The sequence below is a fragment of the Serinus canaria genome, chromosome 3 (assembly GCF_022539315.1).
Source record: "Serinus canaria isolate serCan28SL12 chromosome 3, serCan2020, whole genome shotgun sequence".
Taxonomy (NCBI): Eukaryota; Metazoa; Chordata; class Aves; order Passeriformes; family Fringillidae; genus Serinus; species Serinus canaria.
This window is the reverse complement of record NC_066316.1, coordinates 108,394,996-108,537,567: the sequence shown is the minus strand read 5'-3', so window position 1 is coordinate 108,537,567 and position 142,572 is coordinate 108,394,996. Positions and strand designations below refer to the sequence as shown.

Sequence of the window (142,572 nt, the reverse complement as noted above, 5' to 3'; positions counted from 1 at the left end):
TTAAAAGGACAAAAAATACCCTTTAAAATGTCAGTAAAGAGGAAACTGTGAACTCCATGTGTGTGTATATACTTTAGTATATGCACACACAGAGACATGCTGGTGACTATAATTTATAGTTAGCAGACTGATGTTCAATGAAATTTCTCTTATGGAAAAAAAGAACAGCTAGTTCTTTAAACTTCTGTCCTTTTGCTATGTGATTCAGAGGGAAGCACAAGAGAATAATTGCTCTCTGCTTAGATGCTACTCTTCAAGTAATTTGCTTGCACAGTAGCCCATTGAAGTAAACCCTGAAGGTGCAGCTCCTGCAGTTCTGGAAAACATCAAAGTGAAAATCCCTTTAGAAGCCTGCTAGTCTTCCCATTGTGGTCAAAAGAAGAAATTGGTATTTCCAGATTTCAGTTCATCTTAGCCTTCGGGAAATAGTCAAATCTCCAGTAAGAACCAGGTTATGACACCTTTTTCCCATTCACTTCTAAGAGAAAACAAGCAACTACAATGCAGGCATCTGTATTTAAAGGAATGTCATAATGATACTTCAGTTGTGAGCTCTGTTGCTGTGTCCTGCTCCAGTTCAAGTGATTTTATCCCACTCCTTTTATTTGTGATGATGTCACTGTTTTTGATTGAGACTACAGTCTTTACACAGATAAACCACAGTATTTCAGAATGGGTAAGGTTGGCACGGGGTGCCCAGAGAAGCTGTGGCTGCCCCTTCCCTGGAAGGGTTCAAGGCAAGGTTGGATGGGGCTTGGAGCACCCTGGTCTAGTGGAAGGTGTTCCTGCCCATGATGCAAGTGGTGGTCTAGATGACCTTTAAAGCTTTCTTCCAACCCACACTATTCTATTATTCCATTCTAAAATGACATATAGGTGTCTTTATCTTCCAGCTAAATCCCATCTGCTGCTTCAGCTCCACTGCTCCCAAAATTGTTGTTTAGTAGTGAAAGTGCTGCAAGACAAAGTTGTCAGCTAGCAATATCACTCTCAGTTTGAGAGATATTACAAAGGTGACAAAAACACCCTTCACTTGTCAATATAGTGCTTCCCTGCCCAACCACACAAGCTCCATGCCAAACACAGGCTACAAAAATCTAGTTGTGCTATTGCTTCATTCAGCATTAAAGCTGCAATTGATAAATCTAATTTCTATAGTTAGGATGCATTTGCAATAATAAGCACAGTAGACTGGGATTATAATTAAGCAAGTTCAGTTTTGCAGGATCCAGGAGCTGTTGGTTAATGGAGTTCAATGTGATACTGTCAGTAACCAACATGATAATTGGTACAGAGAAAAGGCAATTTCAACAAATGCTCCTCATGCAGGTGGCTGGGAGAAATTGCTTTCACTCAATTATCTCTTCAATTATTTTGGATGAATGAGGCAGGATCCTTTAGCTCATTATAAGCCCAATTCCACAATAAGTAAGTAAATATTTTGACACAGTGTTGAAACTTCTGCAAAAGCATCTATAATGTTTATAAGCACTGGAGAGGTCACATATTGTATTATCATCATTTGGTGCATTCACTGCCAACTAAAAGAAATTAATGGTTTCAGTAGCCAATATCACTGGAGTAATACTGTAAGTAGTCAGTAGTTTTCTGGAATACTGTCAGAGATTTTTATGGCTTACAAATACCCATGTCTGGTATCATCTCTAAGATTGGATCATTAAGCAATAGGACACATTTGCCCTGGTTATGGGGTAAACTAAACGTTATCATCCACTGTGTTGAAAAATCCATATCTATCAATTTAGGAGTGGAATTTGATATTAATTTACCTCAAAGACAAAACTATATAAAAATAAAGGAAAATATTAAATATCAGAAGATTTATTTGATATGGTTGAGGTCCAAGCATTGTCATCTTCTCTTCATGTCCCTGTTCATCCTGAAGGAAGAACAGGAGATTTCCACCACTCTTCTGGCTGCCCAAAAAATCCAACTGTAACATTTCACTGGAGCATTTCAGAATGAACATCCACAGTCAAAAATTATTGCCAAGATTTAGGTAATCCCTTGCTGCATTTGATATGTTTTGTTATTAGTCATTCAATAACATCACATTCTTTGATGCATTAATTATATGCCTTTGTCAGAGGGTTTTATGGAAGCTCTCCAGGTGCTGCAACTTGCAACACTTCAGATAATTCAATTTTTTTTTTTCCTTTTCAGAGATGAATCAATCACCTGTGTTCCTCTAGCTGGGTGCTGGATCTATTCAACCTCAGACAGGTAAAAAATTCAGATTTGAGGTACCCCTCAGACAGCTAAAACTTCCTTGGAAGACTTTGGAGGAGGCCCAACATGTGGCCATGAGAAACACTTGTAGCAGACATGGAAAATTTCAAGTATTGCTGGGAAACATCTCTCCCAGGCTGGCACCAGGAACTGTGACCTGCTGGTATCCAAACTCCACCTGGCCATCTGGGAAACTGGATTTGGATAGTTCTGCTTGACCTCCAGAGGTCCTTTCCAGCCTGTTCTAAGATTCTTCCAGACCCCCAAACTACATGGCTGCTCATTTTCCTTGTATTCATATTTACAATATTATAACACCTGTTGAATTATAAAACAATTCCTAGAATTGATCTCAGAAGGGGAACCAAAGAGGGATCAATGTTACAATTGATTGAGTCTCATGGAGTCTGGAATTCATGAGATACCCCTGTTGAGAATCCAGGGGAAGGGGAAGGGAAGGGAAGGGGAAGGGGAAGGGGAAGGGGAAGGGGAAGGGAAGGGGAAGGGGAAGGGGAAGGGGAAGGGGAAGGGGAAAGGGGAAGGGGAAGGGGAAGGGGAAGGGGAAGGGGAAGGGGAAGGGGAAGGGGAAGGGGAAGGGGAAGGGGAAGGGAAGGTATTGAGAACAAAAAGTTCTCAGAAACAGAGGCTCCAATTTGGATAAAAATTAAGCCCTTTTTATATCATAGAGACATAAGAAGGCACAGGACATCACCACTTCCAGGAGCCAATCGATGTTTTTAATTTCAATTTTTCACCAGAACCAGCCAATAGATGATAATAATTTTGGTTCTTTCAGACCATGATCATGTCTCCAAATTGTTTCCACTTTTTCAGCTGATAAGTGGCTGTTATAATTTCTTGTGCTTAATGATGGCATCTCAGGATGTCTCTGGCTTCTGAGAACCCCAGCTGTACTTTAAGGAGGCCAGATGCAGTTCTCAGGGATGCTTTTAGCATGAAAGTTTAGTTCCCAGGCTCACAGCTGCCAGGCTGGCTGGGAATATCTTTGCCAGTATTTTCTAGCAGATATTTTCTTCTGCTCAGTAATTTCCCCTTTCAAACCAAGCCACCTTTAAGGCTGCTCACACTGAAGCTTCTGGAGGGAAGATCCACTCTCATTATCCCACCTACTCTCATTTTCCAGTTGGAAATTCAGTCCCACCTGAAAGGGTGCAGTTCTCTTAGTATAAATATCTGCCTCCTCCAGTATGGGCACCCCTATTTCTTCCTAGGAAAAGGAAGATTTCCTGAAAAAAAAAATCTCAGCTATAACACAAATTTAAACAGGATTTAAGCTGGCTGTACTACATATGGATGCATGATGTTATGGAGCTGAAAGAGGTCAAGAAGGCAGAGGTTATAAATCATCATTGATCCTTTTCATCAGAAGAATAAATAGTAGTGATGATGATGAGAAATGCAGAAAATCTGGAGAGAAATAAAAAAGGAGAGGAACTGCAGGAATTAAGGACTGGAACTACTGTTAGCCACTGAACAAAATATCAAGAGTAGCTTCAAAAAAGAAAAAAGAAAAAACAAAACAAAAAAAAAAAGCCTTGCTTTGGACTCAATAAAACCAATCTGCTTTCTGAGTGGTCTGAGGAAATCCAGCATTCCTTGAGTTTTCAAGACTATTAGCCTGAAAATATTTTTCTTCAATATGTATTGCACATGCACACAAGGCTCAATTTGCTCTTAGGGGCTGGCACTACAAAAGCAAGATCCTTGCAAAAAGCCTTGGAAAAATATATGCATAAAACAAGTTTTTAAGGTAAATTTTATTTTATCCTGTTAAATGTTTTGCCTCTGCCATGAGCTGCCTTGAAGCACTGTCCCTGTGATGCACAAGGCAAATCTTACCTGATATTTATGGACAATTTTACATAATCCACAGTGAACCTGACTGCTTCCCCCACATTCCCAAGGATTATAAACTGTGGATCTGCTGCTTCATATTACTTGACTCAATGTTTCGGTGAATCAGTTTCCTTTGTAACATGTGAAAATGAGCTTTTTTAGCAGCTGATTGTGAATTTCCTGGGTTTTTCTGAGATTGTCTGTGCTTATGGGTGACAAAAGGAAAAGAAAGGATATGCAGGAACAGCAAGAAGTCAGAAACAAGGACTTGTGGGACGGCAGCAGATCGATTTATAGTGCTTACAGATTGTGTGCCCAGATAATTTCAAAGCACATGGTATGAAGGGGTCAGATCAGCCTCGTGCCAACATTTTTTGCAGCATCAGGCAAGACTGTCACTTAAGACCCAGCCAAGAGATTTACAATGTAAAATGGTTAGTGCATATGGGCATGAGATTGCCTAAAGTCCCCAGCTGCCAGCGTAGACAAAGCCTTAATTAGCCAATAATGCTGGAAATTTGTGCTTCTGTGGAAGTTTTCTTTATTCAATGAGCAGTTCCCCAAATAGTACTGAATTAAAAGCAACAACCAGTTTGACAAGGAACTGAGGAATGTGGCTTTAGGTCAGTATATATTAACTAAAAATTCAATCAGCTAGCTAAAGGTAAAAGTTTATCATTATATCTCTTGAGACATTTGGTACACTAAGTGACTGAGAACATTTTCTTTTCAAAGATTAGATATCTGTGTTTGGGTATCTAATTCTTTAGTGAGAAATCTGATTTCATGGCCAGTTTAATAGATCCAGAGAAATGCAGTTTCCATGAGGGATATAAGAAACTGTAAGCACTTGTTCTGCAGACAAGAACTGCCTGCCCACATATCTGGGCTAAGAAATGCAACAGGTTCTAGGGATTTAGACTCAGTTCTCAGCAAGTATCAAAAATACCAGCTTTTATATTCAACTTTTGGTAAAGCTACCAAATAAGATTCCTTCAGTGGTTACTTTTATTGTTTGAATTAATAATATTTGTTACCCTTTTTTTTCTTGATGTATGACATGATGCTGCTGCAAAGAATGTTCAACCTTAGGCAGAGAAGTGCACTTTATCTTGTAGTTTTAAATATGCAAAACAGTAGAAATATGTTTGTTTGTTTTTCTTAAGTACTCCCAAACTTGTCTCAGATTCTTGACCTTCTTCTGCATGTAGGGAAAAGAAGAGCAGAAGTATAATGACATTATTTCCAAAAATACAAGAATTCTGAATTACTTGCTGTGCTGAAGAGTCAAAGTGTTTAAGGTACACATAGGCATGCAAGACCAATAAGCCTAATGCTGCTAAGAAACACTGAGATGTGTCCAAAATGCTACTTTGAAGCACCTGCTCTGTCTCATTTGTATGCTATGCTCTTTAATTCTGCAGGGGTCTCAATGGTTTCAGAAATTTTCCTTGACAAAAGCAAGAAAACTGTCATAATATGTATTATCTGTATTTTTCATGTGGCTAAAAATCCTTCGTTGCAAGTAGGCACACCTCATGATCTGCTTCAATCCAGGACTGGTTTGGTGAAATTCAAACCTTCAAGTTTGATGGACCAACAACATCCAGGACAGCAGTGAGGAATCAATGCCAGGTATTGTTTGAACTACAAAAATTATCCTGCATTGGGAGAAAAAAATCTTTCACTGTGCCAAGCATTTTTGACTTTGCAACAGCTGTGTGCTGCTAAGTACTATTAATACCTACACTTAGTTTCAGAACTTGGTGAATTATGCTATAGTTAAGCTTTTCCTGCAACAGATAAGGCATGGAAATGACTGAGACCAGAATTTCTCTTCCAGTCCCAACACTTTATGGAAGTTAGAATTCAGCTGTCTGAAAATCAGATAAGTACTAGATATTTGTTTCTCTCTTTGGGTTACAGCGGCAGTACCAGAGAAAAAGATTCCCTGTCTTTGGAACAGATATGAAGAAAAGATTTTGTTCCATTTTACATCAATTCAAAATTTCAAAGGGTAACTGATGAACTATGTTTACACTCCTTGCCCCAAAAGAACCCCCTTCAGAAACTGTCCTCACATTTGCAACAATGGACTAAGCACTAAGTGAAGAGTTGATAGGAAATTTTGTGGATATTTGATGTGGCTTTAGCAGTGCTGAGTTGGTGAATCCTTTACAGGTCCAGGAAAGGGGATTTGTCTTCCTGTTTGCTTTAAAAAATAAGTGTTTGTATTATCAAACGTCTTCATGTTCAGTGCATAAAGAACTACCTGGCACATCAACAGAGATGGGATGTACTGTTTTGGCCTTTTCAATGCAGAAGATATGTGAGCTTATATCTCTTTAGGGAAAAAAGTGGTAAGTGGTAAATTATATGTCTGGGAGTGCAATGGCTTCCCACTGCCCAATTGTGATGGCTCCTGTGGGCTTACACCACTGGTACTGGTACAAGTAGGGTCAAACTGCTACAAAGGCAGAGTCAAATGAGCCAATTTCAGTGGAGCAGGTGCAGATATTTTGCCAGTTATCTTGTCAGAACAGAACTTTGTGAAGTAAAACCACAACATGTGTCTGAGAACACTGTACTGGTTCCTGTAAGTGCATCACTGATAGAAAAACTTGCTTTAAGAGTGCTCTACAGTTGGCATACAGGAGGTGAGGTCTTGTGGTACAGTGCAAATTATCTGTATTAAAAACTATTTCCAAATCTGTAAAAACTATGTCTGCTTTACTCTATAGTTACACCATGGCCATATTATAATCTTCCAGTTGGCCTTTCTTTTATCAAGTTTTGCTGCCTATTAACTAGAAATATGTCCCCTTCAAACCTCCTTGCCAATCTAATTCCTGACTGAAATAGCTAGACCCTCACAATCTTTTTTTCTTCTCAATGTTATTTGCCTTGACATCACTTGAGAGAACTCAAGAAAGATGCTACTGTTACAAAGTTGCTTCCAACTTTTAATCACCATTGAATTCTCAGAGAATCTGCAATGTGTTATTTCCCAGGTTTCTGAACACCTAAAGAAAATTCAAGGTATCTTGCCTAACTGCAGACTCCTGGAGATGATCCAGTGTAGGCTTTTCATTTTCCCTGGACTGCAGAGAACATTTTATCCTACTTTTCAGACATCCACAGTGATGTGGAGCCCTCTTGCAGTTGTCCATCTCTCTTCATCAACTACATGGGGAGCCTACAGCACCTGTTAGATTGGTCATTTAATGTGAGAAGATTAAGTTGGGTCAGATCAATTCTACTCTCTGCTGAACTACTGTATATTTGCATTTCAATTGAGTAATTATGAATTATTAAGTATTAATCTGATTATGAATCATATGAAAACCAGAGGAAAGAAATGTGATCCAATTTCTGTAAAAATTTCCTTTAATATATATAAAATATCCTCTTTTTAATTCTGGTGGAATCAAATTAGGGAATTTTTGTACCATATAGAAAAATCTTGCATACGAGCACATTCCTAACTTTTGCTCAGGCAGAAATTCAAAGACTGGAAGAACAGGGGGAAAAAAAGGAAGCCTGGATTTAAGTAAACTGACATCTGTTTCATTAACAGACAACCTGGATAACTTGGGTTTGTGTGTAAAAGGTGTTCATTTGTCATAATTCTTCAGACTGGAGGAACTGTTTAATCAGCTTCAGCAGAGCATAATCCCTAAACTTTGATACTTTCCCCTCACAGCACTCAGCAATGCAAACAGAGTTATGAATACCTGGGAGCATTGAAGCAGATTCACAATAGCAACCTGTCTTTGTCTGCCCGAGTGAAATTGTTCCTGGGACAAAACCAAGCAACAACAACAACAAAAGAAGAAAGTACCAAGAGAAAATGGCTGTCATTTGGGAAACTCATATTAATTGCCTACAGTCATAGTCAATGTGAACCCACTGAGCAAGGAATATTTAACATCAGGATTTGAGCAGTCCCCAGAAAATCAGCTGCTCTGTTTTAAGTCAGCTGCACACTTTAACAACTGGCAGAAGAGGATTTTCACTAAGACAGTTGCTCCATTGATCTGGAAATGACAAGATTTAGGACATGCATTTACATAGAAGAGAGGTGGGGACAGCTTGAAAAGTTAGCAGAGTATGGAAATTTTCCAGAACGTAAACCTGAGGTTTCCATCATGGACCATATGTGTGCCCCCAACAGGCACAGCCAAATAGGTTATCCTGGGTAACTAAAGCTGTTTCAGACTGGCAGTAAGAAAGTCAGAAAAATGAAAAGTAGAAAATGTTGAAAAGAAATGCAGGAGTTATTCAAGCAGATAAAGATTTTTTAAAAACTAACAAAAATGAACAAACAAAAGCACAAGATCTCATCCTCTGTGAGCATCTCTAGACTGCAAGAGAATCAAGTTAATCAATCTCTCCTCGAAATATCTGGAGGAAAGAGAGGGATGGAAAAAAGGCAGAATAACCCAAATCCTTCATATCAATCCCTGTGATCTCTGTGATTGTCATGGTGCTCTAGTTTCCTCAGGAAAACCAATATATGACCAATGTATGACCAATGTATGACCAATGTGTTTCTGTTGCTACTGAACCTTTCCCTTATCAGTGTAGGGAATTATTCTCTTCCACAATATTAATGCTGATGAAGATCTCATTTTCCTTCCTCACAAGCTTCACACAATACATAAACCATGAGATGGGACCTTTTTTCCTCCACATCTCCTTGTCCCACCTCAATTTACCTTTCCCTTGTGTATTTTTTCCAATATACCTGCAAGAATCAGTGGTATTGTGGTAATCAATGCAGAATCAATGGCAATTCCTGAGATTTTGCTGGGTATTTAAGAAATCAGTCATCTGGAAAAGTTGTAACACCAAGTGAGCTCCCCTTGACATATCAAATTTCATGGAGATTTATCTTACTGAAACTATGAAGTATTTCTGAGCAGACCCACTGCTTCCTAAAATAATTCACTGTTACATTGCAGCTGAATGACACAAGGTTGTGCAAATAATTAAGTGCAGAAAGTGTCAAGAACCTCAGAAAAAAATAGGGCATTTATCAGTGCTGGCAGGACTGGCATGGAAATGGTACAAAAAACGATTAGAAAAATGGTGATAGTGTTTCATTCCACCTGTAAATAACTATTAAATTTTTTGACATGACTATTTATTATTAATGTGATTTTTCTTTGTTTCTCTGTTTATAAATTCTTTCATAACCTTGTTCAAAGTTTTAATTAAATACTGAAGAAAAATTTTTGTAAAAAGGAGTTTCATCTGGGTTTAAGAAAAACGAACTACAAAAAAACAAAACCTCTCCAAACCTAAGTAGAAGGAAAAAATTTCACTCAAAAGTCAAAATTTTGAGAGTTCAGAAGAAATTATGGTCTTTTACTTCAGTGATTTTTAAGACAGACATCTGTGTCCAAGAGCTCTGCCATCAATGCAGCAGTGCAAGCATTTCCAAAAGCAGTAGGTCTGGTCTTTAGCTGTCCAAGTGGGTTAAGTCCTGCTCTAATGATGTCTTTTTCAGTCTAATCACTACAGGACATCTATAGGATTATCTTAGACCAGATGCCAGGCTTTAAAATATGAAAACTTCGTTGAAAAATTATCTCACCGTTCATACCTAAATATGGTTATGTTATCCTTTGATATAAAAAAGAAAATTACCATCTGTTTTGCATAACTCTGATCAGTAATAAACACTTGTTCTTTTCTAAATGGAGTGAAAACTAATATGAAGAAACAAATTTCAGTGCAATTGTAACTTATTTTGAGTAAGGTAATTTTGGGCTGCATGTGCAGGTCTGGTCAGTACAAAGAACCTATTGAATGGTGAGACAACAGCAAGCGAGATTACGAAAAAATTAATAGTGAAAGAGCACAATTTGTCTATAATTGAAGTCCCAAATATACTGCTGTGTAGCAAGATCAGGGCATAGTGAATGTGCTCTGTTATTTGCTTCACGGTGGGCTTTGAGCCAGGGAGTCATTCTGCCCGAGAGACAAAAGACACTCTGTCTGCACAGAGATCCTGCATCTTCCCGACACGTTTCCTCATACATTTTGTGAACTGTCTTTCCCCTCCCCTCTCCCTCTGTTATGTGAGCTGTGAACTGCACTGAAAATCTGTCTGTGACAGACACTTTCAGTACTTGGTCAGCTGTCAGACAAGCATGAGGTGAAAGACTTCAAATATGGCATTGGGCTCACAAACACACACACAGAGAGAGAGAGAGAAACAGCCATCGCTGGCTACTGCTCGTGTCCAAGCAAGGAAAAAACAACAGAACACACCAAACCCCCCAAAAAACCCCAAGGGAGAGAGTGCTTCTATATAAGTTTGAGATCTTGCAAACAAAGAAGGCATATTTTATGGTTTTCACAGAATCACAGACACAATGGGTGAGGTTGGAAAGGGGCACAATGGGTCACCTGCTCCAACCTCCCCGATCATGCAGGGTCATTCCAGATCTCTTTTTAGTTCATGCTCCAAGTGAAATATCCTCTCAGGGTCCTGGGCAATAACAAGATAATGTTGGCTTCTCCTACAGCACCCTGCAAACACAATGCAATGTTCAGGGAAACCAAAGGAAACAGACCAGGTTGATCTAGTCTGAGATCATATCCTGAAAAGCTTTCTTTGTAAAAAATCTCACCAAATAGAGAATCTGGGCTGGAGTATACAAGTGACACAAGCTCCTTGATTTCTTTTTGACTCTGAGAGAGATATTTTTGGTCCCCTGGGCTCCAGGACTCTTTCAGTGTAATTTATAAATCTAAACAAAAGCCATGGCCCACATGAGTATGTCTAATATTCAAAGGTATTCCTAATGTCTCTGGATACCTGTAGAAAACTGAATTTTATGGCCAGGGATTACAGGAGTCAGGACATATCCTCAAGTGTAGACATTTACAATTAGGTGTGTGAATTTGAATCCTGCCATCAGCTCACCCCCTGCCACTGCAGAGATATAGACACCTGCGGCAGGTGGCTCACCCTTTTATAAGATTGAGAAAAAACATGTCAAATAGAAATTTGATAGAAGTGTCTGAATTTCGTCTTCATTGAGCCCTAAAGTGGACTAAATGGCTACCATTTAGACAGCTGAGTGTCCATTCCTCTCCCTGAGGGCTATTCTTGGCTCTCTGAGATGCCCTGTCTCTGCCAAGTCTGAGACAGCCACCCAGAGCTGTCAGATATTGCAAAACATCAATGGGATGCTCAAACTTTCTGAACCAGTAGCTAATGTTGAGGCAGAATATTTTACAGCATCTCAAGACAGTGCCAGGCACTGAAGTGGAGACAAATGAAATCAAATTTGAAGGAAAGTGACTGAATCAGACAGTGGGCTAAACTCAGCATCCCAGACTTTGGTGTTTAGTATCATGTACCCCAAAAGAAAGAGGAAGGCAGGCAAACATGCCAGAACAACTAACTCCTGGATACACTCAAACAGAAAAAGGAAGCAATTGGCAGACAATGCTTGGTAAATCCCCAGAGCTGGAAGCATAGCTGAGGCCAGGCAATTTGACTCATCACATATGAAATAATGGGAACGTGATTCATTTACCTCCATGTTGACATTTAGGGTTATTTTAAGTACTGCAGAATGTCCTACCTTGCCTCCATCTGACACTCCAGAAGGGGAGTCTCCCATAAGTGCTGTGTAATACCTGTTAGTACCGTGCATATGTCTCAAATATGCTACAGCAAATTTGGCAGCAGACGTCCATGTTTCAGCAACAAAATCCTCTCTTGCGCCTGCACTTCCAACTTCCCTGAGCATTTGGAGACCCCCACCTTGCAAGTTGTCACCCAAATAGCACAGAGGAGTGTCAGCCAGTGATGGCACAGAGCAGTGCAGTCTGGTGTGCAATCCAAGATACCCTCATTCCCAGGCAGTGGGAGCACATGGCTCCATGAATGGAGACATTTGTTCCTTCTTTTCCAGCCATGAGGGGATTGGCTTCTTCTCCCAAGTAACCAGCAACGGGACAAGAGCACATGGCTTCAAATTGTGCCAGGAGAGGTTAGGATTGGCTATTAGGAAAAAGTTCTGCATTGGAAGGGTGGTCAGACATTGGAACAGGCTGCCCAGAGGAGCTGGGGGTCACCAGGCCCAGAGGAATTTAACAGATGGGCAGATGTGGCACTGAGGGACGCAGTTCAGTCTTAGCCTTGGCAGTGCTGGTTGTAGATCTGAGAGGTCTTTTCCAACTTACATTCCATCAATTCTGTGATTCTATGATTCTTGCAAATAAACCAAGCTTGTTCAGTGTTCTCTACACTTAATGCTGAGGACACATCCAGAGAGGATGCTCAGACCCCTCTGGTGCATGTTCAGCATCCAGGTTGAGATCTGCATCATGCAGTTCCCCATAATGACATTTTTTTCAAGAGAAGGTGAAAGGAAATCCTGGATTTGTGTGCAGAAGTTGAGTTCCATCTGTGACTGAGCCACAGCCTTCCTAGATGTGACAACCAACTCTTTTCCTCTCATTTCCTTCCATCTCATCCTGTAATGAACATTACTTCCCCTTTTCTGAGATTACTTGAGTGGGCATATCCATTGATTCTTATCAAATGTGTCCAGAAATGTTTTTATCACTGAAATTTTTAGAATCCTTGGGGGTTCTTGACAGAGAGATAATAACCAGTTTCCTCCCAACAGTGCTGAACTTTCTCACTTCTCTCCACCTCTCTGTTCCTTCTTATTTTTCTTTGTGATGAGCACCAAGAAGACCCAGCTCATCTCCACAAATTCAACCTTCATGTAATAACAGAGTTTGCTTTCTCTTCCACAATTTGGTATTTGGTATTCTCTTCCCCTTGCTCTGACTGAATTCTAACTTTTCTCAGTCTTTAAAAGGGTGTCTTTTCCCAGCCTGAGAAACCACACAAACCAGAGAGGAGCTGCAGAATTTCTCTCTGAATAGAAGAACAGAAAAGATTAATTCTCCAGGGATGTTCATGAGTTGTTCCCTTCCTTCACCAAAATTTCCTCTGCTTCTCCTACACGTTTAGCCCAACAACGTGAGTTTTTAGTACCCTTTTCATAAATAAGTTAAATAAAAATAATTAAAAAAGAAAGATAGATTTAAAAATATATGAGACTTTAATAAGGCCATTCAATAATCATAATATTATGATTATAGATACTTCTAGGACAACATATGAATTTGTTTAGATGTTAACTTTGGGATCAAAGGAAAAATGTTCCAATAATACCTGTTTATTTTCAAAGTCTGTGAAAGGAGTCTTCCTCAAATGTAGATGCCCATAGTTATTTAAATTAAATCCATTTCAGGTGCATAAATGACCTTTAGAAAGTGGTCTTGATGGTCTTTGCAATAATTTTTCTTCAGAATGTCTTGTCATTTTCCCAGGTAAAATTTAATTTTAGGTGGATTCAACAGAGATGTGACTATATAAGCTATCAATGTAGGATATGGCCACAGATATAAAGTATAGATTGCAAATGCTTACTTCTTAAAAAAAATCAAAATGCACAATTTGGTAGAATTATCTCCATTTCTTCCTTACACTGTAATCACAACTTAAGTTTTACACAGAAGTTCTTTATATCTGTAGGTTAATAAAGTTTATTCACTTTGTGTGTCTGTTAACATAGAACACCTGACCAAAAAGGTTGGTATTTATCTTTTGTTGTCTTTAAATGCATAGGATTCAGCATGACAATATGATTTCAAAGCCATTTGGGATTATGTTCAGGTATTTGATAGCAGGATATGATTTCAAACCAAGAAGAAAAGGGAATTAGTCCCAAATATTGTGGGTTTCTCAATAAAACTGGAAGTAAATTATTCATAGAAATAATTATTAAGCTCCCCAACTGTGGAAAATTTGAACATTTTCTGTGCATGGTGTTAAAACAAGGCCTTTTTGTGGGAGGCAGATCAAAAAGGTTTTGGGGGTTTCCCTTCCTGTGACAGGCCACAAGGTGTAATTCTGCACTGCCATTAAGGAGCACTAAATGTGTTCAGAAGAGAACTGGAGTAGCCTGGAGAACTACAAGTGCTGGGGAAAAACAGATTTGCAGTGTGAACAAAATTCCCCCTGTTCAGTGCATTTTCTTCTCCAAGTCAAGGATAGTTAAATACACACAGGAATAAAGAAAAACAGAAATACAGCTTGGTAAGAAAATTTTCTGCCAATTAGACACCTTATCAGAGTAAATTTTTTAAGTCCAATACTGTTTTCTTTATAATGTACGTCACTACTCTTAAACAGAAGAGACTGCTGCTCCTGTAAGGACTTTTGTTTTAGACTACCTCAGGGTGTGATCAGGCTAAAGACATGAAAAATCACATTAGAAAGAAGAGATACAGGACTCCACTAGTCCAGTGCATCAATCAATGATGAAACTGAATTCTGCAATATTTTCAAGGATGGATTTCAATGATCCATGCTCAAAAAAAGGTATGAAATATATATTAGACATTTATAAAAATCCACAGAATGCTTCTATTCTATCTTTTTTCTTTTTTTCTAGGCACAAAAACCTTATCATAAACTTTGCCTTCCATGACATCTAACATTTTCTTCTTGACATTTTAAAATCAGAATTGGTAACAGCAGGCATGCTGGGAATTAACTGTACCAAAGATCTAAAGAGACATTATAGAAAAGTGTGGTATGGTATAAGGATGTTACACAGCCTTGCTATACTGCTAAGATAGTGGCAAACAACATCTCACCCTAAACACAGAGACACTTCTTTCAGATAAATTATGCAAATTTATTATATTTTTAGCTGCATTTCTCTTGTGTTTGCCTGGTTGAGTCGATCCTTGAAACAGAATCCTTCTAAAGAAATGCACCCTTGCTAAATGCATTTTCTATGGCAGAAATCTGAAACACTAAAACATTAATCTTCAGAGTCCTGCTGGCTTAGAGTTACTGGCTCTAGGGAGAGCTACAGAAGAGCCTGGGGTCTGTGCCCTCAGCTGAAGTTAGGGGTGAAAGAGCCATTGACTCTTGGAAGAACCAGTATAATTTTTAGGATGGAAGTACCAAACTTCAGTGATTGACTTTGCAATCTGTCTGTTCCTAGAGATACACAGTGGAGCCTTGGGGCTGCTGTTTTCCAAAGTTTTCAATGTTTCCATCAGTTTCCTTGGAGAATTAAAGCCCTGGGAAACACAAGACTGAGGTAGTAATAAAAGCTGAGGCATTAAGTTTCTTTAAGGATTATTAATATAGTTTGGAATCTCTGTAATGCACTCAAAATATTTATCAAGCCATGTAATCTGAGGCTGCACTGAGTTACCTCCCTGAGATAAATGCAGAGGATACATAGGAAAAAAACACACTTTTGTTCAGGCTAATAAAAAAATTATATGCTCTCATAATTGAGAAAATTCTTATCATATGGAATATGAGAAAAGAATGTGGCTGATTATAGCTCAAATTCCAGTGGGAAACCTGCCAAGAAAGTCTCTAAGAGCAATAAATTTATTAACCATTCCATTTGTGTAACAGGAATGGAACTCCAGCTCTGGGTTTTCAGTTTGTGGTGGACAGAAAATGAGAAAACTCCACCCATTTAGGACAGAGGAACAGAAAGGAAGAATTCTGCTGTGAAGGTAAAATTCCTCAAATGTTTTGACATCTTTAATTCAGGTCTCTGCTTTATTCAGTGAACAGAGATGTCACCCAAAGTTGGTCTCTAAGTAAGATGAACCATTTAAAATCATTTTTAGATTGATAAATTTAGTTCAGCTTAACCCTAACCTATGATAACAATTATTTTTTCCTCCACTGGAAAAAAGCTAATTTCTTCTACTTCTAATTCTCTCTCCTCAACCACAAAGCAGAAAATACCAGGAGCATCTAGATATCTGGAGATTGCCTCCCACATACAAAAAAAACCTTGTCAGAATGGAGTTTCAGAGGTTTTTGTGACATTTATTCTAAGTCAGGGTCACTGTGTGGCCAACAAGAACAGAACAATACTTTCAGAAGTTAATTTACTAAGATGGGAGTCTAAGGTAGGAAAACAGAAAAGTGTCTCTGTCTATTAAATATTGAGAGAATCTGGACACCTATATTGTGTTAGATAGGTATCATTTGGATATCTAAAGACAGAGAAATCTTAATTCTTTATAGAGTTTATTAATGCTTTTTGTTCTTGCTGTGATAGGCTCTGGGACCCTGCTCTGGGAACTCCAGAAGACACTGTAGAAATAAAAAGGAGCAGATGCTTTTTCTCCTACATATTGGATGGCTGGATACGAAATAAAAGAGGGGTACAAATAAATAGGGATAGTAAATGGAGAAAATAAAAACAAAATAGGTTTGATCCATATGTAAGACAAAATCCACAGACTAGATCTAGCTTACTGCACTGAAATATTATGTACGCATTAAACTAGGAAAGTACAGAAGAAACTGCAAATGTTTATTGATCACTTTCCCATAACAAAACTAAAGATGTTGAAGATGTACCAATTAACAGATTAAATTCATCACCAGACACTGGAGTCATGGTCAAAATCTGAAAACTGGGTGAATGATGAATGTCAGGAGACAAAGAGAGCTCTACATACCTGAAAAATGGGAATAGTAGCTTAGGACTAATGAGATGGAGCTGGCATGAACATTTAAAAGCAAGGAATTGTATTCTTATTAGCAATACCAGGAATAAAGAATTATGCTAGAGAAGGGAGGTTTACATGTATGATCAGCCAGTTTGCAGGTGATGCAAACCTGAAAGGAGGGGCTCCTGGGAAGTCTCCTACAGCAGGGGCTTCAGCTGCTGTTCACAGGGACCTCTGTAGGCTGCAGGAATGATCTTTAGAGGTCCATTCCAACCTGAGATGTTCTGTGATTCCATGAAAGAAAACTATGGGAACAGTGTGAGGTGTCATGTGTCATGACAGAATATCCACAGCAACGTTGTTGGGGGACAGGCTGTTGCTCTGAATCACTCTCTCGGGTTTACAGGCAGCTCTTACCCTTGAGAGGGGAGCTGATTCACAAGGTCTCAGTGAATATTAGGCAGAGAGACTGACAAACATAATAGGATGCAGTCTTTACCTTATGATCCATCGCTCACTAATCACATGCATAGAGCTTTTTATTAGCAATAGCTATAATCATTATGCTAATTACACTTGTTATAATACAGCAATTAGAGGTTCCCACTGTAATGTGTTGCACTGTTGTATCTGTCAACAAATAAAATAGGACAAGTCTCACTTTGTTCCTCTCCAGCATAAGCCACATAAAAATCACACAATTTTAGAACAGTTTTGGTTGCACAGAATCTCTGAAGCTCATCTGGTCCAGCACCATGTTCCACCTCAAGTCTGTCTTGTAAAAGAGTCAATCTCAGCCTTCTCCCTTTCCACCACAGCAGCTCTATGCTGGGCTTATTCTGCTAAAGCCTTTCTTGTGCTGGGGACTCTAAGACTGGCCACAGCAGTCCCAACACCATTTCAGAATTGCTCAAAATTTGGTTTAATCACTATTTTCAGTTTGTGCACTATGCAGGGACTAATCCAGTGCAGTTCATTGTTGGTCATGACTCTCGTGCAACCCCTCATAGAATCATTTACATTGGAAAAGATCTCCCAGATCATCCCTGACCATGGTGGGAGGCTTGGAAGTAAATAATCTCTAAGGTCCCTTCCAACCCAAACCATTCTATGGTCAAGTCCAACCCCTAAAGTATTTTTGGGGAGCTGTTCCCTCAAAAGTTGGTGTCTCTCAATTGCTTGCTTTCAGATCTTTTCTGTCAAATCACAGCTCCAACTTTTTGGGATTCATCTGAATGATAGTCTTTTCATCCAGCATGTGGACTGCTCCCTGCAGTTTGATGTCAACCCCAAACTTGCTGACAGTGTGTTTCTCTCCACATAATTACAAATCATCAACCACCCCGCAGTCATTTCATCTGGCAGAGCCAAGGTGCTGCTTTCCCAGGAGTGGAAAAGCAAAGGCCTGTTCTGAAGGCACATGAGCTCTCAGGGAGAAGCTGAGAACCAGGAAGACAGGAGATCTGAATTTAACTAGAATAACAGCAGCATTTGATATAAAAGCAGACAATGACAGCTGCTCTGGTCAGCAGTTACTGGAGATTGAACGTGGACAGAAGCAGTCAGTGCACACAAAAAGGCCCTTTTGATCTGGCAGTGTTCCCATCCATCTCATCTCACCCCACGTACCCAGAAATGCCAAAACAAATATGTGGTTTAATGCTAGTGCACATGGTAATCTTTCAATCTTTATTCAGTATTGATTAAAAAGATAACTTACAGAAACATCCTTGTCTCCTCTTTTGGCTTTTACACTATAGGACCAATGTAAAGAAGCCACAGCATGAACAGGAACTTGGCCCAGGGCTTTTTAAACTCCCATGGAACAATCAATGGGCAAGATTCCATCTCAGGTACAACAATGCCAGTCTGGAGGCATTGTTAAAAAAAAATAAAATAAAATAATAATAAACAACTCAATAGCTAGCTGAGTTTATTTGCATTGCTGGAGATTAGGATCAAATGTTACTACAACTGGATGTGTCAGTCATGAGCAGAGAGTGTTGTACCTGGCCTCCCTATTGACTGCAAATTTCAAATTTAAGACAATAATCCAAAAATCATTTCAGAGTATTCCATCTATTCCGGTACAAGAAGTAAGAGGAAATTAAAATGGAAGTCAAGCAAGCAACCTCCTTTTTGGATGAATTTAAGCTTGAAAAATATGCTGTTGTTCTGTCTGGTCACTACGTGATTTTTGTAATACCTGTGATGCTGAATCACCTTGTCCTATCAGGAAACAGGAGAGCTATAAATCACCCTCCAGTGAAGAATTCCAGCCAATTCCACAACTACCTGATGAAGGACAGAAACTTCTGATCTTTGTGGAAACAAAAGGTAGGATTCACCTTGATTCATTGTCTTAAATTATTGTGATTTTTTTTCCTGTATTAAAATACAACCTGTCATCAGAAGGCTTCTTGAAAAATTTAAGACAGTCACAGAAAGAGGATTTTACTCAGTGAAAAATAAGGATTATACAGGCAATAGTGTAACACATGCTAAAACAAAAAGGTAGAGAAAATGGATGAACAATCAAAAATACCAGAAAAGCCACCTGTATCAAGCAGCATCTTAGTAAATTATTTGTACGTAGAGAAAGGGATAGAGAGACAGTCAAACACACTGAATGGGATTTACATTCAGCTTAGTAGGTTCTATTGGTTCATGTTTCTACCACCACCTATTTTCAGAGTGGGAAAATTACCACCTTGTTTAATTGATTCCTCTTCTGCAAAGTGCCTGCTAAGTAGCCATGTGCAATAATGCTGTTCAAGTGCAATGACAGAAACTTTATTCTATTCAGGTCCTTTTCAAGGATAATAAAAAATAACTGGGATATTTTTTTTTTGTAATTGTTATCCAATTAAATTAATAATTTAGGATACATCTTTTAATTTTTTTATTTTAGAGCGAGAGATTGGAAAAACATATTCTCATGAGTTTGCCAAACTCATACAAACTAGGCATGCTAAAGCACCATCTTTCAGTGGCAGATCCTGGTATACAGATGGATTTGCAGGAAAGTCAGCAAGACTTGGCACATGTCCTGATTTATGTTTGATTGAGGGGGAGCAGGGGAGGGGGAGAGAGAGACTGATTTTAGGACCGGTGCCTAGAAATTAATGCAGAGCAATTAAATTTACATCTCATAAACTGTAAGCATTTGGTTGAAATCAGTGGGATTGCCAAAAGTATGTTAATATCTTGGAGTGGGAAACCCACTGGGTCTTAAAAAGCATTCCAATGGCATTTTGAAACTCGTATCATGTATTAAATTACCAATTATATTTAATTGTAAGCTAATTCATAGAAAATATTACAGTGAATAAATACTTTGCCCATGTCTCTAAGTTAGCTTCTTCAGCTTGGTTTGCAAAATGGAAAGCTTCATCATTTCTGTGAAGAGGTTTTTCCTTTAGTATGTGTTTTGTGGGCAAAGAGAGTTGCTTTCTACTTGCATCTCATCATATTTTGCATCAAAAGACATATTTTTGCTTGTAACTTGAGTACAGCTAAAAATAGCCCAAATTCTATTTACTTTCTAGTTAGAAATTAAGTGAAAAGCATATTTTTCATGATATTGGGAGTATAACCTCTTGTTGCTAAACACCTAAGTCAGACAAAGTGCAAAGTTTTGTAATGGTTCTGAGAAATACGAGTTAGGGAAGTTAATAAGAAAAATATTCTGTGATTCTAAAGAACTTCAAGGAGGCACAGGTGTTGTTAAAATTTAAAGTAAGGGACATAAAACAATACTAAGAACAGGAGATCAACGACTTATTCTGTTAATCATCCCTATGCTTTCCCCTGGATCAACTACATCTTCCCTCAAATACAAGTGCTTGGATTAAGCCACCCTATTTTGAAGGCTGTGAGAGTTTAATTGGACTGATGTGACCAGTCTTTCCAGTTCTTTGGCCTCTGAGCTGCCCATAGTCACAGTCCATGGGCTTTGTTGTTTGGCAGAGCTGGAGCAGCATCCCTGCCCAAGGCTGGGCACTGTGGGTCACCCCCAGAGCAAGGTGAGAGGCTGGTGAAGAACTGGGGTCTTGCTGTAACACCTGGAAAAGAAGAGTTTCTCTTAACCACGTGTTCTCCACAAGTACCAGTGCTCTCCAGAGCACCCTGTGTTTTATATAAACTGGCTGCCTCGAGGCAAAGGGGCTTTGCTGAATATGAAAGGATCAGCAAACCCTACTGGCCTCTCCCCAAGAATAATTTAAAACTAAAATCAGCAGCCCCTCAAAACCAAACAAGGCAAGCTAATAATGTACCTCTGTGGTAACATGCCCATAAATTCCCTCAGAGTGGGAGGCTGGGAAAATTGCCAGAACAAGTAAATTCCACTCTACTCACCTGCTTGGCTGCCAGAGGGAGGTGAGCAGAAACAAGCCAAGTGTAACTCATGTGAGTGATGGCAGATACCTGAACTTTGCAGCGACCTCCTTGGTCACTGGACTGGTGTTTGAGGCTCCCAGGCAAGCGGAGTCTTGGAGTCCAGGGTCTGGTGGATGCTTCTTCAATTAGAATCAGATATTTGTAGAATAACCTAAGTTGGATGGGACCCACAAGGATCATCAAAGTCCTACTCCTGGCCCAGCATAGGAAATACCAAGAATCACAATGTTAGAGGAGGCTCTAATTTCTGTTGTCATTTCTTATTACTTGTAATATAGTCAAGGCTTGTCTTAAAACAAAACAAACAAACAAACAAACAAAATCTTCCTGAAACAGGTCTTTCCCAGTTCTGCCCCAGCTCACATGCAAGATTTCATAGTGCTGATCATCAAGATTTGAGCAGGTTTTGAGTATTGACTCCTACACCCACTGCAGAGACCAGATGGACTCAGTGTCTAATTCCCCTCTCAGCCAAAGCTCTCCAGTCAGAGCAGGCAAAGGGGGAGCAGGGGGATTTCAGATTCACCTAGACACAGGAACAGGCCAAGAGCAGCATCCCAATCCCATTCTGCAGTTTGAAAATGAGCAATAGGCTTCCTGCAAAATGGGCAGCAAAAATACTTGTGAATACCTGTGGAGATATTCCATCAGGGCTACAGCAGGAAGTGGGAGATGTAAAAAGCATTTGATTCACAGAAATTTGGAAATGAAAAGAGAGAATTATTGTTATTGTTTTAGTTCTAAAAATGGATAGGAAGAAGGAAGGAAGGAAGGAAGGAAGGAAGGAAGGAAGGAAGGAAGGAAGGAAGGAAGGAAGGAAGGAAGGAAGGAAGGAAGGAAGGAAGGAATGAAGGAAGGAAGGAAGGAAGGAAGGAAGGGGAAGGAAGTACGGAAGGAAGGCAGGAAGGAAGGAAGAAGGAAGGAAGGAAGGAAGGAAGGAAGGAAGGAAGGAAGGAAGGAAGGAAGGAAGGAAGGAAGGAAGGAGGAAGGAAGGACGGAAGGAAGGAAGGAAGGAAGGAAGGAAGGAAGGAAGGAGAAGGAAGGAAGGAAGGAAGGAAGGAAGGAAGGAAGGAAGGAAGGAAGGTAAGGAGGAAGGAAGGAAGGAAGTGAAGGAAGGAATGAAGGAAGGAAGGAAAGGAAGGAAGGAAGGAAGGAAGGAAGGAAGGAAGGAAGGAAGGAACTTGAGCAAAAGCCAGAAAGCACACAGGAGAAAGCTGTATTTTGTATTCAGAGAAATGAAAGCTCTGTAAAAAGAAAATTAATTCCTCATTTCTCAGCTTTTCAGAGATGATTCTGACAGCAGTGTTCCTGTGTCTCACAGCTGTGCTGCCTCCATCCACTGGACAGGTAGAATACATATCTCTTCTTTGTAAATTTGGGTGGGCCCTGAGGGACTTGTAGAGCAGCTGAAAATGGCTTTTCCTATGCACACCAAACGTATGCAGGAAGAGTTTGGTGAGATATTTAGGATCTGGAAAGCATTTATTCTTGAAGTAATAGATATAGGATCTGGAAAGCATTTATCCCTGAAGTCTGCTTAATTTCAAACCAGTTTTCTGGTTCCACATTTGCACAAAAACACGTCTAAAGACTCAGAATTACTTGTAAGTTGGGTCAGAGATAACTATTTCTCAGAAGTTTTCATACACAAATCCAATAATCTGGACCTTCTAAAGATCAAGCACTTTTCCCATGAATTCCACACAGGTTTACAGACATCACTTACTTGCCTCTCTTCCTTTCTCACCCTACAGGTCCTGAGGAGTTGCCTCTCTCTTTGCTCACAGTTCCATCCACTCAGCCCATATCCCTGATTTCCCTCAAACAGCTAAATTACACCCTGAGCCCTTGCACACACAGGGTGGTTCCTCACAACCCAAACTTAGTCTGAAATCTGTAGTTTGCTACTGCTGCATCTTGTGACTGATGGCTTGACTGCATTTCCCCCTAATTCTTCAATTTCTCCTCTCAGTGCTGCAGTCCTGACTAGTTGAGAGGAGGCTGAGTTCCTCACATGGCTATTTTTTCATTAGAAAGCATGACAAATTTTATTAGTTTTGACAGAATTGGAAGAAAACCTATGACATGAAAGGTATAAACATTTTCTGTTCAGTGGGATGTCCTGATGAAGTACCACAACAGGCCTGGGATGATCCTGTGATTAAACAACAGATTTCTTCAGTAGAAAAGTATTGATAAGGAAGTTTAAAACTAGACAGAAGAGAAACACATGATAAAAACAATTCATACATTCTGATGATTTTTAGATCCTCTTTCTACAAAACATCATTAGGAAATTATAATGTTGGCAAATAAGTCTGGTTCTGTTGCCTAAATGTAAGAGTCTACAGGCACAGAGGCATTCCAGGATGTCTCAGTCCTCCCCAGAGGGCTGGGAGATACAAGAATCTGTTTTATTATTGCTTAGCTCTACCCTGTGGAACCCCTGAAATGCTGCTCCACATGGAAGCACCCCTGGAGACACTTAGGAGACAAAGAGGACCACAGTCCTTCCTCCCCCACTGGGATTATCTCCGTAGCTGACAATAAAATTTTGGGGTTTTAATATTTCCTACACAGGATGCAGATCTAGTAACAGTCAAATGAAAGCTTTTTTTTTTTTTTTTTTTTTTCAATTTAGGAAACTGCAGCTCTCAGTGCTCTGTCAAGCAGCAGAGCAGAGCAGCAAAAGTTGATTGTTGACAGACATAATGCCCTCAGGAGAGGAGTAAAACCAACTGCCAGCAACATGATGAAGATGGTAAGTTGTGTGCTGTAAATCTATTTTTAATGAGTGGTGGACTATATGAGAGATACAGGACTGTGTGCAGGATCACATTATTTTATTTAGCCACAAATTTCTTCTCCAGACCTTTCCTAAGGGTTGAGCACAGCCAGCACCAAGAGAAACATAAGGCAGGGCCGGTGGAAGAAAAAAAATTGGAAAATTTGGTGGTGTATCGACAGTAATGTCTCTTTTGAAGTACAATTAAAAGGAGGAGAAAGATCCATAGCATAATTAATTCATTTCTGATGCATTCTTCCTCAGGCTTCACAGTTCCCATTCCCTTGGTGCACAGTAACTTTGCTCCTACCTCCCTCTCCCCCCAAAAAATGGGATGAAAGGATTTTGCGTTTGATTTTTTTCTTATTTAAATGTAATTTCTAAACGTTACTCCTTTATGAGGGGTATGTATGAGGAGTTATTCATGGGTGTGTGACAGATATTTTCTTCTTTCATTAAGGAATGGTGTCCTGCAGCTGCAGAGAATGCCCAAAATTGGGCCAATCAATGTACTTTAAGGCACAGTCCTCCTAACCTGAGGAGAACCAGTAAGTGCAGCATGAGTGGAACTGAGCAACATCACACCTTATTGATGTGGCCAGTTTGGGACTTTGCTTGTTTGGGGGAAATTAAATGCAATTTTAATTTCATATTCTTTTTTTTTTTTTTTTTGTCGTGTGACAAATGAAAATTTCTAGGTAGAAATCTGCCCAGTGAGTGACAAAAATTCAGTCCCATTCTCATCCCAGTTTTACATGGGTATATCCCATTTCTACAGCAGATGAAAAAATTAAATCATAGTGATAAAGCATATTCTCCTAAAATATCCATCAGAAACAAGGGAATCTAGGGATCTAGGGCCAGCTAAGTACAGAAACCACTTTACATGTGCTGGTTTGAAATGTCTGGGAAGAGAGGGGCAAAAGGCAAAGGTGTAAAACTGGCTGGTGCTGCTAAGCAGAGTTTCTCAGACCAGACTTACAGTTTTTAAATTCCCTGGTAAATTGCAACCTAAAACTGTCTTTGAGGTTCAGATTAACACTTCAGTCAGTCATTGGATATTTGAATTTACAGCTGTACCATGCTAACAGACCAGTGTGTTGCTGATTGACTTCTACCCACGCCATATCTAAGATGGCGACAGTCATGTCAATATTTTTTCCTAAAATCCAAATCCTCTGGTTTTGCCAGGGTGAATCCCATTTAAGGACCAATGCAGTGGGGTTAGACCTGAATAAAAACAGAAGGTAAGGGCAGTATAGACACTTTCTTGTATGGCAGGAGTAAAATTTGGATTATTGGGATTTTCCCAAGATTACTGGGCTGTGACCTGGGTAATGATTACGTTGGCAACTTCCAAATAGCAAAATTACAGCCATGAACCTGTGATGCACCTGTGCAGGTGTTCCTGCAGTCATGCAGAATGTCTGAACAACAAACCACCAGCCAAACAGGCCGTGCTGCAAACTGGCCAAGGGACACCTTCAGTATTTACAAAGAGTGATGTCACTCAACTGGAAACAAAAACAACATCCTGCTGCCCCATTTAGGATGAGAACTTCTATGGAAATCATCCCAGCTTTTGCTGGCTTGTTGAGGCTTTTTTTCCTCATGTGTGTATTCTCTATGCATTTCTCAGCACCATTCTCTTTTCAGATGTACAATGTGGTGAAAATCTCTTCATGTCCTCTGTCCCATTTTCATGGTCACAAGTTCTTCAGGCCTGGTACAATGAGGAGGAAAATTTCAAATATGGAACTGGGGCAAAAACAAAAGGTGCAATGTTTGGCCATTACACCCAGGTAGATGTATTTTTTAAATATGTATTTATATTTCAGGCTGAACAAATAAATGTTAGCTAAGCAAGTTTTATCCTCTCATCTTTAAAGGAATTAAATACAATGGAGGCATGAGAGTTATTCTGACAAAACAAGATGAAAACTTTCAAAGGAACAGAATTAGAATGAAAATAATAGGTAAAGTAACAAAATTAAAATGAAAATAATAGTTTGAGTATATGTAGGAGTGAAGAGTAAAGATACTGGTATTTCAGACTTAAGGAAGCAACAACTTGTTTAACATCTGAGAATTGCCCAGACAGTGGGAAAACAGGGTTATTAAAGCATCAGCAAGGAAATATAAATAGGTTTGTGGCAGTCAACAGAGTTTTTTTGACTCAGAGGAGCTGGACAATGGCTTGTCCTAAACTCCTACAGTACCTGCACAAAACACAGAATACAAAATTTTACATTAACAGTTTTAATTGAATGAAGACATAAATACAAAATGAAAAGTTTTATAAACATGTTTTGAATTATTATTGTTATATCCCCAATATTCTTTGGTTGGATATGAGTTAAAGCAGGTTTTCAGTAACATGGGGATCATTTTTTTAATGTAAAGGGTAAATAAAGTGACTTAACATCATTGCAAACATTTCTGTGATGCATATTGTATTTAAATGATTTTCAAATGTATATTTTCCATACTCCCATGATTTTTATTCTTATACTGACAGATGGTTTGGCACAATTCTTATAAAATTGGATGTGGTTTCGCTTTCTGCAGCAACACTACGTACAGTTACTTTTATGTCTGCCAGTACTGCCCCGCGTACGTATCAATTCTGATTTTGGTACTTTTTACATCATCAAAATTAGTCAGGAGTTGGTGAAATTTGTATCAGGACACATCCCCAGTAGCTGAGAAACAGGTCTGAAGACTATATCAGGAATATGAAAGGACAGAAACACACTCATGAAAAGAGTTGTCAAACAAGAAAATATATTTTATATAAAATATATAAAAGGGACGCTGATTTTCAAATTAAATGTCTCTTGCCTAAAAATCCTAATTTTCATAATAGTTAATTAGAAATAAATATTATTCATAAATAAATATTTTTCACATTCCACTTGAAATGTCAGCTCAGAAAGGCATACTAATACTGTGCAGTACAGTAAAGACTATAATTAATACCAAAAAACTTTAACAGGAATGTTAAGGTAAAGTGATGATTTCAAAGAGTGCCTAAAATTAATTACCACATTCACGATATGTTGTTGTGGGTTGACCTTGACTGACCATCAGTAGCTCACCCAGCCTCTCTGACTCTTCTCCCCAACAGGATGGAGTAATTAAAAAATATGGCACAAAGTTCCTGGGTCAGAATGAGGTCATGGGAGTTCACTCACCACTTTCTGTCATGGAAAAAAAATAAAGCAACTCACCTTGGGAAAATTAACCTAATTTATTACTAATCAAATCAGACTAGGATATTAAGAAGTAAAACCAAACTTAAAGTGCTTTCTACTAGCTCCCACCTTCTTCCCAAGCTCAGCCTGACTCCTGGTTTTCTCTGCCTCCTCCTCCTCAGCAGCACAGTGGGATGGGACTGGGGGCTCTGCTCAGTTCACCAGGTGCCATTTCTGCCATTCCTTCCTCCCCTGCTCTTCCCTCACTCCATTGTGGGTCCTTCTCTCTGGAGAGAGAGCTCCATGAACTTCAGTGTGGGTCCTTCCCACAGGCTGCAGCTCCTCCAGCATGGATTCCTTCCATGCTTCCATTCCCTCAGGACTGGACTGCTGCAATGTGTGTCCCACACACTGGTCACAAATCCAGCCAGGAGCCTGATCCAGTGAGGGCTTCCCATGGGATCACAACCTCCTTCAGGCATCCTCCTGCTCCAGGGGGAGTCCTCCACAGATTGCAGGCGGATCTTTGCATCCCCATGGACACCCATGGGCTGCAGGGGCACAGCAGTTCCTGGTGCCTCTCCATGGGCTGCACCAGGGAACCTCAGTTGAAGTGTCTGGGGCACCTCCTGCCTCTCCTTCTGCCCTGACCTGGGTGTCTGCAGGGTGATTTCTCTAATGTATTCTCACTCCTTTCTTCTGGTTGCTGTTGCATGCAGAATTTACCCTCCCTTGAATGTGTTATCACAGAGCTGCAATCACCATCACATGGGTGCAACTTGGAGCTGGCCAACACTGGCCCTGTCTGGAACAGAGACAGCCTCTGGTGTCTTCTCACTAAAGCCACCTGCAAATTCCTCCCCCTCTCTGCCCACTGCCAAAGCATTTCCAAAAAAACCCAGCACACATGTAAAAATTGACATATAACCAAGGACTGAGCATAAATCTAACAGTAAGTTACATAAGTGACTGAGTGTAAATCTCAACATCTTTATAATTTAGTTTTCCTCTCAGATATGGTGTAGTGACTTCATAGCTGATGTTGGTAACGTTGATGTTTCAGGGGAAACCTAATAAGTTCAATGAAGACACCCTACAAGGAAGGAGAGCCCTGTGGGGATTGCCCCAGTGCTTGTGAGGATGGACTATGCAGTAAGTTCCAAGCATTTTAATTGTGCCCTGGGTAAATTTGATGCTTAAAAAAACCCTAAACAACAATTAATTTATGCAAAATAAGTTAAAAAAAATTATTTGCTGAAATACTAGACCAAAAGCACTATCAGAAAAATCACATTTCACCTTGCTGTCTGCTTTACCTAAGAGATAACACTTTTGATTTAACACTTTTCCATGCCCAGGAGAGATAAATCTCACCCTTGAACCTAAGAAATTCTAGGGAAGGAGGGGACTTCTTTACTTTTTTTGTTTTCTTCTTCATCCTTTAAACAATGGTGGCAGACCAAATGGAAGTAGCAACGCCCTTGATAAGAGCAAGTGGCAAACCTGAGATTTTAGGATTCTGATAGGAAATAAAAACATATGGGCTGATTCTCACAATGCAAGATTTAATTCATATCTTCTGTTATTGAATCAACCAAATTCTCATCACAGGCTGTACCATAAAGAAAGAAATCTTCAAAACACCTTTATGGATAACTAAGAAATCTCCTTGAGAATGCTATTTATTTTCTGTGTGTGGTCAAATTAGTGGTTGGGATGCTGCTGGGGAGTAAATGGCAACAGAGAAAACAACATTAGGGACAAAATAATGTTGATGAAAAATTATTCTGAAAGGACATGGTGCTGGTTTTCACTTTCCACTCATGATTAATTTTGTGTTTCAAATTGTTTTCAGCCAGGCCTTGAAAGTTTGAAGATGCTTTTTTCTAACATTACTGGCAAAGTGTCCAGTGTGTGCCCAGAGCTTCATCAAGTCCACTGCTCTGCTCCTGTCAGTGCAAAACTGGAATAAAATGGGAGGATCGGCTTTTACCTTCCTGGATATCCATCTCCTTAATGAATTCTTCCACAAACACTGATTCCATCCTGCCTCTCCAACATATGCAGAAGGACTGACTTCAGTACAGTGACTCACACAAAAAAAATCTGTAGGTGATGTACATATTCTATTTATATATTGGTCCAGAACATGGTAGAAATCTTAATTTAAATTTGTTTTTGTTTGCCAAATATATTTAATTATTAGCTTTTCTCATCTTTCTTTTCCCAAAATGTTATCAAAAAAACATTTTTTAAAGGTCTGTGGTTCCATATGTTTATTATGTTCTTGGCATAAATGGATAGTGCTTGGTCATGTAACTACTTTTAACTTGATTGAAATTTTAAACAATTATACTGTTAACAGGACCAGAAGATAAACAATATTGCTTGAAATATGTAATTCTTAAAAGAAATTAGGAGAGCAGAGCAGTTTCCTGTAGATCTATTCTGGTTTAGAATCTGTTGCTGACATATGTTCTACTGTAAAATGCTCAGTTGTGAAAAAACACAAAAAATACCCCCAAAAACCCACACCAAATGTAGTTAATTTAAATTAAGAATCCTGTTTATAGTGTAAGATTCAAATACAGGTAACCAAACCTGCCTTGTAAAGTAAAAGGACTGTCTGAGAAAAGGGCTTAATTCACAATAACAGACAGACAAAAGGGGGAAGGTCCCTGCATATGGAAACTTTACTTTTCATAACAAGTAGACATGTGTTTCAATTTTTTTTAATATGTTCTTTCGCTGTATCAGTCATTAAATTACTCATTCCTCACTGACCAGTTCATCATAATTTTCATTCTTTCGTATTACCATGAAATAAAATCCTCTAAACTTCACCAAAGTTGTGACTTTATTAGCATTAGGTGTTGAAGGGAGCCTAAATATTTAGCAGCATGAGCAGAATCAGGTTATGTGAGAAGATTTCCTAAGCAAAAACAGAAGTCAGGCAAGCAAGCCTCCATCAGACTCCCTTTCAGAGAGAAATAACAATTAGCATAAATAACCTGCAATCCCCGCTCGGTGACCTTTGGGATAAAGGTGTTTTTCTGTGCAGTTAATTATGGGGTTAAATATTATTTCATTGTCACCTTACAAAGGTTGCACATTCCAGTCCCCTTTTAGTAAGGAAGCTGCTGTTATAATTAAGATTGCAAGTCCCAGAGCCCTTGGCACAGAATAATTTCATCACACACTTGACTCCTTCATTCCAGTGGCGTTTCTTCTAGTGTGAAAGACAAGTACTTAAGTTAAAAGTTCAATTTCACAACTCAAATTGCTGATTATTTGGGTCCTCATTCATCTCCACTACTTTTCCCCTCCATGGCACACTGCCCTCTCAGCTGGGGACAACTCTAAAAGTAAATTAAGCAATGCCAAGGTATAGTGTGAGTGCTGGAACATGGTTTACTAGACTCTGAAATAATTAGCACAGGCCCAAGTAAGAATGATTGTGTTGCAATAGTTAATCCAGTGTTGTTATCAATAAGGAACCCTCATTATCATTACCCTCACTCAAAAAAGACTCTTCTACCATGAATAATGGGTCAAGAAATCACAGAATCATTAAGGCTGGAAAAGACCTCTAAGAGCATCGAGCCCAAACGTTTACCTATCACTGCCAGGTCCCTCACTAAACCACATCCCTAACAACCAGAACTGCGTATTTCTTGGGCACTTCCAGGGGTGGTGACTCCAACACTTCCCTGAGTAGCCTGTTCCAATGCTTGACAACCCCTTCTGTGGAGAATTTTTTTGCCAATGTCCAATCTAAACCTCCCTTGGCACAGCTTGAAGCCATTTCCTGTTGTCCTATTGTTTGTTACCTTGGAGCTGAGACCGACCTCCACATGGCTACAACCTCTTTATAGGGAGTTGTAAAGAACAAGAAGGTTCCCCCAAGCCTCCTTTTCTCCAAGCTGAGCCCCTCCAGTTCCCTCAGCTGCTTCTCATCAGACCTGTGCTCCAGACCCTTCCCAGCTTCGTTCCCTTCCCTGGATATGCTCCAGTCCCTCAATGTCCTTCTTGCAGTGATTTCTGCAAGCCAAACCACAGGAATTCATTTCTCAGTCACTCAAGAGAGGAAAAAAGTAGTGTAATAAGGTAAAAATCAACCATCATACATCTGACCCAGGGCATAAAGGTCCATAAGCCTGATTTAGATCTCCAGGAAGATAATGGAACAAATTTTTTCCTGTCATTTTGTAACCAGTAGGGTATTAAGCATCAGCATGGATCCTCCATGAACTGATCTTGCCAAAACAAACTCTCTTCAGTGAGTCACTCAGATGAGAGGATGTTGTGATGGCTTAAGTAACAAACTTGGTAGGTGTGGCTCAGATGAAAGCACTAAAGCACTGCACATCCATGCAGCTGAAGACACACATCCGTGGCTGCTCCTGAGCTGGGGGGAGACAGAGACCTCTGGTACCTCTGGGTCCTGGTGGATGACAAGAGGTCCATGACCCCGGAGTGTGCCCTGCGAGCAAGGACACCCAGTGAGGCACATCTGGGAAGCTGTGTCCAGTTCTGGGCTCCCCAGGACGAGAGACATGGAGCTGCTGGAGTGGGTTTGGTGGAGGGTGACAGCGATGAAAGTACTGGAGCATCTCCCTGAGGAGGAAAGGCGGAGGGATCTGGGGCTGTTCAGCCTGGAGAGGAGACAGAGCTGAGAGGGGCCCTCATCCCTGGGTGTCCCTGTGAGCAGGGAGGGCTCAGAGCAGGGCCCAGGCTCTGCTCCAGGGCCCAGCAATGGCACCAGGGGAACAGACAGGGACTGATCCCAGCAAGTTCCACCTGGACAGGAGGCAGAGCTTCTTCCCTGTGCAGCGACCAAGCACTGAACAGATTGACCAGAGAGAGGGGGAGTCTCCCCCCTCACTGGGGATATTGCAGAACTGTCTGAAAACACAATCTTGTGCCCTGTGCTCTAAAACCACTGCTTTATGTGAGGCCCAGCTATTGATGTTTCTAGGCCAGGAGAAACATTTAGTGACTGACTACAGTACAAAGGGCCATGTTGCAATCACTGCTGGTAAAGACTTTAAAGCCATTTTAATATGGCTAACATATTTCAAGGCAGTCTTCCTCATCCCTGACAGCTCCTGTCATCACTGAGATCCCCACAGCAGAGCAGCTTTCTTCCTAGCACATTGTATTCCTTCTTCTTTCCACCTTTCAAGGAGAAACCCTTGATAACCCTGTCTACCTTCAGCAAGGATCCAGAGCCATAGAGGAGATGCCATGGGAAGGCCTGTGGAAAGGGATTTTTCCCCATTCCTCCTTCTCACCTGCTCCTGAGGGGGCTCCTTGCAGAGAACTGGCTGCTCTGGGACAGGGTTGGAATTATGTCCCACATGATGGACTTCCTGGTTCGTTGTGGAAAAGTACACAAGATGGATAGGATAGGATAGGATAGGATAGGATAGGATAGGATAGGATAGGATAGGATAGGATAGGATAGGATAGGATAAATTCAGTTAGAGGGTCAGAAAGTTAGTGCAATTTTCTGACCAAAGATTAATTTGAAATAAGTTCTTCTCTTAGTGCAAGAATCATCTCATTTGTGCAGTGGTTTAAGAGAAACATGGTGGTGTGGACAGCTCAGCCAAGGTGGTGTCCTGTCTCTTGCTATTACAAAGAGAATGTCCCTTAATGGCAGCTGAAAAAATCTTGTGGCAGGCAGAACTGAATTTCTTCTTCCTCTAGATTTGATGTCCTTTACAATGACCTTAAAAAAATGGGACTGTTGCACTTGAAATATTAATCATCTGAGCAGAAAGGTGCTGCCTTTTCCATTTGTATGGAGATAATCCTTACTGATTTTCCCTGCAACATTTAGCCATAGATAAGATTTTTAGACAAGTTATACAATGAAGAAATGAACATTGCACTAACTCTAACTGGCCCATTTTCAGATGGATTTCCTGACTTTATGTCACTGGCCATCTGCTCTGCTGTATCAGATTGCTGAACAGGTAAGAAAGAAAAAATTTAAAGAAAACAGAAATAATCCATAGATAGTTTTATATGTTTGTAGTGTGTAATTTTATCATTTAGTAGCTGGAAAAGAAAACATCAGGTTTCTCAGGAGATGCATGTCAAGATCATAGAGGGGCCTGAGAACATCTGTTCTGGCTGATACAAGAAATGCTCCAGAAAATGATGGTTTGCACCCTGAAATCCAGCTGTGGCACCCAAAATCCTGTTTGGCACCCAGGCTGCCCACACAGTGATTTACACGAGAGGAAAGTGTCTCCAAATTAGATGCTAATTGCAACAAATGACTGAGCAAGAAGTGACCTATTTCAATTTAATAAGAATCAAAGTTTTAATTTTCCTCCTCCCTCCATGCTGGGGTATGCACAAGGGTTAAAGATTTCCCTAGGCATGGAGGAGTGCTATCAGAGGCAGTTAGGACCACACATTTGGATTTAAGCAGCTGTATTTCTCCCTGAGCTGTCTGTAGGGATCCTTTAATCTCAGTCTCAGCCTGTCCACAAACCAGCACTCACTGTAATATGTTAATAAAAACCCTCTTACTTTCTCAGCTCAAAGTGTCAGGCATTGCCTGTTTATTACCCTGCCTATAATACATTTGGCCATAGTTTGCTGGGATTATCATTTAGTATCAAAAAGTTGCTCTCAATTTTTATCACCAGTTTTGCTGTTAATGCTCACCATAGAAGTGAAGTTACCTGAGGTGGGTTGCACAGCTTGGAAGAGGATCATTCCCAGTGCCACCACTACATTTCCTCCTTACTGAACTGATCTCACTTCCTAACTTGGCAGGAAATGGTCCACAGCCTGGCTGGGACTGAGGCAGACAGCCACAGAAAGAAATAATTCAGGACAATTCAGGACAAGAGGAAATGTTGTCAAGTTGTGCCAGGGTAGGTTTATAATAGATACTGGAAAAATTTATTGACTGAAAGAGTGGTCAGGCATTGGAACAGACTGCCCAGGGAAATGATGAAATCACAAAATATATGAAGATATGGTGCTTAGGGCCATGGTTTGGTGGTGAACACAGAGCTCTCAGGATCAGGTGCAGCCTCGGGATAAGGGACAGACCTTGAGTCTTTGGTCACACAAGACTCACACCATTACCACCAGTACTAAGAAGATGCTACCTTTCCCTAATCCACTCCTTTTCTCCCTCCTCACCAAATCCATATCTGGTTGTGATAAGTAACCAAGGCAGTTTTATCTATCTTCAAGAAAAACGTCCTTGTGCCTGATTAACTCTTGCTGATATAAACCAGGAAACTAACCCAGCAGAAAAATATGCCTCTGGTCAGTTTTCCCTTAGAGGGGGTAACTGCTCTCCTCTAATCACAGTGTCAAAGCTAAAAGCAGGACTGTAGGCAACTCGATGTGCTTGACTTTTCTGTACCATGTATCTGCTGGAATTAACCACCCACATTCACACGAAGACACAACACTTCCTGAGGTACAGGGAGCAGCTGAACAAGATTGTGTTTCAAGTTTTAATGTGCCTTAAGATCTGCAGCTGCAATGATCGAACAGAAAAGAGGTCAAAAGAAGCACTTGTTAGATGAAGCCCCTCTACAGAGCACTGCTAAGATTTTAGTGCCAGGGGAATACATTGCAGGGTCTGTCATGTGTTTATCTCCCAGTTTATCAGAGGAGGGTGTCAAAGGAAACAATAAGTAAAAGATAAGCTAGTTTGAGACTGACAAGACCATGTTGTCTAGGTTGCCTGAACAGCGACACAGCAAAGCATTAACCAGCATCGTTAGCAAAATCAGGGATGGGAATTGCACGTCTGATGGCACTTGTGAGGAGCAGCCACCATCTAATGAGTGCCACGGGTCTCTGGTTAGTGCTGTGTACTGCTGGCTACAGCTGTGAAACAAGGTGGAGATAAAAGATAAGGAATAATAAAGTGGGATGTCATTAATCGGCTTCTACAGAAGGAGCGTATCAGTAGATAGCATTTAATAATGCATCGCCCCAAGCAGCTCGGTGTCTGAGCCTGATCTTATCCTCTGCATAAAGCATCTCCCCTGAGCCCCTGCTGGCTTTGTTCACTTCAGGAGCTGCAGCATCAGACCTGCTTTGCTGGCAGTGGGTGGGAGCAAGAGGCTCATCCTGCCAGGAGGTGATACACAGTGCATAGGATGGCTTTCTGCTCAATTTAAGGAAATAGCAGCAAATAACAAGGCCATTTAGGCTAAGCCATAATTGCCAGCTAGCCCACCCATTACCAGTTAATGAGAATAAAACAAGGTTGTACAGGTTGAGCACTGAAGGCTCTGCTTAGCCAAGATGGACCGCCCAGCTGCTGGGTTCAACAAAAGCAAAAGAATTTGCCCATGTGTCACCATGATATTTTATGAAAAATCCCTTTGCCAGGATTTCTTCTCCTGGGAAGCTGGGAAGCTTCAGCTTCTCCCTATTTTGCTGCTTTGTAATGTGATTTGGAGAATTGTTTACCCAACATGTGAATTGTTTTAATTTAATGACCAATCCCAGTCCAGCTGTGTTGGGACTCTGGTCAGTCACTAGTTTTTATTATTCATTCTTTTCTAGCCTTCTGATGTAGCCTTTCTCTTTCTTCAGTATAGTTTTAGAATACAATATAATACAATATAATACAATACAATATATCAGCCTTCTGAGAATTTGGAGTCAAATTCCCATCTCTCACCTCGTCCTGGGGACCTCACCACACCCATGGAAACCTCAGGAATATCAAAATGAATGAGTGTCTCTATTAATTTCCAGGGAAGCAGCAGGCATGTTTGAAAGATAAAACAATTGTGCAGCATGCCTGAATATTCCACACATATGGAATACACATGGTGTGTTCACTGTTGTCCCTCCTCATGACCAGGAAACACGTCAAGGACTGCAGTGCACACTCAAAACAGCCCCGAGATCCAGGCAGGAATGGGAGATGTGTGAACACACATGTGCACTTGTGTATGAGGGAGTTGGGAGTAGCTAAGCAGCTGGAGAGGTGGAGGGATGTGATTTTGCATTGTTTCTCACAGAGGAAACACCACCCATTTAATCATTCCTGCAGACCCTGTGGAGACACCATCAAACAGGCTCCAAAGGGAAAACACTGATGAGAAGGTGAATCATGTGTCCATTGCAGTCTAACACCTTCCCTGTGTATTCCAGAGGATACCTACACACTGTGGGTACATCACTGATGGCATTCTACAGCAGGACAAGTAAAGGCTTTCTTTGTGGCATGACCTGAATAAATTCCTAATTTCAGACCTTTTCTAATAGGTTTTCCTCTGAAACCTTTCCATCCATTCTGGTTTTTATGTCTGACTGTAGTGACAAGTTACACAGAGTCAGAACACAGGTCTGAGCACTGAAAAGTTTTTCTGTGTCTTCATAATCTTAGTCCTTGAAACAATTTTGGCTTAGACCAAACAGCATTACCTTCCAGAAAAGCCTTGGTATGTTTGACAGGTTAATAATGCCAAGGCTCTTTAGCAGCTTGGAAAACATGGTTCAAGAAAGAGAGTTCAGCTCTACTCACTAAAGCCAAACCAGAGGCCTTAAGACTCAAGACTTTATCATTGAAAAATTGCATCATCCATATTATTACATCTCCCCCGAACAACTGTTTTCCTCAACCATACCTGGAAAGAGATATAGTGACTGACTTGACTCATATAATGCTTATTAAAAAATTCTTGGTGATGTCAAGGCAGTCATTTATCTTATCTGCTCATCCAGCCTATCTCAGGCATCTGCTCTAAGAAGAAAAGGTGAAATACAGACCTGAAGTACCTATATTACCTCTAAAGGCAGCATAAGGAGAATGGCTTTGAAGTAGAGCTCTGGTGAGATGAGTGCCACTCTAGCAGTCTGGATCCTGCTCTGGCAGGGACAGGTTTTCCTCACCATCTGCAGGTTCAATAGACCTGTAGCTATAAGGAGGTTGATTTTGATGACACCAGGCCTGGCTGGGGTAGAGCTGCAGACATTTTCTGCAGTGGGTCAAAAGAAGAAGTTAAAGAAGTATTTAAGATAAGTAGTCATGAAACACTGCAGAGAATTGAAGTGACTGGTCCCATTAGATGAACCAGTTTCCCCACATTCAAATCCTGAAGGCACAGGGGTCATTTGCTACACCACGCATTCATAAGAGAACCATAGTCTTGATCTCTGATTACATTAGGAATGATGGATTTGCCCAGAGAAGACAGTGGCTGATGAATTTACTGGAGCACAAGGGAGAGGAGTCACCACAAAACCAGGCAGCCAAAGTCACCTTTATACAGCCATAGAATGCAGAGCTATAATCTACTGGAGGGAAAAAAACCTGTGGCAGACAAAAACCATGCCAAAGGCATCCATAGGAAAAATACAAGTGGGAAGGAAGGATTGGAAAAATGCTTACACCTGAGTTTGCTCAGCCTGGCTCTGCCCTGAGTTTTATCATCTGGGTGCAGTTTGACAGAGATGTTTCCTTGGAGCGCAGCTGAGTGTGACAATCTGATTTCAGGCTGTTCCTCCTCTCGGACTTAAGAAAGGAGAAGTATTTACCTGATCAGTTTATGAGTAGCTGTGAGAATCTGTCACTTTTCACATGTTACTAGAACCTCTAAAGTGCTCAATGTATCATATCCCCACTCTCTGTTTACCCTGTTCATCTATGTTTTGGTCAAATTACCAGAAAATCTTATTTCCTCCTTAAACTGCCTTTTCCTATTGCAGTAACTAAAGAATGAACTTGATTTAACACATCTTTAGGAAGTAGTTCAGACTTGAGAGAACCTATTCAGAAATTTGGTTTCCTCTTGTATGCAAACTACTAATAAAATACTATACTACTACTACTATATTACTATAAAGCAAACTATTAATTTTCTGAAACATTTTATTCAGAGCCTTGGGGTTTTTTTATCCCCACAAAATTATGCTTTCTCTCCTGCCGTCAATAAACAAAGGATTGGATTTTCTTCATTTGAGTATATTACCTTAATAACTAAAAAATATTGTAAGTTAAAAAAGCTAAAAAAACAGTAAAAACCAGAAAAACACCCTGTAATATATGATAGGGATATATATACACACACACATAGAGATGTACATAATACTTATCTCTGACAGGGACACAGTCCAACTAAACCAACAGATTCTTGAGTTTTTACAGATTCGACTGCAGATTGTTTTTTGCATTGCATTTTGATGTAAACTCCTGAATACCAAAACTACACAACCAACCCAAGCTGCAGCAGCTGTGGAAGGGATTTAATTTCTATAACAATGAGTATTTTTATGAGTGAAGATAAAACCACAGAACTGTGAATGGGATGGAATATTGCATTAAAAATACTGAAATCTGATACCAGATCTGGTGACACAGGTGGCCTCGTGTCTCCTCAGGAAGACACAGATCCCTTAATTAAACTGGGCCATATCAAACACTGTGTATGAGCTGGTTATTTATTTTGTCTGTATCAGCCTGACACACAGGGGGTTCTGAAGCCTGGCTGTGCCCCATCAGGTGGCAGTGGAGGCTCCCAGATGATGGACAGTGCTGGCAGATGTGCAACACGGTCACTCTGCTCCTGCATTTTTCCCGTTGCCCTGTCACAGCTGGAATTGTACTGCACTCACAAAATTGCTCCGTCCTGTTCCCAAACTTGCCTTCATTGAAAATATAGGAGTGCCCTCTGCTGGAAAACTGGGCAGTTGACGCTCCAGTGTCATTAAAAATAAGCAATTTCCTCAAATGAAAATATCAATTTCTTGCTGGTACACCAAAAGGTTTTAGTTACACCACTGAATATTTCAAGGCCAGATTCATCATTTTGTGCCTTGTAATTCTGCGAGGAAGAATTCTGTAATTCTTCAGAGCCCTGAGGCTCCAGGTGTTCCAACCAGGGGCAGTGGTTTGGTGAAAATATCAGAGGAAAGGTTTGGGTTGGAAGGGGCCAGAAAGATCACCTGGTTCCAGTCCCCTGCTGTGGGCAGGAACACCTTCCACTGTCCCACGTTCCTCTGAGCCCTGTCCAACCTGGCCTTGGACACTGCCAGGGATGGGGCAGCCACAGCTTCTCTGGGCACCCTGTGCCAGCTTTGAGTTTTCCTTTAAGTATGAGTTTATTTCCATTGCTCTGCAATCTGGAACTCCATCCAGATGTGTGCCAGGACTTGGCTGCCTGTGTTCCTGATACCCAGGGCTCAAGCTCACACTTGACTCCTACAGGGAAGGAGCAGATGGAAAGTGTGGCATTCACATTTTCTGGAAAAATCCCTTCGCCCAGGATTTTTCTCCTGGGAAGCTGAGAAGCCTCAGAGAAAAAAGAAAACGATGATTGTCTGATTTGCTTCTCCTGTGTTGAGCTCACATGTGGAATGTGTTTGGAGATTGTTCACCCACAGGTGATTGTTTCATTGGTTTCTGGTGAGTTGCTTTCACTCCTTGGCCAATCAGTGCCAAGCTGTGTCAGGACTCTGGAAAGAGTCACGAGTTTTCATTATTCTCTTTTTTAGCATTCTATCAGTATCCTTTCTGTATTCTTTAGTATAGTGTTCTTTAATACAACATAATGAAATAATTAATTAGCCTTCTGAGAGCATGGAGTCAGATTCAATCCTTCCTTCATCTGGGGGAAACCCATATACAGTAGGAAAGTTTGCAGAGGGTCGGCAAAGTAAAAACAGAGAAATTAAGTACTGTTGAGATTTGTGTATTAGCAGCTCAATGACTTAAAAAGGAAAACATCAACATTTAAATGTAAAAAGGAAAAATATTTTAAAAGCCATGAAATTGGATTAGGAGCTAATTGGGAATCCCCAGGTTTTTGGGTGTGCTATCAGAGCCATCTGTGCCCACAGAGATGGTGGAAATTGGTATCACAGCAGAGGGGAAGGGAAGGGAAGGGAAGGGAAGGGAAGGGAAGGGAAGGGAAGGGAAGGGAAAGAATTTGATTTGCCAAAAAAACTCAGGTTCTCAGATGATGATATTCTTTTAAGGTAAATATACATTAACTTGATTATTTAATAACCTGAACAGAGCTTTTGATTTGTTGCTTGGCACTAAAAGTATCCTTGGAGCTGATGAAAAAATGTCCTGCTTTCGCAATATGGAATATTAAAGACAAATCACTTTGGCAAATGGCAAGTTTCCTGGTAAACACTCTCTGGCTCTGTGGGAGTGGTATTTCACTGACCCAAAGTGTTTGCTTTCCACAGAGCAAATGACAAGCAAGAAAACAGGTCTGTGAGACTGAAATCTGCAGGTCTGTCATATGACAATGTCACAATGTGAAAAATTTTTTTATATTTATCTTATAAAGCCACACAGACATGGAGATAATCCAGGCAGTGAAATTTAAACCCCTTTTTATACACAGAGAAATGCAATAAACATCCATGTAAATGGTTTTCACTACAATAGAACAATGGGATGACAGAGAGGAAGTCAAGGCTGGTGAAATTCTCCACCAATACTTAAAGAAGCAATTTAATAAATCTTTGAACCATGTTCAAGGCAAGGTTGGATGAGGCTCTAAGCAGCCTGTTCTAATGGGTCTCATCCCTGCCTATTGGAACTGCATGGTCTTTAAGGTCCCTTGCAATTCTGAGATTTCAACATCCACCTTCATGAAGACAATCATTACACAAAAGCCATTTAGAGAATTGAGACAATGGATATGGAACTTTTGCCCAAAAATGGAACCACGGGAGCATTTGAATTACTGACCTCATCTGATCTAGGGAAAAACTGTGAATCAAATTATTGAAAAGGCAATGCATAAATCCATGGAAACTGTGCTGATGGCAAACTAATATTTCAAACTTCCATCAAGCAAGCCTGTGAGATGAAAAGGCCTCATGGCAGCAAAGTCCTTACAAGGAACTTTTACATTTCTCTTTACATACCCAGAGCAGAAATGTGAAACAGTTACTCTGCTGCTCCAGTATGCAAACTGCTGGCAAACTTCTTGTGTTCAGCTGAAAGAATCAAGGCTAAAATAGAGTAAATACATCAAGTGTCTGGGTATGCTAAAGTAAATACAATAAATATGGCATGGAAAATGGCAGAGCAAGTTTGGGTTGCAGTGACTCACACTGACAGTGTCAGTAATGCCATATACGGACAAGATTGCCACAGGAACAGTCAGAAATATCATGGTTTGGATAGACTAGAAGCAAAACCAAGTTCAGAGGGGGATATGGAATTAGGAAAGGAGACAATGGGGTGAGAGGGAAGGGAGAAGATGGGCTGTTACTCAGAGAATGGGAGAATGAAGAATAAAATCAATGAGTATTAGGAAATTAATCAGCTGGCAACAAGAAGGGGGACACACACAGACATCAATGATCCCAACCTGTGGACAGCTGAGGGCCTCCCACAGTGAAATCCAATGTCTTTTTCATGAGGTCAGTGTCTGAGTGGAATACACCTGGGTCCCAGTATTTATGTAATTTTAATTTGAAAGTGGATCCAGATCTCAAATTGCATTTCAGAGGTTTAATTAATAGCTTCATGGTTGCACATAAATGCCTGCATAGCAGTGAATTAGTATACCCAGAATCACAGAATTGCTGAATCATAAAATGGTTTGGAAAGGACCTGAAAGATCCTCTCATTCCACCCCCTGCCATGGACAGGGACACCTTCCACTATCCCAGGTTGCTCCAGCCCTGTCCAACCTGACCTTGGACACTTCCACGGATGGGGCAGCCACAGCTCCTCTGGGCAACCTGTGCCAGGGCCTCCCCACCCTCTGAGTAAAGAATTTCTTCCAAACATCAAACCTAACCCTGCCCTCAGTCAGTTTGAATTCATCACCCCTTGTTCTGTCACTCCATGCCCTTGCCAAAAGTCCCTCTCCAGCTCTCTTGGCTCCCCTTACGTGCAGAAAGGTTTGAGGTCTCCCTGGAGCCTTCAGTTCTCCAGAGTGAACATTCCCAATTCTCTCAGCTTTTCATATTCCTCAAAGCTTTAAGTTCAGTTGTGACTCTGCAACTTTGTGACATTCCCCAGGGTATCCTGCCAGGGCTCCAGATAAAATCTGGAAAGGCACAACTCTTCCATATGCACTTGCAACATCCTTAGCACTGCAAAGGTGTCTTGGTTTATATGAGGTGGTGCCAAGTGTCTCTTTATGGGCTGCTACATCGAGATTTAGGTCTTCACTAACCTAGATCTCACTCCTTTTGGTGGGAGAACTTAGATATAAAATGTAGTAGAAAGCTACTAGTTTCAGGTCCCCTCTTTTATATAATTGAACTGTATTTTATGACTTACCTCAAAAGAGTTTGTTCATTGATTCATAAAGAGCAGCACTGTATTTGCTTTTCCCTGACTTGACCACAGGAAAGCACCAACATAAGCACACATACTGAGATACCATTGATACTCGTGTGCACAACTGGATACTTCCCAAAAGCAGGAAGCTGTAAAAGTTGTGTATCACTTTCAATAAGGAAATCCTTCTTTCCTTAGCAATCCTCTTTCATTACAGAGCAGTGTGTTCTAGGTTCATCTTTCTGGACTGTGTGTACATTTTTTATCACGTCACATCTCTCTAAAAGGAAAAATATTGCAGGATGCAGAAACCAGGAATCTGTGTCTGCCTTTGCAGCACTTTTTCTCAGGGCCTTCCCCAGCAAATAAATGCCCCCTCTTCCCTTTCTCCCTCTCAGCAGCTCTGTGGCTCCTGGAAGTCAGGCTGTGGAAAGGCTCAGCTCCAGTGAGGTGTGTGGAAAGCCCCCTCAGTCAGGATATGCTTTGAATGGGTATTTAAAATACCCTTTGGTTATGTAGCTTCTATTCCTCTTCTATCAAGTAATTTCCAGCTTCAGACTATAAAAAAGGTGAGAAGTCACTCCACAAAGAATATTGGCTGTGGCCAAATGCAGCTGGTTCAAGAATTATTGCAAGTCAAAATGCAGTTAATCAGCAATATAATTCCCAAATGACTCTTCAAGCGAGGATTTCTTCACAGCTCCAAATATTTCTCATTTGCTTACTGCAGGCAGTCCAATAGAATGTTCTGTGTGAGACTCATTGACTTGGAAATCAGATTTCCCTGTTTTCTAACAAATTTTAATATTATTTGTTTTGCAACAGATTCTAAGTATTTTTTACCAATTGGACACCATTACAAGAAGATCAATCTTCCTTCTGCATCTACAACAGCTCTGGTTTACTTTTATGCCAGATGCATGAAAAGATTAAAATGCTCATATATAAGAATTTAAGAAATATGAGCATTGTAAGGAATTAATTACACACCCATACTTTTTAAAAGATTTCACAGTAAAAGGCCCCACATTGTCACTACTGCTAAATTACAGAAAATCTTTTTCCAGCAAATATTGCAGCAAACAAAGGGTTGTTCATGATAAACTGCAATTTGTGTAGCCTGAATTTCTCAGACAAGTTTGTCTGAAGTTATTAACCGTGTAAATTGAACATAAAACCTGTTTTATTCATGAGTAATAAACAAATGCCTCCAGATGATCATTGCATTTGAGATATCTGTGATAGCTTGAGTCTGCATTGCTTTGTGTCTTTCACCATTAGTTAGAGAGGAAGGGGTGTATTCTCACTTCCTTTAAACCACAATAAAAATTAATAAATCACCTATATCAAAAGTCAGTTTGAATTCTAAGAAAAGTCATTATGGTTTGTTTGCTCAGTTTCCTGTGGGCCAGATTGAGTTCAAATAAGGGATTTGTTCTAGAGAATCAGCTGGGCTTTGGTTTGGTTACACCTGACTCTCACAGAGAAAGACATATCTGAAAAAATAAATGTGTTGTTTAATGGTTTCCACACAGAATTCTTCTCTGTTCTTCTCTGTTCATTTTCTGTGTATCTTTCCACACTTACAACAGGCATTGGTTTATTTGGTTTATGGGAGAAATATGACTGGAGGGATGAAGCTCATCTCTCTCATTGACCTGTATCTGGTAGTTTCTCTTATTCTAATATAATATTTTAAATATATTAGATATGTTGCTTCCCAGAGGTGACTTCAGAGGTGTGTTTTATCTACTTGCAAGAAAAACTTGAGCTGAAATGCAAGTGCTCTCACTACTGGGTTGTCCCAGGAGATGGAATGAGTTTTACCACAGATTTCTTTTCTGGAGTCAGAGTGTTTTGTCCCATAGCAGAGATTTAGAAAATGTTTCTAGTGACTTACTAGATCTAAAGTGAAGCTGAATTAACAATCCCTATATGTTTAAAAAAGGACAATTTTGCATTTTTACAGTGCTCAGCTTTGCCACATTTCAGCAAAGATTGAAAAGAACACAGGCACGTATTGACCTTTGATACGAGAAGTGTATGATTGCTCTGGTTGAATAATTTGCTAATCCAGTTTGGGCTTCATGAGAATGACTTTAACACACAAACACAAAATCCCTCCTGCAGTTTTATGTGTTAGACTTTAAAAGCTCTCTGGAATTATAGTACCATGAAAGAATGATATTCATCACCTGAGGAAACCATGCAAACTCCTTGTTGCAAACTTTCTAGAATCATATAGGAAAACATCTCTAAGGAGCAGCCTGTTTTTCACAGATCACTTTCTGGGAGCACAAGAGAAGGACTAGGCCTCTAAAAGTTTATGGACAACAAATTTTTTTTAATTATTCCATTATACTGTGCTTATGTACAGTTACTCTGACAGCAACTTTTTAATTGATTGACTCTGTTGATTGTCTCTCTAATAATAATAATAATCTGGAGTGGAAGGTGAGTTGGGTTGTGGGGAAGAAATCAGTAATGTTCCTTTTTGCCAAACAAAGTTAGGTCTGCAAGGTGTTCTGATAGCCAAGAAAAAGATTTGTGCAATGTTCTGAACCACACAGAACTGCATGGATTTTAATCTAAAGTGCTACTTCTACTCTCGTTGACTTCAGTGGAAATAAAGAATTGAAGAAAGTAGATTTTTGTCTTCATTGTTTGAGATAAATCAGATTCCTGCAGTCCAGGTTTACATAATGCCTGGAGGAGAACTTCCTCAGTCAAATCACTTAAGCTGATCTTTTTTTGAGAGCTTTCCATAGATTTATCTTTAAAAGTATACACATATTTTCAGAACTCCATGGAATAAATTCTTAATTTATTTTTTCATTAAATTACCCCACCCCTTCAGGTAATCCAGATGAGGAAGTGGGAAGTGCTATGCTAAATTGTTCTTTGTACTGTGGTTCCGGATGTCAGTTTTATTAATCTTTTCTTTCTTCCCAATTATTTCACCCACAGACCATGAATTGTAGCATATCTGACAGTCATCCTTTGAGAACAAATTGTTTTCACTACTCAAACAGGTGGGGCACGCTTTAAAGAAGTACTTTAAGTATCATAATTTCATTTTAACAGTACAAATAAAGCTCAGGTGACTGCAGGGAATGAATGAAAATGGTTGAGTAGGGTGGATGGGGTAAAAGAATGGAAGTATCTCCCAGCACATTGGGAATCTGGAGCTGCTGGACTGCCTCCCCTCACAGTCAACAGAAATGCAGTCAATGAGTGTGGTAGGTGTCTCATGAGGCTTTCAGATGGTGATAACCCTGGTCTCATCAAAATTGTCACAAACACTTCGGATAGAAAAGTGACTGTGCCCTTATCTCAGAACATGGAAGGATATGGGAAACCTTATCAGAGGCAACTTCCCGTGAGTGCTGCCTGCTGTGCAAAGGAAGAACAAAGGCAGCAGTGTTTGCCAGCAGAGGGGTTATAATGCAGTATTAGAATTCTGGCAACAGCAGGCAGCTGCAGGAATTCTGCAGAAATCTGGAAACAGTGAGGCAATATTGACTGGCAGCATGGGCAGCGACCTGCACCCAGTGTGGTGAAAAGAGTGCTCAGTGTGCAACACACCACAGCAAAGGCAAGGACAAGGAAGGGAACCAAGAAAGGAATAAGGAGATGTGCAGGTACTTTATGCCTTCTGACAGCCAACAGACAGCATGGAAGGAAGCAAGAAAGGTTGTGTTTGAGCAATGAGGATCTGTCAAAGATACCTTTGTGATATTTTTACCTTATAAGAGAGTGCAAACAAAGAACCTTCAAGAAGGAAGGACGAGCAGAGAGATGCCAGGTTGGATAGGGCTTGGAGCAACCTGGACTAGTGGAAGATGTCCCTGCTCATGGCAGGGGGTTGGAACTTGGAGATCTTTAGGGTCTTTTCAACCCTGACCATTTTTTGCTGCCTTAGAGCAGAGCACATGCCACACATCTCTCCAGACTGAAGATATGAAACATCTGCAGCCATTCTGCAGTAACTTAACCTTGAGCAACATCTGGGGTCAGTTATGTGCACAACAACCACAGAGTCACAGAATGGTTTGGGTTGTAAGGGACCTTAAAGATCATCTTGTGTTTGGGCAGGGAAGCCTTCCACTAGAGCAGATTACTCAGAGACCCATCCAATCTTGTCTTGAACATTTCCAGGAGTGGGGCAGCCACAGCTTCTCTGGGCAACCTCTTCCAGTGTCTCATCACAGTCATAGTCTAGAATTTTGTCCTAATATCTATTCAAAGCCTGCCCCCTTTCAGTTTAAAGTCATCCCCCTTTGTCCTATCACTACATAGGGTGTTAAAAAGTGATGCCCAGTGCCACAACCTCAGTGAGCTAAGGAAATAAAAGTTTTATGCAGCGAATGGAAGTTCAGGAACCACTTGGAAGAAAACATCACTGTGTTGCTCACAGTACAGGTCATTCTGTGTACAGCTAAGATGCTAACTTATGTCTCTGCCTTAAAATATTTATCCCACTCTTTTGCCAGAAACAGGAAAGACAACTGCAAAACAACCAGCTCAGAACTAAAGCTTTTATTCTGTGAACACATTAACATTGTAGCCTGATGATCAGACTAGAAACTGAAGTTCTGCAAAAGGACAGGTCTTCTGTCTTCCCTTTTTCCTTACCCTGGAGACAAGGAAAAAAAAATCCAGACCAATGCAGCTGGATTGGTTCATTTTCAGTCACCTGCTCCTTAAGAAAAGTTCTTCTTTGCACAATGGGCAGCCCCAAAGCTGATGTCATTTATCAGCAATAAATATTGACAAGGAAAAAAAAGGGGAAATGTATATATATGCAACCCTGGACTGGGGAGAGCCTTTCACTCTCCTGCCACTTCCTCAGGTACAGAAGGATTCTGGTGGATGAAGGTAATGTATGCAAAGCTGAATTTCAGCCCTAGAGATTTTATCCAAACAATCTCTTGTTCTTTGTGCTACAAATTTTAGTGGAGTTAATAGCTAACTTGTACCAATAATTGATAATGTGATAATTGAAAGAAAATTTATGCTTATAATATCTTAGAGAAAGACTGTAAAATAAAACATATCTTCTCTGAAAAACACCTTCCATGAGTAAGGATGAAAAATTGCTTCAGTGGAGTCTAATTCCTGTATTTCTTTAGATCAAAATGTAACACATGGACCCACTTGCTTCTTCCTACAAATGTAAACATAAAAGAATTCATTTCATTTCAATTCATTCATTGCATGGGGTTGTCAGTCGTGGGAAATGCTTTCCTAATGTCTTTTGAATTGTTTTGGTGTTAAATTTATTTCACGTGAGTATTGGGATCAGTACAGCTGAACTCAGAATTTTGCCATCTCTAAATGTTATCTGCCCAAACTTTCATGTATATATGCTGCTGAAATGCCTAATATATATCATGGTATGTAATAAGCTGATTACCTTTTCCTAATGGAGAGTGAATTTATTACGTTAATGAAATTTAAAGAGGTAAAGTCAGAGAAGGTAGAGGAAAAATATATCAAAATAACTGACAAGACAAATATTCACACTCTGCCAAACTTTTAAACCTGCTATGCCCTGAAAGCTGTATCAGATGGCAGGAGGAAGTTTCTACTGAGGAATGAAACACCAGGATTAAACATAAAGACCATATTTTTCAAATAGAAATTTGTTTACAGTTTTGAAGCTATCAATATTTATTTGCTTTTACACTCAATCAAATTTTCATGAAACCTCAGGTTTTCAAGTAGAGCTGCCTAAAAGTGCATTGCTGACATTTGTTTTTCAGAAGCATGGAAGTGATTTAGTGGATTGAGCACTATTGACAGGGAAGGATAAGTGTACCTGGGAACCATCATTATTTGACTTTGAGAGTGAAGCCCAACACATTTAGTCCAGAGACAGATTTGATGGTAGAGTCTGGCAGTTGAAGATGTGCAGTAGTATTTAATCAACTTTGACTCTGGATCTAGAAATATTTTATGTTTCCTGTTGCAGTATTTAATTTGGGAAGTTCCAAAAAGATTTTGTTTCTGTGTGTACAGAAGGGCAAGACAACTCCTCTGTGTCTAAAAATACCCCTGCAGTTTAAGGATTTATTCTTCATTGATATCAGTGAGATCCCTGCCTCTACCTCATGAAAATGATTTCCTTATGAAATCACAGGAAAACAAGATAAAGACTGAATGTCTGAATGACATCATAGGACGAGGGGCAGGGATTCTAAGCAAAAAGGGGGGGGACAGTTTTTTTACAATGATAGTTTCTCTATCAAGCAGAACTTCCTAGATTTCTATTGACCTGTCCTGCTCACACTATGGATTTTGCTGGGAGGCCAGCTCTAAGGTATTTTATGTTTGTTGGGTTTTGTTATCTATATTTCCCTCTAGCCCATCTGGTTTAAGGCAACCTGCTGACTCAAAACTAGTCTTCCTTGGGATTTTGCCACCTCTTTTTAATAACCTAAAAGAGCTTTCCCCTTATATATCCTCATCAATACAAAGATATATAACTTTTGATTTTTTTGATATTCTGAAAAACCATCCTGTGCATATGACTGGGTTTCAGAGTGTCTGTGTACACCTACCTGCATGAGGTGCCTCACGAGTCAGAGTGAAGCAGCCAACTTTATTTGTTAATAACATCATCTGTGAAGGTTTTCTTTGTGTCTAGGTGTTAGATGAAACATGAGGGTGATCACACCACCATTTGCTTGAGCCATTATGATGCTGATTTAATGAGGAAACAGGGAAGTGGGGAAGAAATGGAGACTACAGTCCATGTGTTCAGTGCTCCACTCCAAAACACAAAATCTCACTATGGATGAGGCTTGAAAAGAACTCTGGTGTGACAGTTCTGAACACATTAATGGACTTTTTTATATACAGGGAGGCAGACATGAAGGAAATTCTGCAAATTCAAGATATCTTGAATAAAGGAGTCAAAATGAGGCTGATCCATCTATTCCAAATACCACACAACTTTATGCTCTTTACAGTCCCTGCTTCCAGGCAAGGTGGAGTTTTCTCTCTGTAGGAAGCAGTGATGCCCATGCACAGTTTCAGCAGATCCATATTCAGGATCAACTAAAATAAACTACTCTGTGCAGGCTTTACTTTGCAACAGTGGTATCTTGCTCACATATCACATTTTGCCATAGAATGTATGCAAGAGAGACTAATGGATTTTGGGGCTTTGTTTTTGGTTTTTTTCTCCCTGTAGAAATGGATCTACTAAATGCAATTATTCTTCTGGCTGCTCTGCTACACCAATCTGATGGACAGGTAGGATCATTCATCTGTGCAAAACACCCAAATCTGACTCCTTTGTATAGAAATCTGACCTAATTTAGTCTGAACTTGTGATCTCTAGAGATTTAGAATTATGGGATGCAAGTATTGTTAATATGTTAGTGTAATATATTGAAGATGAACTCTCATTTTCTGCAGATTATTATTATTATTATTATTATTATTATTATTATTATTATTATTATTATTATTATTATTATTATTATTATTAATGCAATCTGGTCTAGTAGAAGGTGTCCCTGTATAAGACAGGGGCTTCAGAGCTACCGGCTCTTTGAGCTTCCAACCCAAATCATTCTGTAATCCTGCCTATCAAAATATTCTTCCCTTCATGGGGCTAATTTTAAAAAGACATTTTTCATAAATAAATGAATAATTTAAGATTCAGAAATATGATTCATACATCTCCTAGAGAGGATTGGATTTGTAAGATATCTGCTATGCAGATACTTGCATGAGAGCTATTTATCAAGATCTTCTTAATGACTGAAAGGAAACAAGTACTTTAGGAAAGAAAATTATCATTTTCTTCAATAAATCTGAGGTGAGCCATGCTGTAAGTTGATACTTTCCTTTACCTGATTATAGCTGCAGCCTACAACTACTGGCTGTAATGTTATTTCTACTACCATAAATGTCTTATGTTAAAGAAGATTTATGAGACCAATTATTGGGGTAGGTTCAGTTGAACCCAACACAAGTGACAAGAAGATCATAATTTATCTTGTTTAATATACTTCTGTTAACTGGGACTCCACTGTTATTTTTTCCAGGGTTTTCCATATAAAAATGTGAAATCTTTCTCCTTTCCGCATTTTAAGTCTCAAAATGAAAAACTGATCCTCGATCTCCACAATGAAATAAGGAGATCTGTAATTCCCACAGCCAGGAACATGCTGAAGATGGTGAGCTATGAATTGCAGCTAGCCTGCAATTTCCCTTAAAGGAAACGATGGGACAATCCCAGCACCAAAGGAAGCTGTGGGATGAAAGGATCAAGAGCAGCCTGAGGAGAAGGTCTTGGAGCTGTTCATGGATGAGAAACCCAGCATGAGCCAGCAAGATGCTCCAAGGGCTGGAGCACCTCTGCTCTGGAGCCAGGCTGGGAGGGCTGGGGGTGTTCAGCCTGGGGAAAAGAAGGATCCAAAGGGACCTTGGAGCCCCTTCCAGTGCCTAAAGGGGGTCTATAAGAATGGGAAAAAACACTTTATCAGGGCCTCTTGCAATAGCACAAAGGCTAAATGTTTTCAGTTAGAAGCAGGTAGATTAAAATTAGATATAGGAAGAAGATTTTTATGGTGAGGGTGGTTTCCCAGAGAAGCTGTGGCTGCCCCATCCTTGGATGTATCCAGACCAGACTGGATGGGGCTCTGAGAAACCTGGTCTGGTTGAAGATGTCCCTGCTCATTGCAGAGGGCTTAGATTAGATGATCCTTCAAGGTCCATTCCAACCCAAACTATCTCTGATTCTCTGAATCTCAGAATAGAAACAAACCCTGGATGAAGGAAAGAACATGCAAAGAAAAAGTGGGGCTGCAGCTTCTGAATCTCACTGTCAGGAGGGCAAAGGAAACCTAGATCTGCAAAACTTCTCCCATCTCTGTCACCCCTGATAGTCCTTGCTATCCCTGTCCCACAGGCAGATGAGCTGGTCAGTGCTCTGTGGTTAATTCTGTGTAGCAAGGCCTGAAACATTCTCCAGGTTCAAAGCCCAGCTGATGTTAATCACCACAACTCAGCTGCACCGGGGCTGAAAATCAGATTTTTTTTATACGACCTAGTGCAGTGCACCCTGCAGTGTTCATTCAGACACAAAGCTGAAGGAAAGCAGTAGTATGTTATAAAAACCCTTTGAATCAGCACCATCTGGAGATAAGGACTGTGTGATAGAACTGTGGGGATAACCTGCTCTGAAACCTTTAAGAGTTGAAGAAATGTGCCCTAGGAGAGTAAATTAGCACAACTCCTGTTTGTTGAGGGACATGGGAGCATTCAGAGCTCAGCACCCAAGCTATTCTCTACTTTTTTTATTTTTTTTTTTTCCTTCTCATGGACTGCACTAACCTATCTGTGACCTGGGTACTTCTTCCTTTGTGTCTTTCAGGTGTGGAGTGAGAAAACTGCCAAAAATGCTCAGAAATGGGCAAATCAGTGTGGGATGAAAGTCAGTCCAAGAGACAGGAGAGTTATTAATGGTACTGCCAAGCATGGAGCCTGGGCTGATGGGTTAATGGCAGATTGCAGATGACCCCTGTGGATGTGAAATAGAAATGAGGATGACTTTAATCTGTTGTAGAAGAGCTTTATAGGATTATTAGATGGAAGGTGTCCCTGTACATGTCAGGGGGGTTGGAACATGATGATCTTTAGGTGCCTTCCCACCCAAGCCATTCTATGATTCTGCGATTATTAAACACAAAAGCATCACTTTTGTCAGGTGAACACTCTGAAATATAACTTTTTGCAAGCCCTTAAAATCACAGGGCAAAGAGAATGGCTTCACAGGCATTTATTTTAGCATATAGCTACAGCCCCTCTGTCCCACCTCCTGCCCTATACTTTGCTTCCCTCCTAATAAGATAGATTTACTTCTACTCCAGGTGTCACCTGTGGTGAGAATGTGTTACTGTCATCCTACCCAAGGACATGGGGAGATGCAATTCAAGTGTGGTACAGTCAGTCCTCCAATTTCAAGTATGGATACGGAGCAATCTCAAAAAATGTCAATGTTGAGAGCTACACTCAGGTATGGAGATGAATCAAACTGCAGGGATACACCAGAATCACAGGAGTACACTTAAGCCAGCTGGGAGTTATTTATAATCAGGAAAAAATTATCAATGTCATCAAACTATTAGCTATAATTCATACTCTGATCCAAAGATGAATGATAAGCTAAATTTCTTTTCCATCTAATTATTAGTCAATGGACCCAGTATTTTGGAAGAGCTGTCCAGAAAGAAAATATTAGTCTGCAGAAAAACCTTTAATTAAGAAATAAATATTTTCTATCGAGGAATTGAAATGCATGATTAAGAAGTACCAAAGCAAAATACCTATAATGAAACTATTTGAATTTCAACTTCAGTGTCTTGCCAGAAGCTATGTTGAAAACATTTGGAAATTGAAGGAAACTCATTTTTCTATGTTTTCTTCATGACAGCTAAACTTTAAATTTAAAAGCTTGATAAAAAAAATAAAGAAAGAAAAAAATATTTTCTGGTTATGTTACTTTGTGAGGTTTTGGGGGTTTTTTTACAAGAATTCACTCTGAAATAATGTACTTGTTTTTTAATCTACAGCTAATCTGGTACAACAGTTACAAGGTGGGGTGTGGAGTTTCCTACTGTCCCACAGGCCCCTACAAGTACTTTTACGTTTGCCAATACTGCCCTGCGTATGTACTGCCTCCTTACTCAGTCGTGGTGATTATGGATATGCTTCCAAAACATCCTTGGCTATAGGATAAAATAATTACAATCTACTTTAACCATTTATACTTTTGAAAATAGCAATATGAGTCGTGGGTTTAGCAGCATGCTGAATATCAATGTTTGTTTTATTTCGCATTGAAGGAGATATTAGGGGAATTTTAGCAGATGAAGAAGGGTTTATCTGTGTCAGATTCAGGCATCAGGCACAAATCGTGCTGTAATTTTGACCACAAAGGAGAAAATCAGATGTAAAGTGGAAGCCAACAGCAAATGAATGTTCACAGAGGTAAAGAACTGCATTTCAGAAGGGTTTTGCTGAGGTTTGGAGCAACCTGGTCTATGGGAGGTGTCCCTGCCCATGGCAGGGTGTTGGAGCCAAGTGATCTCCAAGGTCCTCTCCAACCCAAACACTCTGTGATTCTGTGATTTTATGATTACCTCAATCAGTTGAACTCTATTAGAGAAGCAGAGCTATGAAGCAAGTACATTTTTTTAACAGATAATGTTATACATATACAATTAGTCAATTCATTTTGTTTCTCTAAACCTTATTGTCCATCTTATTTAAAATATTTTTTTTATATTCTGCAAATATCTGAAACTAAAACATGACTGCCTATGAAAATATTTTTATCCAAAAACTTCTGGATGCCTTTTACTGCAATAAATAAGAAACTCTTGTAAATGGCTCAGAGCTTCATGTTGATCTTGCTTTTTCTTGCAATTCTTTCAAATTTCAGAGGAAATAACCCAATGCAAATAGCTATGCCTTACAGAAGTGGACCAAAATGTGCTGACTGTCCTGGCCACTGTGACAAAGGACTTTGCAGTAAGTCACTACATTGTCCTTAAAAAAAACCCCACATTCTATAACATTCAAACTATTTCAATAGCAGAGCAAAAGTACAAAGTTTATAGAGACATGAACAACTGGAATTTCTGTGAAATGCAGAACCATCAAACCAGAGCTCAGTTTCCACATAATATTTCATGTGTTTACTTCTCTCTCTTCTATTTCAGCCAACCCTTGCAAGTATCAAGACCTCCTTGGAAACTGCAAAAATCTGAAAATGTTGTTTGGCTGTAGCCACTCATTGGTGAAGAAGCAGTGTCCTGCAAGCTGCAAATGCACCACTCAAATCATCTAAAGTCCTGCTGGGTGTCATTACAGCTGCTGAGAGATTATAAGGAAAGAGTAGAACCCACTGTAAAGTGTATTCACTCCCAGTGCATCTGCTCAGATTCACCTGTAGGTAATAATTTTATCTGAAATCTGACCATTACTTCAGTTCTAAATTAGACTACTAGCTCAAAATAAGCTCTGATGTTATTTTAGGTTTTGTAGAAATCATGTTTTAAGTTACTAATGTGTTACTTTGTGTCTTTCCTTGCAGTGGATCTGCCACTGATTTATTTCTCTTTAATAGGAAACCCACTTTTAAAACACTTCAGGGTTTTTTTGCATAATTTGTTAGATGCCATTCAATTTTCTTCTATTAACTTTTTTCATTGTTAATGGAATGTCCTCCTGCTAAATAAACATATGATCTACCACCAGTTCCCTAACAGAGCTTTTAATTAAATTTATTTATAAATAAAGGGGTGGGGTTTCTTTAATTTGGAAAATTCCTTATGGATATTTTGATGTTCTTTTGTCCTTCATGTGAGTGTGGATGAGAAAAGAAGTACAAAGCAAAAAGGGAGGCAATTTTTTGTACAGGCAAAATAAGAGGCACAGGTTGTATCTGCAACTTTTCCTCTGACCTAATCACAAAAATTCTGCTACATCTGCCTGCAGGTGATAAATGATAACTCAGGTGATAAATGATAACTTTATTGCTGTGGCTATTTCCCACTGCCCTTGCACCACACTGGGTGTCCCACCAGACTTCCAGCTGCTCCTGAAAGGATTCTGGTTTTTCATAGCCCTTGAATTACACAAACCAGCCTTGAGCAGGGCAGAACTCACCACTTTCCCTTCTTATTTCAGGCCAGTAAAAATAATTTTCTCCACAAGACTGCAATTCTAGACAAAGACACAAGAGGGTGAGCCATACCCAGACATGAACCTGCATTGCTTTTTCCAATTTCTATCTGTATAAAGGACATCTTCTTTTATTAGATAATAAAGTTCTGGGCCAAGTCTGGCCTGATTTTAACACTTGCTTGCACAAAGTTTCTTAGCTAATTCTGGCTCAATAAATAATTAAAACATATAGAAACAGTTTGGCAGTGGTTTCCTCCCCTCTATTGTTCCATCCTGTTCTGCTGGTCAAATTACCATCATATTAAAACAATTGAGAATGTCGAATTAGGGAAATTTATGGTTTCCAGGACATAAATTAATTCTGATAGCCATGATTTTGTACCTTCCTGAAGTTCAGCTTCACTCTCATGACCACTGCCACTGTCCAAGGCTCCAAAGAAGCTGGAGAGAGATTTTTTACAATGGCATGGAGCAGAAGGACAAGGGAGAATGACTTCAAACTGAGAGAGGACAGGGTTAGATTGGATATTAGGAAGAAATTCTTCCCTGTGAAGGTGGTGAGGCCCTGGCACAGGGTGCTCAGAGAAGCTGTGGCTGCCCCATCCCTGGCAGTGTCCAAGGCCAGGTTGGATGGGGCTTGGAGTACCCTGGGACAGTGAAAGGTGTCCCTGCCCATGGCAGGGGGTGGAACAAGATGATCTTTAAGCTCCCCTCCAACCCAAACCTTGATTCTATGATTTTTAGAGAGTGTAATTCAAACTAAAGCTGGTGAAAAATTCCTAAAAAAACCTGTATTTTCCTCATAAAACACTAACCTGTAAAACTCCAATTGTCTTATAGGGGGATTCATATTTTTAGCAAAACTCTCAGGTGTTTTCTGGGTTATTTTCCAAGTTTTTCCTCTTTCCACCCCCTTTATCTGGGGCAATGAATATTTGAAAAGGAATTAGTTTATTATCAGAGATTTCTGATAGAACTCCCTCCCCAGAGAGCCAAGTTGCATGCTCTGGATATCCAGCTATGAGGTTTGAGCACGGCAGCAGCAGGAGCTGGAAGGGATCTCCTACAACTTGAGGTGCCACCCTGGAGCACCAGGCACCTTCTGGGTTACTGCAGGGTATCCAGGCACAACCTTTGTGCTTTTGTAGGAGATTTCAAAAGGTTCTGCTTCCCTACTGATGTGGAACAGAACAAATAGGGGGTGAGATGAAACTCTGGAAATGCTGCCTGGCTGCTCCTGTTTCTCAGAGCTGACTTCAAGGAGTGCTTGGGATACTTCACTTCATGTCCCTGTGAAAGCTGAGATGCTGCTGAATATGGGTTCATCACACTCAGAGGGGGTAAAAGCAATATGACATTTGCTGAGATCCAGCATGTCAAATGAATTTTCTCTCTGTTGCTTGTCTGTGTTGTCACAATGTTATTTTTCATACTGATGCCTTGACAGTGCCTTCATTTTCGACACTAGGATGTGCTTTTTGATTTGTGCTGCATTGTGCTACCTTTTAGGTGCTAGTCCAGACCAGAAGCAAATAACAGCAGGAATTTCTTACAGTTCCTATTCTGGCTCACAAGAAGCACAGGTGCTGAGAGATGATAAGAGCAACTACTGCAGAACAAGTCTAGGCTTTATCTGTGGAGAGGGGTGTAAGAGCTCTTGAGTTGTTAGCTCGCATGACAAGGGCCTTAAACACAGTTTTGAACAAAGGTTATGAAGTAGTTTAACAGTCTGACAGTTTCTGAAGAAAGACTATTTTTGATATTTAAAATGCACCAATGGCAGCAGTTCCATGGCCAAATTTGTCCTCTGGGCTAAACCAAAGGGAAGGTCATCACTCTCAGTATCCCAATGCCTTGCTGAGTGTCATGGGCCAGTATCTCCCCTGTTTCTCTCCATCTATTGCTATGTTAGAACAAATCTTTCACAAAACTAGCCTCACTCTTGCTCTTGACAAATCTCACCAACAGGTTAACATGAAATTAAGGTTAACGGAATCTCTAAGGTCAGAAAAGACCTTCACAGTTAAACCATGACCTCAAGTGCCACTTCCACATGTCCTTTAAACACCTCCTGGTTTGGTGACTTCATCATTTCCCAGGACAGCGCATTCCAATGTTTGACAGCCCCTCCCATGAAGAAATTTTCCCTAATACCCTATCTAAATCTTCCCTGGCACAACTTGAGGCTGCTCCCTCAAAACCTCATACTAAATAGAAAGCAAGAGTTGGAAACCTTCACATGACATCAGAAATTTGTATTGTCAGAATACCCAATTTATTCCCATAAAATAAATTCATGGCAAAATGTTTGAGCAAGCCCAAGCAGAAAAGGTCCATCAGAGCAGGGACAGGAGAGGATGTTCCCCACTCCTGGGCTGCTCCCATCACTCCAGGCCAAGCTGCCAAAAATGGGATTCCTCTAAATGTAAAGGCCTGGGCTAAACTGTGAGAAACAGGAGATAAACTCTCTGATTAAGAACTTTCTTGACAGCTCCTGTCTCCACTCTAGGCTGTGAGCAAGACTTTTAACTCCCAAGCAAGACATTTGACCTGCGAGCTTCAGCCTCACCGACTGCAGGGCAGAGATAAACCCACACAGCCAGGGCAAGGAAGATTAATTAGTGAACGCTGAGAAAGAGCCCACAAAGCACCGGGGCCTGTAAATTATAATATCACATCTGATAGCCACACCTCCAGCATAATTATATCTCAGTTTAACCACAAGGCACAGGGGACAGGGGGCAGTGGGAGATAGAAGTGAGGAGGTGACACTCCCTCCTGACCCACCAGTGACGTCTGAGCTTCGTGGGCTGGGCACTGGGCTCAGCCCTCTGCCCTGGGGTCTCAGACTGCTCCCAGGACTGACAGACACTCTGGCACCAGCATCAAGAGCAATGCTGGAAAAAAGGCAAATTTTAGGAAAAGTTGAGGTAGCAAGCTGGCATGGAAAAGGGCCATGTTAAATACTCATTTAACATGGTCACTGATGGAAAGCCCAAGGCTCAACACACGTAACTGGAAAATGCTTTTAAAAATCATTATCATCAGATTCTTGGGGTTTTCTTCACATAAATGACCATTTGAAACCAAATTATATTTTTCATTTGATGTTTTGCATCATTAACACTCCTCTGCTTTCTTCCTTTTTCCCTTTGCTCCATGAAGGGCTGAAAGTAAAAGAGAAAAGCCCTGGATGCCACACTAAAATCAAATTACGGCTTATATTTATTTTGTTGAATGAATCAGAAGATTTTTTTATTTCAAGCACTGACTTTAAACCAGGGTTTTTTTAGGGCATTTACAACCATTCACCTACCTGCTTCAAAAAGTCTTTTCTCAATGTAAACAAATTCCAGAAAACTACACTAGAGATAAAAAAGGAAGTGCTATCTTATATTAAATGTGTTATTTTTATTTAGTGACATCCAGCATTCTTTGTGCAGGCACATATGATAAGTTTCCCACAAAGTGATTGCTGAAGGGTCATAAGAAGCTTCTTTTGGCAAAAATGGAACTGTAGCCCTTGTGATTTTCAACAGGCCTGACACACTGAGGAGTCAGGGACATTTTCTGAGCACAACTGCTTCTGAAGCACAAAAATTACAGAAGTTCAGTAAATTCAAACCAAGAATGGATTCACCTCTTCTGTAAATGTGGCTGTGCAAGTCCAGTCACATAATGGAGGTGATTTTCCACACTCACCCAACAGCATACCAGAAAATATCTCCTAAAAGAGACTCTTTAAGTTGATGGTTTTTTTCTAGGAGTGGCTCCTGTGCAGGTGATACTATTTCTTATGGCAAGAGATATTTCTCAACTTCTTGCATTTTATTCTTTATTTTCTGCACAAAACCAAAACATATATACATATATATATGTGTGTGTGTGTGTGTGTGTGTGTGTGTGTGTGTGTACATATGTATAAAATTCATAAAGAAATTTAGTGAAGTCAATTTCTAAGCATTAAAACTGGAAAGGTCAGCAGCAGCCTTCCACCCTAATGAAGAAGGACATAAAAATTTTACAGAGAGCAAAATATTTCTTGAAGGTAGTATGTAGTAACCTACCTACAATTGCAGGAAAAGTCCTCAATGACCTAAAAATCCCATGCTCCTGAAGAGACAAATGCTGGGTGTTTGAAGAGGCAAAAAATGTCAGTGTCAATAAATTAGGTGTTGTAAGCAGTGATCATGCTTCTTTCACAGATAGCTGTGGCTCAGTCTTCATGAGGAAATCAGCTTATAAATGGGAAAGGAGAAAAATGGCAAAGGAAAAGAAATGTGTAGAGAACCTGGAGGGAAAAGATGAAATGAAAATGAGTTGTAGAATGTGGAGGCAGGGAGACAAACCTTGTGATAAGAGAAAAGCCACCCAAAGATGTGGAAATTTGCTGGGCAGGTAAAAATAGCCAGAAATACCAACAATCACCTAAGCCTAGTATTTAATAATGAGCACTGAGGAGGTTTTAGCCTCTTTGAAGCCTCTCCTACCACCTGCCCATGGCCCAGGAGCACCATTTTGGCTCAATCTGTCCCTGGTCTTGCTTTTTGCCCTCCCTCCTAGACGAGCCTTTGGCCATCTTTTCTGTAATCAATAAACATAAGGATGGGTGTATTGGAAACAGAAAACCAATACAGACCATTCTGACAGAATATTAACCATAATGTGTCATAAACCAAGTTTAAATCTTTGGATCTCAGGTTATTCCAGTAGCCTTGCACTGAGAGTCATTGCAGATCTAGACAGATCGGTTGTAAAGATTTTTATCCACCTTTATATGAGTTATTTAACACTCTGTGCATGTTTCAGAGGTAAATGAGAGTTTTCTAAGGAGAATGTAACATCTAATGAGCTATAGCACAAAAATTTGTACCTCTCACAGCCTGGTATGAGCATTTCAGAGACTGGATTTTTCCACTGAGGTAATTTTTCCTTCCAAACTCATATTTATTAGCTCCCAGTTCATTGTAGTACCTCCTGTGTTGGCTTGTCCAGGAAGGGGTGTTGTATTTTAGATATTGAGTTGTAGCTGTTCATTGAATTTGTCCTTGGCCCATTATGAGGAAATAATAAATTCATCTTGTCAGTTCAATAGCACAGGACTACTTTGGGATATTCAGTGATTTAGCACTTACTTCCTGACAATTAAAAAACAGTCATGTAGAGTAATTGTGAAGATGACAAATCATGTCTTCCATCAGGTCAGCATTCAAGCTGCAAACAAAGAAGTCCCCGCTTGCCTAACCTCCTCAGCCAGCTGGAGGAGATGTTAGTTGTACACAGGAAAAACAAACAATATGGGAGTTTCTTATAATAATTTGTTATGTACTAATTGTTCTGCCCACATTTGCTAACTGGTGCCAAGGTCAAAATGATTAGAATTTGTGGGTCAGTGTGAACACATGGACAAAAGGCACAGTTTATGTTGGGGTTTAACTTCTGCTGTGGCTCAGAGTTTGCAGCACTCACTGAGTCATAGAAATTTTACATTTACTGTCTCTCTCTGGCTTGACAGATTTTTGTGTGGATCAACTATTTCATGCTACCACTAAACCACACCCTGATGCTGTAGCACTGAGAACATCCCAGCTCAGCCTGCAGAGGCTGATGGTTGTACAAATGATGGAAGAGCCACTATTAGCAGGAGGTTTTCTGGGATTGCTCAGATTGACCTGTGTTTGTGCCTGCTGATTTAAGTAAGGAATGAGTCATGAAAGGTCACTGAGGAGGGACCTAAAATAACATCCATTTCCAACCCCTTCCCATGGGCAGGGACACCTTCCACTGTCCCAGGCTACTCCAAGCCCATCCAACCTGGCCTTGGACACTTCCAGGGATTGGGGAGCCACAGCTTCTCTGGGCACCCTGTGCCAGGGCCTCACCATCCTCACAGGGAGGAATTTCTTACAAATATCCAAGACTCAATGCAATTCTCTTCACTTTCTGTGGATGTAACAGCCTGATCAAAAAAAGAGAAAATAAGCTTCATTTTCTTACAGTGGACTTGTGAGACCTTTTAGGGAGTTGTAGAAAAGCAATGATAGCTTGTTAGTGTAAACAACCTGCAGGTGGTGTTTTCCTACTGTTTTTCTACTCCTCTAAATGACTGTTTGTGAGAAAGATGTTTTTGTTAGCTAATCAAGTAGAATGTGTAGAATCTGTCTATAAAAGAGAAGATTTTTGGTATTAAACATGCTTCTCCTGCAAACCAGACTTCAAGTGACTTTCTGTCATTTCTGGCTCAAGAGTGACAATCTTCCTTTACAAGTGTCCTTTCCTAGTGCTCTTCTGACGTGATGCAAAGAGTGAAAACAAATCCAGGCGTACTCACAGCTGTGGAGTGGAGTTTGAAACCTAGAGGCAGACAGTCCTCTGCAAGGAAAGACTACTGAGATGAATCCCTGCCATGCATGAAGTCATCTCCTTGTGCTTTTTCAGAAGCTTAAGACCTGCTTGCCTTTAGAACCAGACACTGTGAGGGATTTCACAAGGGCAGGAACAGCCCCATCAAGTCCCCTGTTACAAGGGGACTGATGGGGAGCAAGAGAAACACATTTGCATAAGAAAAGTCAATAAAAACACATGATTCACCACTCACACCATCTGAGACTGAAACACAGACATCTAATTGTTAGTATTTCTTATTGCTTTCATAAAATAACAGGTAGAGCTCCTAGGTGTTATGCAAAGCATCCATCTTAGCTGAGGTTCCTTTTTATCACAAGAGCAGTTCAGACAGGCCCACTGGCCCTTGCAGAAGGGAGCAGAACCCTGTTATCTCTAGTAAACAGCTCTCTTGCAACTTTGGGATACACCTCCAGCAAAAGTTTCTGTTTCAGCATTTAACCCCTGTTTTGCAGCACTCAAGCAATAAAAGCAGAAATGAAAGAGTGAAGTTTTTAAGTGAAACATGCTCCTCTTCAACAAGTCATGCTTTAACTAAACATAGCCTAACTGGATGTAATTATTTGACCTATTCTATTTAGAAGAAAGAAAAAAACCTCATTCCTTCTATTGAAGTTCTTTGTGTACTGGGAAGATTAAAAATTCGTCTAGTATTCAAGTAAGGTCTTAGAGAACAAAGTCTGTGAGATTTCAAATGGAAAAATAAAACACATTTATTTTAGAAGGAGACACGGCAATATCAACCCACATTTACAAGAAATCAGCTAAGAGGCTGCTGGGGGTGATATGGATCCAGTCAAGACAAGGGGCAATGGGCAGAAACTGATGCACAGAAAGTTCCACCTGAACAGGAGGCAGAACTGGAGTGGATTGTCCAGAGAGGCTGTGGAGTCTCCCTCCCTGGGGATATTCCAGACCTGTCTGGACACAATCCTGTGCCCTGTGCTCTGGGATGACCCTGCTTGAGCAGGGAGGAGGCACCAGATGAGCCACTCTGGTTCCTTCCAGCCTGACCCATTCTGTGATTCTCATTGTTGCTATCCAAGGAGTCAGAAAATCCACTAAATGTTATTTCTGTCTTTAAGGTGAAGGAAGCTATTTAAGGGCTGCCTGGACAAACTGCATTTTCTTGGATGAGCTTTCAACTTGAGGAGAGATAGGGGTCAGCTGACTCGAAGAATTAAGGTTAATGTTTAATGAAAAAAATATTTCTTCCACAACAATGCAGAAGTGGCATAAATGTCAATGTTCTCAAAAAATCTTTGCTCAAAGTTCAGGAGATCTAAGAAATATTTCTGTCCTAGTGTGTAGGAAAGATGCACTTTATTCTACCTCCCTGGTCTCCACAGATGTGTCTACAAGAGCACACACCAAGGAAGAAAATTGAAGATTAATGTGCACCAAAGTCATGCTTTGTAAATCCACTTTGGCTCAGGAACCCTTGTAGCTCAGACTTCAGTGAATTGAGCTCAGAGTCTTAAATAATATCAGCATCTTCTAAGAGACATCCTGAACCTGATTTAACCTGTGTCAGCCAACAAGCATGACCAAAAAAGGCACTCCCATTCATCTGGCCTATTTATCCTGGTATTTTAGGTAACTTGTTTTAACATTTAAAAAATTGCCCTTAGAAGCTCCTATTTGTTCTGGAAAATAAATAGAAATCACTTTTATATATGGTGCTGAGGGAGTATAGCTGGTGGTGCTGGCCTAGTGGTGAAGCTGGAAGTGCTGGGTTAATGGTAGGACTTCACACTCTTATAGGTCTTTTCCAACCTTAACAACCCCATGAGTCCATGATTTAAAAGGAAAACACTGCAGGTTAGATCAGGCACAGAAACACACAGAGGGTGTCTGGACAGTTGAATGCCACTCCTAATGATGCTTGAGGGCATTCTGTAAGAAGATTATTAAGTGCAGATTCCTTCTCATTCTTTAGGTAAGATACTGCCCAAGCAACCCCTTTATTTCTTATTTTTATCATTTCAGAAGCTCAAAACTCTGCCATAACTGTTCACATTTATTTACATGTAGTTTGTGATATGTCACCAACACCCTATTTAGATGGAAAGCTATCCAAACACCCTATTTAGATGAATAAAAAAATCCAACAGCTATTTAAATGAAAAATATGTAAAGTTATTTAGTAGATAAAGGTGTGCAACAATATTTGTCAAACACTCTCACTCTTTTGCATTAATAGCCATCAGGATTGGGATAAAGCAAATAAGGAGACATAAGGGAATTTCCTAAAGAGGAACAGTTCATGTTGAGTGTGTTTTGGTTATGCAGCAGCTGGATGGACACACAAAGGCATTTGAAAGGAGATGCTGGAGGTGGCTGCTCCCCACCACCTGGAAAGCCTTTGTCAGAAACAAGGCAATCAGGAAAAAAATGGGAATGACAGACAGCCATAGCAGCTGCTTCTGCTGGGAAATACATCAGACTAAAACGTAGGACCTCCTATGTGCAAAGTTTCCACTGTGATGTGGGGCTGAAAGATCCAGACCTTGATTTCCTGATTTAACAGGACAGACCTTCTGTACTCTCCACAGATGCTGTGACTGGGTGTGGGTGTAGCCAGGGCTTGGATATTCACAACTCTTCCCTTGGAGAGCCTTGAGGAGAATATCCAAAGGACCTGTCATTTCCTGAAGCAATGCCCCAGACCCAAATTTGATACAGGCCAAAGCCCATCTCTGCAAGCAAAAACTGAGGCAGTAATTCAGGCCAAACTGGGTTTCCCCAAAAGCTCCAGTGAGGAAAATAGCCCAGCTCTAACCCTTGGATAAAGCATCTTCTTCCCGGCAGTTTGTGTTGCCAGTACTTTTAGCTTAAAGTTGGCAATATCTGAAGATAATATGTAACAGATTCAGCCTTGTTAGTAGTGAGAGAGAAATGTTTCATTTATTTAGAAGAACAAATATTAGAGTGCAAAAATATTGGAATGTACTTTCTTCAGTATCCCTATTTGTGTGTAAATCACCTGTATGTGTCATGGGGCCATTCTGGTGCTGCTGGGCATTAGTTCACCTCACTGGGAAAATAGCCAAGTTATTCTTCCTGACCAAGGAAAAAGGAAAAAGACATGGATAAATACTCTTCCAATACAGGTTGTGTGCCTCTGTGTGTGTATGTTCCTGCATGAGATTTAGGACATAAAATAATATCCTCAGAGAAAGTCCTGATTGAATGGACTTGACCCATTTTAAATTCTAAACAGTATTAAAAGGTTCTTTTCCTGCTAAGATTTCAGCAAGGAAATTTTTCTGCAGCCCTAAAACATCTTAAGGTGCATGTATGTCATGTGAGATCTTCACTAGGAAAAACTTTATACAACAAATACACAAGATATTAGTGGCTGAGCTATGAGTAAAAAGAAAACCAATGAACTTTGTTCATGAGTTTGTCCTTTTTTAATCATCTCCTGAGCAAATGTAGGAGCTCTCAGGTCCTCACAATCAAAGCTGGCTGTGTGTCCAATCCTGTGGTGCAGTAAGGATGAATGATTGGTTTTAACAAAGCTCTGCTTCCTCTCTTTGAGCTGCTCGAATGAAATACAGTTGCTGTGAAAGAAAAAACACATTTGTGCTTATTTTAGCTTTGCCACTTGCAGGCTTGATTATGTCATGGACAAGAGTTTTCTTGCTAAATGCTTTGGTTTACCTTCCAAATGCTAAGACTCATTTTCAAGGAGAAAAAGCTGTGGGAACTTTAAACTTAGTTTGGATAATGGTCTAACTCTACCTTTATATTAGAGAAGCAATTAGACTCTCAAGAGCAAGACATCATCCAACAGTAAACTATGTGAAATTTAATTTTCTCCTCCATTTGTGAGAAAGTTTGCAAACTAAAATTTTTAAACCATGTAATGATTTGGTCTCTGACCTATTTCCATTGTCTGAGCTAAGGGGAATGTTAAAAAAAGAGCAATCATTAAAAATGAAAAATGGAGTTGCTCTCTTCAAATTCCTCTTTTTAGTAATTGCAGTTTCCTTTTTAACAACTATGAATATCCCTTTTACATTTAAATAAGTACAATAATTTCCTTTTTAAATAAAAGTTAACAATGAGAACTTGTGCTCTGAGAATGAGTACTTCACTGCAAAATAAAAAAAAAAAAAGTTTTCAGGTTGTTGGAAGAGATTCTCTTTTCTTACCACAGCCTACATGAAGAGAGGTGATGTTCCATGTTTTATTTGCAATGCAAAATTATTTACTTTTTGGAAGAAGATCTACAACTTGAAAATATTATTGAGTACAGGCAACACAACTGAAAGTCACTGCTCCTTACCATGTGCAGCAAACCAGGCTCTGTGAGATTTTCTTAAAGTCTATTTCCTTTTTAAAATACATATAGGCAGTGACAAGTACATCTGTGGCTGAATGAACTGGTTTGTGTTACAAATGGGACAAAAAGCCCACATGCAATCCAGCATTTCAGACACAGAAGCACCCTGGGAAATGGAAATCACTATATTGACCTGTACTTTTTCCCTCCCATAGTGGGTGGGACATTGTGGTCACGTCTCTGTTTCTTTTTTTTTTTTTTACTATATCACCCAGATCCACGGAATTAGCCAGCTCCTCTGAAGGCAAACACCCATTATCAAGCTCCCACAGCCACCTGCTCTCCAGCAATGCCTCCAGACTTTGACACCAGCATGAAGTTCAAGTTCTCGATCCTGGCGCTTCTTCTGGAAGTGATTGTCATTGTTTTGTTTGGGATATTTGTGGATTATGACTCAAATCTTTCTGCAAATTTATACCCGCGTAAGTATTTCTGTCTAAGATCTATAGAAGCTGAAATTTCTTTCAACTGATCCTTAGCAAGATTTCTGAATAACTTATGAGACCTACTGATAAAGCTGGAAAAGAAAGTCGTGTTTTGGGGCAAACACATTTTTCTGAGGTGTGAAAGCAGCAGGCTTCAAAGACAAACCCAAATTGAGCAGAGACAAAATTCTGCAAGCACCTCACTGCTGAGCAGTTTACTTTTCCGGGAGAAAAGAACCTGAGAAATAGTTCTAGTGTTTGCACAGCAGGTTAAGACTTGGAGAACTGTGTATTGCTTTGAAAGAGTCCAGACAGATGGGGGTGTTTCACCTTCTATTATTATTAATGTATTAAATAATTAAAATTAATAGAACATTTCATTACTACCATCCAGGTTTGGAAAATGTGTCTTATGAGAACATGGAAATTGAGCTGCATATGCATCATTGCTATAAAATGTTTGTGAAACCTGGACTCCAAAAAGGGCCATAGTGTTGGTGACAAGGTGGATAACCCCCTGCTATCTTCCAAAGCAGTGGCTCCATTAGGGAGCAATGGTTTAGCCTGAAAATGTTTCTGTTGATTCATTGCTCTGAAAACTCTTGGTGAAGAAGAAAAATCTCTTGGCCTGAGAAGTAGCTACTCACTTCTCTCATGCAAAGATTATTGTGAATTTACAGAAAACAAAGTTTGCGGAGCTGTAAACTGTGTTTTCCTGGCAGTATTGAAAGTTTGTTGTTCAGTTTTTTGGCTCTGAGTTCTCAATGACTTGGAGCCCTGATTGCAATGTGCTTGATGAGGATCTCAGAGTACAGAACTCCCTGACTGCAGGTAGCACCTGTGTACTTTTGAATGTAATTTTGTAATTTTGAACCCTGTTTTTTCTCTCATCCTAACTGTCCTTTCAGTGTCTGTTATGAGGGCATGTGAAATTAGGTTGGAGTAATCATGTTTATTAATACACAGCATGATTAATCATGGATTAATCATGTTGTGTATTCTCACAGAGAGCATTGTCTGGGTCGGAGAACAGCAAATGAGGGCATTATTCAGCTCCAGATGCAAGTCTGCTGGTGGCCATCAGAGGCTAATTACTCACATTTAGGTTACCTCCACTGAGATGGGGCAGTATCCCTGAGATGTGGTACCTTGGGCTGTGCCAGCTCTCCATATCAGTTTGGCCATGTCAATGATGTTCATAGAGCCAAAGGAAAGTTTGGGTTGGAAGGGACCTTGAGGATCATCTCATTTCAATCCCCTGCCATGGGCAGGGACATCTTCCACTGTCCCAGGTTGCTCCAAGCCTCATCTAACCTGGCATGGACTTCCAGGGATGGGGCAGCCACAGCCTCTCTGGGCAATCTCTGCCAGGGCCTCCCCACCTTCACAGAGAAGAATTTCTTCCTAATACCCAATAAAAATCTCTTCTCTTTTAATTTAAAACTGCTTCCTCTTCTCCTATCTTTATCTGCCCATTTAGGTCACTCTCCCACTTTTTTATAAGCCCCCTTTAAGAACTAGAAGGTGTTTTAAGGTCTCCCCAGAGTTTTCTCTTCTCCAGGCTGAACAAATGCAGCTCTGTTAGCTGGTGCCATATTAAACTATCCCAATTGTACTGAACTATCCAAGTTCCTAAATTAGGTGCCCTTGTCTAGACAGTGTATTGGGAATTGCTCTTGGTCCACTGTCCCCCAGGAGGTGATTGTTGGCCTAGGCAGAATATTATGCCCAATTATGCCCAAACCCACATGAATAGTTTGACAGCACAGGTATTTGTACTAACACTACAATATAGATCTTCAAATGTAACCTATCCAGTTAGAGATCACTGATGCTTATTTCTTCATTAACATCAGTATCTAAAAAGTGTGGGAGGAATTTCCTGCTGTCTCCCACGTCTCCCTGTACAGGCAGTGTATGGCTGTGTTATTCCTGCACACTTGTCCCTTGGCTGCCCACACTATTGACCTGTCAGCAGCCTTCTGGGATGGTTTGGGCTCCTGCTCCCTTGACCTCCTGCCAGGCATGGCTTTAGGAATAGCATGGATAAGGGACTACTCTAAGGTGGGAGCATTATTTTAGGAGAGAATAATATATATTTCTTTTGGCCAGGCTGTTCAGGTTACCAGTAGAGACATAAACCAAGCAAACACCACTGATGTCATGTTGAATTTCTAGATGCTGGCCTTACAGAGGTCATTCCCAATAAAGGATGGGAATAAAAGTAGATTTTCACAATATCTATATTTTCACTTTTAGGACCCCTTACTCTCAAATTTTCCTGTACAAAGTGGAAACAAAAGGGCAGTTTGCCTGAGGACTTGGCAGAAATTTAATGCTATGGTTGTATAGGTGTATCAGGAAGCATCTTAAGCCAGGACTTCCCTTGAGTCCCTAAAATGATGGGTTCAAACTGCTTCCCATGCTATGCCTTAGGATATTATCCCATCTGTACCTCAGAGATTTAGTTCTTTCATCCAGGAGGTAATTTATATTCTCAGGACTGCAGTGCAAGGTCTGATTTTGTATGCCTTAGACACCTCAGCACCATGAATTCAAGTTTTTTCAGTGGTTTTGGACAGAAGAAAAATGAAAATAATAGTGGAGGATCAGAATAGCTTTGCACTTAGGTAGGGAGGGCTGAGCTGAGATCATTCCCAAAGCGTAGCTTTGCATTGTATCTGTTTCTGGTGGATGCAAGAACTGGCATGGCAAATTGGATGGACAATTTCAGGTGTGTTGTGCCACGGGAATGGGAGAACAAGGGGGTGGGATGGTTCTTAGAGCACTGCAAGAGGATTTCTTTCATGCTGGCATCCTGTTTGCATTGTCCTGTGAGCATCCTTGACTCTTATGACAAACTTATGCATCCCTCTTGTTCAGGGTTCTGTGGTTTGCAACTCTAGGCCAAGCAAGATCAGTTTTAGAGCATGTCAGAAGCATCTTTGTGTTGAGACTGACCACCTTGCAGTGGAGGCAATATGCTGGTCTTGGTCAGCCTTGCAGAATTCTGTGTGGTGGCTTTGTCCAGGATCTGCTGGAGTGTTCTTCCCAATCTTTATTTTCCTCTCTCCCAAAAGTGCTATGCATTGTCAAACACAACTAGTTACTGAAACAGTTCAGTTCAAATCAACTGTTTTCTTCATCATTTAAAGTCACTCCAGACATACTTTTTAAAATCATGTATAAAAGATAGTTAAAGTTCAAGGTACAGGCTAAACTAGAAGGAATTTGTCCTCAAAATCCATGAATTAACCTAGTTTTAACCAGGACTTTAAACCATTTGAGTGAATAAGTTCAGGCAGCTTTAAAATGTCCGGCCTGAAGAGGAAGCAAAAGGGTTGGAGGTGTTGGTGAACCACCTGCATTTCTGTGGAATCACAGAATGGCCTGGGTTGGAAGGGACCTGAAAGTTCATCATCTAATCCCAAGCCAACCAACGATGCTGTTTCTTAAATGCAGAGTAAAGGCTCTTACTGCTATTTCAGTGCTAGGGAAGGGCTGGAATAAGACACTGCAACTATAAAAGAATTTATTAGCAATCCCCAGTAAATTCTTATACTTCTGGGCCCTCTTTTGGCCAAGTCTGGTAATGCAAAACTGAGGAATACTTCGAGTAATGGGAATTGCAACTTCAAGCCAAATGTTACACTATCCAGCTCAAGTTTTTCATGATTATTGGCATGCAAGAGCAATGTAATACAAATTTTTAAAAATGGTCACTCTATACTGGAGGTTCTTAGTAATAGTGAAATCAGATAAAAAATTGCAATTACAGGACTCAAACCTGTCTGGTCTAGAGTCAATTAAATCACATAAAGCTTTAAAGTGAAACAATATTTTAAAATATAAAGTATCCATGTTGTGGTGATAGACTCAGTTTGTATTAAAACCATTAAAAAAATTTTAAGTAATAATTTTAAAATGTAGAAAAAGAACTAACCATACTTTAACAAAATTCAAATTTCAAAAAACAACCAAATATTTGAAGGAAGACTAATAATGTGCTGATTACCTATATTAATTTTTAAATTTAAACTTAGCCTTAAAATTACCTTTTCTTTTATGCATGTAAAAAGGTCAATGTCTCAGACAGTAGTTTTTAGGGATCCCAAGAATTCCTTTGCACTGGACTAGCATTCACCCAAACAAATCCCATGTACCATTCTGAGTTAGTCAGAACACACTGGCTCTGACCACCTTGACTGGAAGGGGAACAAAACTTTTCTGTAAGGACAGGAAGCTGTGATGATGTTCCAGGTGGATTCACAAAGAAAGGACAGTGCCAGACACAAGTAAATTTGCAATTATAGAGATCCAGTGGCTTTCCATAATGATGTAGGAATCAATACAATCAATAATTAGGTGTGGCATTTTCCAGACATTTCGTTTTCAGCTGGTAGACTGGTCATGAAGTGGGAAGAATGGATAACATGCATGACTGGAGTTTGGAACTCTTCCCTACTCAAGCTGCCTTTGTCCCCACATTTTCACCCTTCTCAGTCACTCTTCACAGCCTCTACGTAGATGTGTTTTGCCTTCAGACTTTCAGGATGTCCATGTGATGATATTTGTTGGATTTGGTTTCCTGATGACCTTTCTGAAGAAATATGGATTCAGCAGTGTTGGTTTCAACATGCTCATTGCCGCCTTCGGTCTCCAGTGGGGAATCCTGATGCAAGGATTTTGGCACATGGAAAGAGGGAAAATTTCTGTTAACATCGAAAGGTATGCATGAATTCACAAAAATTGATATTTCTACCCCTAAAGATACCAGGAGAAGCCATAAACCACAACATCTATGGGGTCAGATTTAACCTGAATTTCATTAAGCCTTACTGTGCACCTCTCCACATCCTTCTGCCCCTCACTTCTGAGGGGGCCACTCCTGGGGCAAAGTTTGTGAAGAAATTTGAGGTGCTGCCTTGTGGAAGGTGTGGGTCCTGTAGAGACATTGCTTTGAATCTCTGAAGCTGTGGAAGCTGGAAGATTTCCAGCAGCAGCACAACACATCCTGCACCTAGCAGGCATGGAAGGATCTGTCTTTCCATGACACACAGGGTCACAGAAGAAAGGCTGAAGCAGCATGTCTGTGCACTCACAAGGTTTCCTCTTACTTTTCAAGGAATGATTTCCATGAGCATCATTCTCCAGCAGAGCATCATTCTCCAGCAGGGTCTGAACACCAATCACAGAATAAGAGACCTCATGGGCAATGTCTCTAAGCACATTTAATGCCCCTCCTATTCACCTGTCCTGCCTCTACCAAGGTCTCAGATGTTTTCCACATCTGCAGTTCTGTTTTCTGAGACAACTTGTCAACACTTTTGAAATGAACAGTATCACTGGCCGGGGTTTATATACAAATTACAAACAGGACAGGACTGCCAGGAACGTGCCTTGAGCTGTTTGATTTTTCAGCATCAGTCTCATTCCATGGTTATGACAATGGGAAGATGCCATCAGCTCACATCCCAGGCAGCAGACCAAGAACTTAATGTCACAACTTACTTTATGACCAATCACAACAAGCTTTTTGACCAATCACACAAAGCAGAAGCACATTGACAGTGGTTCCATCCAACCACTATAAGCACATGTACTTTTGGTTAAAACAATGCTTGCTTATTTCAAATACAATACCTGCTTGTAAGCCTTAAAACACAATGCACGGAGCTCCATAATTAAGCTTCAAACTTCCTAATATCTTGCTAGAAAAACTTTTCTACAGCTTAGGGAGTTATCCTAGACAAGCGTTAATACACAGACCATTGTTCCATTTGTCCTTGCTTTTCTACTTTTTAAATAATTTTTCTGCTGACCTATCTCATGGCTGCTGCTTAGCTCCAATCACAGTTCTGCTGTCTCTGAGGTCTGCCTTTTGCAGCTTACCCAAAACCATCTGATTTTGTGGATTCCCACAATACAGCATCAGAACATTACTGAGAGGAAAGCAGGAATAATTCAAGTAGCTTCCTAATGCTTAGAGGCAGGCATCTTTAGAGGGACCCACAGGTTAGTGCCTCTCTGTTCTCCAAGTTTTTGATCAATTTCTGGTTTTATTTACCTTTGCCAATCCCCCAAACATATTAACACTGATCCTGCCTGACAGCTCATGCTGAGATGGTGCACAGAGACAGACAGGTGTGCAAGGCTTCCAGGATTATACAAACCATCTGAACAAAGACTCACTGTCATCTTTGAAGCCTAGGTGGCAGTCAGGGCTGGAAATTGAGGGGCTGGAACATGTCCAGAGGGCAAAGGAGCTGGAGAAGAATCTGAAGCACAGGTCTGATGAGGAGCAGCTGAGGGAGCTGGGAAAGGGGCTCAGCCTGGAGAAAAGGAGGCTCAGGGGGGACATTCTGGCTCTGCACAACTCCCTGACAGGAGGGGACACCAGGTGGGAGTCGGGCTCTGCTCCCAGGGAATGAGTGACAGGACAAGAAGAAATGGCCTTAAATGACAAGAAGAAATCACACCAAGGGAGGTTTGGTTGGATATTAGGAAAAATCTCTTCACAGAAAGGGTGGTCAGGCATTGGAACAGGCTGCCCAGGGAAGCTGTGGAGTCATCAGCCCTGGAAGTGTTTCAAAAAAACCTGCAGATGTGGCACTGAGGGGCACGGTTTTGTGGCGGAGTTGGCAGTGCTGGGTAAAATGGTCTTAGAGACCTTTTCCAGTCTAAATGATTCTGTGATTGGACTCAATGGTCCCAGAGACCTTTTCCAATCTAAAGGATTCTGTGATTCCATGACATCCCTGCACTTCCCATCTGCCTTTTCATCATAATTCTAACCAGCTAAGCACATGTATGGTGTAACCTTCTACACTAACTTCACTAGCTGGTAAGATCCTTACAAATCCATCTGGAAAGATTTGCTTTCATTTTTATCCACAAAGATGAGTTTGATAATTTTGAATCTGAAGAGTTGAAGCTCTATAATTTTAATAATTTCATTTTAATGGCATGTTGGATATTACAGCTTTTAAACTAGCTGTCTTTTTTTTTTTAATGTGTTTTGGGTTGTTTTCTTCTTTTTCTTAACTTCAGCATGATAAATGCAGATTTCAGTACAGCAACTGCTTTGATTTCATTTGGAGCACTCCTGGGGAAAACAAGTCCCATTCAGATGCTGATCCTGACTCTCCTGGAGATCACCATGTTTGCATGCAATGAACACCTAGTTACCAAAGTATTCAAGGTACAACTATTTAGTAATCATTTTTTTTTTCTTTATAACAAATGCTTTCACTTTTTAATACTTCCAGCTTATGCTAAGCTCTGATTTCTACCACAGAATTAAACCATTAAGTCCTCCAGACTTCTCATACATCAGACCCTTGTCTTTATGTTGTATAAAATCTCTGGCATTATTTTGCGTCCATGTTACAGGCCACAGATGTTGGAGCTTCCATGACTATCCATGCTTTTGGAGCTTATTTTGGTTTGGCTGCAGCTTTGGTCTTGTACCGTCCTGGTCTGACAAACAAACATGAAAATGATGAATCCACCTATCACTCAGACATGTTTGCCATGATTGGTAAGTGAAGCAATATCGAGAGCTGTTCATCCCTCTCCCATCCCTATTTTTTTCTGATTATCTATTATTATGCTACATTAATTTTCCTGAGCACACTTCTGGGAGAAAATTCATTTTACTCTCATGCATGCACCATATTTTCAGTGGCACACATGTTTTTACAGTTTTTCCTTGCTTCCAAGGATGGAAAGATCAAATAAAATAGTGTTTTTCCTATGTGTTAGTGGTAACTTCCTTTCTGTTAAATCTTGTGCTTTTCAGCAGTATTTCCAAAGTAATTGTCCATAATTAAAAGGATTGAGTTGGATCATGATAATGAATGCCAGAAACCGTATATCTATCTGTCCATGATAAATGTTCACAGACCTATTCACCAGCTAAAACTTTCAGCTGTATTGATAGATGATAAAGGATTTGCATGTGAACTGTGTTGCCTGTGCCTCCTGCTCTGGCTGGGGTTCCCAGTGGTGGTGAGCTCTGACAGGGAGTGGGGCATGACAAGGGGTCATTAAAGCCTTCCAGTAAGACTTGGCAAGAGACCATGTGTCAATATCCCAGCTGCCAGAGTCAGAAAAGCTTCTGCATATTCTATTATTTCTTCCAGAATTTTGGCCATTCCATGTTTCTCATTAATCATCATCCTCATTTCTTGTGGCTCACTCTGTTGTATTGGCTCTTGTGACTAAATAGCTTTTGCTTTGTTTTGACTCCTGTTCATGCAGGTACCCTGTTCCTTTGGCTTTTTTGGCCCAGTTTTAACTCTGCCATTGCAGAAGCCCAGGTAACAGCCATTATCAACACTTACTACTCCTTGGCTGCCTGCACCATCGTAACCTTTGCCCTCTCCAGCTTGGTGGATAAAAGAGGCAAATTCAGTATGGTAAGAATCACATCATAAATGTTAAATCGAGTTAGCCCTCCCCAATAAGGGTGAGCAGGCAAATTCCCAGTGTCCATCTGTCTGTCCAGGCCACCTGGAACCTTTCCCCATACTATGGCCAGAATTAGAACTATTATACTTGTAAAACCTATAAAGTCTGATGAGAAGTGGCTGAGGGAGCTGGGGGGGCTCAGAAGAATAGGAGGCTCAGGGAGGATCTTCTCTCTACAACTCCCTGAGGAGGAAAGGTTCAGCCAGGTGGGGCTTGGTCTCTTCTTCAAATACCAAATGACAGCATGAGCCTCAAGTTGCATCAGGGCAGGTTTAGTCTGGATATTAGGAGAAATCTCTTCACTGAAAGGGTCGGAAAGCAGTGTAGTGGACTGGGAGCATGTTGGCTGTACTGGTTTAATAGTTGGAATAATTAATCTAAAAGGTGTCTTCCAACCTTAATGATTCTGTGATAATTCTCTCTTGTTCACAGACCCTGGTGGACCACAGAGACATTAGTCCAGGGTTCAGGTGGAATTTTGAATCTTATTCCAAAGTTCCTATTTGAGTTTCCTTATTACAATAGCCAAAATAGGTGTCTCAAGAAAATGAGCCATTCCCTGGAAATCTCAGGGCATCTGCACGACAGACAAGACCAAACCAGCTTCTATCCCCTTGCCCTAAAATCCAGCTCGGTGTTCACCCACTCCTTTCCAGCAGCTGCAGTAATTTGTCTGAGCCCAGCATGTGCAAGAGAGCCCTCAGAGGCACTCACCCCTAAAACAAGCCTCTGCTCCTCATGTGCCACCTCTGCCTCGCTCTGTGTCCCCTCTGCAGGTTCTCATTCAAAATGCCACCCTGGCAGGAGGAGTGGCAGTGGGTACCTGTGCTGACCTGGAAATCCACCCTTTCTCTGCCATGTTCATTGGGGTCATTGCTGGAATTGTGTCTGTCCTCGGGTTCCAGTTCCTGACTGTAAGTATTGGGGACCCAGCTCTGCTCCCATTTTTTATTTCTCTTTGGCTCTCCTGGAGCTCCCTTGGTTTGCTACAAAGGGAGGATAGCTACAGTAAATCCAGGTAATGGTGACTTTTATTAATTATTGGATTCTTGTACTCCTGCTCTTTCTTTTGCATATCCATCTAGAGATCATGGTAAACCATAAACTCACTCTAAGCTTCCTATTTCCCCTCATTTCAGCCTGTGATGGCATCCAAGTGTAGAATTCAAGACACTTGTGGAGTTCATAACTTACATGGTTTACCTGGAATTCTGGGGGGTATTGCTGGCATCGTGGTGACTGCGATAAAAACGGAAACTAGGTGAGTTATAGAGAGAAAAGAGAAAGAAGTTTTTTGATTTTTGATTTTTTTATTATCATTTGCTACCTTATTTGGATTATGATTTTTCTTCAGAAATGTATCATTGATTTGATGTCAGGCATTGTATTCTCATTTAATTTGGGTTCTTCTTGATCTCCTGCCTTTAACACACTGTTTAAATGCCAAGATTGTTACAGATTAAAAGCTCAAATAAAAATAAATAAAACATCATGAAGAAACAGCACACTGAACCATTCAAACATAGAAAAGCCTTTATTATTACTCTAAAATTACACTGCTGGTATTTGTAAGATTTCAATAAATAAAAGGCAAAATGGCTTTTTTCCACTATCTCCTAAGACTCCAAAAAGATGAAATGCTGGCTGTTTGACAACAGGGAGTATTCTCTAACGGCTTACAGGACATTAATAATCTTCTCAAAGAACTTGTTTTCATCTGTAGCCAAAAACAAAGTTTCCTTCTTGTACACAGCAATGGCAGAATTTGTTTGACTTGATGTTCTTGGAGATCTTTTTCAGCCATAAAGATTCTAGGATATTTTCCTGTCAGTCACCTTGTCCAGCATGCAGCAAGTACAACTTGTAAGACTGATCATCAGTCTCAAAGTGTAACAATTTTTTGATGGGCAATGGTTTTGGTTTTTACTCTTTTCAGGAATGGTCACGTGCTTACTCCTGCCATGCAGGCTGCTGCTCTGGGAAGTACACTTGCAATTGCAATTGTGGGAGGAGCACTCACAGGTCAGTGTGATGCTTACAGTGACAAAAACCACTGTGAATTAGAGGTTTCTCCATGGAGAACTTAAATGTATCAATAATTTTGTGTGAATAATACAAAAATGAAAAAATGGGTCCCAATGCCAGAAACTCAAATATGGAAGAACAGTTTTCCAATGTTTCTGTCTTCAAAAGAAGTTCAGGGTTTTGTCAGGAAGAATTTCCTCACTGAAAGGGTGGTCAGGCATTGGAAGGGGCTTCCCTGGGATGTGGTGGATGTGGTCCCCATCCCTGGAAGTGTCCAAGGAGTGACTGGATGTGGCACTCAGGGCTCTGGTCTGGTTGACAAAGATGGTGTTTGGTCTAGGATTGGACTTAATGATATTGGAGTTTTTTCCCAACTTAAATGTTTCTATGATTCTGTGATTCTGTATATCTCACTGAATACATGCTCCAAAGATACTGAGTTTTATACCTATAGGAAAAATAAGGTGTTGTTCTGGAAGGAATTCTTCCACAGTTTCAGACCCTGTAAATTCTGAACAGAAACTAGTCTGAGATCAACACCTACTCAAGGAGGTGTCACGTGTTTCCATGTGTTTGTGAATACTTCCAAACAAACAAACAAAAAAATCAGGCTGAAACAGAAAATTTTGGTCTGAAATCTGGTCAATTAAAAGCAAACTCTTATTTATGCTCTTATTTATGTTTGCATGAAGAAATCTGCATCATCTCTCAGAATAATTGACCTGATGTCCCAGGATGGTTGGGCATTTCTGTAAAAGAGAAAATCACTCAGAAAACTTATCTGGATGTCTAGGGCACAACTAAGAGACATTTAATTGGTCATTTTCTTCATTTTTAAAACCTCTGATGCTGGTTTTCCTGCAGGTGCTATTCTAAAGATCCCCTTCTTGGGACAAGTATCTGACCAGAACTGCTTTGATGACTCTGCTTATTGGGAGGTAAGACAGCTCCTTTTATTTTCATTATATTGGAGGACGTACAGTCACTGCAGCCCCGCTCTCCTGGGCTTTGTGGTTTGCACACATGAGTGAGAAAGGCTGCCTCTTCAAAATTCAAAAATCCTGCTCTACCTCAGACTGTGAATTTAACAAGGCCAGGCAACCATCAGGATAATTTTTGGCCTTCTTAGGTAATCATGCCTTTTTCATTGGAATCAACTTGAACAAAATGCAGAAAGAGAGACAACAAATTGATATCACAGTGGAGGCCTTTATCTCTCTCTTATGTGCTCACTGTATCAGGTATCCTCTTCCTTATCAGAGACTGATTACATGTTCTTAATTTAGGCAATCTGAACTTTATAGTTTTATGCCAGGACAAGCCCAAAAAGGCAAGGGAAGAATATATAATATACATTCCTTGTAAATAAAATGTGAAGTTGAAGGGAATTTTATTTATTTTTTCAATAAATTTAACACCTTTTTCTATTAAGAAAACCCTGAGCTCATCCCTCAGTAACCAGAATTGATGGATCACGTCAGGCTGTGTCAGTGTTAATAAACGGACAGATAATATATACAAATAGAATTACATTCTCAGCACATTTTAGTCTTATTTTATGGCAAAAGCAAATCTATATACCCTTAACTGAGCTCTTCTTTGTTTTTCATGGCAGGTTCCAGAGGAGGAGACAGTGCATGAAATTCACTCCAGCCACCGTGATGAGCACAGCAGATTTGAAGCTGCCATGTAGAAAAATAATTAATCTGCAGTATTTGTCCTAATGATGCTCTTTTCTGTTTCTAATGCTAAAAGCCAATGAAACAACATCCAAGTATTGTCCCAACCACACCAGGTTTTCAAGAAAAGGCTGAAGATAGCTATATTTTTATGAAAGAAAACAAGCTTGATTCTAGATTACTTAGTCATTATGCCAAGCTCAGGTGAATAAATTAGTTTCTTCTAATATATTTGTTCATCAAAAAAAGGCACCACAAATTGCTCTTTAAAATTACCTATATTTTATCTTTTTTTGTGACTGACAACAATATAGCTGTTGTAATAAATTTTGGGTTTCAAAATTACTACAGGACAATATATTTGATTGAGAGATTTCTGAGTTACATACTTCAGCTGTATAGGGGTAATCAAAAAGAAATTAATTGATATTTTTTATATGGATTCGAACAAACTTGTAACCAGAGTATCCCAGCTTACATTTTTGAGAAAGTGTGTTGTCCTGTTTCCCCATGGAGAAGAAAACATGCTGTATTTTGAAACTTGATTATGACAGGAAGCAAAATGTTGAAATAATTCTTATGGCAAAGCACAGAATATAGTGATTGATAAGGCAATATGAGTATCAAGATTCATTGTTAATATGTTTATTGAAAAGAAAAAAAAAGTGAAATTGTAAAAAATTCATTATTGTCATAGATCTATTTATTTATTGTCATAGAGTTAGTTAGTTTCAAAGACATAATAAGGGATCTGAGTAGGAGCTATGAAAACCAAGTGATTGCATAATAGGCCTTATTCTATTCAACAGTAATAAGTGGATTGTAGCAATGTTAATGTCAAGAAATATAACCTGAACTAATGGCAGCTCCAGAAGAACATGAATTCTTTGGAACTGACTGGAAAGAAAGTATGTTCAACCTACAGAAGGCTCGGCAGAGAACTTCCCATGGGGAGAGTCACTGACTCTGATGTCACTTTCTCCTAAAAGAAATGAAAGCAAAATGAAGAAAACTGAAGCTAAATGAAGGGAAATTAACTACATTGGAGAAGTGATGACAGAGGCTGCTCAGTCCAGAGACAAAAATTGAGGTAGCTGAAGGAACTCCATGAGGTGCCTTTGTGCATGGGATAATCCATTGAGAGACAATGGATGGGAAGTGGAACTCGAGCAGAAGGAACACAGTGCCTCAATCTATCATTCACAGAGAGCTGCTGCTGATCTCTGAATGCCAGGGCAAAGAGGGTGAACTTTCAAACTTTTTTTTTAATACTAGGATCTTATTTCAAGTCTTACTTATCAGACTTAAGGGGAAAACTCCTCTCATATAAAATAGCACATACATTTTAATTTCTGCTGATGTATTTTTCCTTGAAAATCTTTAGAAAGATACTAGGTAGGGCTGTCCCATATGTTATACCTGCTGTATACTGCTACACATGTCAGATTTCTATCCATGAATAAAAATACATTTGTTGTATTACACTTTAGTTCAGATAAGCTCTTTTGCAGATGTGCAATGACTGACTCTTCTACCTTGCTGGCTGTAAAATAGCCTTTATCCTCTCAAAGCTGTCACAAATTCATTTTTGTAAAAATTGGGGAAGCATTTAACAATGTAAATATTGCATTTGTAAAAATATTAGAAGTAGTTTGTGCAGAATTTATTAAGTCTTGAAGTACTTGAAAAAGATTCCATCTCTGAACAGCCTGTAAAATTCTTATCTTCAATACATTGATTTCACCCCTCAAATTCCTGCTTGGTAGTTCAGAGGATGTTTCATTCACCTTAAAGCAGGTGAGGTAATTTCAGTACTTTTGAGTGCTGACCACACAGATATACCTGAGTTAGGAAGCATCACCCACTGGCAGTAAGTCTTTGAATTATAGAATCCTTAATGTTGGAAAATACTTCCAAGATCATCAAGTCCAACCTTGGATGGATTATCATCATGGCCAGTAAATCACATTGAGAAAGTCATCTCTACTCACTTCTTGAACACTTTCAGGGATGGTGACTCCTCTGATTCCCTGGGGAGCCTGTTCCAGTGTTTAACCACTCCTCCAGTGAAGAATTTTTCCTAATATCCAACCTAAACCTTCCCTGGTGATTGATGCCCTCAATAATAACATTTAGGGGTTCTTTTAAAATTCAAAAGGGAAAAAATGAACTATACATTTTTGTTCTCCAGTTCTCCCTATGATCTTTCCATGGTAATCCATACCTTCACCCTCTCAGTATTCATTGTCCCCAAACTTCTTTTTCAGAAGATTCCTCCCAAGAGAAATCAGTCCTTTAGGGTCTCTCAAAACACAGAGTAAGGAGATGAATCCCTTTGTTTTGCCAGAGCTTTAAATGCTATTTTTTTCAATGTGACTGTGCCCTTGAAGAATACAACTTGTTTCTCCAAAGGTTTTTTTACCCTCATTGCTCACATCCACATTGCAGATGCCAGTGGCATTTGGTTCTCTGGATTAGGGTATTTTCTTTGGTTGGTTATTTCCCAATTAATCAAAGCTTTGAATACCTTGAATCAGCAGACCATCATTAATAATTAGTTACAACTTCTATGTAAAACATGACTGGTTTAAAAGGCAAAAGCTGAAATTATTTTACTAAAACCCCTTTTGTTCTTCCACGAGGAAGCCTTACACTGGCAGGAAAGGAAAGTAAGAGTTAAACGAGGTATGGAGTGAAGGATGAGCTTAAAGGATGGGACTGAAAAGTAAACAAAATTTAAAGTACAACTACCCTAAATTTGAGGCTCATGATCATCTGCATTTCTTTTCTTCCTCATGAAAGACTGGTAATGTTTTATCCCTTTCAACAACCACTCAACACTCTTCCTGTCTTACCTTTGTTCTCACTTTGACTTTTTTTTTACATTAAGAGAGTTTAAATTCAAAGGTGTTGTGGGGTTGTTTTTTGTTTTTTGTTGGTTTTTTTTAATAAGTAAAACTTCAATGAAGTTTTACTTATTAAAGCTTGACCTTCTTTAAAAGGTCAAGCTTACTGGTCAGCCCTTTTCAGTGGGTGACCACAGCTTTGAAGGCCGTTGCATAGTTCTCCATTCCTACCTCTGTCAGAGCAGTATCTTTGTATTTCATTCATACTAAAAAGAAAATTTATTTGAAAAACATTGGCTGAATATTTGCTTACAAAATTTCTTTTAACATTTGTGCCCAAATCTGCTGCTGAATAAATGCATTAATTGAATGATCAGATGACCAACTGTATTTATTTAACATTTCTTGGGGATGTCTTCTTTCTCTCTTACTGGGATCAACCTTTTCTCAAAATATATTCTCAAATATATTATCTCAAATATAATATTCTCTATATAATATATCTCAAAATATATATAACAAAATATGTCTCCTCTTGCCAAAGGACAGCTCTTCCTGTTCTTCTAAGCCTCCTGCAAACTGTTTACCTTTCAGCTTCCTCTCATTTCCATACTTGACCTTTATTTAGTTTAAAGTAACTCCAGATATATGTGGAAAACTTGACCTACTCAGTGCCTTTTTTACCCACTCTGGAAAAGTCAAGTAGAATCAGGCAAACTGGAGCACAGCTGGACGCTGGTCCTGGACTTCCTCCAGTTCATCTTCCAGGCAGGTAAAATGTCCTGGTCTCTGCTCCAGAGCCCCTGGGGTCAGGCTCAGGGTGAGCAGCCTTGCTCAGGTGCCTCTCCTAGGCTCCCAGCCATGTGCCAGGGCTCTTTTCCTCTAGGTCTCTGCTGCCCCATTCCCTGGGGAATTCCCCCATTCCCTCCTCTCCTCTGCCTCTGGCCATGTCTCGGCAGGGACCCCGACATTTTTGGGAGAGGAGGACAAGGGGCTCAGCCTTGAGGCACTGCACCTCACACAACCTTCAGGTTCTGGCCTCAAGGCCACATGCAACTTCTGTTCAAGATTTCTGCTGGAAAACTCTTCCAAAAACTGTTCTGTGGGCTGTGACTCAACTTTTCTGTCCAGTCTTCCCCTTGGCTTGCTCTTTCAACACCTCCTCTCCTCTGCTGCTCGCCCTCTGAGACCCCTGAGTTAGGCTGTACCTCAGCCCCCTTTCCCCAGCCAACAGAGGATTTCTTTTCCCAGTGCTGTGTCCAGTTCTGGCATTCCCAGTACCAAAGAGATATGGACAGACTGGAGAGAGTTCAGCAAAGGGCCACAAAGGTGCTGGAGTAATTGCAACACCTCTTACATGAGGAAACACAGAGAGGTGGGAGTTCAGCCTAGAGGAGTGAAGGCTCAGCAGGATCTTATCAGTATAAATATCTCGGGGGAGGATCAAATAAGTCAGAGCCAGACTCTCCTCAGTGTGTGCCCAGTGCCAGGACCAGAGGCCATGGGCACACACTAAAACACAGGAGGTTCCCTCTGAATATCAGGAAACACTTTCATATTGTGAGAGTGACTCAGCACTGGCACAGGTTGCCCAGGAGATGTGGAGTTGCCCTCCTTAGGGTTATATAATTTTTTAGGTCCTTGGAGAAGTTCAAAACCTGTCTGGACATAGGCTTAGGCAAGTGGCTCTTGGTGACCCAGCTTGAAAGGGGGATTGAACCAGAAATATTCCAGAATCCCCTCCAACCTCAATAATTCTGTGATTTCAAATTCCCAATGAATTCAATGGAATCAAAGTTATGCCACCCATAAACAGTTCTGTGAAAAGCCCTGGGAAGCAATTACACAATCTGAAAACAAGAAAGGCATCCTGTTTCCTCAAACCTGCAAACCTTGAGAAAAAAAACAGACTGTCAGGCTGATGGGTTTATTAGTGTCCTGCAACTGGGGTATGTGTGAAGAACTGAACAAAGATTCTCTGTTCACACTAGGTATGTCAGTACTGTCTTACCTCTGCAAAAACAGATACAGCTGCTCTCCGCTCGTGAGTCTTGCATTCATACATCACAGACTTTAAAAAAAATTAATCTTTTTGCACAACAGCCCTGGGCAGTGGAATTTTGATTCCTCAGGGGTATCAAGATATCTGTGCTAAAGGCAAATACATGATTAATCAGTAACCTGGACAACATGCAGAATTTATGGCTCTTATAGCAAATGTCAGGTTGATGACCTGCAGTTACCCCTGTTCTTGGACTTTCACACTTGCCCAGTGACCCATACTCTCATCCAGTCACACTGGTTAGCAAACATACCCTGTACCCTTCTGAGGATTCGTTAGGAAGCACAGGGGAAGAGAACAGGTCATCAGCTGCAATTAAAACATACCCTTCAGTGGAAAAGAGGTTTATGGACTAATACAAGAGCCTCTCAAGCACAATTTCAGGAGGACAGAGATCCAGAGTCCACATTTTCTCTTTTCTCTTCTGTAGCAAATACTTGGCTGAATAGAGATGGGCTGGAACAGCAGCACTTCCCTTGGTTTTGTCCTCATCCTGGCTTTTCTCTCCATTTTGAAAACAGCAGGTTTCTGGAACAGCAGCACTTCCACTGTGTTAGTGTTGATCCTGGCTTTTCTCTCCATTTTGAAAACAGCAGGGTTCTGGAACAATGACCGAAGACAGAACTTTCCTCCAGGTCCAAGACCATTACCTATAATTGGAAACCTGCTTTTGTTTGACTTGAAGAGACCCTACAGGACTTATCTACAGGTACTCATTTCCTTTTCTGTTGGTCCTATCGACCAAGCCCCATAGTCCAAAATGTCAGAGAGTTTCTCCTGTTGCACCCAATGTATTGCATCCATGTATGAGCCTTTAGCAAGGGACCCAGAGATGGTTATTTGAGCAGAAAATGTTGAATGCAGCTTGGTTTCTTGACTGTAATATTTTATCCAGGTTTCAGCCTTCAACAACTTTCAAATTAGTAGCAACCACCTTATTTTTGTGGTAATTTTGAGAAAAAGACAACAGAATAAGGAATGATTTTGATATGTGGTGTAACCCTCTCTGCCTTCAGCTGATTGATGTACCTGGAGCTATGACTGCAGCATCTTGGCTTCACTGATTTATCAACGTTCTCATCTCCCTTTCCTCTTTTCTTCCCCCAAAAGCTGAAGATATAACTATATACTCTTAATATTCAGGGCCAACCTTTGCCAAAATAATAAATCTTTCAGTTTTCTTCTAGTGCTTTCTTTACCTAGATTATTGCAGGGCCTTGCTGACTTTGAGTGAGTTCTACGAACCTGCTCCTTTCTTAGAGTTTTTTCTGCTTAGACATTAAAATTACACAACTTCCCTGCTGATGATTTTGAAAGGGATATTTGCACCAACAAACCTGTATGGATGTTGTACCCACAAATCAAAAGACTGCTTAGATGCAATATCTGGAATATCACCGTAGCTGTCCTACACAGTCCAGCCGTGTTGATAAAAGCAAGTTCCATCTGTTTTCAGGCCAGCAGAACCAATATGAATCTGCTGTAATTCAGTGATTCCTTTCTGATGCTGGATACTGGCTCTCTGACTTGAGCACAATTCAGATATGGGTCACTGCTCCTGTTGTTTCAGCTGGCTGTACTTGCTTACCACTTGCTGGACATTTTGCATCTTGATGCTAAATAGATGCCTTCTGTTTCTCTCTGCAAACCCAGTGGAAAATGAGTGCAGTCAGGAAACCCCTCTCCAGTAGTCAGAAGAATGAGGAACACCGAGTTACATAAAAATAAATCTACCTGTACCAGCTAAAAATCTACCACATTGTCTCTGAGACAGATTCATGGTGCATGTAATCAAGTATAAAAAGTTTGAATGGATCTAATGCTAAATCCTGGTCCAGAAACAAACTGATTTATTTTTAATAAAATAATGGTACCAAACATTTGGTACCAGGGTGCTCAGGTGTAGCCTGTGCACAAAAGAAACACAATAGTTTAGAGCTGAGTGTGAAAACATGAGTCAAAAATTGAATTTACAAGGGTTTCTGAGGGCAGGCAGAACTCCCAGAGCAATCCTTTGCTGACTTGGGGTTTCAGCTGTTGATACTTCTGCTCAGTTTAACACAATGGAACTCTTCTCCCAACACTTCCATTTAGTCATTATCCACCACAATGTCCGGCACTTTCCCATCATTTAAATCAAGTGTCTTTCCCCATAATCAGGAAAATATCTACCATGTGAGTAACCCAGAGGCAGGACTGGAAAATAAGCAGCGCTGGAACAGGTAATGAATTTCTCTGTAGGCATTAGAAGTTGTAAATCATTGTTCTCTTCTCCTGACAGCTGTCCAAAAAATATGGTCCAGTCTTCAGTGTTCAGATGGGACACAGGAAAGTGGTAGTGATTTCTGGCTATGAGACAGTGAAGGAAGCTCTTGTAAACCAAGCAGATGCATTTGCAGAGAGACCTAAAATCCCAGTCTTTGAAGATTTGACTAAAGGAAATGGTAAGTTGGTCTTATTCTTCCTTATCAGCTTGACCTACTCTTATTTTTTTCCCCTATAGACAAAGCAGGAGCTGGAACAACACTTTGGATCAGAGATCACAAAAGGCATTGGAAATAGGGAGCAATTTCATTGACTTTAGCACACTTATTCAACTTTGAAACTACTGACAGTGAACAAAACAACCTAAAAATAACTACAGCAACAGAAAATGGATAGTGACACATTTCTAGCTGTCATGATATGGTTCTGAACTTGTGGGGTTTTGGGCTTATCATAGAACATCCTTTTCTGAAATTAATATTCTACTGTTGCTCATCATACTCAGGTGAATAGTGCTTTTAAATTCAGAATGTGACAATAGATAGCATGTAGCCCATAGAGAACTGGGGACTTATTTTAAAAAGGAAAATACTCTCTAATGAGCTGGGTTTTAAAATAAGAATTCCACACCCAAACTTCATTCTGATTTAGCATAAGAATTTCATATTTATGTCTCCAAAGATCCTTGGAAAAATTCAGGAATAATTCTGTGAACATTTTAACAGCTGAATCTTTTGATCATATTATTGCATAGAAGCCTACTTTCACTTTTTTTTTTTTTTTAATTTATGAAAAAAAACATTGTTGAGGTCATCAGATAAATGATGTAACAATTTCAGTGAAAAAAAAATTATGGTGGAGGTTTTAAGGCATTACCTTTTTTAAGACATATTTTCCTGCTTCTTTTTTTTCCTGCAATCACCAGAGATCTTAGTTCAATTCCACTTTCTAACTACAATGACCAGCAGTTTGAACTTGAATGTCCACTTTCTCTCAGTGACAAGTGTCTTTGTGGATATATATTCTTCTTAAGATTTGATTAACTAAACCATAAATATTTATCATTTGCTTGAGTAATGAACCTATTGCTGGGGATTAAATTTAAGGCACAGTTGTGTTTTTGCTCATCTGGATGCAATTTGTTTTAAAAGTGACTGCTACTAAACAGCTCCATTCTATGCCTGCAAATTTACTTAAAATCTTCTGCCCCACTGAAATATTCTCTTGGTCTCAGGGGTTGTTTTTGCCCATGGTGAAAACTGGAAGGTGATGCGAAGGTTTACCCTGACAGCCTTACGAGACTTTGGGATGGGCAAAAAGGCCATTGAGGATCGAATCGTGGAGGAGTACGGGTACCTGGCAGACTCCATCGCCTCCCAGGAAGGTGGGTGGGTCTCAGAACCTCTGCTGGCCAGAGTGACTCTGAGATTTGTTTAAGCTTCTTTTTCCCAGCCTGGCTGTCAAAGGAGGAGTCAGGATTCTTTTGTTCTTATTCTCAAGGTTGTTTATTATTTCTTATTTATAACATTCTTTCTCGGGCCTGCTGAGGTCTGTGTGGCAGGTCAGGTTGCGGCACACTGACTGCCTTGGGGCAGTGTTATCTTTTTATACTAAAAACTACATGTGCATTATTTACCATACCTTCCCAATACCTATCACCTATGTTGGACAGTGAGTTTCTACATTAAATCAATCCAAAAGTGCTAACATCACAGCAGAAGATGGAGGCCAAGAAGAAGAAGGAGAAAGACTGGACACACCCAGATTCTTCCATCTTGCCTCCTGAACCCCCATTCTAAAAATCAAAAAAAATCTATATTTCACCCCATGACAAACTAACTATTATTCTACTTAAAGTCTCTTGACTTGTAGTTCTTCATTTAAGGTTGGTAATTGTTTTTCCATGGGTCAAGATGAAGGTCACAGGTGTCTTGGGCTCTGTGCCAAGGTTTCTGAGCCCCCTGAGCAGGGGCTTGAGTCCTCCAGGGCAGTCAGAGGAATTTCCTGGGTTCCAATAGGTGGGCTGTTCATTCTGCAAACCCATGGAATTGCAGAGTCACAGAATGGTTTGGGTTCAAAGGGATCTTAAAGCTCATCCAGCTCCACCTCCTTCCATGGGCAGACACACCTTCCCCTACCCCAGGCTGCTCCAAGCCCTGTCCAGCCTGGCCTGGAACACCTCCAGGAGTGGGGCAGCCACAGCTTCTCTGGGCTGCCTGTGCCAGGGCCTCACTACCTCTGAGGTTTGTCCAAGTATGCAAAGGCTTTTTGAGCCTTCTCAAGTTCAGACCTTTTTAGGAAATGTACACCAGTCTGATGAATTTGTCTACTCTGACATTTTTGTGTCCTGCTATTGTATTCTGACATTGGATAATAATCAATATTAGCAATCAATCATCAATATTTAATAATAATCTTACATTTACAAATTACATCTCTTCATTACAATGTAACAAATTCTCTTGTTCCTTGTCTAGGCAATCCCATTGATGCCAGCAAAATAATTAATGCAGCAGTTGCTAATATAATTGTGTCAATACTGCTTGGAAAACGATTTGACTACAAAGACCCCAGATTTGTGAGACTTGTAAATATGACCAATGAAAACATGAGGCTTGCTGGGAAACCTTTGGTCACGGTAATGGATCACATGTTTATGTTGCTGTTCCACTGCATGCCAATAGCAATACTGGTGATCAGTTTCTTCTATTAAACAGGAAAATCATAGACTTTGAGAGATAATTGGTTTACAAAGCACTTTCTTGGACAAAAAAACATTGAGAGACAGTTTGGGAATCATGAAGTCAACAATTGAGCCCCCAGTCTTTCAAAAACATATTTAGGATAGAGTTTGATGAGTGCTAGTGAGTGAAAAATACCTTTGTATATTTGCATGCAATGCTGCCACACCCTGGATTGATTTATGTTTATCTAGGTTTTGAAAAAGAAAAAAAACAATGTTAGTCGAAGACCTGGCCAAAACAATAAAAAAAGTTGCTGGCCAACATTTCCATCTGCCTGGTGGCAGCTTGAAGCTGTTTGAGCCTGACAGCTACACTACTCCAGAAAAATAGTAATTTTACAAGATTTTTACATCTATTTGGTGGTCCTTGATGAATTTTCTACCACAATTTATCCATTCAGTTTTTCATGTTCCTAAAAACAAAATATTAATCTTAAGTTTTTGACTTTGTATCTACAAGGAAGGCCGAATGTTGTTAATTTGTTTCTGTAATGTTTTCAGAGCTCTGGCTGATAAACTCTCTCTAACAACTTCCACTCTCGTAGGTGTACAATATCTTCCCATACCTTGGATTCCTCCTAGGGGCTAACAAGGCTCTCCTTCGAAACAGAGATGAATTCCATGATTTCGTACGAGTTACTTTTGTAGAGAACCTCAAAAACCTGGACAAAAATGACCAAAGAAGTTTTATTGATGCCTTCCTGGTTAAACAGCAGGAGGTAACTGAGTATTTTCTTGCTAAATCCATCTCTTATGATTCTATGAAGACATTTGGAATTTTCTTTCAGTCCTTACAATTACAGCTGAATTTTTTTAGGGAAGCTGTCCTTGAGAAAATACATATGACAAAGTGGTAGAGTTGAACGCTGTTGAAATTCCAGCCTCTTTAAATCAATGAACATTTATTCTTATTTATTTTCTTCAGACTGTATAAATATATTTACCAAGGCTGCATCATTTTATCTACTGTCTCTGTTGTCCCACCTATTCTGGCTCTTTTGAAAACATAACACATTACAGAATGGAATCACTACCTGGGCTTTACTGGGAATTATTTGTGGTCTCTGATATGGCTGGGTCACCTTCCCCATGGGGAAGGCAGCTCCCTTTGCAGAAGGTACCAGTAAATACAAAGATAAGTCAGCACTCTCCTCCAGGCACAAGCCCAAAGCTCTTCCTTGTCTTTCACACTTTTTTAAAATATAGGATTTATATCTTAGCAAATATTTATCTAAACAAATTGCATTTTCAGATGGAAAGCTTTGCGTTTTCATCCTTTTATCTCAATGACTTTTTTCAGGAGAAATCCACTACCAATGGGTATTTCCATAATGGCAACTTGCTAAGCTTGGTGAGCAATTTGTTTACCGCTGGTGTTGAGACCATTTCCACCACACTAAACTGGGGCTTTCTGCTGATGCTAAAGTACCCTGAAATCCAGAGTAAGTGGTTTAATGATAGATACTGTTACACTCAGGGAATTAGTGACTAAACAGGAACCTGGAGGAGCAACACATCTGTTAATAGGCCAAATTACAAAAAGTAAAGATTCCAGCCAATTACTGTCTCTGTGCCCTCTGGTTCAGACCCAGTGGGGATCTCAGTGTTTGGCCAGCAGCAGAACACAGAGTTCATACAGGCCAGGCCCTCTACTTAGGGAAATCTCATTAATTAGTAAGTAAAGAGCTGTCCTGTGTTGCACAATGATTTTGATCTAGATTTCCCTTAGAATCTGTCAATTAACCAAAGGTCTGTGCAGATGTTAAATGAACTGCACTGAGGTTTTAGGGACTGAGAAGATTCATGGAATTGCCTTTGTCTGGCATCTCCATTCCAGCTGATGGCACAGGGTTGTTTGGAGTCAAATGGGGTTTTTGAGGCAACCCTTGGACAGAACATAGATGTTTAGACAGAAGACATGGCAGAAAAAAAGTCTTTAGGTTTCTTGTTGGTAAAGAATCAAACACTGTAGTCCTGTTCACCTCCCATTATTTCTGAAAGGAAAAAAGATTTTTGGAGAATTTATGGTTTGTACTTCAGATCTATTATACTTTACATGAGTAAAGCACATTGTGTCTCAGGAGTGAATGAGTCCTTGCATCTTAGAGTTGATTCTTTCTTCAGAAAAGGTCCAAGATGAGATAGAGCAAGTGATAGGGTCCAATCCCCCGAGGATCGAGCACCGAGCTCAGATGCCATACACAGATGCTGTCATCCATGAAATTCAGAGATTTGCCAATATCCTGCCACTGGATTTGCCTCATGAGACTGCTGCAGATGTCACCCTCCACGGCTATTTCATCCCCAAGGTGAGATCCCTACAGGATTGCTTCTTTTAACACTTCTTCTTTCTGAACTTGTCCAGGAATTCATTCCACTATCCTATTTTGCAGGGAACCTACATCATCCCTTTACTGACCTCAGTCCTGAAAGACGAGTCGCAGTGGGAGAAACCAGACTTGTTCTACCCTGAGCACTTCCTTGATGCCAATGGGAAATTTGTGAAGAAAGATGCTTTCATGCCTTTCTCAGCAGGTGCTTTCTCTTTTATATTTACACAGAACACACAGCAAAGATGCTTCTGTGCATTCCTGCTTCGTTTTTCCATGTCCCTTTTAAAAAGTCACAAAAAATGCCAGCTGGGTCAAGATTCCAAACAGTGTGACAAGAAACCCCAAATTCCATGTAAAATTAAAGGACAGAAGGGGCTTGCCCTTTGAGGCTTCCCCAGAGTGTGAAATTCACCTGAATTTACACACCCACACCATTTGCCAAATCATGGGAGATTCCAACCCTGTTCCTTCTCTGGCATTTCTCCTGCTTTGCAGGCTCTGTAATTGCCCTTTTTAAGTTCCCATATATCAGTCTCTGGCTTATTTATTTGTCATATCCACAACACTCTCCATTTTTTTATCAACACTATTTGTATATTTTCAACTCTGTATGATCTTTGAATAAGATTTTTTCTTGTCATACTCACCATCCAGTACACCGTATTTTTTTCTTTCTTTTTCTTCTTTCTTTTTAGAAGAACTTATGACACTTCCACTTCTCAGGTCTTCTTTTCCAGACTTAAGCCTAGATGTCCCAGCTGAAAGCACATCCAGGGAGTGTCAGGTCTGGGCATTCCCTGGAGGGTTTTTTTCATATCACAGCCGTGCAATAGCTCTCCATTTTTTGTCACACATGGGTGTTAACTCCAAATTTTAGTTCAGATTGTTCTTAGTTCTTGAATCATCATTCTATGAATAAGGCAGCTTACTAGCTATTGGATTTTACAGAACTTACAGCACTTTTGAATATTCATAGAATATCTCCTCCACCTTGCTTCTCACTCCCACTCTGGCCAGCATTTGTGAATCTTCAAGGAAATTTGCTGACAAATTTTAGTATAAAAAATTGCCTATGAGTTGACTAATAGACCTAAAGTCTAGACTAAACCAGTTGGTTTGGGATCCAAAAATTCAGCCAAGTAGAAGAAAATGGTGAAAATTAACTAGAAATTCAGATTTTATTGAAACTGGAGTTAAGGAATTCAGAATACATTTCCATATATTTCTCTCCAAATGCAAGCATTTAGACAAAGGAAAAAAAGAACCCATCACCAGCTGGCTTTGGTATGATACTTCTGAAGATCAAAATTCCTTTCTCTGTTAACTTGTACCCAAAAGAGTTTTAAAATCTGTGCTCTTTATTCATACCCAGGCTATAACATTCAAATGTTCTGGATTCCCACTGACCTTTTTCAGGTCAAGAGCTGATAAAAGGGGCTTTTTTCTTCCAATACTGAAGAAGCAGCTCACTGATTTTCTTGTGGTCCTTTTGCCTTTTGTTCCAGGGCGGAGGATCTGTGCTGGGGAGACTCTTGCCAAAATGGAGCTCTTCCTCTTCTTCACCAGTCTCCTGCAGAGGTTCAACTTCCTCCCTCCACCTGGAGTTTCCAACTCAGACCTGGACCTCAGCCCTGCCATTTCCTTTAATGTCATCCCCAAACCCTATAAAATGTGTGCTGTAGCACGTTCCTAGAGCTCTAATCCATTGTGTGACTAAAATGTTTAAATCACTTTTCCATGGCGTCTGTCTCATTATTCTTTTACCAAAACAATCAATATTTCAATTAAGGTTTCCAGTACTTCTAAACCAAAGTGGTGTTCTTTTATTTTTTATTTTTTGGGAGAGGGCAGAAATGGGCCAGAACTGTGAAGTAATTGATGGCTCATGGATTAATCTCTTAGATCACTTAATTTTGGCTAAATAATACAGGCCTTCAGCTTTTCTATTCTTGCTGCCATGTTCACTGTTTGTTGAAAGCATATCCCAAAAAACGCTCCCAAGTCCAGGTTTTTCCCAAAAACCCATATGGACTATAAAGCTGCGCTTAGGTTGTACAAGGAGATAAATGCGGGATGTTCAGAGTTTCAGGCTGTCAGAAGAGAAGGGCTGTTTGACCTTGGCAGTCAGCTGGGCTTGAAGCTGGACTGGATATCCTGATGTTCCCCAGTGCCTCAGTGCTGCCCCTTCCCTTGGCTCTTCTCCCTACTCCATTTTCAAATGCAAAGAAATCACAGTTCTGTACTTGTAGATCACTTCTGAGGAAACACCTTAAGCCAAGCTGACCTAAATCCAGAAGGTCTTTAAGATTTTCCCTGAGTATTCCTTAAATGGATAAACTCAGTACATAAAGCATACACACACAAGAAAATTTCTTACCTACTTAAAGCCAAGGTTTGTGAAATTGAAGTTTCACGTCACAGCTCCACACACACAGATTAACAGTGAACTTTCTGGAAGAGGTCTCAAATCTCATCAAAACCAACAATCTGACCATTCTGCAACTCTGTCCAAGAGCATCCACCATCAAGTCAAGCTAAGACCACTCCTAAATATCTGATTTATGTTCCCTGGTTCATGTTACCCTGTTTATGTGTGCTTGACAGCCCAAAAGTAACAATACCCACAGCCAGCCTATCGTAAATCACCCAGTGTCAGGGAAAAAAAATTAAAGTAATCTGAGTTGCCTCTGTATCTATCCAGCACTGTAATGCCCCAGCTCATTCTTCAGTTATTATTTCAACTTCCTTGTGTGGAAACTGAATCCGACTCCTCCTCACTGCCCTTCTCCACACTTTCTTTTCAAAATAAAAACCTCTCAAAAAGGCAATGGTCTCTATGTGGTTTAGGAAGTTCAAAACCCACACAATAAATCACCCTTAATCTTTACTTAATCTTTTCCTGGCATGCAGGAAAATTTTGAACCCATGCTCTGGATTAAATTATTTTGGGGTAATGGTTATATCAGTAACTGTTCCCCTTGCCAAGTGATAACAAATTTGAGAAATAATTCTCAATAATTATATTCTTTTTCCTGTGATTCAGTATAAAGCAAGTACTTAGTCTGGTTTTCCTGATCCTACATGGTTTAGGTAATCCTGTGAGGAGTAGAGAGCTGGACTCAGATCCTTACAGGTTAATTCCAACTTGAGATAAATGATTCTACCTCCAGAGAGGCTTTCAAACCCTCATAGAAGAAAGACAATTAGCTTTTGTCTCATTAATGAGTAGCAGCAGCTTGTAAACAGCAGAACAAGAGTTTATGAAGCAAGTCAGTGTAAAGAACACTGCTATCTTTCAGCAGGTAACTTAACCTGAGAAAGTATTTCATGTTGTTTGATGTTGGCGTTTTTATTAAGTAACCAAAATGTAAAAGACATTTTGTACATTTGATAAAAATTATTCTATTTTCTTCAATTGAGAGTTTTTGTTAAAAAATAGTAAGAAAGTTGTACAGGGGATGTACAACAGAGTATTAGAAAAGCTTATTTTTACTACCTGTTTCTGGTTTAAACTCTCAAATAAAAACTACTTTCATAGATGACATGGACTTCAGTGATTTACAGATAAAGAAGTGCAAATAGAATGGAATAGTTCCCTTATTCTGTAAAAACACCAAAATAATCCAGGATCCATTTCCCTCCCTTTTCCTATGACAGGATATATCATCATTAGAAGTCATCACAGTTAAAAAAACCCCAAAAAACCTTGGCAGATGACTTAAATCACTTGAGTCCCAAAATGTATCTACACATTTATATACCAATGTTAATAGAAAATGTTTTAACAGAAATGCAGCAGTCACAACAGGAAGGCCATTAGGAAGAAAGCAAACTCAGGATGGAGACTCCACATATTTTGGCTTCTCAAAGCAAATCCACCTTCTCATATGTCTTTTCAACAAGGGTTAACAAGTTCTTCAAGTCAAGTGACTGCTGAATAGCATTCAAATCCTTTAAAAGGTCCTTCTGATTCTTTACCTTCAAAATTTCCTCCTAAAGAAGGAAAGAATCATAGACAACAAATAAAAAAAACAGCTTTTGTCAAGCGCAACAGGAATTTCACCTTCATGTAGCCCAGCTACAGTTTAAACCAAAAAGGATCCAAAGTCACAGAATGAGTCTTCCCTCCAGCAACTATAAATCTATTTCAGAAATTACAAGTTCCCTAGGGCCATAGGGTTTCTAGGAAAAGACAGGTGATATTTTAAATCATAAGATCACAGAACTGTTTGAGTTGTAAGAGACCTTAAAGATCAGCTTGTTCCGAGCCCCTGCCATGGGCAGGGCCACCTCCCACAAGGTTCCACTATCCCAGGCTGCTCAGAGCCCCATCCAACCTGGCCTGGAACACTTTCAAGGATGAGGTGGGTTTTTAGGGTTTTGTCCTGGTTTTAAATCAGAAGTATATAGTTCTCAATGAAAAGAACAAAAATATAACACAGAAAATGAAAATCTATTCAAATTTTCTGAATTTTCAGAATGGCCCCTCTGGCAGAGGTTAAGGGATAAAAGCATATTGTGTTGCCTTCCTTCTCATAACCAAAGTGTCTCTGAAAAGACAAATATATATTCCACACTCACCTGCAAAGTGGGGGCCTGCAAACTGCGCTTGGGGAGTTCTGGAAGCTGGAGTGCTCCACTGCCATTTTCCTGGAATACCTAGAAAAAGAAGAAGAGAATGAAGACACAATTCAAACCCCCAAATATCAGGCACACAAGTAGGAAAATACTTGTGTGCCTGATACTTGTGTGTCTGTCATTATCCAACTTCTGAAACCAAACTTAATTCTGCAACTGAAGTTGGAAAGATGAAGAAGATCCATTCCCAAAAGCACATGAGGCCTTCCTTAAATGACACTGCCTGAGAAACAGCTTGTTTGAAAAAGCTCTGGAAATCAGCTCATTCCTCTAGGTTATAGGAGTACACAGGTATTTATTTAATATATTTATTTATTATTTAATACCTTCCTGGCACCTTTCTCATCCTCCTCTAACTGGTTTTTGAGCACCTTAATTTTGTACTGCAGCTGCTGTATATTTTCCTCAATGCGCTCCGCTGATCGCTCTGCTTCATTTATTTCTTCCTAAAACAAAACCAAGACAAAACCAGAAGAAAATTCACTTTAGAAATGGTGAATCTTTCCCACAGAACACACTGAGTCACTGAAAAAACATCCAAAAAGAGACAGTGCTTTGCAGCAAAGGTGACTGACAATGATGAGCACTTGGACACTCCTCCACAAGAGCACAGGAATGATCAGCAGTGTGGTAAGGTAATTTCTTCCCTTCCTTGCTTTTCATACCTGCAGTTGTTCCAAAGACTCCTCATTTGTCTCAAGCATTTGTTTCTCTGCCATTTGAAGGCCCAGGATATTCTTCAGGTTGCCCAGCTTCCCTGGAGGCACATTTAAAGTCTTGAAACTTCTCAGTACCCTTCAATTACAGAAAAAGGAAAATATTACTTGTTTGCAGTTCTTTGCAAAGCAACAAGGAAATTATGGGGAAAAACTAATCTCACTATAGTTTTAAACTTAATTGCTGCCAGTGAAGTAAATGACTCCAGAGGGAAAGAAAAACTGCCTTGAATTGTTTTCCAAAATCATGTGGAGTCGGTGTCCAAGGAAAGCACCCGGAACAAGAAATTCCAAAATTCTCATGCCTGCTATTGCACTGACCTTGTGTGGTTTATATTCCACTGGCCTCTACAATCCTGACTATAAACAGACATTAATTAATATTTTCCTAACATTTTCCCAGTTCTGACCTTTCTGCTTTTCAAATTAATTTCTAAGAGGAGAATTTGCAACTGCTTCCAAATGATGATCATTTTAATAAAACCTGGAAATGATTTTCTGAAACACGATATATAGCTTTCTCCATATATCTAAATCTATATATTTAGATATATATATATATATATATATATATATGTCAGAGGAGAGTTTTAGCTCACCCTCAAAGTATGGTACAAAACAACTGGGTAGAAGAAATCTTTTCTCTCCCTCTTTCCTTTTAATTTATAATTTCTTACCTGTTTTTCAGTACATTGAGGTGCTTCTGAACATCATCTTTTCTCTCCCTCTGTTGGGACAAAACAGATCTGGAAAGAAAACACAGGCAGAATTTCCATCACAAAGTGTGCAAGCATAGAGAACACGTCAAAAAACACACTGACTTTCAGTTCAAGTAATACCATTTTTTACTTTGTTCCTTGAGGAAATAAAGAAGAACCACCAGGGTGTTTGGCACTTACAGTACTACTGAATCCACTATATTTTCCAGGAACAGCCTACTGTTCTCTGAGAGAGGCTGCCAAGATCTTACTGCAGCGCTGGACAGCTTCACCTTTTTTGAAGAACCATTTTCTCCTGTTATCACAAAGGAAAAATGGGAAATATGACTTGTCAAACCTGGACAGACAGCATTGTGACTCAGCTCAGTCAGACTGGAGTCAAAGGTGTAAAACAGCTCAGATTTAACAGCAAAGAACAGGACCCTACCTGCAGGGGAAGAGTCCTTCAGTTCCTTAACTCCCCTTTTGCCTGTCTGAGGGACCTGCTGAAGGGAAAAATTTACAGCAAATGTGGCAATTTTGAGACATCCTCTGCTGTGCAATCATTCATCTAGTTCTAGGAACTCACTATGCCAGTGTCTGACAAAAGACTTAGAGCATAAAAAATCCCCAAAAAGCTTTATTGAAGACTGCTCAAAAGACCTCTTCACACTGGGCATTTCCTCGAGAGGACTATTCTTAGTTCATGAATTATTCTCTATAAATTCCAACTAAAAAATGGAAAAACAAACCTCTTTCCCTTTCCCCTTCCAAAACAATGAATACCTGTCTTTTTTGACCTTGTTTTCTTCCTTGTTCATCTGCTCCCTTTTTTTTGCTAGAAGGCACTGGCTGATTTTTTGATTTAGAAGGATTTTTTGCTGATCTCCCACCACTTGGTTTCCCCATTTTTTTGGAAGATGTGGGGCGGGGTTTCATTATCTGTAAACCAATGGGAACAGGAGGAAACAAAGACAAAATTAAAATCCATCAATTATAACCCATACAGTGCAAACCATAATTAAAAAAAAAATAAATATGAAATGTTTGAATATTTGCTAACCTAGAGCCCAAAATCCTGTAAATTTACATAAATGTAGAATCACTAAAAAAGCATTCCCATTTGGAAGATGCCTCTGCCTATGGCAGGGAGTTGGAAATGGATGATCTTTAAGGTCTCTTCCAACACAAACCACTCTGTGATTTATCTTTCTAATTTCCAGCGCAGAGAACAAATTACCAGAACTTTTTACCTTAGCACATAAATACAGTGGTCTCTGATGCAGTTTAAATCTTTTCTTACCATACAGAGGGAAAAGGTGTCACACAGCTGGGAGTAGCCACAAACGCCACCACCCTTCTCGTCTCTCAAGCACCACGATTCAGATTTATTCAGCTTTTCACTCACCCCCTCAGGCCCCTCTCTCCTCACTCAGGTCCTGTCACTTCTCACCAAGAAAATGTCCAAATTGACAGCAGACAAATAAGCCCCGTCCGGGTTAGTGAGACCTAAAACAGGTAAACAAACCATATGCCAGGTAAACAAACTCCACACCAGCTAAATAAGCCCTAAAACAAGCAAATAATCCCTGCATGTCCCTCCTCCATAACTACTCATGTTGGGGGACAGCCTTCACAGCGGACCGCAAATAAGGTATGGACTACAACTCCCAGCATGAATCGCTCCCCGTCGCCGCCTATGACCGTCTACTCCATCGCTGTGCATGCTGGGAGTTGTAGTCCTCACCCATACGCCCTCACATCCCCGAATGCCCGCTCCCCGGTGCTGCCGGATAGCATCATGGACAACACCTCCACAAAACCCTTCCTCTCCTCTCCTCTCCTCTCGGCTCATGTCGCCCCAAGCCTCACCTTCCCGGCGCTGCCTCTCCCTCCTCTGCGTTGCCGCCGGCCCCGCCTCAGCCCTCAGCCCGCCGGGACGTTACCAAACAAACCCGCGCTTTCCGCGGCGCACGCGCAACGCCCCTCCCGCCCATCGCGCGTGCGCGGGGCGGCGCGCTGACGGAGGGGCCGGTGGCAGGTAACGGGGGGATCCCGTCGCTGGTCCTGATCCCGATCCTTTTCCATGGCCCCGTCCATGCCCGGAGCCCCCAGCCCTGCTCCTGTCCTCGTCCTTATCCCCTGTCCCAGCTCCCGGCACGGCCCTCCGTCCCCATTGGCCGCCCGAGGGGCGTGTTGGGGGCGGGCGCTGGCGGCGGGCGCTGTCCCGGGACGGAGAGCGGAGCGTTCCTGTCCGGCTGTGGGTGCTGGGGAGAGAGAGGTGTGGAGAGGGGGTGACAGGGCGGGGATGAGAGATGGGCAGAGAGGAATTGTCGGAAACTGAACACGGGTAAATGCAGCGTCCAGCTCCGGGGCAGAAATAATCCCGGCGTGCGTTAGAAAGAGCATTGCCAGCAGGAAGGTGATCTTGCCCCTCTGCTCAGACCTGAGAGGCACATCTGGGGTGCTGTGTCCAGTTCTGGGCTCCTCAGTACATGAGAGACATGGAGCTGCTGGAGTGGGTCCAGTGCTGGGTGGCAAAGATGATGGAGGGACTGGAGCATCTCCCTGAGGAGGAAAGGCTGAGGGAGCTGGGGCTGTTCAGCCTGGAGAGGGGCCCTCAGCCCTGGGTGTCCCTGTGTGCAGGGAGGGCTCAGAGCAGGGCCCAGCAGTGGCACCAGGGGAACGGGCAGGGACTGATCCCAGCAAGTTCCACCTGGACACGAGGAAGAACTTCTTTGCTATGCAATGACTGAACACTGAACAGACACCAGAGAGGCTGTGGAGTCTCCCTCACTGGAGATATTCCAGAGCTGTCTGGAGACATGCCCTGTGCTCTGGGATGACCCTGCTTGAGCAGGGAGGTTGGATCAGATGAGCCACTGTGGTCCTTTCCAACCTGACCCATCCTGTGACCCATGAGGGGGTGTGGGCACAGGTTGCCTTCCATCCTGGCTGCAGCATCACATCCCTGTAGGGCACGAGTGCTCCTCAGAAGCTCCTCTGTGCTCCCTCAGGTTATAGGTATACCACACTTAGCATATGTATTGTTAAAGCAAATGTTTGGAGGGTGTTGCTGCAGTGATACAGGTGCTTTCCTGTATCTCATAAAGGGTTTCTCATAAATGTGTCAGGGAAGTTTGTATTTCTTGGGAGTTGTGAAAGAGATGAGAGAGTGAGGAAGTGACTGACCCTTGGAGCTAAGCTGTAAAGGGTTTGTTTTTGTAAGGAAGGGCAAGGATAGGGTATGGAGAGCAGAAGCAAAGGTGCTTACAGCTTTTAGGAGTTACTGAACTCACTGGTTTGAGTTGGAAATTACCTGAAGATCATCTCATTCCAGCCTCTGCCATGGGCAGGGACATCTTCCATTAGACTAGGTTGCTCCAAGCTTCATCCAGCCTAGCCTTGGACAATTCCTCGGGTTGGGCAGCCACAGCTTCTCTGGCAACCTGTGCCAGGGCCTCACCACCCTCACAGGGAATTGTTCACATTGTTGCACCATCAGTCACATGCAGGTGGGACAAGCTCTGTTCTCACACACCACATTTTTTTTCTCCTTTCTTTTTCAACCTATCTCTAATTTCCATCCAGCCCAAGCCATCTTTTCCAAAGTGTATGATTATGTCAGCAACTTTCTGACAGCTCACTTCCTGCAGAGTGCCTCCTTGATGTTGGATACTGGGAGGAAATTCTGTGAGGGTGGTGAGGCACAGGTTGCCCAGAGAAGCTGTAGCTGCCCCATCCCTGGAAAAGCATCGCTCTTTGACATGAAGGAATTCCTAGATGAGAGAGATGTGAAGGTGAGAGGGTAGCTGGCCATGCCATCTTCATGCCTCACACTGGCTTTTCAGTGACTGATTACTGATGGTGGTGCTGAGGGACTGAAATAAGTTACACATCTCAGATGTGGATGTAGATAAATTGAGGGAATGTTTTTCTTAGAGGAAAATGTAGGCTTTTTCCTCAACTCTGTTCCTGGTTGAAAGGCAAGAGGAAGAGCTGTCTGTTAAATCAGTGCATGAATAACGCATTTCACTTTTCTTCTGAAGGATCGTTTTGGATTTAGCAAACTTCATGACCTCTCCATCCTCACATCTGCTATTTGAGGTGCATATGATAATGCAAAGTGCATGTTTTTATTTTGTCCAGCTTGCCCCACCCCGTGAGCAGAGCCATGCTGAGGGCCGGGGATGCCGTCCTGCGGCTGCGGCCGCGCCGCTGTGCGCTCCTGGCCTGGCGCGCCCTGCACAGGCAGCCGCTGCACCCCGAGTGGGCTGCCCTGGCTCAGAAGCAGCTGAAAGGCAAGAACCCAAAGGATTTAATTTGGCACACCCCAGAAGGGATCGACATCAAGCCTTTATACTCCAAAAGGGACACGGAGGACTTCCCTGAGGAGCTGCCAGGGATGAAGCCTTTCACTCGAGGGCCCTACCCCACCATGTACACGTACAGGCCGTGGACCATCCGCCAGTATGCGGGGTTCAGTACAGTGGAGGAGAGCAACAAGTTCTACAAGGACAACATCAAAGGTGGGGCAGCTGGTCTGGGAAACAACACTGCCTTGTGAAGCAATGGGGGACATGAATTCAGTTAGTTACATGGCAAATGTGATTATTCTATGCTGTGAGTTTGGATTTCTGATAAGATCTTCCCAGTGGCACTGTCTTTCTTTATTACTGGGAAATTTGATTGTTTCTGGAAGTGCCTTTGTTTCATTTTTCTGTGGAGAATGAATGTGTTAAATGCTGCTTTTAGTTATTGCACCTTAACACATAGATATAATTTGCATCCATCCCAGGATTCAAGAAGCTGAGATCACAGAGCTGAAGCAGAGGTGGTAACCTGGGTTAGCTGGCAGCACAGCACAGAGCGGAAAATGCTTGGGGGCAGCAGAGTTTTGGGTTCTGCTTTCAGGTTGCAGTAACGAGAGCTCTGGCTGTCCTGTTCCCTGCTTTATATGAATAATTTTCTCTTACTGCAGATTTAAAAAAAAACAACGTGTCAGTAGAGCCAGGGAACAGTCTGTGGTGTTTAGTTTGTGATAAAGAGAAGGTAACGTGACAGAGTTTATGACACTTCTGCTCCCAGCTAAGCCAAGCTGATTTATGTGTATAAGCTCTTACACTACCTGTCTAGGCACATTTATAACTTGTGGGTGAGCTGTTATCCAGCAGTTTTTAAAGCACAATAAGGACTACCTTTTTGGCTTTTTTTTTTCCCAGTTAAAAGTTTCTTCATTTAAAATTTAAGACTACTAGACCTTGAATAGCTTTGGGGAGGGAACAGTGTTTAACATCAAAATTTAGTTTGCCATCCAAGCCTGAATCATGTAAAAAAGTGTTAATAAATTTAGATCTCATCCTAATGCAAGTCTATTCAACATTGCTAACTATCTTTTTGTGTTGTTTTTTGGGCTTTTTTTCCTTTCTTTTTCATGTAGCTGGCCAGCAGGGATTATCAGTTGCTTTTGATTTAGCCACCCACCGTGGTTATGATTCAGACAATCCTCGAGTTCGAGGAGACGTTGGAATGGCTGGAGTTGCCATCGACACAGTGGAAGACACCAAAATCCTTTTTGATGGAATTCCTTTGGAGAAAATGTCAGTTTCCATGACAATGAACGGGGCAGTCATTCCTGTGCTGGCTACATTCATTGTGACTGGGGAAGAGCAGGGGGTGCCTCAGGCCAAGCTGACAGGGACAATCCAAAATGACATCCTGAAGGAGTTCATGGTCAGAAATACCTACATTTTCCCCCCAGAACCATCCATGCGGATCATTGCTGACATCTTCCAGTACACCTCAAAGGTATTCATTGTTTAAATGTATAGCTTTTATGATTAGGGTAAGTGTCTATGAGGCGCTTTGGAGAACAGAGAAAAGATGGGAAGACATGTCATAGAGGAGAGTAATATAGTTGTGGAAAGGGCCAGTTAAGATTCAACATCACTTATAATAGAAATTTGAAGTTTGAGTCAAACTTCAAACTTGAAATTTCAAGCACCACGACTCAAACACATCTTTGTAGAGATGGGTTTTATTTGCCATCAACAAGGAAGTCAGAATGGGCTGGAGACAGGCTGAGAGAGCTGGGGGCGTTCAGCCTGGAGAAGGCTCCAGGACAACCTCATTGCAGCCTTTCACTACCTAAGGGAGGTTTAAAAAATAGATTGAGAGCAACCTTTTACACCAATAGAGACAACTTTTTACACAGATAGCAACAGGACAAGGAGGAACATTTTTAAACTAAAAGAGGATTTAGATTAGATGTTAGAAGAAATTCTTCCCTGAGGGTGGTGAGGCCCTGGCAGAGATTTCCCAGAGAAGCTGTGGCTGCCCCATCCCTGGAAGTGTCCAAGGCCAGGTTGGATGGGGCTTGGAGCAGTTTGGGATAGTGGAAGGTGTCCCTGCCCATGGCAGGGGGTGTTGAAACCAGATGACCTTTAACTCCCAACTCAAACCATTCTGTGATTCTGTGTGAATGTTGATAGACAAGTATTTGTTCCTCTCTTCTGCTGTTATATCCTGTTGTATCTTTTTTTTTTTCCTCCAGTATATGCCAAAATTTAATTCCATTTCCATCAGTGGGTACCACATGCAAGAGGCAGGAGCTGACACCATCCTGGAATTAGCTTATACCATAGCAGATGGCTTGGAGTACTGCAGAACTGGGCTTAAAGCTGGCCTCACTATTGATGAATTTGCACCTAGGTGAGCTCAAGAAATTTTGTAGTATAAAACACACTTTTGGTAAAACCTCTATAGAGTTTAATATCAAATTCAGTATTTTTACACATACAAGCAAATAGGAACATTTCCATCATCTGTGAAAGTACATTAATCAGAGACCTTGCTGTCAGGCTTCTCCATTACTGATCCAGAGTTATCTGAGTGATTCAATGTTATATTCTGTTCATGTTCTCCTATTACAGGCTCTCTTTCTTCTGGGGAATTGGAATGAACTTCTATATGGAAATAGCAAAGCTGAGAGCTGGGAGGCGGCTGTGGGCTCACTTGATTGAGAAAATGTTTAAGCCCAAGGATTCCAAATCTCTTCTGCTGAGAGCTCATTGTCAGACTTCAGGCTGGTCACTCACTGAGCAGGTTAGAAATTGGACTCTCATCAGCCTCCTTACTTAAAGGTTGTTCTCATGGTGTGTGTCTTGAAGGGGGCTGCTGGTGTTACTCACAAAGGTGCAGCAGCTGTCCTCTCACTCTGACAAATGCACACACTGGCATTGGACACCCCTTTATGTCAGTTCAGGACTCAGAAGATGAAGCTCTCTTGGATTTGTCCTGTGAGTTATCATCCCAAAATGCAGCACAGTCAGCAGATAGAGGCACTTTTTTTCTCAGGATCACTGGCTTGAGAATTCATTTGAGCAGCCAAGAGAGTCTCTCACACCTCTGATGCTCAGTGCTGAAGACAGAAGTAATAGTTAAAGCTCATCTGCTCCTTTGAAACTGGGTGCACTCTCTGCTCTTCCTGCTGATTTACCTTACAGCAAGAAGATAAATCATTGGAGTGCATAGTTTCCCAGGTGAGGTCAGAGATGGGTTCCAGCTGTGATCCCAAGGCCTGCTGCTCAAAGTCATGCAGTAGGAGTTATTTTTAGGTTGTGATTGTAAGCAGTGTTGACTTCTGTGCCTTGGGGTTTTTTTTGTTTTTTTTTTTTTGTTTTGTTTTGTTTTTTTTTGGGTTTTTTTTTTTGTTGTTGTTGTGGTTTTTGGGTTTTTTTTAAGTAAATGCAATATTTAGTTACATTACAACACAGTAAAACTAAAACAATGGAATTTTATGAACAGTGACCTCTGTGGGTCCTCCAATTAAAAGTATTGTGGGAGTGCAAAAATGTTATTATTACCAAAACTATATTCAGTTGTCTTCCAGTGTTCAGTGTAAATATATTTCTGGCTAGATCATAACTATTTGTCCATACATTGTGGTTTATCTTAGTATAGCTTCTCAGTGTGCAGTATTTTTTCCTTATAGCTTTCAGAGGGCAAATATACTTAACATGCCTTTAGATAGGTATCTACCCATAAATTATATTTTATATTCTTACCTATCCAAATCACAGTTTTCTATAATTACCTTATGTGATGCTGCCATCAATGAAAATAGTTAAGTACATTAGTTCCAAAACATATCTTCACTAGTAATTTGTCTGACACATGTACTTTTCACTGCTTCAAGAATTCTGGATTTGGAGGATAGAAGACATCAGGCCTACTGCTCCATCCTCTCTGATTTGGATTCACTAAGTTCTTTGCAACACCACTAAATATAAATTAGGCTTTTATTTGTCACTGTGAGCAGTTTACTGACACAGTGATCATTTTGGCTTTCCTTATGGATTCATCTCTTTCTTAAGATACCGACAAGTGATCAATCAGTTTGATTTGGCTTTTTTTCAGCTTTTGTTCTGATTACAGTGTTTCAGTGGGGAATTTTGCATTTGTTTCTCTGCAATAATGACTAACCTGCCTCAGCCACTTGGCAGAACCACTGAACTTCAGAGCTCCCCTTTTCCTTCCAGGATCCCTTCAACAACGTCATCCGCACCACCATCGAAGCCATGGCCGCGGTGTTCGGGGGGACGCAGTCTCTGCACACCAACTCCTATGATGAAGCCTTGGGGCTGCCCACAGTGAAGAGTGCTCGCATTGCCCGCAACACACAGATCATAATCCAGGAGGAATCGGGGATTCCCAAAGTGGCAGATCCCTGGGGAGGATCTTACCTCATGGAGTGCCTCACCAATGATGTCTATGAAGCTGCTTTAAAGGTCAGTTTGCAAAACCTTCTCTGGGAAAATTGTAGGATAGGAGTTTTGAGAAATGTCTTCTAAGGGAAAGACTTCTAATGTCTTCTTTGTTTGATATACTGGTAACTTCTAATCAAGGAATTATTTTGCACTTCAGTGATGTCTTTGTAAATAAATTTTACAAAATGCAGTTTAGAGCACAAAACTGTATAAAAAAGGTTTAATGAAAATGTGGGTGGTAGCACAGGTACAAAGCTCAATTTTCAAACCTTGCTACTACTCAGTATCTTAATCATCTTCATTTCTCAGCTGATTGAGGAGATAGAAGAAATGGGTGGAATGGCCAAAGCTGTTGCTGAGGGGATCCCCAAACTTCGTATTGAAGAGTGTGCAGCCCGGAGACAAGCCAGGATTGACTCTGGTAAGAGCAGGGGGATGAAAGAAGGGAAAATTTCCAATAGAATACTTCAGTATAAAGGTTTTTTACACACATGTTCATTGTGGTTTTTTATTTCTCAGTTTAGGAGTAGCAGATTATGCGTGCTAGGACAAAAGGTGATGGTTTTATGTCAGTGAAAGCTCTGGAAAGAGACAGAATGTGCAAAATATAGTACCAGTGTAAAAAGTCTTGCTTGACATGTTCAAGATTAGATTAGACAAAGCAGTAGAAACACCATTTTAAAAGAGTGTTTGAAGCCTTCAGTAGTGAACGGCTTGATTCCTGATAGGAGCTTTAAGCTGTGATTCCTGAGTTTAAAAGCAGAAATGCCACCAGATGGCGATACTCACCGTAGCTGGCCAAATTCCTGGGTTTTTCTGGAGAGCTGCCCGTTTTTCCTCAATGATCAGATCATAGCAGAGGAGGATACAACTCCTTGCTTGCTATACGTATGTGTATGTACTCATAGAGTAAGTATTTGTGGAGATATTTATATATGTGTGCTTAAAACTCTATTCCACTTATTGTAATCTGCATTCCAGTAGTAATCCAGGAACAGAAGCTAGGGATAACTCAAACATGAAAGAAGTTATATTGCCTTTTTTGTATGGATGATAAATTTGAAGCAGGTCTTAATTAAGACCAATAAAGAATAATCAGTAAAGTTCTGTGTTTTCTCTTGTAAGGTAAATTACTTAATGTTGCTTCAAAGAGTGTACAGTGTTATCAGGCACTGCAAATAAAAATACCTGATAACTCCATAATTACTGAAACCTAAAATATAATTTTCCAACATGATAAATTAATTTTTATGCACATGGAGTAGTTTTAGGTAGGAACTTCACTTTCTTATCTGTTAAATCAGAAAAGTAAATGCAGAGCAGGAGACCAGCACTTCTGCTTAGTTCTGTCAGATACACTGATGTAAGTTTAAAAAGAGAAAAATAGCCAATCTGTTTTAGGGACTCATTACTAAATCGGTTTGCAAGATCAGTATTGTTCTATTTCATTTTTTTTTCTGCTGCTGTATTCACTGAGTTGAATCTTCATGCATTTAATCTTTCATCACAAAATCTGGAAAATACAGACTTAAATCCATTCTATAAGAGCAGATTTTACATATTTGAAATTTATGTGGTTATATAAGCAAAGCTATGCATAATAATGCTCAAAATCTTCTTGTCCTGTTAACATTGTGTCTTTTCACAGTAGTTTGCAAATGTGTTTTGAGTTTCTGGTGTTTCCACTGGAAATAGGGTCTGAAGTAATTGTTGGAGTGAACAAGCACCAGCTAGAAAAAGAGGAGGCAGTGGAAGTTCTGGCCATTGATAATTCTGTAGTCCGTGCCAAGCAGATCGAGAAAATCAACAAGGTGAGAACAACCTTGTTAAAAATTGTTGTTACTGCAGACAGAGACTGAGTAAAGGCAGTTTGCCAGAAGTTTATCTTCCAGTTTCTGAGAGTTCACTCTGGTCATTAGTGGAGAAACTGGAATATATATCTGTATGTCCAACCTTTAAAAATTGAGAGCTTTACATGTTCTGAAAATGTGATAGAAACCATCTATGCAATGTTTTGCTCTAAAAGCCTGTGACATTGCTTAATCACTCACTGGTGGGTGCTTCTTGTCAAGTGCTACCAGGGGTTACAGAACCAGAAATCAACATCCGCTTTCATAATCAGTGAAAACATAGATAAAATTGGTTTAGGGTTATGTTATGGACTTGTACACATTTTAAGGTCTGAGCTGCCTTTTGACTTTTTATCTCATTGAAATAGGAAGTGGATATTGACAATTCCACATCCAAAATTAATATTTGAAATTAGTCTTCCACACTTGACTTCGCATTTCACTTTTTGGTTTCCTTGAACTGAATATCTCTCTCCTGCACTTTAGGTGAAAGCCAGCAGAGACCAAGCAGCAGCCCAGCAGTCCCTGGCTGCTCTCACACAATGTGCTGCCACTGGGGAAGGCAACTTACTTGCTCTGGCAGTGGAAGCAGCACGTGCCAGGTACTGGGGTTGGGGTTGAACAGCCAATTCTTATTTAAAAATTGATGGTTCATTTTCACCTTTTAACTTTTCTTGGGTGTGCTGTCAGCAAGGTTAGAGTTTTGGGGTTTTTCATTAGAGGTGGAAGTAAATAATGGCTGCAGTTTCACATTGTAAGACACACTATTATTATATTACAACTTCTTAAGGCAGTGCTTTGATTTCTCACAAGGAACACTACAAGGAACAGATATAAAGAATCTGATATGAAATGAGGCTGTTTGTACACATTCTGCTGTTTACAACTCATATTCTTACCAGTTCCAGACATAATTGAGTTTCTCTGTCACTCAGCTGTTTCATGGGTGAAGGAGTTTAAGAAGTGTCTGAGATGTGAAAATGGATATTCACAATCTTATCATGGTCTGTTGCTTCATCTCTCCTTGCACCACAGATTGGTGTGAAAACATTTTTTGGCTGAAGGAGAAATCAGTTTGCTTAGTCAGGCAAAGTTGTAAGAAATGTTCTTGAGCAGTGTGAGGCATCCTTAGAGTCCAATGGAACAGTTCCTTTTTCCACCCAAGGTGATTTTGAGGCTGTTTTCCTTCCTGTTTTAAGGTCAGCATCAGTCTCTAGAATAGATCCTATCTGTCTGTTCCTTAATTAACTAAATGGCCCAAATATAAGCAAACCAAATTCCTTCTTTATTGGGGTGCTGCCCTGTTTTTACTGTCACATCTCAAATGCCTTCATTCCCATTCCTAGAATATGAAATAACTGTATTTTAAATCCATTTATCCACAGCCTGTCAGGAATTTGCAGCAGTATGTCTACATTTGTCTTGGAACTGGGGAGGTCACAGGAGGGCAGTGTTGGATTTAAGGGATTCATATCTTCTGTATCAAAATTGACCAGTTAACTCCTAGTTTCTCTCCTTGGTGACCTTGTTTTTGTTAATTGCAAAAGCATTAATGAACTGAAGATGCACTTTGTGAGTTCCAAACACAGAACTGAATTCTGCCCCAAATCTATATATGGGGTGTGACCACGGAAAGAAACTGTCCTGGCATCTGATACAGAGTGTCAAACTTAATGCATTCACCCTTCACAAGCAGTAAACAATTGGGCCAGTATCACCAGCATGAGAGGGACAGCTCTTTCCTGGCAAATGGAAAATGATGGATTTTGAGCATGATGCAATATAACTCACTTGGAATAAAATGAGTAGCCCAGAACTGTCAGTGCTGAGCTATGGAAAAGATTCTGTGGACTACTACAGAGATTTCAGTGCTGACAAATATGAGTAGAAAAGTTAATGTTATTATTCTAACCCAAGAAATAAGGCAGATCTGAAGTGAATGAGATCAGTACCTCCCTTCTGTGCTTCATGTCTCATGAGAAACCCCATTACAGGGAAGTGGGACACGTTACACCAAGACCTTTCTCTCCTCCCTCACCTGCTGTGCTGTTTTTGTGTCCCTCTCCAGGCTTGCAGTTCAGTGATGGAAAGGGAAGGCAGAAATGCAGTGTAACTGCTTGTGTTTCTTCTTTTTCTTTTTCTTTTTCTGCCCAATCTGTGTCCTTGTACTTCCTCACCTGATTTCACGCTGCTGCCTCTGCTTACTGGGGAAATGCAGAGAGGAGCAGCACCAGCTGAGGCTGAGCAGACATAGGGTGCCAGCTCTAACAGGCACATTTTGGTCATTGACTTTCTCCAGATTGGTATTTAGGCTCTGCAGCTGGTTGTGAACCACTGGGAGAGAGTCACACACAAATACATACTGATAAAAAACGACTCTGTTAGGAAAAGAGGTGGTATTCCTGGCTCCAGAGACAGCTATCCATTGAGGATGCATATGTGATAGAGATTAAAATAAAAAGTTTCTTGGTAAACAGCAGGAAATTATTAATTAGTAATTTAAAATCAAAGCTCCTGTTATTACTTAAAAGTCTTGGATTTAAAGTGTTGCAGAGATTTGGGACACAATTTTCAAAACACAGGGATTTCAGAAGCAGTGTCTATAGAAAAAGGAGGTGTGTTTCATTTTTGTACAGTACACAAAAACAACTTCATCCCAGTCACCAGGTTATACCTCATTTATTTTTCATTTGTAACTCAAAAATTTTCTTCACACTTTTATGTAATAAGAACAGAAAAACACACCAAAGCCATGCTGGGCTTTATTTAATACTGAGGTATTCTCAGATTCTGCTTCTGCAAAAGTGGAAGAGAAAGATTTATCTAAGCTTAGTTTTCTCTAGAAAAAAGATGTGTTTTATGCCACTGTAGCCCTTTACCACACTGCCAGGAGTAAGCTCTCAGTGTTTATGCATGGGGTATATTGATTTTGGGCTGCAATCTGTGATGTCTGGCACTCTGAAAGGGAGTCAGTATTTATACACACTGTTTTTAAGTCTGCTGCAAACTTGCTTTTTTAGCCTTGGGGAAGTCACCTTACCTAATGCACTTTTGCAGTTTATTTTTATTCTTTGTTAGTAATTAAAAAAAGCAATAATATTAATAAGATCATGTATTAATGTCCTGAAAATCAAAACCTGATTACACAAGTGATTAACAGTGAATCAAACAGAATTCCAGAAAGCCAGGGGAGGAGAAATGAAAAAATGGCCAAAACAGTATCAATACCATAAGTTAAAAATGTGTGTTCCAGAGTGATGCTGTCTTTAGGCAAAGCTGGCCAACTGTGAAAAGTGATAGCAGAGATAAGAGGCAACTTCAGACATCTGAGCTGTATAGATCTTGATATGTGATCACAAATGGATTTCTGACACTTTACCTTTGCAGAGTTTACATTTATAACTAAGTATGAGCTGAGTATGAGCCAGCAAAAGAGCAAATTAGTTGGGTGGTCACAGGAAGTAAAACATCTCTCTGAAATTTACTGGAGGATTCAGCAAAGGCAGCAGAAATCCATGTCTTGTTACTTTGGGGGCACGTGTGGCAGATTGCATGTGGTAGGAATCAGTACCTGCTGAAACTGCAAACAGCAGAAGGGAAACTGAGTACAGCTCATTTGGCCATCTCTTTGTAGAGGTGTGTGGACAGCAAGGTGCATCTTCTCCAGTCTTTCCTGAGCATTTTATGTGAAAGCTTTAGGGAATGCTTAAGGCAATTTTGCCTCAGAGTAGCTTGTAGTTAAATCATAGAATCATTTAGGTTGGAAAATGCCTTTAAGATCTATGAGTCCAACCATTACCCAGTGCTGCTGATCCACTACTAACCCATGTCCCCAAGGGCCACATCTACACAGCTTTTAGATCCCTCAGGGATGGGAACTCCACCACTGCCCTGGGCAGCCTGTCCTACTGCCTGACACGTGTTTCAGAGAAGGAATTTTTCCTAATTTCCAACCTAAACCTCCCCTGGTGCAACTTAGGGCCATTTCATTTTGTCCTGTCACATGTTACCTGGGAGAAGAGACCAACCACTACCTGGCTCCACCCTCCTTTCAGGGACTTGTAGAGAATAAATATAATGTAGCAGGAGAAAACATGAATTCCAGAGGTTTGAAGTGTGCTAGCTTAATTAGTTATACACTTATACTGCTTTGGTGTCTGTAATTGTAAGCACAATTTTAAGTGGTTCAGAAGAGTAGTATTTTTATTTCCTTCCTTTGACAAAGTTTGCATTAAGTTATATTCAGCAGAAATTTTTTAATTGCTTTGGGATAGAGGCTGTTATTGCTGATGTTTGTACAAGACAGCAGAGCCTAGTTTGCTTTTCTCACTTGTGCTTCAGTAGAAGAATTATTTCAAACATGTATAGTGTGTCCAGTTACAAACAAAACTTGTAACTTGCACATAAATAAATTTCCCTGATCCTTCTGCATCTAGTGAGTAAACGAGCTGTGTCAGGAGTAGAGGAGAAGAATAAACACTAAAATAAAAGCATCAAGGAAAAGACAAATAAATTCCTGTTAAAATGTTAGGTTTCAGTCTCTTCTGTGTGTTATTCCTTTTGTTTTTGTCCCCTCTTGATTCATATTTTGTATTTTAGCATGAGTCCCAATGCAGGATTTTTAGTCTGAGCCCCCCCCACCCCCCCCAAAAAAAAAAAAAATTCAGAAAATCTGATTTACTTTTCTGAGGCATTTTGCCATTCCCCATTGCCTTGCCAGTTGTAAATAAATTCTCACATGAGCAATAAAGTATTTTCTTAAAAATGCCTTTGCATGTTCTGTCAGTGGGTGGCAGTGGGGTGAGCTGGATTTTCAGAGTTGCAGCACTGAAAGGGAAACCAGTGTAAGTAAATTTGTCCAGCAGCAAGGCATGTGGTTGGGCCAGTGCCAGTGATGTCTGTGTTCTGTTTCCATTTCAGCCTGCTGATAACAGGAGTGGTTTTTGTCTGTCTCAGGTGCACTGTGGGGGAGATTACCGATGCCATGAAGAAGGTGTTCGGGGAGCACAAAGCCAGCGACCGCATGGTGAGCGGGGCTTATCGCCAGGAGTTTGGGGAGAGTGATGAAATCCTTCATGCCATCAAGAGGTGAGAACTCCTCCCAGGTAGCCAAACGTGTAATAGCCTCACATTTAATCAAGGAGGTACATGTGCTACTGACTGTGCCCTAAAAAAATATTTCCCAAACCTGGGTGACATCCCTGGGGAATCCCTGGACCTGCAAAAGCACTCTTGTAAGCAGGAAAGTAGAATGACAAGGATTAAGTACAATAAGACAAGGTCAAAACTTATTTGAAATTGTATTTGCTTGCAAACAAAATTCACTGAGGTGAAGTTATGATTTGAGAGTTTTGTCCAAATAGCCTATGACACAGGATTAAGAAGCTGAGAAACATTGCCTGAAATCCCTGTGCATTGGGTTGCTTCTTTTAAAGGCTGTGTAATAATCATCTTTAAAATATTTCCAGCAGTTCATACTACAAAACCTTGTTTTGATTTACCCATAAATTGTTCCTGCAATTTTACTCTTACTGTTGCTAAAACTGTTGCTAAAATCTGTCTGGATATCCACATACAGGCTCCAGTCTTTGGGTATTACTCATACCCTGATGGAGAAGGCATCCCAAGATGTTGGTATGTGTGAAAACAGTGGTATGCCTTTTGGGTCTTTTCCCAGCTTCTGCCTTTACTGCTGCCCTCAGGGGTACAGAGCCTGAATTGCTGCTGTGGGAGATGATGCAGCACAAATCAGTCCCTGCCATGTTGGGGGTTTACCCATTTAAGAGTTCAGGCTCTCCTGAAAGGGAATTACTGATGGCTTTGCAGTGGTGATGATTAGACTGACTTGAAAGTAGTTGTGCTAGGAAATGTCACCATTGTTCTTTTATTTTAACTATTTAAATTAAACTATTTTTAGTTATGCTTTTATGTGAAAGAGAACTGAACTAAGCCCTTGAAAATCAAGATGTAGCTCCCCTTCTTACATAGAATCACAGAATCATATAGGTTGGAAAAGACTTTTAAGATCAGTGAGTCCAGCCTGTAACCACAGACAGATCCTGGTGGTACTTGAATAATGAGCAGGTTAATATCTGAGGCTGTGATTACACAGCAGCATCAATACAACAGAAATATGAGCTGCCAGTATCCAAAAAAAGAGGGCAGTGGAACGAGTGCACAGAACAGGAGATACAATAATCCTTCCATGGACAGATTTTTATCCAGTGGAATGATAATGCATAATGTGATGTCCAGGACCCATCTCTGTGCAAGTACTTTTGAAATAATAGGTCGTAACTATTTTTAAAAACTAAAAAATGTGTTTTAGTGAGTTGTAATTCATCTTGTTAAACCCTCAGAGAATTCAGTATTTTACCTGTTAGAAAGCAAAAGAATTAGGGAAGATTTTTTTAAATAAGGAATGTTTTATTTTTGAGGCTGCTAAGTACAAGAAGTGAGTTAATAATGACATAACATTATTATGTGTTAAAAACCATGACTTAGAAGATCTTTTTATTTGATGAAATTACGCTACGCTTTCAGCAAATCCTTTTTTTTTATGTGTGGAAATACTTCCAACGATTCTCAGTGACTTGCACTGACAGAGTGTTTCCAACCAGAGTTGACAAGTTCATGGACCGTGAGGGCCGCAGGCCTCGTATCCTCGTTGCCAAGATGGGCCAGGATGGCCACGACAGAGGGGCCAAAGTCATCGCTACCGGCTTCGCTGACATCGGCTTCGACGTGGACATAGGGCCCCTCTTCCAGGTAGGACTGAGCAGTACCCAGAGCATTCATTGCCTGTGCATCCCTTCTCCCAGGGGTGTGCTCAGCCCCGGGCCGTGGCCGTGCCCTGTCCCACGCCCTGTCCCACGCAGACCCCGCGGGAGGTGGCGCAGCAGGCTGTGGATGCAGACGTGCACTGTGTCGGGGTGAGCACGCTCGCCGCGGGGCACAAAACCCTGGTGCCTGAACTCATCAAGGAGCTCAATGCCCTGGGCCGGCCCGACATCCTGGTCATGTGTGGAGGAGTCATCCCCCCTCAGGTACGGGCAGCATCATTTCTGTAGCAGTCTGAATTGCTGCTAGCATAGTCCAAGGTAAGGAAGCAAAAAGGACCTTTGCATAATATCCACAGATGTTTTATTGAGCCGCGGTGAGATGATCAGGTCCCAGCAGCCACACCCAGAGTCTCACTTTCTCTCTGCCAGGGCCTAGGGGCTGACCCTGGTCTTGGGGCAGTACAAAGATGAAGGCCAATCAGGGAATAGGGGGGAGTGGCTCAGGGACCTAGGAACAGACACAGGAACAGGGGAAGGAGCCAATGGGGTCTGAAACTTTTTGAGGGAAGCTTCTTGTGTATCCCTAGACCAGGGAATGCCCCCACCCCAGGGTCTCCACACATGTCCATCAAGTTTAGAGACTGATTTATCTCTGTCGGAGCTGCTGAGCTGTTTCCTGGGTTCTGTAATGACTGAGCACTGAAGGCTCCTCTGTACAGTCACCAGGGCCAGCACAGATCTGTTAGGTGGGATCCCCAGATCTGATTTTCTGTACAGCATGCCCTGGTTTAACTTAGAGTGTTTGTGGGATGGAAGATGGAGCTATGTTGTGAAAAGATGAGCTTCAGGGAGATGTTCTTTATGCTCTGTTGTTTCACTTCACCAGTCCTTGCTGGTCACCAGGCTGGATTCTTTCTTAAGAGACTTTTTGACTTCCAGCAATGATTGGGAATAGCCACAGCCAGTGACTAAAGCCCCTGGCAGGTCCCATCACCCTGTGGCTACACATCTCGCTCACTTTTCAGCCTTTCCTCACCTTTCCATCATCAGGCAGGTGTTGCCTCTCATTCCCTCTGCTTTCTCCTAAACTGTTGAGCAGTTTGTTGAATTCCTTTGCAGTCAGATCTGTGCTTTCATCTTTAAATTTTCCTTAGCTCATGCACAATTTGCCCATCTCCATCACCTTACAGCCATCCTCTGTCTATAGTGATCCCAACTGATTTTGCACATAAATCTCCTGTTACTCCCTTTTTCCACACCTCTCCCTTTTCTAGGCAGTCAAGTAACTATTTGGGAATGACAGAATTCTAAACTGACAAACAAAACTTACAGTATTTTTAGGAGACAATTTGTGTTCTGTCCATTATCTCTCAATGGGCTGCTACTACCCTGTGGTTGGTAAAGGTGTAATATATCCTATGCAGAAGAAAGAGAGAATACAGAGCTGCTTCCCAAGTCTTTTTGAAGTTTCACAACAGTCATAAAATTCAATTAACTCTAGATTGCAAGAGACCACTGGCAGTCATCTGCTCCAAGCCCTTGTTTAAAGTAGCATTTTGAAAATTAGAAGTTAGATCAAATTAGGTTGGGTTATTCAGACTCATATACAGTTAACTTCTGAGTACTTTCCAAGGGCTGCCATTAGTCTGACTCTAAAGAAATAAACCCTTTCCTGTGGATATTTTTTAGTATTTTTTTCCTACCTTCTAACTTTCACCCATTCCCCCTTTCCTTGAAGCTGTGCTGCCTCTCTCTGGGACTTGTTGCTTTCTCAGGCCCAGCGTAGAGGACAGAGCATGCACCAATCACCAATTTTCTGTTCACTATTAACTATAATCTTAAATCTCTTTTCCAACAGGATTATGACTTCCTGTATGAAGCTGGTGTTGCCAATGTCTTTGGTCCAGGCACTCGTATTCCAAAAGCAGCTGTGCAGGTGTTGGATGACATTGAGAAGTGCCTGGAGAAGAGGCAGCAATCCATGTGACTCTGAAATGTCACAACTCAGCAGCCTTACACTGACCACTTGATTGTCAGCAAGGGATGGCCAGCCACAAACCTCTGCTCCCACTGCCCCCTGGCCTCGTGTTTTGTGCTTTCTAAGAAAGTTCTAAACTCTCTGCTTGTTCTATTTGAGGATTATTTATATAGGTACCCACAAGAAAATTTTATCTCTATAACTATGATTTCAGGAAATGAAGGGAATTCAAATAAGTGTGTTTGGGGTTTTTTTCCAGATATACTGATAAATAAAATAACTGCTGCAGCTCTTTGGATGGTCTCTTTTGCCTGATCTCTTTTGCATGCAGACAACTTGTTTTGAATTTTTTTTGGCAGTTATAGTAGATCTAGAAGTCTTCAGGCAGTATCACTCATTCAGCAGAGATGGGATTGACCCCAGCAGCACTTGGATTTGAGAAATGGTGTCTTCTCAGGGAGGGGCAGTGATGGGAACAGAGCACAGTGCACAGCTGCTCCTATACAGGCTACTGCCATCTACGCCATTTGTATCTTACTAAGCCATGAAATTCAAAAATTATGGTTTATCTACCTATAGTTTTATAAAGAGAGTTACACTGTGGCTGTCCCATCCCTGAAAGTGTTCAAGGCCAGGTTGGATGGGGCTTGGAGCAACCTGAGGTTGTGGAAGGCAGTTGGAACAAGATGATCTTTCAGGTCCCTTCCAATCCAAACCACTCTATGATTCTGTGTTTCTGTGATTCTATGAAGTTGTTCATCAAAAAACTTGTGTTTTACATGCACAAGCAGCAAAATTGTATCTGTTGTGTGGATGAGAGAAGAACCAAGACAAAGTTTAAGTTGCACTGTATTACTGGCAAAATAATGGGGTGGAATCCAAGCCTTTGCAGCATTATCCTCGTGCTCTAACTTCTGGAATAATGACCTCTCTCAAATAATTGGTCTTTGTTCTGAAGTGAGTCACATTTAATTTTACAGAAGAAAAATTGACCAGTAACATAAATTTTCTATAAAAAAATCTGTAAGTTATTCCTATGCCTCAATAGCCAGAGACTGCCTAGAATTTTTTCAAAGTAAGGCATTGAAATTGAACTTTTTTTAATACAAATCAGAGTTTTAGTTGTATTATGTAACTTTATAGTTAGCTTCTTAGAGAGCTCAATTTATCCTCAGTGGAAAGAAAGAAGCCAAAGGTGGCTGGCTCAGGCTGAGTGTCTGAATGTAAACCTCTTAAGAGTGGTGAGAAAACTCCTAATACGTGAGAGGTTGGATATATTGGAGTTTTTAGATTAAATTTCTGTTTGTATTGAGGTGGTTGCACTGGTGACTGCAAACATGAGGTGCCCAGACTCACTCCTGAACTCAGTGCTTGCATCCTGAAAAGACAGCACAGTCCAGGGCTGGGTAGGAAATAACCATGGAATTGTAATGTTAATAAATTACCTTCTCAAAAATTAAAACAACAACCAAACAAACCTGGTGATATGGTTGTACTCAATCAGCAGACTCTGTTCTCAGTTGCAGTCATGGCAGTGCTCTATCCAGAGGGGAATTTGGGATCTCAGGAACTCCCATGGGAGCCATGAGAGCCAGGACTGCATCTGCAGGGTGCCACTGCTAGGAAGGTCACCTGGGGAATGCCTTGTGTCATCCTCTATAGAGAACAGCTGCAGAGAAAGGGTGGTAAAGCTCTGGAACAGGCTGCCCAGGGAAGTGATGGGCTCACCATCCTTGGAAGTGTTCCAAAAAATATGTAGATGTGGCACTGGAGGACATGGTTTAGTGGTGAACACAGTGATGATGATTTTAGAGGTCTTTTCCAACCTTAACATTTCCAATCCCAAGTGCTCCAACAGTTTCTGTGGCAGAAGAGCTGTTGTACCTCAGCCAGCAACAGCTGAAGGACACAGCTCCTCCTGCTGAGAGCTCCCTTCCCTTCCCTTCCCTTCCCTTCCCTTCCCTTCCCTTCCCTTCCCTTCCCTTCCCTTCCCTTCCCTTCCCTTCCCTTCCCTTCCCTTCCCTTCCCTTCCCTTCCCTTCCCTTCCCTTCCCTTCCCTTCCCTTCCCTTCCCTTCCCTTCCCTTCCCTTCCCTTCCCTTCCCTCCCTTCCCTTCCCTTCCCTTCCCTTCCCTTCCCTTCCCTTCCCTTCCCTTCCCTTCCTTCCCTTCCCTTCCCTTCCCTTCCCTTCCCTTCCCTTCCCTTCCCTTCCCTTCCCTTCCCGCTGTGCCATTTGGGACTCACACCAGCCATCCTTCCCTGGCTGCCACCTTCCCACCAAAGCTCATCCAACCAAGGCTGCTCAGCTCCTTGGATTTATGCTTGGAGAGTTGGAGCTGCAACTCTGAGAGAACAAGGAACCCGAGATCTCTATATCATTTTGGGAGCAACATTCTCACCTTTTCCTGGCGGTGAACATTTCTTGCTGCCCGTATGGTTTTCAGTCCGAATTGCTGGAAAACCACACACTCAGCTGTGTTTATTTGGTAACACCATGTGCAACCTATGGTTTCCTCTGATGGCTGTTTTTCTGGTAGGGCCAACAGTTGGCAGATAGATTGCATTAAAAAAAATTAACAAAAATAATAATTCTCTTTTTACTTGAAAATAAGTTTAATTTACATGATTTTATGTTTGGTACATAAATCTATTTCCCCTAAAGTGGAATTTCTTGGGGAAAAATTAGATTTTTAATTTTTCTTTTTCTATGAGGCTTAAAGACAATATTTGAGAGTTGCTTAAAAATATATACTTAAACCTCTGTATTGACATGAGATACGCAGTGAGAACCTCATTTGCTGCATCCCTGCTCCTTTGGGCCTGGGAGTGAGGCCAGGCTGACCCCACAGCTGCATTTCAGGGAGCTGCAGCTCCCGGGTTCTGCACCTTCGTCGCTGCAGACAGACGGATGTTGTCCCTCCCGCTCCACATGGTGGACACGGGATTCTCCATGGAGTTGTCAGAGCTGAAGTAGTGAACCCTCCAGGCACAGCAGCACTGCAGCTTCCTCACCTCGCAGCGGAAAGTCTTGCTGAAGACGTAGTAGATGAAAGGGTTGTAGGCCGTGGAGGACTTGGCAAACAGGCAGGGCAGCAGTGTCACCACGGGCTGCAGGGAGTCACTGGAGTTAAAGATGGACCAGAAGCTGGTGGCTGCATAGGGAGTCCAGGAGCTCAGGAACCCCACTGAGATGAGCACGGCCATCTGCAAGGGAGCAGAGCTGTTTGCAGCTGGACAGACAGGGTTGGATGCCCTGGCACACGAGGTGTGGGGGACACACCCAAACTGCAACGCTCAAAGCTGTGCTTGCTGAGCCCTCCTGACAAGAGAGACACTGAGGGGCTGGAGTGTGTCCAGAGAAGGGAACTGAGCTGGGAAAGGGTCTGGAGCACAGGTCTGATGAGGAGCAGCTGGGGGAGCTCAGCCTGGAGAAAAGGAGACTCAGGAGGACCTTATCACTCTCTACAACTCCCTGGATGCTGGAGCTAGGTGGGGGGTCAGGCTGTGCTCCCAGGTAAAATAATGAAAGGGCAAGAGGAAATGCCCTCAGGTTGCACAAGGGGATGTTTAGATTGGATATTAGGAAGCATTTCTTCACGGGAGGGGTTGTCAGTCATTGGGACAGACTGCCCAGGGCAGTGGGGGAGTCACTGGCATTAGCAATATTAAAAAAAAGTGTTGCTGTGGTGCCTAGGGGCATAGTTAAGTGGTGGACCTGTCAGTGCTGAATTAATGGTCGGACCTCATGATCTTAAAGACCTTTTCCAACCTTAATGATTCAGTGACTGGCCTCTAGAAAGCTTGGATCAATTCTGCTTTTCCACAAGAAATGCACAACTGAAGTCCATATTTGGAAAAAAAAAATAATATATTAATACTTAATATTAGTCTATTAAAATCCTGCTTCCACACAGAATTTCCATATAGGTCTCTGTAATTCCATGAATCTGAGCTGTGCATGAGCAGAGCCAGCTCTCAGCCAGCTCCTGATTACTGCACACTCTTCCCATCACAGGGATCACTCACCAGGGTCAGCTTCTTCTCTAGTTTGGCTGCATTGGGGATCCTGTCAATATTCTGGATTTCTTGGTATGCTTTATGAACCTTCCAGGCAATCCCCAAGTAACAGGCAATGATGGTCAGCGCAGGCAGCACCGTGCACAGGAGGAACATGCTCAGGATGAAGGAGAAACCATTGGAGGAGTTGTGGAATTTGCTCCAGGCTATTGTACAGGAGATGCCAAAGGGCTCAGGGCCGTAGTAGCCCCAGCCCACCAAGGGCAGGATGGCCCAGAGCAAGGAGTAGAGCCAGATAAAAGCAATCAGGACACAGACAGTGTTCTTGGTGATTTTGTTACCTGCAAGAAAGAGGAAGAGCAAGCATAGATGGATCCCATCCCAGCCACAAGGGGGTTTGCCATAACTTCTCCTTAGACAGAAGGATGGTGACTCCAGACACACCTGGGCTGCTGCTGCAGGTCCCTAACCTTGGGGCTACTAGGGAAGCAGTGTCAGAGGATTGGATGAGACCTGAACACAGCCCTCAGTGCTCATCTGGAGCTTAGTAAGGCCAGGAGCTTTACAAGATCAATTTCACCTTGAATGTGCTGCAGTCCCAGGCCAGGAATGGCAGAATAATAGTCCTTCCTTTAAAGTTCCAGTATATCTGCTTGGATACAAATAGGAAGGGAAGGCAGTCTGGGCCTGGAAAACATTTGTGCTCTCCATTTACATTTCACTTGGTAAAACTGAGAAGTGAAAAACCTCACTGTTTCATCCAGAATTTAATTTGGTCCTTCTGGGAACACCAGGATTTGATACTGCACTAAAAGTTGAGGCTTATTCTGCTGTTACTGACCTGATAATCCACACCACATTGCACAAAGCACTTCCCAGAGCAGCCCAGCCCAAACACAGCAGCACCAGGCGGGCAGACAGGCTGCTGGGTTACTCACTGTTGGATTTGGGTGAGTTGGTGACGAGGAATCGAATCACGGCCATGGCACACAGGGTCATCATGCTGCAGACCCCGAAGAGGAAACCCATCAGGGCATAGTAAACACAGGAGGCGTCTCCCCCCAGCCAGGCGTGGTTCCAGGCTGATGCAATGGCCAGGGGGTACATGCTGAGGGCCATGCCAATGTCTGCCACTGCCAGGTTCACTGTGAGCAGCTCTGGTGGCTTCAGCAGGGACAAGCGTCTCACAGCCGTGGCAAGGACGGCGGAATTCCCAAGGATTGTCAGGATGGCTGAAAGGGAAGGACCAACACAGACAGGAATTTCACATGGTTAATACACCTGGGAAATCCACTGGAAGTATATGAAGTGCCTGAGAGGGGCTCCAACAGAGCTGAGGAGGGACTTCTTACAAGATTATGTAGTGATAAGGGGGAATGGCTTTAAACTGAAAGAGAGCAGGTTTAGGTTCTTCCCTGTGAGGGTGGGGAGGCCCTGGCACAGGGTGCCCAGAGAAGCTGTGGCTGACCCATCCCTGGAAGTGTCCAAGGCCAGGTTGGACAGGGCTTGCAACAACCTGGGATGGTGGAAGGTGTCCCTGCCCATGGCAGCGTTTGGAGTGTCCTGTCACTGCCTGTCCATGTGAAAAGTCATTTTCTGTCTTTTTTATAAGCCCCCTTTAAGTACTGGAAGGCCAAAATGAGGTCTCCCTGTAGCCTTGTCCAGAGAGAACCCTCCAGCTCTCCCAGCCTGTCTCCAGGGCTAGGAGCTCCAGCCCTCAGAGCATCTTTGTGGCCTCCTCTGGACCCGCTCTAGCAGGTCCACGTATTTCTTGCACTGAGAAAGAATATCCTCACTTCTCCTTCCTGCTGAAGTACTCCAGCCATCCTGGCCACCTGTCCCCTGCAGTTCCCAAAGCCTTCCCTCGGTGTGACTTCCCTCACCTTCAACTGGAGCTCCAGCACTGGGCTCTGAGCTGCCTGGGTGGTGGGCATGTGCTGCCTGGGCAGCTCAGAGTCCTTGCTGATCCCTGAGAATTAGCATGACTGTTCTGGTGGTCTCTCAGAGCAGTGGGACCATGGGAGTTGTTTAGCCAGGGGCGTGCAACAGACCCAGAGCTTGCTTTGCAAAAGGAGCTGTCAGACATTCATTATTCAGGTGTGCCACAGGGCTTCAAAGTGCTGGTGACAGCAGTGTCAGAAGTACACACACCAAACAACTCATTTTCTCTCTTCTTTCAAGTGAACATGGTGCTGTAGCAACATTTTGATGAAAGGTTTTCCTGAGGAGGCATCCTCTAAAGTCAGAAATAAAAGAGGGAGACAGAAAAAGATTCTGTCCTGTTCCCTTGTGGCTGTGAATGCAGAAAGGCTGCCTTTGCTCACAGGTACCACTTAAAGTGCCCACAGAGGACTTAGTAGAGGCACATGCAATAAAATGGAATAAATATATTGGCATAAGTACAAAATCCTCAGAGGTGTCAAGAGAAAGGCTAAACTGAAATGGGGACACAAATCTGAGACCCCATGTCCCTCCTTCATTCCCTTTCTGACCACACACCTTCACTTGCCACCTCTGGATGCCCTTGAAGGGCTCCCTGAGCTCTCAGGATCTCTGTGTCTGCACACAGGATGATGCCCAGGGGGGCTTGGCTGACAGAGCAACCTGAGGCTCAGTGGGCAGAGCACTCCCCACAGGCTGGGACATGAAACCATGGAATCATAGAATCCTTTGGATTGGAAAACACCTCTAAGATCATCAGGTTCAACCATTCCCCAGCACTGACCAGGCCACCTCTAAAGGACGTCCCCAAATCCCACATCCACACAGCTTTTAAATCCTCCCAGGGATGGTGACTCCACCACTGCCCTGGGCAGCCTGTTCCAATGCTTCACAGTCCTTTCCATGAAGAAATGTTTCCTAATATCCAATCTAAACCTGCCCTGGTGCAACTTGAGGCCATTTCTTCTTGTCCTGTTACTTGTTATCTGGGAGCAGAGCCTGACCCCCCCGGCTGTCCCCTCCTGTCAGGGAGTTGTGCAGAGCCACAAGGTCCCCCCTGAGCCTCCTTTTCTCCAGGCTGAGCTCCTTTCCCAGCTCCCTCAGCTGCTCCTGGTGCCCTGATGCTCCAGCCCCTTCCCCAGCTCTGTTCCCATCCCTGGAGTCACTCCAGCCCCTCATTCTGTTTCTTTCAGTGAGGATCCCAAAACAGAGCATCCTCAGGCTTCAGGAGGAAAAATGAACCCAGTTCACTTTCTTCTGTAAGAGCCCAGCCCTTGTACCAGATTTAGGAAGCAGCTCTGCCATCAGAGGTGACACCCAGGCCCAGCCTCTCCTTCCCCTGGACAGAAGCTCTTCCCCTCCATCCCACAGCCTGTGGGCAGCTGGCTGGCACAGGACAGAACCATAACTGTGGGACAGTAACCAAACAGCTGGTGGTGAATGCTGCTGCCCATGCCCTGGCCTTGTTCCTAATAAAAACATCATTTCAGGGCACAAATGTGCAGCCCCAGTGAGTGGCAAAGCTTTGGATAAATACAGCGCCTGATTCCAGTCCAGCTCAGTGCTTTATTTCTGAGAGCCCCTGCAGGATGAGTGAACCTGGCTGCCACACAGGGCTCTGGATCCCTGCTGGAAGCTGTGCCTGGAGTTTCAGTGCCTCAGAGTCCTTTAGGAGAGGTGTGAGACTGCAGCATGGTGGAACACAAACATGGGGAGCTCCAGCCTCCAGCCCTTTTTTGCTGCCCCTTCCCATTGTGCCTTAACTGCATCTATGTGTTTACATTTCTGAGAGACAGGAACTGGCATCCTGACTTGAAAAAGCCCTTCATTTTTTGTAAACAGGGATTTTCTCACCCTGAGTTGTGCTCTTCTGTGCAGAATAAGAGGAAATGTGAAGTGCTAAAGTCCAGTATTTCTGCCCAGAGCCTCAGTATTAAAGCAAATGAAAATATAGCCTTGTCTTTCTCATGTCAAACTGAGTTTTCAAGAAAGCTAAAGGAAGGAATCTTAGGAAAAATTCAGGTGGAAAGAATGCCTAAACAAGTTCCACTCCTCTCCAAATCTACAAGGGTAGGAAACAAATCTTTGTGTATATGCAAGAAGCAGAAATGGAAGAAAACACTGAACTGAAGCCATGGGCTGGTAGCTATCCCCACTTTTATTTCATTTTCAGTCTGCCTGCAGCAGGACAAACAGGCTGCTGCAAAACCCAGAACTGCTAATAGGAAACACTTTGCTGCTCTGTAGCAGTGCATCCTGCCCAGACACAGCAGAATGACACCTCTCCCATGCAGGGTCAGCCCACAGCTGCTTCCCCCTGACCTGTCCCATGGGTTGAGCTGCTCTGGCTCAGTTCTCAGGGCTCAGATGCCACAGAAAGGAACACACAACTTATTTCAAACACTTGTGATGCCACAGAGGCTAATTTGTGCTGGCCATTCTTCAGCATCAAAACAAGATTCCAAATCCAAGAGTGGTGATTCATCCTGGCTGCCAACCAACTCCAGGGCACTAAGCAGGAGAACCTGTGGGGAAATTTTTGCTGTCATTTCCCTCCAGGTTCTTCTGCCTGACCATGGCACAGACAGGGAGTCCCTGCATCCTGTTCCCTGGTTCCAAGCAAACAAGCAGGCTGTGAACTCACCTATGATTAGAAGAAAGACCCCAGCTCCATAATCCACTGCTGGGTGGAGTTTGGAAATGTACTGCTCCTCCATGGTCCCTTGGGGAGATGGCTGAAGGTTTTCAATCAAAGGTGAAGACGCTGCAGGAGCAAAGAGCTCGTCCTCATGGTTTGCCTGCTGCAGGTGAGAGCTGGTGTGGGGTGCTGGCAGTGCAGGGACCCTTCTGCTGCCTCCTTGTCCTGCCTGTGGTGTGGCAGGGCAGAAGCCTGGAGTGAGAGGAAGGGTTTTCCCCTGGGAGGCAGAGTGAAAGCCAGGCAGAGCTGCTGCCAGAGCGATCCCGCCTGCCTGGCTGGCAGAGCATCTCTCCTCCCACCCCTCCTCTCCCACCCTTTTGCTCCTTGGCTTGTCGGGAAGATTCACAATGCAAATCCCCTCAGATGAGCAAAACACAATGTTCTTCAACCACCAGCAGCCCTGGGAAATAAAACCAGGCTGAGGGGGCAGGCAAGGCAAGGAAGGTTGGGAGTTTTGTTTTCCAGCTTTATGGCTGAGTGTGGGAGACACCAGGTTGGGGCAGGAGTCTCTGAGTTGAAGTGTTAGAGGAAAGGTGTTTGCTGCAGGGGTTCAGCAGGCTCAAAGTCAGCCACAGGAACACATCACCTCTCATTATAATATCTGTGTTTTCCTTCTCCTTATAATATCTGAGCCTAAGATCACCAAAATGAACAATCTTGTTTAGTGGGTGGCATCCCTGCCTGTGGCAGGGGGCTGGAACTAGATGGTCTTTAAGGTCCCTTCCAGCCCAAACCATTCTGTGACTCTGTGATAAGGAATTTTAAAATTCACAAGAGCATGGAGGCGTCTCAGGTGTGACTTAGGTGGAATTTAGGTGCTCAAGTATAGCAGTAACAGCCTAAACTTAGGAATCTGGGAGACTTTAAAAGCTTTTAGCTTCAGCAGGGTTTTGTGTATCTCCAAGCATGGAGACTCCACAACAGTTGTTCCAGTGCCTTTTTGCTCTAAGTCTCACACAGTTCAGGAACAAAGACACCACCCAACTCCTGAAATCCAGCAGCTGCTCATGAGCTGTTCAGTGCAGGTGTCCTTCCCTGAACATTCCACAGCAGAGGAGATTCAGCTGAAAGAATGTGGGTGGCTGTTGCCATGTTCTCGAGCCATGCAAGACTCAGTTTAGGAAAGTAGGATATATACACTGTTAATCATAACAGGAAGTTCTTCTATCAGAAATGAATAAGAAGGGGAAGAGGTGATGTCTCAAAAACATGCCCAGTATGGAGAGTTTCAAGCAGCTTGGTCAATTCAGTGTAGTCTGTGAAAAGAAGAGAAGTTACCACCTGATAGCATTTTCAGGGAGTATCCTGGTTCTGACCAGGACAGGGTTAATTTTACTGTGGCCAGGAGGGGCATGGCCAGGACCTGGAGGTGATTCTATAGCACCTGGGCAGAAGAACAACATTTAGGGAGAAATGTCTGCTAGTATAACAAAAGACACAAATCCTGTGGCAGAAAGCAGAAAATTACCACATTCTGTCACTTAATCCAGTACACAAACCCATTGTATTGGTAAATTAAACAATGCCAGCTCACCACAAAGAGGCTGGAATCTGACTGCTCACCTTGCTAAATTCACAGAACAGCTCCTGGCACTGATTTGGGCCAGCTGGCACTGTCCTGGCATTCCCAGGCACAGGTTGGCTAAAATGAGCCCATGATTGTTCCCCACAAGCCCTAATGTCATCAGCTTTGAAAACAGTGTTTTGTTCCCTGGCACAAATGTTGCCCATGGGTTTTGCTCTTATCCTGAGTGCAAACATTTAGATAATCAAGGTGCAGCCATTGGATGAGGATTTGAAGTTCTCAAGTAGAGCTTTTAATTCTGATAAAACCCTTTCTTGATAAAATCCCTGGCCTGTACTATGCAGTCATCTCACCTAATGTTTCTTTTTGGCCTTTCTTGGTGAAACCATGGCAGAGGGCTCAGTTCAAGGAGCCTGATGTTACCCAGTCCCAGACGGATCTCCTGCTTTCCCACTTGTTTCATGGTCCATCCTCTCTCTACTGAAATGAAACACTGCCTTTCTTCAGGCAAGCAAGGAGACCAAGGGCAAGATTAAAACGTTCTGCTGATAATTTAATTGCTACTTATTATTTAATTACTGAAGGCTCCACTGGCTACATCAGGAGTTCAGTCCTCTGCCAGCTCTTGTGGGCACCTTAGATTACACTGTGTGGCTCTTTCATGCTGGTTTAGATGGCATTTCATTTCTTGTGAAACCCTCAGCTTAGCATTCACATGGGGCAGGATTACATCAACAGCCCAGTTACGAAATGGAAGAAAAGAAAATGAATGATTAAAACCAGAAGAGCTGATGGGTCCCAAACCCAGTGCATTATTCATGTGTACTTCAACAATAGCAAGTTGTGCTCATCACCATCTTCCTGCACATCAGATCAAGCCATATCATCTGTTCACAGCAGCTCAAGTTTATACATCCTGACGGACCCAGATTTGGGGGGATCATATCTTAAAATTGTTTTCGTGAAACTTACTTTCAATTTAATAAAGCAGTCATGAAATGAAGCAGATGAAGGATGAATTTGATGCCTACTTATTTCTGAAAGGTTATGTGAAACTTCAAGCAAAAAATGAACTTACCATGAAACTATTATATATCATTGATATAAATATGGACATACATATAAAAAAAAGGTTCCCATTGTTGTCATAAAACAGGGTATGAGTTGAGGAATTACTTGATGCTTCCAAGTGAGAATGTCCTATGACTTTACTTTTACTTTCCACAAGGAAAAACATAAAGAGTATTCTGAATCTGTAGGAACAAGGTAATTGCTCTGAGTTATCAGTTTGCCACTATTTAGGGGTTCATTTTGAGAGATAAAATGTCTCAATGTGTGGAGCTGTTTGGGACATGACTACTGGGTTGTGTTTGGTACCATATACCAAAATCACTGATATTTCCTGATATGTGGGGAGGGCCATGAATCTGGGTCCAGAAATGTCTATCAAAAATAGCCATGTGTCATTTAGAGGAGGACATGGCTCTGCTATTCCTGTTTATCTTTGCCTGCTGTGTCCAGATCTTCTCTTTCCAAAGACTCTGAGATCCCAAGTGAGCAGAGAGTGTGCAAACATTCTGTGGGAACAGGCCCTTTTGAGTGCCCTCTCCTTGCTGCAAAACACATCTGCCATGATGCACAGCTCAAGCTTTCTGATTAAAAAATGCCACCTTTTCCAAACTCCTTGGAGGAGATGCCTTCATCGCATTCTCCAGGAATTCCTACAACTTCCTTCCTTTTAAACAGTCATTTATCTCTGCAGTTTTGCTTCTGAAGCTCATCTTTGAGCTGAGACCTTTAGCTGAGCTTCTCTAGCTTTCACCTTTCTTCTTTATGAAAATCAGAGCCAGCATTTCAGTGGAATTCTCAGAGTCTCCTGCTGAAGTTGTATGTTTTCAACAACTAAATCTTGTTTAAGCTGGTATTTGCAACCTCAAGCATAGTAATTTTTAAATTGTTTTCTTCTGGCTGCCTGCACTGACTTGCATGTTATTTCCTGAGGGGTTATTTACAAAGTCTAAATTCAGTCTAGGGACACTAAACTCCCTAACTTCCTTTGGCAGGAACTGAAGAAATCACTTTGATCAATACACTTTGCTCTTTCACCTCAACCAGTTTAATACATAAAACTTGGTTGGTTAACCCAGTCCAAGTGAGTAACCTGGGTCACAACAACTCCTACGGTGCTGCAGGCTGGGGAAAGAGTGTCTGGAAAGATGAAAAAGGACCTGGGGTGCTGGGGACAGCAGCTGAACATGAGCCAGCTGTGCCCAGGTGGGCAAGAAGGCCAAAGGCACCTGGGCTGTAGCAGCCATGGTGTGGCAGCAGGGCCAGGGCAGTGACTGTGCCTGTGCTGGGCACTGCTGAGGCAAAACCTCAGTTGCTGTGCTCAATTTTGGGCCCCTTCAGGACAGAAAAGACATTGAGAGGCTGGAGTGTGTCCAGGGAAGAGCAATGGAGCAGGGAAAAAGTTGTGGAACTGAAGCCAGAAGCTCACATTTATTAAACAAAGTCATTATTTCTTGTAACCATGATATTCATGATGCACTGGTGAAAAAAATATCAGGTATGCAGTGAGCAAAGTCACTCATGGAGTAAAGATGTTCCTTTAAAGACATGACAAACCAGCTCTTTTCAACTGGGCAATAGGCTGCCCTTTCAGGGACAATTTTTTTTCCTCCCCAGCATCTCAAATTTGTAATGAAAGGTTCTAATTTGAGTAAACAAGGCAAAGGAGAAACACAGCAGGAGGTGGGAAAGGAGAGATTGGAGGTTAATTCAACATTAAAGTACGAAGCATACTACAGCTGTTTCAGGGGTGTGAGAAGACAGACATTGAGTGGAAAGGAAATGGCACCATAGGTACTAAAATAAAATGAAAGCTACTATTGTGTCAAGAAAAGAGACAAATAAAATGTATTACCCATGGTATGGAATTTGACATTTCCAACTGCTCATATTTAATATGATGACCATTTTCCCAGACCTCAGTTTAACACTGGTATGAACAGCAATAACTCTCATTTTCAAGGGCTCAAAGACAAAACCACCCCCTGTTATGCTGGATATTGCACAAATAATCACACAGGGACACTTTCTTACAGTTTTTTTCCAACCATTTATTGACATGTAGGTTTTGGTAGCAAGCTCCACTGACTTTTCCTTTGCATTTTGGTCCTGCACTCCATTTATTCATGATTCCTTTGTGTCATTCAAACAACGGGAAAAAAAACCCACAATTTGTAGAATGGAGCACATGGGACTCAGCCACCACAGGAATATTGCTGTGCAGCAACTCTGTCTCACCATCCTCTGCACACCTCACCTCTATGGTCTGCACGTCTCTGGGCAAGCACAAGTATGGCTAAGAGAGGGGTGACCTGGGAAGAAACACATTCCAGCCACTATACCCTCTAAAAAGCCAGATTCAACAGATTGGATCATCTAAGATTCTCCAGTTTTGTGTTACTGTAGCATGATGGCAACAAGGATTTGATTGTCTGTGATCCTAAGACCAGAAGTGTTCTGGAAGCACCAAAACACCAAACAGGACTGGGAGAAAAGGGAATCCAGTGTGGGGGGTTGGGACCAAGCCTGCCCAGAGTCCTCCAGCAGCACTGGGAGAGGAAGGCCAGCTCTGCAGGAGTCTGCCCAGCATCAGGACTAATCCCAGCTCTGCTCCTTCACATTTTTTTCATTTGACCTAGTGCTGATTTGGGCTCACCCCTTCCTCTTTTGAATAACAAAACTCAATCCTCTCCTTTTTGCTAGGAAATCCAGAGCCATGCTGAGAGGGACCATCCCTCCAGCAGCACAGGTGAAACTGGTCCTTCTCTTTGTTCCTTAACTTGGATAGCAGGACTAAGGGTCTGGCAGAAAGGAGACAGGACAAAGCAGGCTGTGGTGGCATGTTTGGGATGCAGGGTCACACGGGACACCAAACACTGCAGGGCTCTCCCAGACACTGGCAGGAGGACACTGAAATCCTCCCAGCGCTGCCTCTAAAAGAGTTCACTGGTTGCAGCTGGTGGTGTTGTTCCTTGCTTCACTGAAGAGGGGAAAGGGGATTTGTTTTGAGGGAAAATTTTTACATTTATTTAAAGGTAGTCAGAGAAAAGTTTACCAGAGTGGAAGATGAGATCAGGGTATTTATACAACCTTCGGGGACAGAGCTGATTATATACTGATAATCTTTACCCTAATAGTGTCACCCAGTTGTGTTGACCCCATGGGCTCTCTGAACACTGTTTGGGTGCACCCACCTCTATTCCCTGTTCCAGTTTCTCTGCCAAGGCAGGAATAGAGCAGCCCAGGGATGCGATCCCAGAGCAGGCATGGCTGTGTATCCCACACAGACAGTGGGGATGTTCAGGGTGCAATCCTATGGCACTACAGATGAACTCAATGGCACTGCCCTGGCTCTGCTGCTGCCTACTGTGTGACACTCCTCAAGTCACTTCCTTCCTCTTGCTGCCTCTGACTGACCCTCTGAAATTGTACATTTTCCAAGGTCTGATTGATCTCCAGCTATTTCTGCCCAGTGCCTGGTAACAGAAAAGCGCCATTGTTGGTTTGTGCCTCTCAGCACCATTGTGACACAACAATAGCTTAAAAAGGCCAATTTTCTTTCATATTAGAATTACTCTTACTAATTTCTAAATAGACCCATGCTGGGAATTCAAAAATGCCAGGATTACAACTTATTATTTAGAAAAAAAAATAGCTGAGACTGAATCCTGTAAAAATATAGAGGCAGATAAGAGTGGAAATTCATGGAGATGCTTCTCTTGGATGGAAAAGAGCAGGTTTCCTTGTTCAATCTGGAACACAAAGTTTAATGGAGAAAGAAAAAAGATTGGGAAACAAGGGCACAACAGAGGCTTGATGATAACAAATCTCTTATTAGGTAGAATGGGGAAGACAAAATTTCTGCTCTGCAATAAACTGTGGTGGCATCACCAGCTCTTTGACAATGACCCTGTTGAGGACAGCATTAAGCAGAGCTGCCTGACTGACAACTATCACATCAAACTACTGCTGAGGCAACTTCCCTGGATTTTAACTTCCAGTGAAAGACATTGCTTGGAGTTTAAGGGTCCCCAGAAGCAGGGAGAGCACCAGAAGCCTCATGTCAAGACCCTCTGTCATTTTCTTTATCAAATCATGTTCAGGTCTCTTTTCCAGCCTCCAGATTATAATCATATGAGAGAGAGAGAAATCACAGCTATTCTGCCTTGACTTCCTTTCTGAGGGCTTTTGACCCTTTAAGCCAAGTAGAGGTTAATTCCCCCTGTACAAAACTGCCAGCTCAAGATGGCTGTAAATATGGCACAGAGCAGGACTGTGAGGGAAAGAAGAAAAACCACTTTCTCAAAATTATTATTTCTTAGTCACTAGCATTTTAATTGCTTGAGTTTTCAAGGTTAATTGAACTGCAGCAACACGTTGCTTTCAGAGAGCATTTTCCACACCTTGTAAAGTGCTTTAGGTTTTACATCTCTGCACTTCACTCCTTTGCAGTGGTGTGAAATGCCCTTTGCAGGGAAATAAGAGATCATTAAACTTGCAAAAAATTAATCCCACAAGTGTTACTGACTTGCAGCCAGGTCCTCTGCTTATTGCTCTTGATACTTGACAGGAAACAAAAGTGAGAGTAAGTTACATATTAAGTGGATATTCCCTGCATTCACAGAGAAAAACTTCCAGCTCTTTCCCCCATGTTTACACAGTACTCAGTTTGTTTTGCTAATATTGAGTTATCCCTCTGCTTGCCTTCCCAGGGCCACTCCACAGTGAAAAACTCGTAAGACAAGGAAGGGCCTCAGAAAAGCATCACTGCAGCCTCCATCACAGGTAGGGATGACATCAATTCCTTTGCTGCTCATGTTATCTTCTGGACATCAGAAAAGTATTGTCTTGCTTCTAAGAGGCTGGATCAGATTATTCTTTAACAGACAGTGCTCAAAAACAGCAACAGCCACTATGAATACTTCCTGCACTCAATTGCACTGAAAAAATGGAGATGAACATACCCTCAGATAAAAAAAAGGCTTGTGGTAACAGCCCTGGGGCATTCTGAGTTCAGATCTTCACCTTGCCACAGTCTGCCTGTCACTGCTTTTTGGCCAGGGATTAAATCTTTCTGTGCTTTAATGCCCCAGAAATGAACTATGGATGCAAATGTAAGTTTTCTTTTTGATATGCTCTAAATCACTGTCACACATTCATGGGAACAGAATGGTTTGAGTTGAATGGAACCTTGAAGTTCATTTCAGCCCCTGCCATGGACAGGAACAGCTTCCACTATCCCAGTTTGCTCCAAGCCCCGTCCAGCCTGGCCTTGGACACTTCCAGGGAGGCAGTCACAGCTTCTCTGGGAAACCTGTGCTAGGACCTCACAGGGAAGAATTTCTTCCTCATATTTAACCCAAATATAAACCCTGTCAGTTTGAAGCCACTGTTTCCTGTCCTGTCACTAAATACCCTTGTAAAAAAAACCCTTTCTGGCTTTCTTGGAAGCCCCCTTTAGGCACTGGAAGGGGCTCTGAGGTCTTCCAGAGCCTTCTCTTCTCCAGGTGAACATCCCCAGCTCTCCCAGCCTGGCTCCAGAGCAGAGGGCCTCGGGCCCTTGGAGGATCTTTGTGTTCTCCTATGGACCTGCTCCAACATGTGCCTGTCTTTTCTGTGTTGGTACCCCCAGAGCTGGAGGCAGCACTTCAGGTGAAATATCACAAGAACAAAGCACAGAGAGAGAAAAAATCCCCTCCCCCGACCCACTGCCCAGGCTGGTTTTGATGCAGCCCAGGTCACAGTTGGCTTTCTGGGCTGCAAGTGCAAGAGGTGACCAGTCATTTCTGGGTCATGCCCAGCATTTCATTGAGCACCACCCCCAAGTCTTCCTCAGCAGGGCTGCTCTCAATCTGCTCTCTGGGTTGATACCAGGGGTTTTCCTGACCCAGGTGCAGTATCTTGCACTTGGCCTCATTGCATTTCATGAGGTTTGGTGCTGGGGGCTTATTGAACCTGGATCAGGACATGGGAACAAAGGTCCCCATCACTCACTTGGGCTTATCTGGAAGTGGAACTGCACTTTTCATTCAGTCTGCAATGCAACCATTGATTGTTTGTTTCTTTGTTTCTTTGTAGACTCTGTATCCTCATCAGGAGAGAAACTCTGTATTCATTCAGAAGGGGAAATTCTAGGCCATCTCTATCCATTATGGTTTTTTAGAAAAACTCTGACAGCAGAAATACACAATAACCATGAGGTAAATAAAGAACCATAATTATGACCCTTTTTTCACTCATCATTGCTGTCATATTGACTTGTGACCATTTTAATGCGTGGAGTTGACAAAGAAATACCAATCTATTTTTGCCTGTAACTGAATACATTAAAATATTTTCCTGTCACACATGTTGAAATGGTTTTTATAACCCGAACATTTGAAGCAAACATTTATTGGCTTGTAACTGAATATATTAAAATCTGTCACATGTACTTAAATAGATTTTATAGCCCTAACTTCACCAGAGAATGTATTTCAGCTAAATAAACCCATGTAAAAGTTTCAGATCTGGTTGAAACTGGTCATCCAGACTTCCCCTGGAGTCAATAGTGAAAGATCACTGAAGTGAAAGACACTCTTGCTGGAGAAATACCAATACCTTCTCTGGATGAGATCAGTTGTTATTTGGAAGTGCCTACTGACATTAAATTTAATAGCAATAATAGAAATAACAATTATAATAATAATGATACCATCATTATTCACTGTGAGGGTGGTGAGGCCCTGGAACAGTTTCCCAGAAGATCTGTGGCTGCCCCTGGATCCCCGGAACTGTACAAGGCCAGGCTGGAAAAGCCTGGGATATTGGAAGGTGTCCCTGCCCATGGTAGGGGTGGCACAAGATGATCTTTATGGTCCCATCCAACCCAAACCATTCTGGGATTACAGAGAGCCCAGAGAGATGTCTTAAATAAGCCACCCAGTTTGAGGTGGCTAAATTTGGTTGATTTGAATCCTGCCCTGACAGACATTCCAAGAAACACAAGAAACCTGTAATAAAGGATGAACTGGAACATATGGTCTCAAATCTCGAGTTAAGGCTTTCAACTGTGTTATATTGCCCTTGTTTCCATCTGCCAAAACTGAAATTCCTCAGAGCATGCAGTGGTCATGAAGCTGGCTTGCTAATTAAAACAAAACAAAGTATTTTAGCTGTCCAACTTTAATAATATTTTCCCAAAGGTTTTTAATTACCAGTTCCTTCCTGTAGAAACATGACCAGGACAATGATGTTGTAAGTATTTGGATTATCTGGGTTTGACTGTGAAAGTCACATCACACTGACCTGGACAACACAGTGAACATGAGTTTGCCCCTCTTTTGGTGCAGAAAATTGTCAGTACCTGTAAAGCTTTTCTGGTAAGGCAGTAGTGTATTCTCTGAAGTACTCTGTGGACTCTAAAAGAATAATTTTTCCCAGATGCTGAAAAGGATGTCAGGGCAGTGGGGTGAGTAAAAGTATAAGTATTGCAAAAGCATCCACAATGCCATGAAAATAAGACAAACACTTAAACTCTTCTGTTTTCTCTCCAAAGTCTTCACTTACCCCAAAAACTATAATAGCTTTTCAAGTTATTTAATTATTAATTAATGAAGTTTCAAGCTTCAGTTATACAACTCAATACTGAATTTTCTCTTAATAGTTTTCCTTCAAATAAGCAACATCTCTGCCTGCCTGGCAGAAATGAAGAACATCCAGCTTTCACCCCAATTTTTTTTGTCTATCTTGAATTCTTATCAAAGGTTCTTTCAGCCGCCTCTTTATCAGAGATGATTTGTTTAATCCACCAGACTTGCTACTGAGATGCAGCTTCAGGGTGGTCAAAGGCTGAAAGGACAAAGATCACATATCAGGGAGTGGGGATTGGAGGGGGAGACTGTTCTTTGTACACCACAGACCACTGGCAGCCTTGGAGGAGATGGACAAAGGGATTAAGTGTGGATTTCTATGATAATGAAGACTATGGACGAGATAAACCAAAGCAGAGGAGACTCAGGTACCAAGGGAAGTAATATTCTGTTAGTAGTAGCACATGCACAGCCTTTATGACCAAGTGAACTGCTGTAATAGTCTGGGGCTAACTTTGGTCTGCCAGCTCTGCTGTAAGTGCTGACCTTTGGTAAAACATTGATAATAAAATCCAGGAGAATGATGTTCTCTTAAATGATGGCACCCACCTGCTAAATTAATGTATGCTGAAATTCTGGGGTTTGCAAAGCCCATTGAAGCCAGTGGAAAGATTCCCTTTGACCTCAGTGAATCATTCTCAAATGGAAATGGAGCTCCAGTTCCAGTGGCTGGCCTCATCTCCATGCAGACTTGTCCTGGGAGAGATCCCCTATCAGCCATGGCCTTTGCTGGGAGATAAAGCTATTGCTGATAAGGCCAAACGTTGTACCCTGAAGTGAGGAGGGGATGAGCTCCTCCAATCCCATCACCTGCACCTCAGCTAATCCCCCTCTGGCCCTCTAATACTCAATGGGGAAAAATCAGCACTTCATCTGCAACTTATCACTCCAAAATGGACATCTAAAATAGGTCAGATGACTCACATCTAAATTCCTGCTTCTTCCCATCAACAATAAAGGGAATAAAGCCTGAAGTAATTTTCTCAGATTCAAACATGTGGTTGGAAGAATATCACTCTAAGTATCTTCATTAGACTGGCTTTGAAAATGTTGTCTTTTATAGCTGATTGCTAAATCCAACAGCAAAGTCAACACAAGATCCGAATGGAGACAGGTTCAGATGAACCCAGTTGGTTTTGAGTTGTCCTGTATGAACTACAGAGCTTTGCCTCAGTAGGATTTTATATTACCAACTAAAAAATATTCCAGTGACAAAACAGACTTTGATGTTCCCTGCTCTGGTCACTGGATCACAGGCCCAAAATGGTATTATGCATTTAAACAATAAATGGACTAGAGGCTTCAAGTTATTGCCACTAATGAGTTCTCAGAAAGCTCCCATCCCACTGGTGAACAAAACGGGGAAATTAGCACCAACTTCAAACCTAAATGGACATGGCTACAACAGTCTAGATTCCCGTTATGCTTAGTGGAGAATAATACAATACAGGCAATGGAGACAGGAAATCACTTGTCTAAGTAGACGTATCCAATTTAAGACTGACTTGGACTACATGTTTTTGGTTGTAGAAAATCCCTCTCCAAATCAGGAATTTGACCACCAAGCTCCAGTGTAGTCATGACACAAAAAAAGCCACCTAAAATTAGGTAATTGCTGATGAATCTCATCTACTAGAAACTGTCCACGTGCTTGCCCAGCAATAGCATCCTTACCTGGTTCTTCTCCTGACAAGATACAGTGTGTTGAGCTGGGCCATGTTCTGAGCCTTCAGAACTGCTGAGTCAGGATAAACAAATAATTGTTTAGAGTTGAAAAAACCTCTAAGATCATTGAATGCAATCATTAACCCAGCACTGCCCAGACTGTCACTAAACCATGTTCCCACATGCCACAGCTACATGTTTTTTAAATTCCTCCAGAGATGGTGACTCTACCACTGTCCTGGGCATCTCGTTCCAATAACTGATAACCCATTTAATAAAGATTTTTTTCCTAATATCCAATCTAAACTTCCCCTAGTGCAACTTGATGCCATTTCCTCTTATCCTATCACTTGTTCCTTGGGAGCAGAGCCCAACTTCCATCTGGCTGCACCCTCCTGTCAGGGAGTTGTAGAGAGTGGGAAGGTCCTCCCTGAGTGTCCTCTTCCCCAGCCTGAGCCCCTTCCCCAGCTCCCTCAGCTGCTCCTCATCAGACCTGTGCTCCAGACCCTGCCTCAGCTCCATTGTCCTTCTTCAGACTGGGCAGGAAAGGTTTTATACTTGTGTGTTCACACTGAGAATAAAAACATACTGTGAAACTTTGACATTTGCCATGAAATGGAAATGCTGAGTTTCAGACAGCTCAAGAAAATTCAGTAATGCCCTGCAAAGTGTTCAAAATCTTTAGCACAACCAAACCCATAAAGTGGCTCCACAAGAGGACATGTGAGTACCACTGCCAGTCTTTGTTGTGCCAGTCTGATCCCCTTCCACCAGATGTTTCTGGGATGACAGTCCAGACAAATTACCTCAAACACAACAGACCCCTGGAGCATTTGAAAAACTCTATTCAGAATCACAGCTTCTAACTTGGCACTTACCTCAAAATATTTCTGACTGTCAGCAGCTATTAAAAACAAGAATAACAATGGTTATTTCCATAATAGCTGTATTTTGAAATCTCAGAGCACTTTGTGAACTTAACAGACATATCTGAGATGTATGGATTCTTAGCATCTATCAGGGAATGCAGACCTGTTTGGGCAAGAGCTGGATTTCTGTTTTTTAAATATTCCATAACAAAATACAGATAAGGAATGAATACAAGCAAGGGATGAGATTCCTTGAAGGTAGGAACACCTTCCACTATCCCAGGTTGCTCCAAGCACTGTCCTGGAACATTTCCAGGGATGGGGCAGCCACAGCTTCTCAGGGCAATCTGTGCCAGGGCCTCCCCACCCTCACCAGGAAAAATATAAATATGATTTCTTTAGACTGCTCAGTCACCCTGGAAATGATGCTATTTTAATGAGAAATCCATACCACTTGGTGAATGTCTCAATCACTTCCAATGTGCTGTGTAACTGCCACTTATGCAAGGAAAAACTGCATGGAAAAAACCAATGTTTTACACTTGCTAAAAGTTCAAAAAGTACCTAAAATATTTTAAGATGGAATAGCCTACACTGGAAGGAAAATACAAAAATAAACACCTGAGGTGTTTAGCTGAGGAAAAGGTTGCAAACACCAAAAAGCTTTGGCTTCTTCTTTTCCATAATTTTTCATTATTTTCAATCTTGTCAGCAAGAATAATATTGTTGATTTTTGCTGTGATTTAAAAGCAGCTGCAGAATACAAAATAAAGTTGAAAATCAGTTGAAAGACCATTCATCTATTTTGCTTTTTGCTGAAAGACTCCTCCCAGCTGCAGACAAGTAACCAGACTGACTATAATTCCATAAACTACATCTGATCACCATATAGTTCAGGTTTGGGGGGACTTTTAAAGAAAACTTTTGAAACACACAAACAAAAAGTTACTTGCATGTTATAGCAAACACCTTTCTAGATGGCATCATGAGTGCCAGAGGTTCTCATCTGATTTTGTACAGGCATTAATCTTCACTGCTCATTCCTTCTGTTTATTTCTGTTCTGGGAAATTAGCCCTGGCCCATGGTACCTCCTAAACTGTACCTGGAAATTTTGTTTGCCTGGATCCAAGTCAGAGTCACCTGGCTAGGGGAAGGTGTCCCTAATCCCCCAGTCTGGGAGGGTAACAGGAATTCACAATAGGGCACAACCAAAACGCCTCCAACCTGCAGAAAAGCCCTGCCACACGAAATCACAGAGTCATAAAAGGTTTGGGTTGAAGGGACTTGAAAGCTCATCTTGTTTCAGCCCCTGCCATGGACAGGGATAGCTTCCACTATCCCAGGTTGCTTCAAGCCCTGTCCAGCCTGGCCTTGAACACTTCCAGGGATGGGTCAGCCACAGCTTCTCTGGACAGCCTGTGCCAGGGCCTCACCACTGTCAGAGGGAAGAATTTAATGCAAAAACCATGTGAAAAAACAGATAAACAATCAATTAACATACAGTTAAAAGTAAATAGAACATTCTCTGTTTTGTGTGAGGCACCTTTGTGTTGCTCTAAAATAACAAAATAAAAAATTATCATGTTTTCAGGTTGGTCTCAAACCTTGTGCCTAGGAAGCACCTTTTCCACAAACTAATTATGCTATTTTATCTTATCTGGTGTGGATGTGTTATTTTAAGTTAATTTAAGTCCATTAGGGATACAGAAAAACTAAAAAATTGTTAATCACATTCAGACAACTGAATTAAACTTGCAGCCAATATTATCAATGCAGTCTAGAGACAGATTAGCTGGTCAAATGGAGCAGGCAGACTGCATTGTATGAATAAAAACCTTACATGCTCCACTGAAGAAAACTTCACCCAGATGGTGAATCATTAAATCCCTGCCACTAAGCAAACACCCCCTTCCCTTCACCTGTGGGTTACCCAGCAACTGGCAATTTGGCAGCAATACACTTATTTTTATGATTAACCTTGTCAGTCCAGAGGCACTTGCTTTCCCAAAGAGCTGACCTTTTCCTACATATTTTGACAAGAAATGGCTCATTACCCTCTGTTACTGTCAGTATTTTAACGTACAGTTTTCAAATTACTCTAGAAAGCAGAGGCACTAACATCCTTTAAGATTTCCTCACACTTTCCTCAATGAGGTCTTGCTATGCTGGAACTTACAAGCTGAAATTTCCTTTGTCACATTTGTTTCTCTCAAATGGCAACAAACTCCATAACTCAGTTTTGGGCTAACTTTGTTCAGATCAGTGTGGCCTCATAAAAAACAATCCTTTTTGATTTAGAAGTTCTCTGTCTTTCACATAAGAAATGCACAAGAGAACTTCCCTGGAAGTGTTCAAGGCCGGGATGGAAGGGACTTGGAACCTGGTCTAGTGGAAAGTGTCCCTGTCCGTGGCAGTGGAGTTGGAGTCAATGACCTTTAAAAGGTGCTTCCATCTTAACTATTCCATGATTCTATGAAGAGAAAAAGAACAAAATCAGTAGAATGGACCATGCTCAATTTGCCAGAGAAAAGACTGTATTTCCAGGTTTTCCTGAGTTTTACCTTAGATATATTTGTCTCTAGATTAAGAGAAATGCTGCATATAGCAATAAATCAAACTCTGCTTCCAACACTGAGAGCTGAAAACATAAGAGCATTGCTCTGTTCTCTTATAGCAATGTGAAGTGCTTGAAGCACTCTGCAAACAATAGGGATTTTCACAAACCTGCAGAAAAAACAGGAATGGAAATCAAACTTTCTGGCTCCTGTGCCCTAACCATAAGACTGAATTTTTTTCCTAGTCTTGCAGTTTCCACAAGTTCAAGGTGAACTTAGTGATAAGGAGATCTGCTTGGGGCAGAAGGTTTTGGAAAGAAGAGTGTGCTGGGATTTTGTGTGACTCTCAATCCTCAGCTGCATCTCTCTGTGGGCATTTGGTGTGAGAAGGCTCTGTGCCTAAGTGTTGCTCAGCTTTGTCCTCACTGATGTGTTTTTTTTCTTCCCTCTGGAGCAGACTTCAGTGGAGCTGTTTTCAAAAAGGGACAAAAAAAAAAAAAAATAGAGTCAATGGCAGTGTGAGAAAGAGAAAAACAAACCAGCAGGTTTTACAGTAAAAGAATCCATTTAGTTACTAAGCCTTGTTTTTTTACTGCAACATCTGGGCTATTAAAAAGCTCCCAGCTGAAAATGGGTTGAGCAATCCTTCTGGAGATATTTCCCTCTTTATAGTAGCTGATATTGATCAATAACTTCATTTGCAACTTATCCAGACCCTTTTCTATGCTTTTCCAGCTGGATTTGTATTCAACTACCACTTTTCTTATTGCCAGACCATATGCACTTACATTATGCACCTACACAATGTAAGTTTCCCAGGAACAATTCTCTGACACTCCCTGGTCTAAAAGTGACATTATCTTTTATCCCTCAACTTTCAGGCTTTTTGTTCAGTGTTTCCAGCTTGATTTTTTTGTAAAGTGGAGAATACTTGTGTAAAACCTTATAAAATTACTGGCACAGGCCCTTCCAACCTACAGGATTAAATGCAAGAGGATAAAACCCACTTGCAGTCTAATGTGACTGCAGTCTCAAGTTACACTTTTTAGGTCAATATCTTTTGTTAGTTGAGGTAAAACTCAGTGCCACCATTTTGGCCATAAAGATGTCAGAAATCCACACTTCAAATAATCACAATTTATTGGGGTGGCTTCAATTTCTCATAGTATCTAATATTCCACATAATCACAAAATAGTTTGGGTTGGAAGAAACCTTAAGTATCATCTCATTCCAAGTCCCTGCCATGGGCAGGGACACCTTCCACTAGACCAGGTTGCTCCAAGTCATGTCCAACCTGGTCTGGAACACTTCAAGGAATGGGGCTTCTCTGGGAAACCCCTGCCAGGGCCTCACCACCATTAGAGGGAAGAAATTTTTTTTCCTAATACCCATTCTAAATCCACCCTCTTTCATCTTAAAGCCATTTCCCCCCATCCTATTCCTTACAAGATACTTTCCAAAACTTTTTCATGCAGGAGTGTGGGCACACACACAGTTGCAAGCAGGTTCAGATCTCCACTGCAAACTGAGTTTGTAAAATGTAGTTTTGTGCAAAGGGCTTGTAATGAAGAAGAGAAAGCTCAGACTGACCAGATTCATTCCTCATTTCATGGTCACTTTGTACTTCATGATGGCATCATGAAGTAGTAGGCTGAGAGTAATAGTCTGTTCCTTTAAGAAAAAGAGTAGAAGGAGCCTCTTTTGAAGAAAAAGCCTTGGATTGACATCCTTGTAAAGTTTTCACAGAATTTTGCAGGTATTCTAGTGAGGCAGATATCTTTCAAAGGAAATTATTTTAAAGTTAATGCTTTAAAAAAAGAGAAATAACCATATTTCCAGGTTCTTCCCTTTCAGAGCCTGTGGCTGCAGAGCCATCTTGTGGGGGAGAATCAGACAGTTCTGCCAGGAGGAGACCTTTTTACTTTGGTTTTTTCACATGTTGTGGCTTGCTCAGGCAGCAAAAAGTCTACACAAGACATGCTGCTCACCCCAGCATCTGTTTCACTCACCTTGGAGGATCAACAAGTCTTCTCACTCTCACTCACAGTCTTCTTCTGTTTGGGAATCTCTAAGATTCCCGAACTCCCTCAGAGCTGAAACACAGAAGCCAATATTCCTCACACTTGTTCCTAATTTAATACTCCCTAATTTAATACTCCCAGTTAGGAAGATTTTGGAAATGCTCCTCCCTTGAGGTTTTATCAGTTCTACTTGAAAATAAAAAGATGTCACCTAAATTTAACAAACTGAACAAATACTCCTATAAATGGGTGCAGCTCCATATACAAGAAGTGCAAGGCTCTGAAATTAAGGCAGATAATTGGTTCCATGATTTTTATTGGGGGAAGAAGACAGGGAATAGGGAAAATTCCTCTCATTGGAATGGCTAAACATTCCACCCTCTTCTGGAGATACCACAACAGAGTGCTGAGCCTGGAAAATGGGAATCCTCTAGCAGTGCAGAATGTGGGATCACAGCTGGAGGTGGGGATAAAATAATGTCATGAACAGGGTGCTGGGAGCTGGGGGGATTCCTGGGATGGCAGGACAAGGAATCCCTCCAG

The 142,572-nt window shown here is 41.4% G+C and overlaps 6 protein-coding genes across 12 annotated transcripts; 4 read left to right on the top strand and 2 right to left on the bottom strand.

Annotated features, from left to right (window-relative positions):
* Positions 1–18,939: 18,939 nt before the first annotated feature.
* Positions 18,940–54,164, top strand: CRISP2 (cysteine rich secretory protein 2). Its single transcript, XM_050972447.1, has 8 exons — positions 18,940–18,990; positions 22,332–22,401; positions 23,696–23,815; positions 24,300–24,387; positions 25,496–25,641; positions 26,358–26,452; positions 28,097–28,185; positions 54,037–54,164. The coding sequence occupies exons 2-8, from the start codon at positions 22,342–22,344 to the stop codon at positions 54,162–54,164; spliced, it is 726 nt and encodes a 241-aa protein (XP_050828404.1). The 5' UTR covers positions 18,940–18,990; positions 22,332–22,341.
* Positions 54,165–65,964: 11,800 nt separating this feature from the next.
* Positions 65,965–81,576, top strand: RHAG (Rh associated glycoprotein). Its single transcript, XM_009096029.4, has 10 exons — positions 65,965–66,181; positions 70,729–70,912; positions 73,235–73,385; positions 73,577–73,724; positions 74,447–74,604; positions 75,433–75,570; positions 75,796–75,917; positions 76,593–76,678; positions 77,546–77,619; positions 78,297–81,576. Exons 1-10 carry the CDS (start codon positions 66,049–66,051, stop codon positions 78,372–78,374), a joined length of 1,272 nt encoding a protein of 423 aa, XP_009094277.2. The 5' UTR covers positions 65,965–66,048; the 3' UTR covers positions 78,375–81,576.
* A 1,924-nt stretch (positions 81,577–83,500) lies between these two features.
* Positions 83,501–92,345, top strand: LOC103821188 (cytochrome P450 2K6-like). The gene is made up of 9 exons (XM_018921836.3): positions 83,501–83,977; positions 85,550–85,712; positions 86,768–86,917; positions 88,011–88,171; positions 88,822–88,995; positions 89,577–89,718; positions 90,401–90,585; positions 90,670–90,811; positions 92,115–92,345. Exons 1-9 carry the CDS (start codon positions 83,720–83,722, stop codon positions 92,300–92,302), a joined length of 1,563 nt encoding a protein of 520 aa, XP_018777381.1. The 5' UTR covers positions 83,501–83,719; the 3' UTR covers positions 92,303–92,345.
* Positions 92,346–92,826: 481 nt separating this feature from the next.
* Positions 92,827–98,659, bottom strand: CENPQ (centromere protein Q). 5 transcript variants are annotated; one of them, XM_030235534.2, is made up of 10 exons: positions 98,534–98,659; positions 98,070–98,170; positions 97,448–97,603; positions 97,110–97,167; positions 96,863–96,977; positions 96,641–96,709; positions 95,913–96,042; positions 95,574–95,693; positions 95,191–95,268; positions 92,827–94,602 (listed from the first exon to the last, which is right to left on the bottom strand). In XM_030235534.2, the coding sequence occupies exons 3-10, from the start codon at positions 97,598–97,600 to the stop codon at positions 94,474–94,476; spliced, it is 852 nt and encodes a 283-aa protein (XP_030091394.2). In that variant the 5' UTR covers positions 97,601–97,603; positions 98,070–98,170; positions 98,534–98,659; the 3' UTR covers positions 92,827–94,473. The 5 variants fall into 5 exon arrangements, with proteins under 5 accessions (XP_030091394.2, XP_030091395.2, XP_050828206.1 ...); XM_030235535.2 differs by having other exon boundaries at positions 98,115–98,170; XM_050972249.1 differs by lacking the exon at positions 98,534–98,659 and having other exon boundaries at positions 97,110–97,164; positions 98,115–98,403.
* A 2-nt stretch (positions 98,660–98,661) lies between these two features.
* On the top strand, positions 98,662–116,335 carry MMUT (methylmalonyl-CoA mutase). 3 transcript variants are annotated; one of them, XM_009095990.4, is made up of 13 exons: positions 98,662–98,702; positions 100,811–101,190; positions 102,102–102,469; positions 103,215–103,372; positions 103,594–103,765; positions 105,202–105,450; positions 105,739–105,850; positions 107,125–107,240; positions 107,766–107,881; positions 112,236–112,367; positions 113,900–114,047; positions 114,158–114,325; positions 115,920–116,335. In XM_009095990.4, the coding sequence occupies exons 2-13, from the start codon at positions 100,836–100,838 to the stop codon at positions 116,046–116,048; spliced, it is 2,223 nt and encodes a 740-aa protein (XP_009094238.2). In that variant the 5' UTR covers positions 98,662–98,702; positions 100,811–100,835; the 3' UTR covers positions 116,049–116,335. The 3 variants fall into 3 exon arrangements, with proteins under 3 accessions (XP_009094238.2, XP_050828204.1, XP_018777351.2); XM_018921806.3 differs by lacking the exon at positions 98,662–98,702 and adding an exon at positions 98,797–98,942; XM_050972247.1 differs by lacking the exons at positions 98,662–98,702; positions 113,900–114,047; positions 114,158–114,325; positions 115,920–116,335 and adding exons at positions 98,709–98,942; positions 112,858–113,862.
* Positions 116,336–118,854: 2,519 nt separating this feature from the next.
* Positions 118,855–124,811, bottom strand: LOC103823199 (opsin-5-like). Its single transcript, XM_009098252.4, has 4 exons — positions 124,640–124,811; positions 120,993–121,286; positions 120,064–120,395; positions 118,855–119,241 (listed from the first exon to the last, which is right to left on the bottom strand). The coding sequence occupies exons 1-4, from the start codon at positions 124,710–124,712 to the stop codon at positions 118,894–118,896; spliced, it is 1,047 nt and encodes a 348-aa protein (XP_009096500.2). The 5' UTR covers positions 124,713–124,811; the 3' UTR covers positions 118,855–118,893.
* Positions 124,812–142,572: the final 17,761 nt, after the last annotated feature.

Excerpts from the sequence above, each read along its gene's own strand:
- RHAG (XM_009096029.4), top strand. The coding sequence starts at position 66,049 with ATGCCTCCAGACTTTGACACCAGCATGAAGTTCAAGTTCTCGATCCTG. Across the intron at positions 74,605-75,432 it reads AAAGAGGCAAATTCAGTATG|GTTCTCATTCAAAATGCCAC; the intron begins GTAAGAATCACA and ends TCCCCTCTGCAG. Across the intron at positions 77,620-78,296 it reads ATGACTCTGCTTATTGGGAG|GTTCCAGAGGAGGAGACAGT; the intron begins GTAAGACAGCTC and ends TTTTCATGGCAG.
- CENPQ (XM_050972248.1), bottom strand. The coding sequence starts at position 98,192 with ATGGTTTGTTTACCTGTTTTAGGTCTCACTAACCCGGACGGGGCTTAT. Across the intron at positions 97,604-98,114 it reads TCAATTTGGACATTTTCTTG|ATAATGAAACCCCGCCCCAC; the intron begins GTGAGAAGTGAC and ends ATTGGTTTACAG. Across the intron at positions 97,168-97,447 it reads AACAAGGTCAAAAAAGACAG|CAGGTCCCTCAGACAGGCAA; the intron begins GTATTCATTGTT and ends TTTTCCCTTCAG.
- LOC103823199 (XM_009098252.4), bottom strand. The coding sequence starts at position 124,712 with ATGGAGGAGCAGTACATTTCCAAACTCCACCCAGCAGTGGATTATGGA. Across the intron at positions 121,287-124,639 it reads GGTCTTTCTTCTAATCATAG|CCATCCTGACAATCCTTGGG; the intron begins GTGAGTTCACAG and ends CTTCCCTTTCAG. Across the intron at positions 119,242-120,063 it reads TAGAGAAGAAGCTGACCCTG|ATGGCCGTGCTCATCTCAGT; the intron begins GTGAGTGATCCC and ends GCTCCCTTGCAG.
- MMUT (XM_009095990.4), top strand. The coding sequence starts at position 100,836 with ATGCTGAGGGCCGGGGATGCCGTCCTGCGGCTGCGGCCGCGCCGCTGT. Across the intron at positions 103,373-103,593 it reads ATTGATGAATTTGCACCTAG|GCTCTCTTTCTTCTGGGGAA; the intron begins GTGAGCTCAAGA and ends CTCCTATTACAG. Across the intron at positions 103,766-105,201 it reads GCTGGTCACTCACTGAGCAG|GATCCCTTCAACAACGTCAT; the intron begins GTTAGAAATTGG and ends TTTTCCTTCCAG.
- LOC103821188 (XM_018921836.3), top strand. The coding sequence starts at position 83,720 with ATGGGCTGGAACAGCAGCACTTCCCTTGGTTTTGTCCTCATCCTGGCT. Across the intron at positions 83,978-85,549 it reads CCTACAGGACTTATCTACAG|CTGTCCAAAAAATATGGTCC; the intron begins GTACTCATTTCC and ends TTCTCCTGACAG. Across the intron at positions 88,996-89,576 it reads TCCTGGTTAAACAGCAGGAG|GAGAAATCCACTACCAATGG; the intron begins GTAACTGAGTAT and ends GACTTTTTTCAG.
- CRISP2 (XM_050972447.1), top strand. The coding sequence starts at position 22,342 with ATGATTCTGACAGCAGTGTTCCTGTGTCTCACAGCTGTGCTGCCTCCA. Across the intron at positions 24,388-25,495 it reads TCCTAACCTGAGGAGAACCA|ATGTACAATGTGGTGAAAAT; the intron begins GTAAGTGCAGCA and ends TTCTCTTTTCAG. Across the intron at positions 26,453-28,096 it reads GTCTGCCAGTACTGCCCCGC|GGGAAACCTAATAAGTTCAA; the intron begins GTACGTATCAAT and ends TTGATGTTTCAG.